This window comes from Mytilus californianus, unplaced genomic scaffold (genome assembly GCF_021869535.1).
Source record: "Mytilus californianus isolate M0D057914Y unplaced genomic scaffold, xbMytCali1.0.p SCAF_9, whole genome shotgun sequence".
Taxonomy (NCBI): domain Eukaryota; kingdom Metazoa; phylum Mollusca; class Bivalvia; order Mytilida; family Mytilidae; genus Mytilus; species Mytilus californianus.
In genome coordinates this window covers 30,023,655-30,166,692 of record NW_026262745.1, presented here as the reverse complement: position 1 = coordinate 30,166,692, position 143,038 = coordinate 30,023,655, and the positions used below count along the sequence as shown (strand labels likewise).

Sequence of the window (143,038 nt, the reverse complement as noted above, 5' to 3'; positions counted from 1 at the left end):
ATAAATTACATTAAATTTCTGCCATATAAATTTGACCAGAAATCAGTTTTATGTTGTTAATATGGAATGTTTGCTTTACAGTTATTTCCCTTTGTCACGTTAAAGGTACATTTCGGCCAAAACTTTTATTCACGAATTTTCATTTATTTTTCCAGTAAAGTATTCAAGTCTAATAAACATTGTTTTTCAGCTTTTTTGTTGGATTGGTTGTTTTTATGCTTGGTCTTTTTCATACTATGATAACGGCGTTTTGCATTTGCGCCAATTTATTTATTGATTTGCACCAATTGTTGTTTTTTTTTCATTTGCGCCAATTTACAGGTTAACATAAGTCAAGAGAGTTATACAGAATTTATTGATATAATAACAAAAATACCCCTTCCGCCTGTCATCTTGCCCCTGCTCACCACGGGGAGTGGAAGTGGGATTTCGAGCAGGACAAGTTTATTGTAAAAGTTTCTAAAACTATTTACATCACACGTAAAATAGCACTTTTTAAAATAAAATAGTAACAGTTTGACATTAAAAGCACATTTGCATATGTACAAATCTGTCCTAGCTGAGTATTTGAATGCAACACTTCTGATGAACTGCGACCTTGTTATATGTATCAGATCTTACCTTTTCAAGTTAAATTGGCGCAAATGAAAACTTTGTTTTGACGCAAATGAAAAAAATTATATTTTCAAAATTGGCGCAAATGTCATACGCCCTTTGATAATTATGTTTGCCTTCGACAGACACGATATACTAGTAAAGTTCTGCTGCTGGTACCCTGTGTCATAGTTCCTATATTGGGGTCCTGTTCAACTAACTTAGACAAATATTTTTCAATACAACTTACTAGAAATTCACCCGCACCTGCAGGCACAAGTATACTAATTCTGTAAATGATACTATTAATAATATTTATGAACATAAAGTACAATGAAATCATTTGTTGGGATGTGGTAGGTGATTGTTTATAAAACCAAAGACGACCGTGGTTTAATATATTCACAATGATGCAATATTGAAGCATACATCAAATCACTTTTCCCATTGACCAACAATAATGTGTGGAATGGGATGGCTAAAGAGAGTCTACTAAATTTTAATACGACAAACAACAATAAAATATTAATTTCATAACTTTTTATACGACTATACATGTTTGTAACTTTAAGTGATTGATCACGATTTGAAATGGGGAAGGGTGGGACATCTAAATTTTCAATTAAAAGAGACTTACAAAATGTAATAGATATATTAAAGAAACAAACTTTCTCACCGTTGGAAGCGGACATTCTATACACCCCAGCCTCCTGAAAAAAGAAACAAACTTTCTCAACGTTGGAAGCGGACATTCTATACACCACAAGCCTCCTGACTAAAGAAACAAACTTTCTCACCGTTGGAAGCGGACATTCTATTCACCCCAAGCCTCCTGACTAAAGAAACAAACTTTCTCACCATTGGATGCGGACATTCTATACACCCCAAGCCTCCTGACTAAAGAAACAAACTTTCTCACAGTTGGAAGCGGACATTCTATTCACCCCCAGCCTCCTGATTAAAGAAACAAACTTTCTCACCGTTGGAAGCGGACATTCTATTCACCCCCAGCCTCCTGATTAAAGAAACAAACTTTCTCAACGTTGGAAGCGGACATTCTATACATCCCCAGCCTCCTGATTAAAGAAACAAACTTTCTCACCGTTGCATGGAAGCGGACATTCTATACACCCCCAGCCTCCTGATTAAAGAAACAAACTTTCTCACCTTTGGAAGCGGACATTCTATACATCCCCAGCCTCCTGGCTCTGTCCAGGCATGCAATTTAATTTCGTTGTTGACCAATTTTCATTTAGTATTCTGAAATTGAAAATGAAGCGAACAATCAAGACACGATTGTTTAAGTAGATATTTTGCCATCCTTATAAGGGGATCAAAATTCTTATCTACAAAAACAACATATAGCAGCTTATTTGGTTCGAATGGTTATATAAAAAAAAGAGTCAACACATGTTTACGAATTGTAAAAAAAGTATTGCATTTGTTTGTCGTGTATTTCCCTGTCAATTATGTATTTCAATAACAGCGCCGTATTTGTAGATTGTAGATTATCTATTACAAAAAATGTTGTTTTTAAAATTGATTGACCTTTTTTTTTAATTTGCTTCACATCCACAGTTTCATGTTTATTCAGGACAAGATTGGCAAATTAACAACAATCAAAAGTGGATCGAACATGATACGAGTGAATGTCGACTGCTATTTGAAAATTATGTTGTTTTGTGTGCGGACAGAACATTTGCGTTGCAACAGGTTTTACTTACAGACCCCAAAAATATATGTTTAAAGGTTTTGCAATGTGCAGAGAGTGTGTCACTATCCCTACACGAGACATCTGATTTAACATACTACTAATTCTGACCGGACGTGGCTGTGTATTTGTACATCTCTTCCAGCGAAACGCACACCACTTTTAAGTATGCCTTTGGGTTTTATTGCCGGACCAGAAAAGTGCAGGGATAACCATATTTCTATACCCCAGTAAACCCTAGGGTTTTTGTTTTCAGACTATTGTCATTGACAGCTAGCTTGTAACGTAATGCACATATACTACATCTATGACATATTCACTATTTTTTTACACCCTACATCCCACATCCCACTTTTTTATCCACTGTATTCTACATCCCCACCTTTTTTACCCCCTTTATACCACATCCCCACCTTTTTTATCCCCTTTATACCACATCCCAAAAGCGTGTCATTCCTCATATATATCATAAGGTATGCGTCTGACAAATGATTCACATATACAATGTTTATATGAAATGTCGAGAACGGAAACATTTAGTCGGGATTTGTCATCTGTTTTATTATTTTTGGCTTTCATGTTGCATTGGTTATTCCAAAGTTTCGTCATAGACGTACCAGATGTACCAAATACTAAAGATTTTATGTGTTTTTAACTCGTCTGACATGTAGTCCGTTAACTTTTACATAAACAGAAAAAAAACTCTTCTGAAAATTTGGAACCAAACTTGGCCACAATCATCCTTATCTATATAGTTTAAAAATCAATCAACCAACATAGAAAATCTGGTAGGGGCAAAACTGTACAGAATGTCAAGAACTTCTTACTGTTCATTTATACCAAATTTGTCAGTCGATTCCTTATAGGATTTATTACCCTGAAAAAACTAGTTTTCCACATTATTGACGCTTTTGGTTGTTATGTTGAAAACTATATTAGGTAGAAAGAAATTTTAATGGGCAAAAATTATCAACAAGACAAGATCTACAAATATTGACAATTACCAAAATCGTCAGTCAACTCCTCATAATGACAATATCTGCCCAAATTTCGTTGTTTGGCTGATACAATAGTAGATATAGTGAGACACTGCAAGTACCAAAATAAGACATACAAATAAGTCAACATGATCATAATCGTCAGAGGAATCTTTATTTAAGTTATTGCCCTTCATCGCCTATGTGACGTTATTGGCTTTAATCTTGAATACTATAATAGATAGAGTGACACTCGAACTGCAAAATGACCAGCAAGACAAGATCTACAAGCAATTCAACATGAATGAAATCATAAGTCAACCCTTTATAAGCATTATAATAAGCCTTATATGCCAATTGCTGTACTATTTTTGTACTGTTTTACTATAATCATGAAATCTATAATAGATAGAGAGAAACTTCAGCAAAAATGTTCAGTAAGACTATAAGATCTACAATAAAATTGAGAATGGAAATGGGGAATGTGTCAAAGAGACAACAACCCGACCAAAGAGAAGAAAACAGCCGAAGGCCACCAATGGGTCTTCAACACAGAGAGAAAATCCCGCACCCGGAGGCGGGCTTCAGCTGGCCCCTAAATAAAAATGTGTACTAGTTCAGTGAAAATGTACGTCACACTAAACTCCAAAACATATAAATGAACTAAAATTAAAAAATATACAAGACTAACAAAGGCCAGAGGCTCCTGACTTGGGACAGGCGCAAAAATGCGGCGGGGTCAAACATGTTTTGTGAGATCTCAACCCTCCCCATTACCTCTAGCCAATGTAGAATAAACAAACACACAGCAATACGCAAAGTAAAATTCAGTTTAAAAGAAGTCCACTAAATGGTGGAAACATTCAGTCGACTCCATACAGGGGTTATTTGCCTTTTAACAAAATGCAGTATTTTCACTTAATATCTTAGAAAGTATAATTAATAGAATCAAACATTGAACAGCAAAATGATCAGCAAGACAAGGTATTTGCCAACAAATATCATTCAACAGAAATAATAGTTTTTGTTGAATGGTATCCATTTTATCAAAAAATATCAGGTGAGCGATACCGGTTTGATAAATTACCTTGGAGATTAATACATTTAATGATTCCTTTGTATGGTAATTTTCTGAGCAGATATTGTATGAATAAACAGAGGTATGGAAATTACCGAATTTGTCCTATTAGAATCGAAATAATTCATGGCAGCCGCTCAGGGTAAAATAATCGAATATAAATGCCCAACCCATGGTTAAACGAAAACAAATCTACGGCTGCCATGAATTATTTCTTAATTAGCGTTAAATACGAATGATAGTGACAATTCTCCATTGTTTTTGTATAGTAATTGGCATTTGTGTATGGGTAACTGACAACTGACATTTTCCTTTGTGGTAGTACCAAATGATATTTTTACTATAGGTAACTGATGACTGTCATTTTCCTATGTGGTAGTACCAAATGGTATTTTTACTATAGGTAACTGATGACTGACATTTTCCTATGTGGTAGTACCAAATGATATTTTTACTATAGGTAACTGATGACTGCCATTTTCCTATGTGGTAGTACTTAATGGTATTTGTCTATGGTTAACTGATGACTGTCATTTTCCTATGTGGTAGTACCAAATGGTATTTTTACTATAGGTAACTGATGACTGACATTTTCCTATGTGGTAGTACTTAATGGTATTTGTCTATGGTTAACTGATGACTGACATTTTCCTATGTGGTAGTACCAAATGGTATTTTTACTATGGTTAACTGATGACTGTCATTTTCCTATGTGGTAGTACCAAATGGTATTTTTACTATGGTTAACTGATGACTGTCATTTTCCTATGTGGTAGTACCAAATGGTATTTTTACTATGGTTAACTGATGACTGTCATTTTCCTATGTGGTAGTACCAAATGGTATTTTTACTATGGTTAACTGATGACTGTCATTTTCCTATGTGGTAGTACTTAATGGTATTTTTACTATAGGTAACTGATGACTGTCATTTTCCTATGTGGTAGTACTTAATGGTATTTGTCTATGGTTAACTGATGACTGACATTTTCCTTTGTGGTAATAGTACGCAATTGCCATTTTCCTATGAGTAACTGACAACTGGCGTCTTCCTAAGTTGCGCTACAATCGTGCGAATTCATAAAAACACTATATATATCTATATAAATAAGAAGATGTGGTATGAGTGCCAATGAGACAACTCTCCACCCAAGTCACAATGTATTAAAAGTTAGCCATTATACGTTAAAGTACGACCTTCAACACGGATCCTTGGCTCACACCGAGCAGCAAGCTATAAAGGGCCCCAAAAATGACTATAGTGTAAAACAATCTAAACAGGAAAACCTACAGTCTAATCTATATAAAAAACGAGAAACGAGAAACACCTATGAATCACACCAACAAACGACAACCACTGAACAACAGGCTCCTGACTATACATATATTTGAATACATTTTTGAAAAATCAACAGTACTCAAGAAAACTTTGCACTTCGAATTCTCAAAACGCTACTCATATATATGTACGTGGAAGGTAATTGAAAATATCTCATGTTACGTTAAATTTGTTAACTTTCTATTTGTACTCTGTGTAAAGGAACATTAAATCAGCAGGTACACATAAAATGTGAGAAACAGGACCCGACCTCAGTCAAAGTGATTGATGAAGAAAGCGATACGAACGAATGAATAATCACACCATCCTTTATTCTTAATAATTTGAAGTCGTGGACTTTGAATAAACTTGGGTTAAAAGTATACAAAACTCGTGTCAACAAAGCTTGATTTAAGGAGTTTTAAATATATGTATTAGACATAAAAACTTTATTTAAGATTTTATTACTCACTTGGCGCTTTATAAAAGAGTTGAGCGTTTAGTATCAATTAAATTTTATATAATAGTATCATAAAATCCGTAAAATATTCCCTCTCGCCTTTGTGTTCTGTGGTTTTCGTCTTCCCCCTTCCTTTATCAATTCCAGAGATCGGCTTAATCATTGACCTGGGTAGTAAATTGTTTGTATCGTATAACCAACGATCAAATTCTATAATAAAACAATAATAAAAATGAAAGTTAGATTACAATTTTGATTTTGAAATCTTATATCAAAATTAAAGTCCATGGAATTATTTCCCCTCAAATGCCACCACTGTATATTCTTATCAAATTTTAATTGAAAAAAAAGAAACATAAAAAAATGCTGTTAAAATTGCAGAGTCTGATATATACTGCCCGATCCGTATATGTAATGAAGATTCTGTTTCATTTAAATATTGGCACTTGTTTTTTGTTTTTTTGTTTTTTTGTGGTAAATACAATAAGAAAGTTACCCAAATTTAGAAGTTGTCGGGAATAAAAAATTCAAAGAAGACACAGCTTACAACAGACAACGATGCATTTATATATATAGAAACATTTGATAATATGGAGTAACAAACAAAAACAGTTTTTTTCTGAAACTTTGAAATTAGGATTTTTATAGGGTCATTTCAACTTAAGTCTGTATGTGTGGCCATAATCACTATTGTGTTGAATAAAAAAAATGACACAGATGTGCGTTTTTGAATTTTGATGTAAAAAAAACATACTGCATGGCCAGTTTAGTTTTTAATTAGCATGTTTTTATATTTGTGTATGTTTTCTTCCTGGAAGGGAATGAAAATTGACTTGACACAAAATAAATGAAAAGAAAATAAGGCCTAATTGTATGAAACAATGTACATCTTACTCAGATCTATCCTTCCATTATACAAATAGGTATGGCCAATTTTCCCTTTGTTTTACTCACAGGGTCAAAATCTGGAAGTTTAAAAAACTACCTCGTGGAATTTCTAAAAATATACATCACTTAAAGGATTTTCATGAATTTCCCATATTTTCATAAACCTAAAATTAAGTGTCATTCAAAGCTGCTGAAGACAGTTAAAAAATATCTTAAAAAATTACACAAATTTTAAACTGCAAATAGAAAAGGCTGATATTTTATTTTTATATTCATTTTTTGTCTCTTAAATAATAGTTTTTAAGTTTCCAATAAAGCGGTTGAACAAGGAATTTGGTTGGATCCCTTCACGGCCCAAAAGATCTATATTTTCATTATTTTGATTTACGGATTTTTTTATTTGCAATATAGTTACACGTAATTTACAGATACAAGTACTGGATATTGTAATTGATATTTTCAATATAGTCTCAATATTTCATTAGTTAATCGAAATATAATTAAAAGCGATTATGTCATACATTAGTTTTATAAATTTATTTATAATTATGTACTTTTTATATTTATATTGTATTTAATATGTCTTATATATGGTGTTACCATAAGGTTCATCTGCATAGATTTTTCCACATTTAACAAGTATATATATATATATTTTTCCACATTTAATTGTCGAAATCCGAATATGGTGTACAAAAACCTTTGCACCTTTCGTTTGCGGTATACCATCTTTTCCGCAAGTTTATTGTTTTCTGTTTAGTATAAAATTTATAATTAAGATCCATTTATTACATCGGTGATCCGTTTATTTGGCAATCGCCAATGGCAGTCAGCAGGGTTTAAGAACATTTGTTGTTCGACCTGTTAGTCAAATGCGTTTTGTTAAAATAGACTTTTTCACTTTTTTGGTCTTTTGGAAAATGTTGTTTGTGCTGTATTTAGACCCCTCTTATAAGAAATTTGCTTTGCATGCACACGTATAAAAATTGCGGTTTTTATCCAACGCAATCATAGGTTTGAACGTTGTTTTCAATTTAGACTTGTATATATATATATATATATATGGATTTTTCTAGTACATGTGTCATTTCTTCGTCTGTAGATTATTTTAGACCAAGAGAACTGGAGACCTCAGTCCTGTTAATTTCTACAGTTGTAATGATGGTCTATATTCTAGTATTTTGATATAACATAGAGTACTAATAATTTGATCATGAAAAAGTGTAAGCTTTTCGGTCTGTAGTGTGTTTTGATATTTTTATGAGTCCGAACATTTTTTTTATATCATAAAGGGTTCTCAACTATGACCAAACTTGTGATAAATGTGATGATCAATTCAATAATTATTAATAATGTCATCAAACATACATGTAATATTAGATCAAAGGTTACCTGCCCAGGCAGACATGCAGGTCGTGTTACATCAGGAATGATATATCATGCTGTAATCATCTGACAACATGTCCTTCGACATTTAATTATCATTAAATATAATAATTATCAATCATTTTTCGTGTTATTAATTGTATATACATTGTATTTTGCTTGTAAGTTCATGATCACTGGTAACGCCCGCCATAACAGACTGAAAATATTAAGTTTTCACCTTTGTTAGACAATTAGTTAATTTTAGCTTATTCAGTTAAATATTTAAGCTTAATTTTTACCCTTTATAAAACCGAAAATGTCTAATAAAATCTTTAAAATATGAAATAAAACGGACTCCTGTAATAAAACATGCACGTTCTGTATAATTTTCTGCTGTGTAATATTTGTGTACTTAGTCTAGTATAAGAAATGGGGACCACTGAACGTCAAAAAATTATAAGTTGTCGTCTGTTTTTGGAGTATTGGTGTATTTACCAATGTTTAAAACTTATCCAAGAAAACTAAAAAGAAACCAAACATCTATAAAACTTACAATTCTCCAAAACAAATATCGCACTAAATCTTAAGGAGGGCTCCATCCACTGTTTAGCAGTCTTTCGGGTTGAGGACTAAACGTCGGTAAAATCTGAAGCTGTTAAGTCTGTTTTTGAGTATTGATGTACATGCCAATATTTTAAATTTATTCATGAAAACTGAGGTATGAAAAAAGAAACCATATATTATCAATTTATAATTTACCTATACGAATACGGTACTAGATCTAAAAGGGGAGCACCAAGCACTGTTTTGCATACTTGCGGAAGATGTGTTTCTGTTAAGATTGGTTCTACTTAGCATGTCCCTGTGTAGTGTAAAATGTTTACATTGAATAATATAATTTGACAATTGTAATCCTAATGGTGTTTTATTACTTTTAATTTTACCAAACATCTTGATCCTTGTCTTAAACAATCCATTGACAAGGAATTGATTCTCCATTACAAACCAATATCTCACACGTTAAGTCCCGGTATCTAAACAATTATATTATAAATAAGGATCAACTGCACATCAAGGGTCGGACATACAGATGGTCTTATCATATATAATATCCAAAATACACGCACGTATTTGTTTATAGTGTTTATTTTAAAGAAGTTAGTCAGTATAAAATACAGCACCCGATTACGGTTACCAAGAGATGAGTAGATGTCTTGCTGATAAGTATAGTCTTGTCTGTGAGGGGGTTTATCTAAATTTTATAAGTTTTGAAAATTATTTAAACATGATATAATTTATAGGTTAGGAAATCCAAGCAACCCATTTTAAGATTTCTAACACTTCAAAAAGATACAGTTGTGGCGGTTTTGTACGCCAAACAGTGTTACAATCCAATGATATACTACTACACCCCTTTAAGACCCTCTATATCAAATAATCTCAATGTCTCCTACATTATTTTGTCATTAAGAAATACTAAAATTTCCTTTTTAGTTTCATGTTTTTGACAAATTAATTATATAGAAAGAGATGGTACTCGTCTCGTGAGGTTTTGGTAACTTAGAGGCGTTATAATTTAAGTATATGAATAAGCAGAAAGCTGATGGATTAAGATAAATTTCAATATTTGAGAAGGATTAAATATTTACCAGACAGCATGGTTGCTCTTGTTATAGAGAATGCGAAAGTTAAAAACAGTTGTGTTCCATATATTTATATAACTTTACGAAAAAGTTTTAACACAAATACACCCGTTACGATCAACAACATTCACTTACATAAATATACACAGCACACAATCCAGAAAGACGATAGCACACACAAAGGAACCGTTACCGTATTCACAGAATGGCAAGGATACAGGGGAAATTCTGAGACAGTCATTTTTCTAGGTACTTTGACCTATGGCCTTGGTATCATATAGAATTCTTCTTCACGAAGAATCATGGTACACAATTCGGTGAAGATCGAAATGAAATGGTATTTCTTTCGTGTCTTTTTTAAATGCAACAATATATATGACACTGACAAACCGACGGACTATGGAACGCGTGACTCTGTCATTGTGGTAAAATTGAATAACAACAGATTGATCAATTTACATAGGTATATGTATATGAGAATAAATGTGAGAAAATTGGAAAGAAAAACTAGCCAAGGATGTTGCTTCTTGCATTATGAGATCCAATTGCAAAGTTCCACGCTCGCGTGAACGTTTAAAATACGTTTTAACAACTCTTTAAAGGTTGCAATTCTGTAAATATAGACAATGCAATTTCCCATAGGAACTCCTTTTACGACTAAAACTGTACCACTTTTACTATAAAGTTTCGTAAAAAATTATATCCTAGAATGGACAGCTCATAAGCACTACCATTTCTTTCAAAGGTAATAATATAGGGCTGTGCGGCATATTTTCAACATTTATACGCCCCGGACTTCTAAGAATTTAAACTTATGCTAAAATTTTGTACTTCCCCTCCCTTCACTTTGGGTCTTCCACAGATTTCAATTTGAGCGGTATGCGTGTGTATATTTACTGGTAACATTCCCAAGTTATGTCTCTACGAGATGAAACATAGAGATCATATTTGGGAACCAGTAGGTAAACAAAACAAAATATCTATGAATATTATATATCTCCCCAAAAGAGGAGTGGTTTGTGAAACAGCTGTCTATACAAAGTGCAACCTGTAGGGTGTGTAAATAGGTTGTTACAAGGCTAAATGTTTGGCCATATACAACACTTTCCCTCATTTTCCGTGGTTCCAGTCGAAATGCCCGACGTTCATCCCAGTCGACAAACTTATTTTCAAAGAACATAACTATAGGATTTAACGTTAGCTTATTCTCCTATACATGCATGACCTTCAGTTTTTTTTTTAATTCTAAATATCAAGAGATATATTTTTCATTATATGATTTTTACTTCATCCATCATCAGGCTACATTTCTGAGTAGACGAATGTTGTGCCTATTCAGTATGTATGGTGATGAAGAAGATAGCTACAGAAAGCACCGATAGGTTGAGTTTTATAGAATATTGACAGACCAACAACTGTCCTTAATGTCAAAAATATTCACCCCTTTTGTGCGTTATTCTTACAATTATCTTTGATTTCCTCTCTTCTTGATATATTTTCTATTGTAATGCGCTAATGAGTTCAGAATCTAACGTAGAAATAAAAAAATCATGTTTTATTTTTGTCATGGAAGGATGTAATTACCAAGCTTATATATGTGTTTTTATTTACAGAAGTTTTATTTCCGTAGTTATACCAAACATAATAGATTTCTTTGTTTAAAATGATGTCCAACAAAGAGCTGGCAAATCGAAATGGGGAAATAACACGCAAGCTTTTTCCTATATTTTTAACATAACAGTACAAATATCAATCTTCTGGTTAATACTTAAAAGTATATAAATAAGAAATGCTATACCTAATATTTAAAATATTGATACTATGCAAAATGTTTATAATGTTTGATGTCTTCTCTGTTGTTATAATTATCTCATCATAAATTTCATGTTGATTATAAATTGTAATGTTTTGATTGATATATGTTGATAGCGATTACTGTCTTTATCTTATCTTGAATACATTATGTATTTTTAAAGCCGGTTTATAGAAGATACATGTACATTTCATATAAAAAAATAACGTCTGAGGTAAAAAAAAATAATAGAGTCCAGCTATTAGTTTATATATATTTTGATTGGAACAAACGGTGTCTCCCTTATAACAGATTTGTCCCTTAAAAGAGAGGAGAAGGGTACCAAAGGGACATTCAAACTCACAAGTCGAAAATAAACTGACAACGTCATGACTAAAAAAGAAACAGACAAACAGACAAACAACATAGAAAACCAAAGGCTGGGGAACACGAACCCCACCAAAAAACTGGGGGTGATCTCTGGTGCTCTGGAAGAGTAAACAGACCCTGCTCCACATATGGCACCCGTCGTGTTGCTCATGTAAGTACAAACCCGGTTATATGTCTAATTCGGTAGGTCACATTCGGGGGAAGGGGACGAAATTGTAGTTCCAAACAAAAAACTGCATTTTCATCACAAATGATGGATTTATTGTGGAAGTTTGATTTCACTTGCAGAAATTATAGATTAAAAAAAATGTCATTTTACATCTCATTTTTCCTTCTGGATATTGTCCTCTGTTCGTTGCAGAGAGTTTTAATCTTATATTATAGTATTTATTTCATCATTCATTGCGTACATTTTAAAATTTGAACAAAAACTAACGTTTAAACTCCGAAAAAAAAGCTTGATTTCATATCTACTCAATATGTACGGAACACTTGCTATGCATAGGGAGGGGTATTGGTTAAGCAACAAGCAACTATACTCCTCAATATATGTACGGAACACTTGCCATGCATAGGGAGGGGTATTGGTTAAGCAACAAGCAACTATACTCCTCAATATATGTACGGAACACTTGCCATGCATAGGGAGGGGTATTGGTTAAGCAACAAGCAACTATACTCCTCAATATATGTACGGAACACTTGCCATGCATAGGGAGGGGTATTGGTTAAGCAACAAGCAACTATACTCCTCAATATATGTACGGAACACTTGCCATGCATAGGGAGGGGTATTGGTTAAGCAACAAGCAACTATACTCCTCAATATATGTACGGAACACTTGCCATGCATAGGGAGGGGTATTGGTTAAGCAACAAGCAACTATACTCCTCAATATATGTACGGAACACTTGCCATGCATAGGGAGGGGTATTGGTTAAGCAACAAGCAACTATACTCCTCAATATATGTACGGAACACTTGCCATGCATAGGGAGGGGTATTGGTTAAGCAACAAGCAACTATACTCCTCAATATATGTACGGAACACTTGCCATGCATAGGGAGGGGTATTGGTTAAGCAACAAGCAACTATACTCCTCAATATATGTACGGAACACTTGCCATGCATAGGGAGGGGTATTGGTTAAGCAACAAGCAACTATACTCCTCAATATATGTACGGAACACTTGCCATGCATAGGGAGGGGTATTGGTTAAGCAACAAGCAACTATACTCCTCAATATATGTACGGAACACTTGCCATGCATAGGGAGGGGTATTGGTTAAGCAACAAGCAACTATACTCCTCAATATATGTACGGAACACTTGCCATGCATAGGGAGGGGTATTGGTTAAGCAACAAGCAACTATACTCCTCAATATATGTACGGAACACTTGCCATGCATAGGGAGGGGTATTGGTTAAACAACAAGCAACTGTACCACATTTTAATCGTTGCCATCTTAACGAAATTAGTAGTATGAAGGGATTTGCATGCAAATAAGGATATACTAATAATTACCCTGTCAGACGACTTTAATGATGTCTTAAAGTCCAAGTGAGGTTTGTATTGTTCAAATCATTGGGTTAAATAATTCCTTTTTTCGTATGTGTTTTTCATGTCCATCTCGTTACTTTTTAGTTGTCTTTTGCGTACTGTCACCTGAATTTCTATACTTTTGAACCCGCTTTGGACGACGTTAGGTTGGTATCATCTGTATATCATTTGATTAACTTTAGGTGACTTTGCATTTTGTGCCCTTTTCTTCATTTTGTTAAGACTTATCCTATACATTAATACATATTTAGCTTCCCAACCTTTGCATTGATTGGTCCGGATGAAGATTAATCAGAAAATACATGCAAACGAACTGCCAATTTTAATTTGATTTACATCAATGCCTATCACAACTACAACTGTTCTCTCCTGTGAATGTGACTCGATGTACAAATACACTATAGTGAGTATACAATATGACAAGTTCTAAATGTCCCATGCAAGGATGTTTTTCTACTTTACTTTTAAAGATATCCATGCAAATTCGTATAATATGCTATCACTTACATTTTCTTTAATAAAATAAAATGCCCTTTACTTAGCTAGAAAGAGTTATTGCCCTTTAACATTTCTTCCTTTCAAGATATCTGATTTTCATCTTTCAATCATTACTGAGCTATTCTATTATTTTACAAAAATATCAACACAAATAAAACTTATAAGAAATTGAAAACACCATTTATGAATTTCTCGTTTGAAGTAATTTATTTCAAAACTGTGAAACATATCTCACACTGTTTTTGAAGACATCACAAAAACCGCAAAAACTAGTGAAATGATTGTTGATAATTGAGTACGGACGTTTGTCTTTTATTGGAAATCACTATTAATAACTTTGTAAGTACCAAAACGGTGCTTCAAGTGATCAGAAGTTTGTAACTCTGCTTACACAGAAAGTTCCATCTCTTTACTACATCTTTTTTTTTATTACTGGTGGGATTTGTTTGGCTTTTTATGTTTGTTATGTTTTACTTCAGAAAGATGCATTATTGCATTGCTTTTTGAAAATCTGTTGATGTAAAGACCATTTTGCTTGTTGTGGTGATTTCTAACCAGCAAATATTTTTTGTCGGTGAAATATCCATTTTGGTCCTCTGATGCGGGCATTTTATCTCCTGCACCAGAAATTGAAAAGTGGAATGTAATACTGTATGTCTCACCTTAAATATACCCTAAAGGGACATTCAATTGAAGTTATAGTATGCAATTTCTAAAAAAAAATCATACTTTCGCAAATTGACCTCTTGTATCATAGTGTAAAAAAAAACAACAGATGGACAAGTTCGGAATTAAGTCCTTATAGTCAGTTATTTTTAGTGGATGACCGAGTATTGGGTTTGATGTTGCGATTCCAATTAAATTCGATGCTCTGATTAGATTGCCTGATTAAGGCCATAAAAGAGAAAAGCGTAGGCTTAATTGAGCACTTGTTTTCGTATAGCTTCACTTATTTATCCCTGGAGGTGAAAACTTATTGCATTTACAATTTTCATAATTTGCCATTAAAAACGTCTAAAATAGATTAAAGTGTGCCAAAAGCATTCTTATTACTACGTTGCTTTTTTATACCTTTTAAGGAGGTTTAGTGAAATTGCATACTATAACTTCAATTAATTGTCCCTTTGTGGCAAATTTAAGGTGAGAAATACAGGTTTACATTCCACTGTTCAATTTCTGGTGCAAGAGATAAAATGCCCGGATCAAAGGACCAACATATGATATCACTGAATTGATGAGACATAAAATGGCTGCTAGTTATTTCATATCGATGAAAAAATTTGTTTGACTTGAGATAACCTCGAGTTAACATAAGATTACAAGATATACAGTTGTAAAAAGACAATTAAAAGTAAATCGAAATGGAAATTTATGGAAATTATGACATGTGTGTAACGAAAAAATAACTCGAGTTGTAAAAATAGATTCTTAAAAAGAAAAGAGCTGACTGGTGTTTTTCGTGTTAGAGAATTAGACCGAACATCAGGTAGTTCATGGCGTTTGTTTAGAAAGTACGGTCTTGAAATTGGCACAATCTTGCATAATGACTACTTGCAATGCAAAAACGCTGAAAAGAAACAAAAAAATTATACAATTTGATCATATTTGTTAGTCTGTGTATTGATCTATTAAAGTAATGTAATCATTTTAACTGACCAGAAAAGCATAATTTAGTATCGTCTACAGTCCTGAGTACATGTGTACTAAAATAGTTCAAATTCAGGCAAATTTTTGTTGTGTTATATTTGTTATCACATGCACACAAAAATTATTTTTAATTTCAAAAACAAACAAATGGACATTGATAAAAACCTTTTGAGTCATTACTTATTATGAATTCTCAAAACACACAGGATCTGGTGGGTTGGAAATATTAAAAGATCTGTGTGATTCAGTGTTTAGATTAGTTATGTTCAAACAGTGTCAATAACTATTTTATTTTTCTGCAATCCGAAAACAAAAGTACATCTAGCAAACATTCCAAAAATACCTAGACTAATTACATGTGTAAGATTATTCTTGTAATAAGTCTATACTGACCAATTGTACGAGCATACCTTGTCAGCTTACCTTTTCTAAAAGCATATGGGTATATCATATATATGCAGTGGTAACGATACATACATAATATTTTAGAAAACAAACAAAAAAACAAAAACAGGGAATAAGCAGTACCATCCAGAATATATATGTTAGCAATGTATAAGTACAAAGTTGGATGAAATTATATGTACAATAATAAGCATACAAGCTACAAAATAATTAATGCATTAAGGTGTGCGAATTACCATACATTCTTCTGGATGTACTTTACGCGAAATTGACAGGTATAAGTATACACATAAAAATCTGGTTCCAATACTAACCGAAAACATATTATAATCGTTCAACACTTTAGCCTACCGCCGGTATACATTTTGTATATGAGACGTCTTTTTTAAATGCCAAGTGTCACCCCTGGTGCAAATTTTATGAAACATTTTGTTAGTGAATTAAATTCTTGTGACCTTATATCAGTTTCTTTAATGAAAATGGTATCAAATTTCTCACAAGGTTTCAATAATAAACCGGATAATAAAGGACCAAATATGAAGATAAATAGATAAAACTGAAATTAAATGATCCAAAAACTCATTATTGTCAAAAAGGTCGTAGGTAAATTAGATTTTCTGACAGTTTTGACAAAATGTCATCTTGTTTCAATATAATGGAAACAATTTCATTAAGGTAGATAGCCACCACATTACCCCACGGTACCCTTCATTATAACCCGTCCCGTACATAAACATTCAATTCACAAAATAGTAAATAAAAGAGTCTAATTCTACAGTGGATGTTTCACGACATATTGTTGGCCAGTTTATGGTCAAATCAGGTGCGATGGTTTATTAGTATACCAACTGAAGCATGGTGGGTATGACTTGTTATTTTAGTTCAAATTTTCAAACGTTTATTTTTGTTACATTTATGACTGCGTTGTTTTAACACCCTAAGATATCAAATCTACAACAATATTCAAAGTTTTTACAAGTCATTATATACTTAATATTAGAGACAGATTCTTGTCACCGTTTTATTTACAACAAAAAAAGAAATAAACTTCAAACGTACTATTCACATTTTAAGGTGTTTAATTTTTATTGAATTTGAGTTAAAGAAATGTTGAGTGAATATTACATTGTTAATCTTTTAACCTTGCTTCACAAAGGAAGTGTTAAACAATGTTCTCACAATGGCAGGTGCTCATCTCAATCATATTTGGTTCCTTGGTGGCCGGGAAGTCAGAGGATATTATACTTAGTGAAAAATATTGTTACTTTCTCTATTAAAAACATCTTATTCATAATATCATCGATGCAAAATTCTTCATTGCTATAGGTCTCTTACCAATGAATTCCATCGAGAACACGACAAAATAAGGTTAGCTAATGATCCCCTTAAACAAACATCAAAACAAAAACAAAAACTCAAATAAAACATACAACAAAAAATTTTTCGATTGATAAGCAACAGGCTGTACGTAGCCTTAGTCTATACAGATAAACTGTCAAAGTATTCATTATTCAAGATCGACGATGCGACATTGACACCAAATCCTCAAATGAAAATAAAAATTAAACACGAACTAGCTGAGGACACTTACGACTCAAACAAGCATATAAACTCATTGTAGGGTTTATTAGATTTTGTAAGAAGTCAATTTTCCTCTCTTATTTCGAAGAGCAAATGAACAAACAAATTGACAATGTATGAGACGAATCTTAACAAGAACTTATTTTAAAAATATTGGGCAAAAACAATAAATACAGGAATGCAGGAATGCAGGATTGTCTTCAACAGCGCAATGGAAACATTTCTATTCCCCTGAATTTGTTCATTTTCAAAAATCGTTCAATCTTTTCGCTGGAATTAACATTATGACAGCTTTTTCTGTGAAGTTGTAGGTTGAAACTATAATATATCGTAGTTCTGATTGCAGCAATTTTAACATATCTTGGCAACACTTGTGTAATTATTTAAGAAATGAAGAATTAATTAAAATATCAATTGTTCGTGAACAGTTGAGAGGTCTTTCCTTTTCATAATGTAAAATATATGTTTAAATAAAAGTAGAATGCATTGAAAAGCTTTAAAACACACATAAATCAATTAAAATAGGATCATAAACACAAAAGGTCGTTATCTAGGACATAACCTTGACCTTTGCGTTTTTCAATGTCATTGGTCCTCGATGTCATTGCAAAAGACTCCATGGGTCTAGGACTTTTGGTTTAAGAGTTAAAGCTAATTTTGTCTTTTCAGAAACCGTTAACGGGGGTTATGCCCCTTACGGAAAGGTCAAATCTCTTCCGACAAAATGTAAAAAAGTTTCGCCTAAATGACCCTACTAAGGAGTCTTTGAATCTTTTCGATCCAATTGTAACGAAGAACCAGGATCTGGTCCTGAACAAATTCCAACCTTCGTTTTTTTCTACCTATTACGGTCACGGTGTTCTTCCCATAATAAGGTTTTTAAGTTTTTGGGCAGACAACTCTAGACCGACAAAATTTTACGACTCACAGGATGAGTTCCGGTTAGGTATTTGTGATATCGATACAAAGTTTGAACCTGAAAGCGACATGTCTTACAGTTACGAAGGAAAACTTTGTGAAAGTTTGGCGGAAAAAGAATAATAATATCTAAAAACCAATTGTTCAATCTCCGGCACAGAGAGCATATCCGTTCCGTGCTATTCTACGTAAAACTACACTCAATATGAGTGAAGTATTGCGAAGCACGTATGGAACGGATATGAACTCTGTGCAGGAGATTGTTAATTGTTCAGAGAACAACTGAAGATCTTTCCACCTCACCTTTTGATAATAAAGGATAAGAGGAACTTTTATAAAGTTTTCTTCGTTTAAAAAAAAACCCGTGTTAGAAAATGTCACTTATGGTTCATATGATTGGTTACTTCAAACTGATTTTAAAAATAAATGGTTACTAGGTACATTTTAATTAGATTCGTGTAAAATGGCTTCTTCCGGTTTAAAGAATGTCACTTCCGGTTAAATCTTCCAACCTAATGTTTTATATTGAATCAGTATGAATTTTAGGCAAAGGTTAAAATCTAGAACGTCAAATTGACCTTTGACCTTGACCTCAATTTCATGGATCTCTAATCGAACAACCCCATGTCATTTACATTGATGATTGAGGAGTTATACTGTTTTCAAATATGTAAGGGTAGAAAACTCCTATAAAGGGTCACCGAAACACTTCAACCCAAATGCGTTGAAGTTGCGCCATGTGGTAAACAATTATTTGGCAAAAAGCCTCTTATCATTTACTGTTACGGTTCCTTGAGAATAAAGACAAGCAAAGTTGAATCAAAAACATGGCCTAGACCTTTGACCTTGACCTCGATTTCTTCCTAATGGACCCAGGACTTCATATGAAAAAACTTTAGGTCTCTATGACTTATGGTGCATGAATGAATTCAACATGTCACCTATGTTGAATTTGAAAAGGGAAACAACTCACATAAGATGTCATGAGGGTACTTCGGTTTAACTTAACCAAAGTATCCTTAAGAGTAGACGAACAATTTGGAAAAAAAATATTTTGTCGATATCTTTTAAGATTACAGAGAAGTAAAGATAACAAGAAAAACAGGACGCGGGAGATAACTCCTATAAGAACTAGAGGCTCTAAAGAGTCCGTGCCGCTCACCTAGGTCTATGTGCATCTTGAACAATGGACACTCTCCAGCATTGCGGACTAGAATAGAATTCATAACAAAAATCTCTTTTTTGTTGATTTTGTATTGCTTATCATTTTTTTCTGTTTACAGTTTCTATCGATCTTCTCTCGATTTTACCCAAAATGTAACATAAAGGGAATAAAAATCATCATTTGGGGGCATTCACTCCTTTACGATTCTACTTCTGATTTTGGCAAAATTTGTTTTTCCGTCTTGCTGATCATTTATGCTATTTAATGTGTCTTTATATTTATTATAGATTTCAAGATAATTGACAAACACGCAAAATAATGGTAAATGTCTTCATAAAAAAAGAGCAAGAACTCCAATAAGAAGTCCACTCATGATTTCGGCCATTTTGATTTTTGCAAACTTATTTGTAGATCTTGTCTTGCTTATCATTGTTTCTCCTTAAAGTTTCTCTTTATCAATAAAAGTTTTAAAATAATAGGCAAAAATGAAAAAAAATATAGTAAAATTAATCATTTAAGGGTAAAAACTCCTGTATTTCTTCTGACAGTTTTCCAGTAATAATGCCAGCAGGTAGACCTCAAAATTCTTAACATTTCTGTCCTGGTCAAATTTTCACTATCTATAGTGGTTTTCAAAAAAAAGAAAGACAAAATTTGCATTTTACCCCTATGTTCTATTTTTAGCCATAGTGGCAGCATGGGGTAAGTGAGCTTGCTCACTTTCTACAATGGCAAAAGCCTGTAAGTTAAAAAGAGATTACCTGGTACTACATGACGATTGTATCAGACTGTGAACCGATCTGGCACAGTGATTCCCTGCAAGATGATGACTCTATTTGTATATACAAAGTTCAGATAAGGTTAAGGTCATCTAAAGAATTGAGAATGGAAACGGGGAATGTGTCAAAGAGACAACTACCCGACCAATGAGCAGAAAACAGCCCAAGGCCACTAATGGCTCTTTAACGCAGAGAAAACATCCCGCACCTGGACCCGGGCTTCAACTGAACAATAACGTATATTAGTTTAGCAAAATAGACGCCACACTAAACTCAGAAAGTAAAAGACAATAGAAATTTAGGAACTTGAAAAATATTGTTGGATTGATTGGTCGAGGGCTGTTCAAAGTCCAGCACCAAATATCACATGCGCTTATAGAATAATAACAAGTTCATGCCAAATGATTATAAACCCTAAGCTCTAAGATCTATAGATGAACATATATACTAATTCACATTCTGACCATTCACAGCTTTAACTCCTTAATGCTGCATGTTTGGCAAAGAAGCAACTGTGCATTAAAAGTAAATGGAATCAATTATTTGGCCTTGAGAGTAAAAATTCAAAATAAGATATCATCTTCTAAAATATGTGACACATCCTCTTGAGGTGCTGCACGCTCACCGATTTGCCTATGTAAAAGGATAACAAAATTGTTCCAGACACAAAAATGTTCCCCAAAATCATTAATTTCTACCTTTCAGGCAAAGGTAAAGGTCACATGAAAGGCATATTGATATGAGACACTGTCTTATGGCAAAACACCTTACAATGTTCTATAAGAACAAGAAACAAGAGAAATCATTTATTTTCTTAAACAAAAACTATCCCTTCGATAGAAGCCGTCAAAAATTATTTGAATCTGTCAAATATAATAAAATCATTATTTTTAAAAGTCAAAATGGAATAGATCAGGCGGCTAGCGAGCTCGATTTAATTTTATACAACTTAATAGAAAAATATTGTACACTAAGACATGTAAGAGGTATAACAAACTTCAAAAGAAATATAACAAAAAAGCAAAAATTGTCAGATAATGAAGTATATGAATATGAAAAGTCAATAAATGCTAAAATAATTGATAAAGAATTAAGGCAAAATGCTTTTAACTGTTCACTGAAACATAAATACTTTTGTTTACTCATATCTTTTAGAAAGTTAACGAAACAAAAACAAAAATATAAAAAGATAATCTTTGACAAACTCTCAGATTCAATGAATAAAAATCCATTAGAATAATGGAAAATACTAAAATCATTAGAAAACAAAAATATAGATGGAGATGAAGATTTAAAAGAAATGTTAAAGGACAGTGAAAGCACAATAAAACATTTCAAAAATCAAGGAAAGTTTCCAAAAATAAATAATGATTTTCACACTGAAATTGAGCAAAATTAAAAAAATATTGAAGATACCATTTCTTTTTACCAGGACACTGGCAGCCCTATTACTTGCTCTGAAATCAAATGTATAATAAAAAAACTTAAAAAGTGGAAAAGCAAGCGGTCCAGATAGCGTGTTGAATGAGGTAATTGAAGGAGTAAGTTCACGAAGGGTTAAAATTGGCCTTAAGATTTTGATGATTTTGATGATCAGGCCAAAATACTACAAATTTCACATAGAAATAGTTGTCATATTACTATTAATACAAAATAACTTTATTTTGGCACATCACATTAAAAATTATGAAGTATTTTAAACTCTTAAGTATGCATTATTTGTGTTGTAACGTCAGTTTTAGTCAAATTTTCAATAATTCTTATTATATATATATATATATATATATAATAACAGTTTTTAGGATAATTTACTTTGGCCTCCACCCATGATCCAGAAAATTTTTGTGTCTAGGGATTCAATATCGTCATTGGCAACTTTTGGTTACAGAACATTTTGGATCCTAGGTTGCGGCCAAGGGTTTCCTCAAACATTTATGTTCGGAAAATGCACAACATCATCATATTTTGACAATATATCCAAAATGTGCTGATTTTGAAGTCAAGAATGTACTGTTGTGAAAAGATCTATTTTAAGAAAGAAGTAAGGCTTTTGAAATAGATCCATATGATGACCAAATTATGGCCATTTTGAAATTGTATGATAAAGTTGAAATTCAAGGCCATATTTGACCTAAAGTGAACCTTATCTTTAGCAGTCCAGTAACTACCAAAGCATATGTTCAATTATGTAATCTAATATTAAAAACAGGATACTATCCAACTTCGTGGAATTCTGCATACATAACTTTAGTACATAAATCATGCAGGTGACAAATGTAATCCAAGCAATTATCGAGGAATTTCTTTAATCAACTGTATATCCAAACTATTTAGCAGTATCTTAAATCAAAGAATGATTAAACCTATGGGGGGGAAATTAACTAATTTCCAGTTTTGATTAGAGTTAATCATAGAACTGCAGACAGTGTATTTATCCTTAAAACTTTAATTAATGAATATATTCATAAAAATAAATGAAAACTTTATGTCTGTTTTGTAGATCTTAAAAAGGCTTTTAATTCACTTTGGAGAATTGGAATGCTTTATAAATTAGCTAAAATGGGTGTGGGAAAACATACGTTTGAAATAATAAAACAACAGTTTATTCATACTGCATCTTTAAAATATAATGATAAACATTCTAGATTCTTTTCCATGACAGAGGAGTAAAACAAAGAGACAGTATCAGTCCTACACTCCTCAACTTATTTATAAATGACATAGTTGAAAATTTTGACCATAAAGATTCAAAACCCCTGAGAATATTAAATTCTGATATAGGAAGTCTTTTGTTTGCTGATGACCTTATCATATTATCTGAAAGTAAAGAAGGTCTTCAGACTAGTTTAAATAACTAATCAAATTACTGTGAAAAATGGCAGTTATGTTTAAATACTAAAAAAACAAAAACAATGATCATTCAACAAAGAACTACAAAACTAACAAAAAAATTGATAATGTTACAGAATATAAATTTCTGGGCACCTTAATAAAAAATAACGGGTATCTAAACGCAAGTTTAACAGATTTAGCCAAAAAAGCTAGGAAGGATCTTTTTTCAATAAAATCACATGCAGCCTTTGGGGAAATTTCCCTGTTAGTGTATCCTGTAATGTCTTTGATTCTCTTATTAAGCCAATTTTTACATATAATGCAGAAATATCATACATGGATACATATCATCATTATTATAAAGCAAAAGGCAGATTAAAATCCCAAAACAAAGATATAGATAATTTCCAATATTTGAATAAGACTCCTTTTGAAAAGTTTCATGCTAATTTCTGTAAATAAATGTATGTTCTAGATACCAAAAAGACGTCTTCTTATTTAGGGGTTAAAGCTGAACTTGGTAGAAAACCAATAGAAAAATATATAAAAACGCAACCAATCCTTTATTTGGCTAGATTAAATACTGAAATATTGAAAACATAAACCCGTTACTAAAAGAAAGCTATTTGAATAGCAAATCCGCAAAAAAAATTAAAATTGTCCTTAGATATATCATTAAATTTGGAGAATAAGATATTAAAAGGTGAAGCACTTTTCAAATTGAATTTTTAGGAGAGAAAAAATACAAGTGTACCATACTTCCATGCATTGATCTTCATCTATAAAATGGTTGAAAAATGACACAGGTATGGTTTTCTTAATTGTAACGGTAACTTGTTTACGCTTTGTACTTATCAATGATATAACCTATATTTGACAAACTGAACTTTTTAGCTTCGTACAGCACTGCCGATCTGATGAGCTTCATTTCCAATGGTAAGGGTTCTCATTGCAAGGCCGTATGGTGACCTATATTTGCTGAAATTCACGTCATTTGAACTCTGTTGGATAGCAATCTGATTAAAAATTCAGATCTATCGTAAGGGACGACCATTTGATATTCTTGGGGGTGAGGGGGGAAGGAGAAGGATTTTTTTCTGGATTGATCATTTATTTTCACCTATTTTCAACTGATTTTTACAATTTGTAATTTCTTTGTCAGATGTGGATTCAGAATTTTGAAAAAGAGGGGGCCCCAAGCTATGCAACATTTGGAGAGGGACGAGTAAAACGTTTTGCATTAACCATATATGTAGCTCCGTAATGGGGGCTTGGGCGGTCCCCTGCCCCCTAAATCCGCCTATCGTTGTGATGGTATACCACTGGCTCAGGAAAGGAGGTGTGTAACTTGCATAAATGTCTAACCCCGCCACATTCTGTATACCATTTAGCCAATTAAAGCCAGGAGCCTGTAATTCAGTGATTCAGTGGTTGTCGTAGATTGCTGTCTTTCATACTTAGTACTTGTTTTTCGCTTATTGTTTTGTCATTTATTTTGTCGTTGGTCTTTCCGTTTGAATTTCAATACATTGTGTTATGTAGGGCCTGTTATAGCTGATTATATATATATGGTAAGGGTTCTCATTGCAAGGCCGTATGGTGATCTACATTTGCTGAAATTCACGTCATTTGAACTCTGTTGGATAGCAATCTGATTAAAAATTCAGATCTAGGTATTTATTTTCAGTTATTGCCAGACCAAGTGATTCATTTTCAAAATCCTCCCCCCCCCCCCCCCCCAAACCTCCCTAGAAAACCAAATGGTTGTCTCCTAACTCAAAGACTCAATGCATTATAAGAGCATAACGAGCATAACGATGTCCATATTTTAAGTAGATTGGTTGGATAGTTGTTTCATGGACAATCATACAGATACAGATAATTTATTAACCAATCAAAGTGCCCTTTAAACTGGCAAATTAATTAAAAACTAAACAATAAATTAATAAGACAATAATGTTTAGAGTAATAATTGAATTGATTGTATAATATTTTTTAACTCAATCATAATTTTTTTAAATGTCAACACAGCTAGATTTGGACAAAGAGAGACAACTCCATCATTCTCATATTTCAGATGTGGGTTTGATTTAGTAATGAGTTTCGATTTTCTGGTAGTTCAGATATCATAACATATTTGTTACATTTGGTGGACGTGGTTTTCAACAGACACTGAATTCAGACATTCTCATGAGAAAAAACTATGCTCCTTTTCCGTCATGTACATGTACATATTTTCATATATTAAGAACATCCGTTGCTTGACCTGTTAGTCAAATGCGTTTTGTTTAAATATACTTTTTCACTTTTTTGGTCTTTTGGAAAATGTTGTTTGTGCTGTATTTAGACCCCTCTACCAAGAAATTGGTTTTTGCTTGCGCACGTATAAAAATTGCGGTATTTATCCAACGCAATCATAGGTTTGAACGGTGTGTTCCCATTTCGCCTTAGCTGTGAATTCCAGGCCCTGGGTAAAAAAGGTAAAAAAAAATACTAAGGCGAGATGGGAATTGAACTAAGGCGAAATGTGAATTTAAATAAAAATGTTAAATAAACAAATAAACCTCTGTGTTGTTTTAACAATTTAAACAACATGTAATAAGGGATTTTTTTCTCTTTAAATATTATTTTTATATTAATTTAATAAATGTGACCATGAAAAATCTACAATAAAAACATGTCAGTAGGAAAGTTGCTTCTCTTGAAATAGTGTTTGTTTCATTTAATAAAAGTTGCAATTTTATGAATTTTATGCAATTAGAAAAATCTAAATAATTCAATTATCCTTAACATTATATGCAACACAAAAAGTTTAATAGAACAGAAAAACATGTTTTCCCACAGACGTGTTTACATATATAACTGAAACTTTAATAAAAAAAAAAAAAAAAAATAGATGTGTCGGAACGATACCCAAAATCTGAAGGAGTTTAAAAAAAAAAAGTCCGTATAATGGTTTGTTGCGGAATGACGGACAAGGGTAAAACTATATGGCACCGACAACTTTGTTGCGGGGCCATAAAAAACTGTTGCTTTTTGCAATTGCCCAAGTACTAATGCACAGCGCGAAGTCTGGTGGGACATTTTAAGTGGCAAATATCCAGTGCTTTACTTTGAATTAAGCATGTATGAAGACAAAATATTGTTTCAAATTTTACTCGGTCGAAAACCATGCATTGACAATTTTTTCAAACCTAGATGAATGGGTTCAGTTTCTCAAGCTGTGTCATGCACACGTTATGTAGTGTGTAGCAGAATATAGTCAATCTCTTTGACAGAGCTATTATGTGTGCCAATACATGATTGGTCACTGCATCAATACTTTTAAGATTGCTTGTATAAACAGTCATTTATCTGTTGTGTTTTTACTCATATTTTTGCTCTCATACTGATATTTTGTTTGTAATTATGACGTTTACATATAATTATTCACTAATCGTATGTTCATTTCATCTCATTTATGAGGAATTAAACATATGAATGAAAGGAATGAATGTCATCTCTAATTACCAACAACAACAAAGACTTTATTTACAAAATATATCATATAAGTTAAAACAAAAAAATAAAATATGAGCAACTATAAAAAGACTTATTCTAAAAGTGGGACAATCGAGAAGACACAAAAAAAATATCTTCTCTTAAAAAGTAATGCATGGTATATTTTGACATTAAAATCATAACAAATATCAAATAATTGCAATAAAAACAAACAATAACTTAATTACATTGTTTACACAAGTTCCCATTTCGCCTTAGATAATTCTTTTTTACCTGATAATTTGTACTAAGGCCAATTGGGATTTATTTAATATAATGATTTTGACAGCTAAGGCGAAATGAGAATAAGCCGTTTGAACGTTGTTTTCAATTTAGACTTGTTTTTATTTTTTTCGTTTGGGCTTGTATTATATTTGCCTTCGGGTTTATATAATCCGTTCATCCTATTTCGACTCTTCAAAATTCAAGAGTCAATCCTAAATTGAGGTAAATTATATGGCCTTCCAAATACAGTTTCGATTCCTAACATCACTGAAGAGACATTTATTGTTGAAATCACGGCCGGATATGGTGTACCAATTTTTGCACCTCATGTTTGCGGTATACCATCTTTTCCGCAAGTTTATTGTTTTCTGTTTGGTATCAAATAAATAATTAAGATCCATTTTGTTACATCTTGTGATCCGTTTATTTGGCAATCGCCATGGCAGTTAGCAGGGTTTAAGAACATCCGTTGTTCGACCTACTAGTCAAATGCGTTTTGTTAAAATATACTTTTTCACTTTTTTGGTCTTTTGGAAAATGTTGATTGTGCTGTATTTAGACCCCCCTACCAAGAAATGTGTTTTGCATGCACACGTATAAAAATTGCGGTTTTTATCCAACGCAATCATAGGTTTGAACGTTGTTTTCAATTTAGACTTGTTTATATTTATATGTATGAGTTCTGAACATAAGTCACTATGACGTGATCAGAAAATAGATTTCCAGGGGCGGATTTAAGGGGGGACCTGCCCCCCCCTTTTGTTGGAAAAATTTGGTTGATTATTCAGGGAATCACTGAAGCATGACTAAGCGGGACCCCTCTTATGGCAGTCAGTGGGCCCCCCTTATGAAAATTTCTGAAACCGCCACTGATTTCTGTCTAATGTCATTATGAGTTTACAGTATATTTTGCTAGATATAAATACGACCGAAAACTATACAGTATCAAATAACAAGAGTTAGCTCCCATGAATTCATGTTTACTAACAAACTGAGCGACCGGCTATTTTCACTTCAGAAACAGAATAGTGCGATTTCTAAAAGATAAATGGTAAGCTTTAGTTTAAGATGTGAACAATCAGATTGAGTACATGTATATAGTATAATTGCATTTGTTTATTACTTAGCGAATAATAAGTGCTTAGTCATTCTGCATTTTCATTACTAGTATTGAGAAGTTCTATATTATGTTATTTAAGTATGAACCTGTTTTTGATTGGTAACAACATATAAAGACAGCTTTCAAGTATCTTTTCCATATTGAGGGTTTCAATTTTCTCAAAATCCATCTGGTAAGTCCAGTCATTTTAAAGTTTATTGGTAAACAGTTCATTTGAGATCATTTGAAGTTTATTTATATTGAACAGATAATCTGTGGCTAATGGGAAGTAACTCAATTTCTAAAAACGGAAAAATATATTCCTAACATGTATAACAATTATATCAAATTAAAGATTAGACCATGGATATTTTATGATTCATAATTTAAAAATTACTTTTGTGAGAGAACATTTGTCAAGTATGTCTAAAAAGATGATTATATCGATTTACGAGGTTCGAACATCGGTAAACACATAACATAAGCTCTAATGAGCTTTTAACCGACATAAAAATCAAGATCATGAATGCCATGATAGTATACCATTGATTTAAGTTTGAATTAAAGCAACCAATAATTGGTGATCAATTCGATGATTTTCCTTTAATGAAAAACAAATGATGTCTTTATAAAAAAATATTAGTCACTGAAGTGAAAAAGTATTTAACATGGTTAAGTTGTCTGAAAACTGCATGCTATATCTTTTACATAGGTTGAATGGTACACCAGTTGACGTATTAATAATTGGACATCAGTTTTCCTCATAGTCACAAATTTGGGACAGTTGATTGAGAGTAACTTCCTCATCAACAGATCTAGTTCAAAACTGATTTTTGACAAGCTCAGAACTGATATTTGCTTACTTGGCACCGCAGATAACAACATGCCATCCAGAAATGTAAAACAGGCTATACAAAATAAAGAACAAGACGAGGGAGTAGGAGCCAAAGTCAGAAGGAGTGTAGGGAGTAGTCAGGTAAGAATTAAGAAGAAGAAGCCTAGAACAAAAAGAGCCTATAGAGAGTCGTGAGGTAAAAAGTAACGAGTAATGACCAAAGTCAGAAGGAGTGTAGGCAGTGGCGAGGTGTCACGGAATAGAAGTTCCTTCATAATATAAGTTCCAAATGGAAACAATATTCTGGAATATTATTTCCACTGGAATAAATATTACAGTAAATGGTATAGAATATTTGTTCCAACAGGTACAGATATTATGACATTGTTAATAACAAAGTTTCCAGTGGAATTTCTATTAGGCGGATCAAATATACGTTGACAGATGGAAAGAATTACATAATAGTCAACAAGGTGAGAAAGAACAAATGGAGAACTGAAGGAGGAACTAAGGTAAATGGAACCAAGGTCAAAAGGTGTGTAGGCAGTATAGAGGTAGGAATTAAGGAGCAGAGTCCAAGGTCAGAAGACGGGGTAGAATCTAGTGACGTAAAACTTAAGGAGTCAGTAAAGGCCAAGGTCAGAAGAGTGGTAGAATGAAGTGTAGTAAAACTTATGCAGGCAATAGAGTCAATGGTCAAAAGAGGGTTAGAATGTAGTGAAGAAAACTTAAGGAGTTCAAGGTCAGGAGATGCTTGTGGAGATTAGTTTTTGAATGTTGTATATTGAATATTGAGGTAGGTAAATATGAAGGAGTAGAGGCCAAAGCATGGTAAAGTGACTGTGTAGAAACTTAGAAAGTAAATGAGGTAAGAATTAGAGAGTATGAGTCATGGTTATCTTATGAGTAAGCAGAAGTTATGTAAAGGTGAGTGTAGGAGCCAAGGTAAGTTTATTAGTTTGCAGTTGTGATATTTCAGTATGTGGGATGAGGAGACAAGCTCGAAACTAGGTCAGCTGAAGTTATGCAGTGCCGATACGGACCGGTTAATAGAAGCTAAGGTCAGGTACAGTGAAGACCAAAGGAAGATAAGAAGACAATGATTATCAGAAGTGAATGGTATGTAAGGCTGGTGACCTTGAAAGGAAATGTATTTTCCTTAATTTTAACATATACTAACTGTGATTCAAGTTAAAGGGATAAACAAATAACGATCAAATAAGCCACACGGAATGAATATAAAGCGTGAAGTTCTCTTTCCAAGACCGTCCATAAGCTCCAGATTACCTTAAAGAGAGTTATATAAAACTGTATGTGGAATAATTTATATAATGGCAGTCACTTTGCTTTTTGAAAATATGAACATAAAGGTTAAAGTGACTTATAGGTCCAACGGGCCGGGTGTAATTTTAAATAACTATTGTATTATTATCATGTAATATTATTTGTGCTACACATGTCACTATAATAAATGATCTACTTACTTACTAACTTACACTTGAATTAACGTTTAGCCAAATATTTATGCATGACCTGTATAATGCGAGACTGCTAATATAGTTTTGGTGTAAATTTAAACTTATGTCCCAAACTTATTTTGATGAAACCAAAATATAAATCTTAATGAATACATGTTTATATATACAGATTTTTGTAGTCTGTTTAAGAAGCATTGTAATTGCTTCTTATTTTGTGCGAAGAAAACATTTTACAAACAAATGTATATATATATTTCTTTCAGCTTCGCAACTTTGATCCATTTCTGCTACTAGATGATTTTAGAGTCAAAGCCCCTGCTGGATTTCCTGACCATCCACACAGAGGATTTGAAACGGTATGTTTGATATTATGTAAACATTCATATGATGATTAGCACAGAAGGCATGCATGCAACTTATAATGTATCAATCTTTGAAATTATATTGGTATGGTTTAGGTGAAATTCGGTCATTTGGCTAATGTACCCATTAAAATGAAATAGAATGATTGTTCTTTATGTTATAGAAGTGAAAATTTCCAACTATGTAAAAGTGGAGAAGCAGCAAATACTTATGTTAAAGTCTTTAGTTTGATCCGTCTTGTTGTCAAACCCACCACCTTCTCACTCTTGAAACGCTCATGCTCCCACAAGACCATTGATTGCAAGGCGGTTGGTGTATATTGATGTCGTTTCAAAATCGTATTTAGATTTTTATTTTAATTTTGAAAAAATAGTAACAGTTCTATCATCAACCGTCTGTTTTCAGTGTTTTAATTTTTTTGCAATGAGGTATGATGTAAATTCTCGGTACTGTTGTAGGTACGCTCGCATCGGTGGCTTTGCGATAGAGTGCTCGCCTCGAGTGCGGGAGGTCGTAGGTTCGAACCTGGCCGGGTCAACCCACAGACTTGAAAATTGGTATTTACTGCCTCTACGCCTAGCACATAGCAGGTAGGAGTAAAAGCAAACACTGGTGAGTCCGGCGTCAGAATGGTGGGTCCGAGTAGGGTGACATGTCTTCATGTGAAATGATGCCTTGTGAACTTTCAGGATAAAAATCCAACTCAGAGTGTCGGTGTAGTAGGTTTCAACTTCATATATCATTAGCATAATCTCTTATCTTGCTGCTGGATGTTAAACATGCCTTCATTATCATGATCTATTGTAGGTGACTTATGTTTTAGAGGGTGGAGTGACACATGAAGATTTTTGTGGACACAAAGGAACAATACATCCTGGTGATTTACAGGTACTCTTACAACGTATACTACTGTATATAATTTGTTATGTATGACAACAAGTGGGAGTATTTGTAGCAAGGTCTTTACAATTATTCTTATATTTTGTTTTGTTAAATTCTTGCATATATTATGTGTTTAAAAAAACCAGTTGATTTCAAATTTGTTTTAGATGGACATCAAAGAGTATAGAAACATAAGTGAATGCACGAGTTCTTCACTTGGTCATCAAAGATTATCCAAACATTGATTGATACGGAAAATTTATAACAGTTGGGAAAAATTATTAAAAGCATAATTAACTCATAGAAGTTTTGTAAAAAAAAGTAAGACTTGACCAAAGGAATAGGTCAGATACAATAATTTCTGTTGTTCCACATTTTATCTTAACATGTTTTAGTAAAATAATTAGATGTGTACTGTTTATTTTGTCTCGGTTTTTTTAACGAAATAAATTGTTTTCTGACACTTTAAATGCAGATTGAGGAATATAATACAAATCTCTCCTCTGTACATACCGTACATAATTATGATTCAACATCGGACCTCGGAGAAGTCGGATAATTATGTCGGGTACCTCGACTCCGACTTATTTAGGTTTGACTGTATTCATCGTAAATACCGTCTCTACTGTTACCATCAATTATCCATTATCTCCAATTTCCATTTTTATTAGTTAATTCAAATCCAATTCTTCAACCTGTTGCCGTTAATCTTATTTGAAATGGGCATTAAATACAATATTTTATTGAATTTTTTTTGTTATACTAGTACATCTTTTAACAGTGGATGACAGCAGGACGTGGGATTGTACATTGTGAGATGCCCCATGGTACAGAACAAGCTCATGGACTACAGTTATGGGTCAATCTGTCAAGTAAAGATAAAATGACGGCACCTGCTTACCAGGAGTTGTTAGACAAGGACATCCCAAAGACAAAACAAAATGGTGTCCATGTCAAGGTCATTGCTGGAGAATCATTGGGCATTAAGGTTGGTGTAACCGTGTATTTATGTCCAAAAAGAAGATCATACAATATATTTAATTGAATTTAAAACAAAAATCCTTGCAGCATGATACCATCTCTAAACTATTTATTCCATAGCATTAAAAAGTATAATAAAAATACCGAACTCCAAGGCAAATTCAAAAAATGGAAGTCCATAAAACTGAAAGAATCAAACGCTATCAATCAACAGAACAAGTGAAAAACAACTGCCGTATTCCATACTTGGTACAGCCATTTTCCGAAGAAAATGGTGGGTTAAACCTGGTTTTATACCTAGCTAAATCTCCCACTTGTATGACAGTTTTTATAGTTATTTTATGTTGGTGATAATACAAATCATACAAATATATACAATCATGTTGTTGCAGCCTTCTCTTCCATTGATTCCAGATCTAAATTTATGTCTACAATGATGCCTAAAAATATATAAGTCCTGTATTTTCACATTTGCTTGACTACCTGTAAGCACAACTATTTTACAAAGGGATGTGATAAACTTACAGCTGCTTAAATCATACCAAATATATTTCAGTTTGGGTACGTATATTTGTGTTTCCACTTGCACCATATGTAAAGGCTTCAGTGCAGGACATTTTAAACTAGAACTTCATTTGAATTTATTGAAAATAAATTTCTTGTCTTAATCATTTGGAATTCATGCGATTCCATCAGTTTTTGTTTTTAAACTTGATTTGTGGCTTTTTAATTGCTTATTGAGATTTGACCATCGTTAAACTACTGTTGCCTCTAATAAACATTTACGATCATCAAAACATTAAAATTTAAAATAGAAAGAATAAAGAGGATTGAACAAGTGTTTCTAGTAATACCATCTTCATGTACATTCAATTTCACATCCATAAGAATTGGATGTTTTCAAGTCTAAAGCAACTTCAATAAAAGCAATATTATTTTCACAGATTTGTTTTGCGACATCCTGAGCACAAGACATCACCAACTATATCATACTAAAACAAGGCTACTTATAAAATGAAATCCCTTGTTGAAATTAAACTGGTGAAGAATTGTGCTATATATTTCACCAACACAACTGTTTTCCAAACTATGACAAAATATATAATCATATTATGCTTTCACTGTGACACTCAATCACGGAAAATTTAACAGAATGAAATGTGATAATATATGTTTAAAATAGTGTAAGTCATGAACATGACGTAGACCCCAACAATGTTGTTAAGATATTTTTATGTTGTAGTCCCTTATTTACACAAGAGCACCAACATTATGTTACACATTTTTCTTTAAGACTCCTGTGTACACAAAAACACCAACATTGTACTACAACATTTTTTATTCCCCTATTTATTCCAAAATGTTAGCTGTTTACTTGAATTGATATTTATTGTTGTTAAAGTCCCCTGTGTACACCAGAACACCAACAATGTACTTGGACTTCCAACTAGACCAAGGAGCTGTACTGAATCAACCTATATCCCAAGGATGGAATGTATTTGTATATACGTTATCAGGAAAGGCGACTTATGGTAAGACATATATGAATCGTAACATATTTTAATGGCTATGGAATTGTTTAATTGAATACAACATTAATTACGCTGGGAAATACATTTGATGAATGTTGATTATCTAGTGGAAAACAGCTATAATGTATTGCATTCTGTGTTCTATATTTACATTTGTCTCATTGGCAATCATACCACACCTCCTTATTTTAATATGTTTGTCTACCTCAATTCCTGGAACTTATATATCTTTGAAAAGAGATATATGGTATACGTCAATAAGACAGCAATCCAACGATCAAAATATCCAAAAGTATGCAAACATCCTTGTCCTATGGTTTCTGGATGGAAACTTCTCTCATTGGCAATCATGCCACATCCGTACATCTCCTATTTTGATATAGCATATGGAAATAAAATCAACATCAGTTTGCTCTTTATAAAAAAAGTATCATTATATGTAGAGGCATAAACCACCGAGTTTGGTACAAGAACAAAAGTATTATTCTACTCTTCATGCATGTATTTTGTATACTATGTTTTATTACTTGATTCTTTGTACCAATGCGTATACAGTGGTCTTAAAGAATCGGTCTTTCTGTAGTATGCATCAAATATATGCACCTTGGCAAAACAAAGAAGTGAACTCTTTAGGACGATGGAAATCTTTTAGGGTGTCAAACTGAAAGTTTATATATTTATAGGTGAGGGTTCAGATGCCAAACAACATGGAGCACATTATACACTGGTTTTAGATCAAAATGGTGATGGGGTTCGAGTGGAGAATAAGGTAGGCATGGTATTTTTTTAAAAAACAATCTTATTTTGAGGAGTGTTATAAACCTTGTGCATCCGAAGCGCATTTCTAGATTTACCTTCATCAACAATGATAAACCCAAACATGACCAAGGCAGAGGCGGATTTTTTTTGGGAGGAGGGGCCCGGGCCTCCCCTTATGGAGCTTCATTTATGGTTAATCCAGACTTTTTACCGGTTCCACTACAAATTTTATCAAGTTCGGGGGCCTGCGGGCCCCCTTTTCAAAATCCTGGATCCGCATCTGGAAGGGGACGGAATAACAATAGCCAGACTCTATTAAGGTCAACTTTTCCAAATAGATTTGGAACCTTGGCATTTAAGTAATTTCTGTATTCAACAACAATGTATTTAAATAAAATTGAAATAAATCATATTATTACAGAAACACTGATGATACCGTCTAGGACTAACAGTCCACCCCTATCAGTGCTATCGACCCAGTGCCATAAGCTGTTCACATGAAATCAATAGAAATAAATTTATTTGTTTTATATGGAAAAGGTAATTGAAGAAGCATCAATAACTTTTCTAAATGGTTATATTGAATTACTCTTAATTGCTACAGAGTCAGTCAAAATTCCTCTGGTAATAGGCCATGGTATACCTTTTTTAGTAAAGCAATATGCATAAAAGAATGAATGTAAAGCAGTGTATAAGAACATAATGTTTTTTCAGAGTCCAGAGTTGTGTCGTTTTGTGTTGATAGGTGGTAAACCCATTGGTGAACCTGTTAAACAGCATGGTTAGTGTAATAATAATGTTTAACTTAAAATGTGAAAACTGAAAATGTTAGAAAAGGTGTTTTGTTTTGGCATTATGCATGTTTGAAGTCTGTCAATTAAATGTTCTAAAAAATATTAATGATATACATGTATATATAAATATACTGTGCAAAATACTGATGTGAAAAGAAAGAATATGGTTAAATTTACATTAGACGATATCTCATACTATGTAAGTAAAAGTATTTCACAATCAACAAACTTTGTATGGTCTTTAACAATTATATTAATACATCAGATCAACAGGTACTTCTAATGCAACATTAAAAATTCATGGCATCTTTTTCCAGATTCTTTATCAACAGAGCAAACTTTATGAGCAGGACATCACAAATAATTATAAAAGTGTTACTTTTCTGTAACCATGCATTCATTTAAATCAGTTCGACCAGTTTGATAAATTTTTGATAAACGCAATCCCCTGTGTTTCCGGGGGATATCTAATTGGAATTTCATGCTCTGATTTTTTCATTTACCATAATCATTAGGTTAATATATTTAATGACTTAACTTTATTAATTATGACATTTATCCTCTCTTGATAGTCAAATATTTAGGTATCAGCACCTAAGTGAAAATTGAGGAATTTTGAATGCTATGTTTGTATAATGTTGTATACTGTTTTAGGCAAGGGTTTGATGATCCTGTACATTTTTTGTTTTACTTTCAAATCTATATTTGACAGGCCCTTTTGTGATGAATACACCAGAAGAAATACAACAGGCCATGTTTGATTATCAAATGGGAAAGAATGGTTTTGAAAATGCATCCAAATGGGAATCTGACTATGTGAAACGTCGATAATAAAACAATTACTAGTACTCTACATTATTGTATCTCTCTTTGAGTTGTGGAAACCTGTTCTTTTATGGTTTTTAAATGACATTTTTTGGATTTATGCACATTTTGCAATCATCGTGATATCAGGGACCAGATTTGATAAATCATAACTTTAAAATCGTACGATTTTTGTTCGGTATATTCGTTTTGCCCCCTTTTACAATTTGTTCAATAAGTCAGTTGATGCTTTCGAGGTCAACAGAGTCATACAGGATTGATGTAGGCTGATAAAGACAACTATTTTAGATTCCTTTTGATAAGTTTTTTTTTTATTTTCATTTATTCAGTGGGAAAAATTTGTCATACAATCAGTACTACATATTCTAGTTAGTGAAAAATTTATCCATTCAGGTCCTTTTGTGATGTGTACAGATGAAGAAATCAAACAAGCTCTGAATGATTACCAACAGGGGACAAATGGTTTTGAAAAGGCACATACTTGGAACTCTTGGGTTGCATATGAATAGTAAAGTGTGTTTCTGTTTTACCTTGTGCGTGACTTTGTCTGTGGTGGATATATTAAAAAAGGACAAATACATCACGAAAAGATGGCACAGATGGATAAACATCTTTGCACTGTTAAATGTAAAAGAACTACACCTGTCAGAAATTGTAGCCTTGCTCTGTCTACAATTATTAAACACGGATTATTAATCTGTATCATTATCACATGCTTAAAAAAGGCTGGACATGAAATATTAAGTAATAAACCATCGGTTACTGAAACCCGCTGGAGATATTGTGTTAAGTTTTCTCTCTATTCCTTAAATGATCAGAGCATAGTTTTAGAACATTTACAAGTTCTGAGCTTGACCATCATATATGACTTTATATTCTGTTAATTTCCCAGAAATTATGAACACTTTTGGTCAGTTTGACTTTGGTCCAAGGATGCACACATATTCGGAATGCACAATTTTGATATAAGTATCAGCAATGACTTTAAAAGATATAAACTATGGGATTATGATACTGATAGACAACGATTTCTATAAACTCATCACCCCAAAAACCAAACACCAACTGTTTCCGGTGTATGTGAATTCAGTGACTTTAAACAATATATCATCCCTATTGATATAACATCAATATTTCTGATGTGATTTTAAGTTTGTGTTTTATACATATCATATTTCTGTGTTTAAAAAATAATAATGTGTTTTCTTATCATATGTTCAAATTTGTTTATCATGACAAGTAGATCTGAATGTTATTGTTGTTACATGTTATGTTTAAATATTTTATTTATTAAATTGTGTTAATATTTGTTTTAAGAATTTGTATATGCATTGGTTTTATTACCAGACTTGGGCAGATATTGAATGTTGTCCTTCCCTAATTACAAGTCAATGAATATAGACAATTACTTCAATTATTATGATAGATGAATTTCTTAGTAATTTTATCTTATTGCAATAGTTTATTGTGGGAAGTACAACCAAGCTCGCTCATATATTGCTCTTACAATGGTAGTTTTGAATGCAAAGTATGAAGGAACTTCTTAAGTGTTTCTCGTTTCTCGTTTTTTATATAGATTAGACCGTTGGTTTTCCTGTTTGAATTGTTTTACACTAGTTATTTTGGGGCCCTTTATAGCTTGCTGTTCGATGTGAGCCAAGGCTCCGTGTTGAAGGCCGTACTTTGACGTATAATTGTTAACTTTTTATACATTGTGACTTGGATGGAGAGCTGTCTCATTGGGTCTTATATTTATATTCAGTCAGGTTTTGTTTGTTGCCTTGATTTTTCTTCTCAATCGATTTATCAGATTTGAACATCGGTGATTAATGAAAACAACACTGTATTAACTTCATGCGTCCGAAGCGCTTTTTGTCTTGATTGATCTTCATCAAGAATTTCAAAGCCGAATATTTTAAAGTCAAAGATGTAAAAGAACCGAAACAGTGGAAGAGCTATGTGACCAATAAGGTCCTCAAAACAATACCAACATCAATCTATATTTGATGTGTTTCCCTCAGTTTTAGTTTGTAACCCGGATTTGTTTTTTTCTCTGTCGATTTATGAATTTCCAACAGCGGTATACTACTGTTGCCTTTATTTTAAGTCAACTTTGCCTGAGAGAGTTGAAACCTTAGATTCGTAATCATATATAGATTTTTGAACGGTTTGTTATGTAATTCATGTCAGTACCAAAGTTAGCTAATGATACCCTCGTGGACTCAGTCCACCAGCAACGGTATCGACCCAGTGTTGTAAAGATAAATACGATAAACCACTGTTGCCTAAATTTGTTGAGTATTCATAAACTATTTTAATCCTGTCACATGTTACTGTAATAGAAAAAAAATGGATTTGGGGTATCCATTCATGACACAAAATCAGTACATACACAGCAATAAACACAAAAAGATAAAAGGAACAGCGCTTTTATTGCTGTTCTTCATCTCAAAGTCGCAGTGACGACTTCAACATGGAGTACAAAAACTCCCACCTCACTGCAAGTTTAAGACAGCCCCTAGCACCGGTTTGAGCGGAATTCTTTGCAAAATGATTCGGATAGATGGTAAGATGTAACACCAATAAATCGGACCCGGTCAGAAAAGAACATACTGGAGAGTGATTAATATTTAAAACAAAATAGTTCCTTCGCACCGGTGTAAATATCAAACCATGTAGAATATATTTTAGTAATTAAGGTATCAAATGAAAGGTGAAGGACTGGTGATCCTTGTAGAACACATATTGACTGGTAATTTTTAAAAATGCAAAAATGTATGAATGAATTCTTAAATTGTGGGAATATATTGCTCGTTTCTCAGATATGAAGTACTTGGTTTGGTGTAGCCAAAGTTCCGGTAGCCAGTACGGTCTGGTGTGTAAATAACGGTGTATTGATCCCGCCCCTCATAAATGTTTGAAAGTGAAAAATGTAACGTGGATAGAAATGGGGGCCAATAAAAGGTGGTGTGCGTCTTATTACAGTATTAGAACACAAACTGGCCTACAATTGAGTGAATGAAGTGGCAAACATGAGAGAAGTTATCTCAAGAATAAATACACCATAACTTTAAATATACAGAAGAGCATTCATTTAAAGCACGGGAAAACTTTCTGTGGTGCCTGTCACAAACTAGGAACCTCATCGGTAGTTCCTAGTTATACCTTAGTTTTATTAGACTTTCGAAGAAGTGGTGTAGGTGGAATATCCTTTGCAGTCTCTTAAAATCATGAATAGTTTAGCCTCAGGACCATTCTGGACTTTTATAAATAAAATGAAGACACAGTTGGTCTTCTGTTCAGATCATATGTTCACCTCTCGATGTCTTGTGTTTTATTTTATTTTTTTTTTTTTTTTGTAATGTTACGTTGTGTCTCATTGATCTACGCCACACATATCAATATGACAATATCTTGAGTTGTATGGAAACCAACTGAAATTTTTGTGCAATTTGTACAGAAGGCTAATATATACATCACATAAATATAGTATATGTAAAATTGCATGATGTGGCAATCACAAACATACAATTTTCATGAGAAGTAAAGTTGTAAAAACAAATAAAAAAAAATTATGATTAAATGACACTTTTTTTTTGTTTTGAAATACGGGTACCTTTTGTAAAAACTAAACAAAATGCTCAATTTTCAAACATTAAGACAAAATTTTATGAAAATCAAAAGTTTCGTGTTTATTTTTATCAAAATATATAAATTGTACATCGTTAACATTGTTTTGGAAAAATTGTTGATACTATCTTTGCAATTATTAGAGAGACAAACGGTAAATAAAGGCAACAGTAGTATACCGCTGTTCGAAATTCATAAATCGATTGAGAAAAAAACAAATCCGGGTAACAAACTAAAACTGAGGGAAACACATCAAATATAAGAGGAGAACTACGAATGAAATAAAAAAAAAATGTGCATAAAACGTTTTATCAGCAGCAATGTAAACAATTGTTATAAGAGAGAGAGAGTCAAAACGGTCTAATATGACATTTTTAAACATATATAGTAAAACAATAACTTTCCGCTATAAAGGAACACTTAAATATGGTCATATTCACCAAAGAAGTTTTAACTGAATTTTAAAACATTAGAGTTTTGTGTTATCTTATAACATACTATTATTAATCAAACAATGTTCAGTTGTAGTATAAAAGCTAATTGTAATAGCTTCATAATATAGAATGAATAACATCTCTACGCAATGTAGATTTAAAAAATGTGTCTCTTATCAGTGAGAATTTGTCTTTCTTTATTGTTTATAATTGTGTTTTATAAATGTTAGCTGGTATCAATCGTGTATTGAAATTTACACCAATAAAATTATTTGAAATTTGTAAAATGCTACTGTGATTGAACAAACTCATCATAGATACCACGATTCTTTGAGCTTTTATACATCATCTAGTGATTAAATATACAAAATAAAAAACATAGATAACAAGTAATTCATAATCAAGGAAAATTACACACATGAAAATATTTAGCTATTTAAAAACGGTATTGTCAATCGCCACGCATGCAAATATACTATTACTATACTATTACCTTATCTTCGACATAGAATAACATATAAAAGTATATATATTTGGTCTATGGTCATTTTGGAGGTGTTCACTCAGTGGTAAAAGTTGAAAAAGATAAAATTGTGAAGCTGTTTATTATTATTTCGAAAATATTGAGATTTCCTTCCTGTGTCTTCTGTATACCTAGTTCGGAGTTCAATTCTTCCCAAAATATTAATCTGGTATGTATTTTTTTTCAATATTTTGATATAGTGTCAAAGGGGAAGTAACTCAATTATCTTAAAACTTTAAAGTGCAATATTATATTCTTGAACATGGAAGTAATTAAGGGATATTAATGGTTTGATATTAGAAGATAGATATTTTATTATTTTCAATTTAAAAAAAAACTATTTTAAGAGAATATTTTTGTACAGTATTGTAAGGAAGAAAAATTCTCTATTTAGTGAATATTTAAAAGCCCTTTGTGTTTTGAAAATAAACAGATTAGATGTCTACAAAGTTAATTTACAGACATATTGTGTTGGTTTGATAATGAGAAAAATAGGGCCATGAAGGGCTAATTGTGGCCTAAATCGCTTTATAATGTCTGAAACCAATATTTTTTATTCAATGTATTCATATAACGATAAACGACATTTTTTTGTCAGCTGTTTTTGACAATGCTGACAAATTAAAAGTTATGATGTGTTACCGGTGTTTATCAATTTTCCCTGTTTAAATGCACTTTAGGGTATATTTTTGGTCTGGAAAACTTTGGCCATATCCTTTCAACCAAAACAAATTTGTTTTAAAAAGATGTAATTAAATAGAATAAACATCCTAACAAAACTTTGCGGTGGTCCATGCGTGTGGCCAATGTCGTCTGATGCAGAAACTCAAAAGTTAGCCCAAAATTAACCAAAATTTGAAAAATATTTGCTTGCCTCCTCGCTTTTGAAAGCACGATATTTTTCAAGACCTCTCTCAGAATTGTGCAACTGCCTCGATAGTTTTGTTTTCCTGAAGATCGTGAGTTTGTTGAATTCATATTTGATTTAACAGTAATTTAACGATATTAGATTTTCTAACTTAGGTCGGGTCAAACCAAGATTTGAAAAGAAGTATAGTCTGTTTCTCTTCTAAGCGCGCAGCTTTTAGTTTAAACAAAAAAGATTGGTCAGCTCGGAGCCAGAATAATGTGTCCGGGTAGAATGAAATGTCTTCCTGTGGACTGTTGTGTTGTAAACAAGCAGATACAAACTCGGACTCGGCGTGAAGCTTAGCAGGTTGGGGACAACCCACCAAACGGTGAATAGTTCTCCAAATGGGTAACTATACCTCATTTGAGGGATACTTTTCTAGTGTTAAAAACCTAGTTTTTATACACATTTTATACTTAAAACATGTTGATGAAAAATGCAGCAAACTTTCCATATAAATAACCATAATATGACTTAATGAGAAGCTACAAACCTATGAAAACAATTTTCAGGCTACTTACTTTTTGATAGCTCAAAATAAAAATACGGTTCTTTGGGAAAAAATATTCTATTTTCTATCAATTTGTGTCATTTTTAGTCAATAGACCCAGCTAAAAAAAAATCGTTTTTAGCACTATCAAATGATAACTCAATTGAGGGATTGTTACTCATTTGGGGAATCTTTTCCCATTTGGTGGGTTGTCCCGAACCTGTGTAGTTCAAAGCAAGCGTCATATTCATATCACAGTGGAGTGATGGTCCTGATGTCCAACTAAAGTGTGTGGTGTTTTGTTCTTTTTTAAGGCTGTCTTGTATAAAATATAGCTCCTGATTACAATGTATTTCAATTTTGATATGGAAGTATTGTGCATATTGGCATAATCTTACAAATACCTACATGTATGGAGATAATTGATGCAAAAAATACAGGACCACCAGATTTGTAGTCTTGGTGGTCATTAGGACCACCTGGCTAAAACAGATTTCGACTCGGAACTCTGCGCTAAACACCAAAACATCTGTATATATATTGTTGCACTAGTGCTAAGGCAATAGTTACAAAGAGCAAAATTGTATACCTTATATTAAAAAGTCATCTATGAAACATTAAAATAATACATGTTTTGCCATTTAACTAATATAGATAAATCTAATACGAAGTTTGTTTAATAGATAAGTGGTATTGATCATGATACAAAAGTCTCCCAATTTTGCTTAATTCAAATTCATGACATGTCGTTTGAAATTGAATGACTTGTCCTTCCTTGCTGTTTATTGACTTTAAGCAATCAATGATTAATTAATAAATCAATGTTCATCCTTTGAATGTCAGATGACTGAAAAATTCATGATATGATCCTCATCTCCACATTTTATATGAAATAGCTGTAACGTAGATTGCATGTTACTAATGATTTCGTCCGTTTTCCTCATAAATACAATTGATAAAGGGTAGCTCAGAACTTATATTCGACCAGCTGAGTTCGTATATTTGTTTATTTTAAGACAGCAGATAGCAAGATGTCATCAAGAAATGTACAGCGGTCTAAACAGAGCAAATAAAAAAAAATGGTAAAGAAGGAATCAGTATCTGAACCTGGAGGATAGGTAGTATTGAGATAAGTACTAGGGAGTTATGGTCATGGTTATAAGAATGGTAGGAATTAAGGTAAGCGATGCAGTAGTGTTTAGACAAAGATGAAAAAGAAGGAGCAAAATTTCATATTCAAAAGTTAAAAGGAATAGCATTAAAAAACTGTTGTAAATCAGTAATTTAATTTACTGCATTGTCTCGGGATCAGTTAAACTCCGGGATACCAATTTGCTGGATTTCATGGTTAAGGAACCAGGATTTAAAAAAATAACAAAATATAAACTTTAGTTACGTTTGATAGGAGCAAATTTAACAACAAAACCATAGAATTAGGTACTCATCTAAATAGATTTTTTCTTCAACATGAGAATTTATAACAAAGAAAATAATTGAATCTGACGTGTTTTCCAGCATGGTAGTAACCATTGAATGGAATGTAACGCAGTTTACATGAACTTAATCGTGCAATCTAGAGTCTAGAGGTGTGTCGTTTTGTGTTAATAGGTGGCAAGCCCCTGTGAGAGCATGTTGAATAGAAAGATTAGTGTATAATCTAAAATATGAATTCATGTATTAATTCAATGTCCTTTATTTTTCGAAATTAATCAGATATGTTTTGCAATTCTGTAAAATACTAACATGAGATGACTTCCCATACGATGTGAGTGATCTTTTTTTTAACACACAATGTTTGGTTTTTAACAGTGAAATTAATCTTATTATAATCAACTAGTTCTTTTATGCTGATAATGATTTATTGGCCTGTCACAGTGAAAAAAATGATTGAAACAAATGATTGAAACAAAGCAAAAAAAAATACAGTGGAATAATTAGGGTCACATAGACAAGTAATGTTATTTTGTGTTCATTGGTCAACATCATAACATGGGAAGCTTTGTTGGTAGAGAAGACCGTGCCAATTGACAAACATAATTTTTCTTCTGAAATTACAGAATTACGCTTGAATCATTGCCGACAGGTTAATGCGACAACAATCTGTACAAGTCAATATTGACCAGGTACCTTGTTATCATTATCAATTAGATAAGTGCATGTTTGTTACATAAAATATAAACAACAATAATACCGAACTCCAAGGAAAATTCTAAACGGAAAGTTCCTTGTCAAATGGCAAAATCAAAAGCTCAAATACATCAAACAAATGGAAAACAACTGTCATATTCCTGACTTGGTACAGCCATTTCCTGATGTAGAAAATGGTAGATTGAATAGATGGATATAATAAAGCTTTCTATAGTAATAATACATTTATAAAATAATCATGATGGTCATATTCTTTAATGGAGAAAACTAAAAACTACTGAGTAAACCATTAACTTTGATAGATAAGTAACCGACACACTATATTGCATGCACATTGTCTTTTTTCAAAATGATAAAAAGATGTGCTAATTTATTAAAAGTAATGATTGGCTGTATTAATCTACTTCCTAGGCAATTGGCTTCCATCATGGATAGAGAATGATTAATATACCAGTTTGAGTACCATATTTAAAATTGTGCTAGTACACCAGTTTTTGAGAATATCTATCATAGATCAACATTGTACTACAAAACACTAACTTTATTCTTTTTTTTTCATGAAGTCATCTTACAGATTTGTGCGGAACAACCTAGTCTTTCAGTGATCGCATGATCGAGTATGAATAAACAGGGACAGATCCAGGGTTTGAGGAAAGGAGTCAAAATAATATGCCAAGTGTGGCTTGGCTGATTTCTGACATTATGCTTTAGCACTCTCATTCCTACCTGAATCCACCACTGTTAAATTATGCAAGATACTGATGTAATGCATGAACGCAATGTTTGTACATGTATTCCTTTTTAGGACAGGATTCAGTTATGTAGATTTTTTAAATAATCTATATTTAACAGGCCAATTTGTGATGACTACACCAGAAGCTTATTGGATTATCAAATGGGAAGGAATGGTTTTGAAAATGCATCCAAATGGGAATCTGACTATGTGAAAACCCGATAATCAAACAATTTCATTGTATTATAGTATCTCTGTCTGTTGTTGTGCAACAGTGATTTTGGTGTTCTTGAAAACAATTGAATGGACAATACAGATATGTGAACTCAGTGAGATGATCAGTATCTTACTTCCCTAGAAATAAAATCAACATTTTTTATTCTTATTTGAAATTGTGATTTATTCATTTCATATATCTTTGTTATTTTAAAAACAATAATGAAATGTTCTTTATACCATGCTCAAATGTGTAAACCAAGTAACAAGCTCAAGATATCTCATTTTGCTTGTATGATATGTTTACAAATTTTGTTGCTAATAGTTGCTATTTTACGAATATATGTATACCAATTGTTTCATTACAGTTTCAAGGTTTATTACAATATCAATGCAGATATTGGATAAACTAGTGACTTTAAATTTGTTACAGCTGCCCTTCCTTTATGCCAACCCTTCCAATATAGACAACTACTTTAATCATGGCAAATTCAATTTTTTCATGTACCTCAATCAAATTGTAAGATTTAATAGTTCATCCACACTGACTCAGATGTTGCTCTTTATGTGTTTTTTTTTTAAATGTACAATACAATGTCCAAATGTACATATGAAATTCGGGTCATTTTGACTACTCACAAACTAGTTTAATTCTGCCACTTTATATCTGAAATTCAGTCTGAGTAATCACAAACTAGTCTAATTCCGCCACATGATAATGTGCCTGTCCCAAGCACCTTGAACATCATCAGTCATTTATTATCATGTGCCTGTCCCAAGCACCTTGAACATCATCAGTCATTTATTATCTAGTATTTTTTCAAAAAAATTGTGTTTGTGGAAGATGTTTGTGATCTTTTGTAGTGTCTATTACGTTCATCCCGACTTACCTAGCCTCAGGGTAATTTAGAACTTAACATAAGGTATAGAAGTTAGATATATTGTTGCAGACCATATGTTCACCTCTAGACTTCTACTGTGGTTTTCAGTTATTTTAGGTTGCTGCCTCATAGATGTACACCTCACACTTCCATATCAACACAACAACACCTTTAGTTGTATGTAAACCCACTCAAGGAATAACCAAGATAAATACACCAATTCATTTTCCCTTTCTTTTAATTTCTGACATGTATATATATGTACAAATCTTTGTACAATGTGTACACAAAGCTAATATATACATAGGTATCACATAAATATAGTACATATAAAATTGCATAATGTTTAGTGTGGCAGAGACAACGAACACTAAAGTACAATGTTCATGATAAGTATAGATTTATAAACAACAAATAAACAAATTTTATAAGTACATAATAACTTTTCTTTTTGAAAATGAGTAACCTTCCTGAAAACTTAACAGTGATACAAAAAATAAGAAAAATTTCATAAAAACCAAAAGTTCATGTGTAACTTGTTCTCATATACAGAAGCTCTACATCACTTAATTTGATTTGTGAAAAAAAATGTTGAGAATATCCTAACAGGTCTACGTAATTATTAGATGTCCCTGACATAAGAGACAATTGACCAAAAGCAGACCAAAAAAAAACAAAATAAACTGTGCATAAAAATATTTAATCAGCAGCAGTACAATAGGGGATAGTTCACATTTGTAGTAATTATTTACCTATGAAGAGAGACAAAAAAATCTCTTTCATTAAAGAAACTTTAAATGTAAAATTGAATTTAATACATTCAAATTTTAAAAAATCCATCTATTTAGATAATTTATGAAACTACTATATTGTTCTGAAAAATGCTGCTGTGATGTTTTAGACTTGATACATGCTCAAATAGTCAAAACAAAACAAAAAAGGAACATATAAATAACAAATAATTGACATATAAAAACAAATAACATAATCATGTAACAATTAACATAAAAATTATTGTGACTGCACTCTAAAAGTTGGTTTTTAGCCTTTGCATTCAGAAAAATGCAGTTTGTATTATTTAACCAAACAGAACTGAATTATTTAACCAAACTAATCAATTTATCAAGTGTTTAACCAACTGCAACTAGAAGACTACATCAAATCAGCAATGATAATGGTACAAGTGCAAAATGAAATAGTTCTTACCGAGAGGCTATATGCTTGACTTTCAATTTGATCAGGTGGCTTAAATGAAATGCTAGATTGGGAATTTTTATTGGTTATTATAAGGAGATTTGTTAACTTTTATATGTAGTTCCTTTAGAAAAATAATTCTTGGTTTACTAACAGGTTAGTTATAATTTTTGAAATTAAAAAACTATAAGCTAGAGATTACTCTCAAATCTTTCAAGGAAAAACATCCTTTCTTCAAATTTTAATTTGAATCAGCTACTTCCTATTCTCTGAATACTGCTTTACAGTGTAATGACAGTTATTTTGTGCAATTTTCTATTTCATCTCATTTCTTTAGATTAATTCTGTCTTCACCCTTTTGAGAAAAAAACCCCAGAAAAATAGCTTTAAAAAAACAAAGAACAAGTTAATAGCTATTATCTTGTGGCAATTTGTTGCAATTTATAAATCAATATCACACCATTGATACTATGACAACTAAAACTGTACAATTCATTCAATACACTTAGAGAGAAAACAGGACACTTTGCATGTTATTTATTTTGGCACATGCACTTCAACAATGTTTGACTTGCTGTAGTCTTGGTCAGGCAGTTGGATATATATATAATTTTACCAATAGATCGTTTACTTAGATTTTGTAGACTTTTGACCGACTTCAAAGGCAGGACAGCAACAATTACAGATAAGTCAGTAAGAAAATTGAACACAATGAATCAACAATTGAAAACATGGAATACACAAAATTCAATCCATTCTATTGTTCTTGAAAGTTTATTTTGTACCAGAAAACTGCAAAAGATGTCATAATTCAAATTATATTCTTATAATTCTAGGTATTTGTACATCTATGTTCAGGCATGATATGATAGACATTACATTGGAAGAAATATCCAAAATTACTTCATATTATTTTCAAATAAACAAGAAAACGATTTATTTTCACATTTCAATATACATCTAACTTTATAGACATCACACATAACAATTTATGAATATACAGTATCAACTCTAATTACTGACGACTCAAAGCACTTGACACATGTGTCTATATTTATCACATTTGTTTGTTGTGGCATTAATGATAAAGTAAAAAGTTATTAGGTTCTTAAAGAAATAACCCTTTGTTTACTTTATTATGATTTAAAAGAAATCAAGAAAGAAAATGAAAATTTATAATTTTCAATCTAAAGAGTATATTCTTTTTCATTTCTATGCTTAACTTTTTGAGAGAATATTGCCATGAACAATCAATGTTGAACATATTGGATTACCATGTAATTACTGAAAGAACACCAACTTTCCCTTGTTATTGCAATGAGAACAATGAAATTGCTTAGTCAGATATATATACAAAATATGAGCAAATTAATGTCTAGTTTTTGTGACTATTGATAGTGATTCCATTCAATCTTGTTTCTTTATATTCAGAAATTATTGTGTCCATTTATTATTGTGATTTTTGAAGAATGGATAAAAGTGTGAGATTAATTATTGTGATTTAAGAAAAATCTGTAAACATAAAATATGTATCAAATTACAAAATAGAAGTTCTTACCATTGCAATACTAACCCAGTTACATCATTAGCCTTAATAAAAACCTCACAATAAATTCTGAATTTACAGTGTTTTAATATTTTTTTTTCATGCATAGAAAAATTAATTTCTCACAAATAAACATTTATAAATATGTTAGGGATATTTAGAAACAAGCAGCACATTACTGTAAAGTTCTAGCACCTTTTATACTCAATAAAAAGATTTAATCAAATCTCAATGTTAGCATTTACTGCTGGATATTTGTCATATAAATTATTGTAAACTTATTTGAAGGAAAGACTTCAGATCTTGTAAGTACCCTTAAAAAGTTTTTGTAAATAAAACAATATTAGTCAGACTAGAATAAAAATCATTTGTACAAACAATAACATTATGATAAATTGTGATATAAAACAGCCATAAAATACAGCTTGCATAAATAAAACTTGCTATGAAAAACATAATATTATTTGATTAGTTTTCAATAGATATCTGTTTCACTGCCTGCATACTAAATCACATAAAGATACACAAAGTTGTACAAAGACACACAAAGTCACATAGATACACAAAGTCACATAAAGATACACAAAGACACATAACGATACACAAAGACACATATAGATACACAATAACTTATCATGTCAACAACTTTTCACTCAACAATGGTATCTTTGATGAGATTTTATTACACCACCCAAGGAAAGTTTCTTTCACTAACTTTGCAATTTAGACAAAATCATGAAAATATCCCCTACAGTAAATCTTTAAAAAGAAAAGAATCAGATAATAGAAAAAACGTGAAAATAAAACCTAAAACAGGGCATGTCCTTTAAATTGCTAAATTTAAACTTTTCCAAAATAGGGCACTCTACAGTATCAGACTTCCAAAAAAACACAAGCTATTTGATTTCATTACGTGTACCCACTTTTTATTTTAATATCTGGTTTCAAACTTTTAAATCATTATGTCTATTCATAACAATACCTGATTTACATTAATAACAAGCATTTGTGTATAGAAAAAAAAACAGAATCAAAGCATGTTCTTTTTTATTCAGTTGCTGATGAAAATTACAAGAACTAGTGATCTTTATGTGACTGAGTAAACTTTGTGTAATGACAGGCTAAACAGACCAAACTAGTTTGTATGACTGAGTAAGCTGGTTGTTTTGTGTGAAAAACTGGGTTTAACTGTTTGATCTGGAGTGACTCAAGAGTAAGCTGGTAAAAAATTAAAGCCAAGCTTAACTGACTAGTTCAACCATGTCAATGATAAATGACAAATGGACTGATTCAAAGCACAAAATATTCATAATCAATCAGACATGTTACTGATAAAAATACTAAACAAAAATCGATGAATACATTGCACATTATTACATCATATTTGATATATTACGTATAAGCATAAACTCAAGGTGATTATGTATTGTATAGACACTTGGTTTTTTTTAAGACCATGTTTTGACCTTGATGTATTTTTTTTTATCCCATAATTTACATATGCATAACATCTTTTTTTATTCACATCAATAGTTCAAAATTGAACAGATCATGAATCCTGGATTGAAAAATTTATAATTTTTTAGATAACAATGGTATACAGCAATGAAAAGTTCAAGATGTAGAAATTCATAACTATTTTATGGCTGAGTTTGTTGGAGTTAATGATGTCCAAACATTTTCCAATCACCTACATGTAAATCAGATGGTGGAAATAATTTTATAAGACAGCAGTATTATGAAATTCTTAAAATATGTAAGACTCAAACAGTAGATTCCATTCATATTCTCTTCTAAAGAATTCAGTCCTTCTCCATAAAAACCCATGAACTAATTTCTACTCAGAAGTTTCTGATAATATTGTGTGTTAATTACTATCTAAAGATACTTTGAAGACAAGAAAATTTAGCATGAAATATGATAGGTAAAGTAATTTCTAACAATGAAACATTTTGCAGACTTAATTTAATTGTGAGGATGGACATTTCTATGTCAATGTTTTCCTGCAAATCATAAGTTCTGTTAATTTATAGAACTTCAAAATATTGTTACCTTCTTCAATCAAATTAAAATTGTATAAAGCTTGTGATTTTATCTTAAATTCATAGCCACTTTGTGTCAAAATTTTGACTTCTACAGCTTTTGAGTTTTATACATAAATCCGATTTATACAATATACATTTGACTGTTGTTTGCTGGCTGAGATGTCTTTTTATCATACCTTACACACTATTGGAAAAATTGCATTATTATAACTAAATAAAATAATCAACGAATATTTGTAATCTTCATTGCCTGTGGTGCATGTCAAAATTCTAATTTTCATCAAAATTGATTCTATTATTTGGATCTTTCATAGTTTGACTTGAAAAAATTGAAACACATATCAAGCAGAGGTAGTACTTGTATGATAAAATCTCTACAATAAAAACAAGCAATCTGTAAAATATGATGTACATCTATAAAAAAATTACAATGGAACACTGAAAGCTCTTACTCAGGCTGTAAAAAATCAAGTTTTCTATCATATTAATGATAAAAGAGGTACTTATGAGAGAGTAGCCAGCAAGTTACTTAAAAAAGTACAATGGGTTGATCTTCCCAAAATTTGTAGTCGCCAAAACATTGGAGAACTAAGACCATATTCTAATATGATTCTGATGAACCAAAATAATTTCTAGCTGATCAAGGCCATTTGAGTTCAAAGATCCTATAGATTCCCACTGTATCTTTACTGAAAAAACTGTATAACAATTGTATAAAATATCTACATGGAGAATTTATGAAATTTGAATATTAATAAGTATTTAATGTTCAATAAAATTTTAAAAGATTGGATAATATCAGTAACAAAAACTAAATATATAAGATTCTATTTTTCATGACTTCTATAAGATATTGTTCAGCATATCACTACAAAGATGTGAACCTTATATTAACTAATTTTGCTCACTTGATACAAATGAACATAAAAGGCGAGATATGAACAGCACTATATCTATCCAATCCTTTCAAATACATCATTATAATTCAGCAGAATGAATACAGACTTCTAGGTTTGTAGTACATCTCTCCATCAAATTTTATTCTAATTTGTGGATTTTCTTGTACTATAAAAAGCCTGTAAAATGCAGATATATTATTCTACCAAGTTATATGTTTATCTGTAGAAGGATCTATCATCCTAGCTGTATGGTATATCCTTTTTTTTTGCCTAGGTACCCATACACTACAGTTTTTGATCACAGATTAATATTGCATTATAAAAGAAATATTGCATCAATCTATATATTCAACATAGTTTTCAGGTACCAGTCCAGTTTTTCCATTTAATTGTCCTTCTAACCAGCCTGGTTCTTTGGAAGCTCGAACTGAAAAGAAAACATACATTGATTTAATGTTATATTTAAATTCAACATAATTTAATAAGTGAGGATCAACTATTTATTGTAAATTTAGTATCATTAGTGTATTAAAGCCTGATGTCACATATGGAGCAGGATCTGCTTACCTTTAGAGAGCACCTGAGAACACCCCCCATTTTTGGTGGGATTTGTGTTGCACAGTTTTCTATGTTGTATTTTGTATACTGTTGTTTGTCTGTTGGTTGTTTTGTGTTTTTGTCATCGATTTATGAGTTTGAATACCCCTTTGGTATCTTCCATCTTATATTTTATCTTACTCCTAATCAAATCCAAACAATAAATCTTAAATATTCCATAACCTAAAGTAAAAGAATGCTAAAATATCATTAAATTCATGAATAAAGGCAAGCCATGATAGCTATTTTCCTGTTAGACTTAAAGAAGTTAATGACAAAACTAGGAATCAGTCTATACTTTACCATTAAATATGAGTTGATTTGGTTCAAACGATAATTCTGAATCATTCTCAGCTTCACATCGATACAGTGTTCTAACAGTTCTGTAACAGATAAGTTTAATATCTAAGGTTGATTATAATATTTAATCACACCTATATAATTTCAATGGATTCTGAAAATTTAAAACCAGAATATTATTGTCTATAGGTGTAATACCACCATTGATTTTCCCCTATTAGTCTTTGTTAAATTTGCACTTTTCAAAAAATTGTGCAGAATTTATCTTTGTTTCAAATAAAGAAATACTTGGCATGAGTAAAGTTTTATCCTGTCCAGTACTATAGAAAAAAATTCACATAACATTTCATTGCATATAAGAAAATAACCATCACTGGAAGTTAACCAATCAAATTTCACCCCTTTTTTAACCTGTGTACAAGCTTTAGTAACCATGTAACCTCAAGTTTCCAAAATATTCTATAGAAACCCCAAATAAAGAAATAATGGTGCTTTGAAATACCCAAGATATATGTTTATGTCTCAGAAATGTTTTACTGCAATGAAATGTAGGATCAATTACCTACAACTGTCAAATTCAAGGGAATATTTTTTTTTAGACCTATTTTTGTATGCAACCGGATGTGACGTACTATGATTTGGTGGTATTACACCTAAAGAAGACTTTTTTGTTGAATAAACTGAATGTGACTTTTTTCCTTTGTAATACTGGTTATTTTCAAGCATTCCTGTCAAGTTTTGTCATAATCAGTTCAATAGTTTGAGAAAAATCTAGTATAATGTAAGACGACATTTACAGCGATTCGAGCAAAATTTCTTCGAAAAATTCAAACCAAGCTGCATCATGATAGAATATAGTGTGGACCAATAAATGATCAAATATTTATCTCATCTGCCTACAAACAGTTGAATATGATACAAAAGATGACTTTAGGATGATAACTACTACTGATGGACCTCTTTGTCTTCCTTATAAGGTCTCTTTTGGTCCATTTATACCTCTCATTTCCTCAAAATTTCTACTTTTTAGGCCAATAAATAAAAATATTGGGGCAACTTTCACTCACTTATGATAGAAAGGTTATTATAAATGATAAATTGAAGTATTCAAGCTGAATGAACTATCCGTATAAAAGTTTACTGTCTCCAAGGAGGTTTCAATAAGTCCTTACATAAAACTTAAATTTACGCCGCGTTCCAGAGAGGGACATAAAAAACTTCTCTTTTGGTGAATAATTTGTTGTTACTGCTTTAAAAATAATTTCATTTACTTAAAATTATATATTTATTAAAGTATTTCTTAGGAGAAATTTTCTAGTATAGCAGAATATAAGAAATAAGGAGAATAAAATGCTTCGCTGGGCGCAGCTTGATACGACCGCAGAGGTCGAACCCTGAACAGTTGGGGCAAGTATGGACACAACATTCAAGCTTGATACAGCTCTGAATTTGGATTGTGATTAAATATTTGACACAGCATAGGTTTCTGACACAGAAAGAATGTGGTCTAAGAACTTGAATTTTTTTAATTTTACCTATTATGGTCCAATGTCCAAAATCAAAATACATATTTAGATTCAGCATATCAAAGAACCCCATATATTCAATTTTTGTTGAAATCAAACAAAGTTTAATTTTGGACCCCAACTTGGACAAACTTGAAAACTGGGCCCATAATCAAAAATCTAAACACATGTTTAGATTCAGCATATCAAAGAACCCCAAGAATTTATTTTTTGTTAAAATCAAACTAAGTTTAATTTTGGACCCTTTGGACCTTAATGTAGACCAATTTAAAAAAACTGCTTCGCTGAGCGCAGCTGGATACGCCCGCAGAGGTCAAACCCTGAACAGTTGGGGCAAAAATGGACACAATATTCAAGCTTGATACAGGTCTGAATTTGGATTGTAATTAAATATTTGACATATTATAGGTTTCTGAATAAATGAAGTCAAAGAACTTGAAATTGGTTATATGAATTGAATTTATATTCAATTAAAGATTTCTTGCTGTTGTGCAATACACTGTGCTGTTGCACAATACTTAGGAAATCTGTTGTCAGACTATAAACAAATAAAGTTCAAGTAATTCTCAATGTCATATTAGAAATTTATGAAAATGTAAAGGGAGCTTACATCAATAGATATAAACAATTCACCAAAGTTTCATGAGAATTGCTGACAGCATTTTTGAGTTATTGTCCGAAAACTGGAAAATCCCCCCTTTTTTAATGAATAAAACCCCATAACTCCGAAATGTAAAATGCAAAATTTATAAAATTCTAAACGGAGCTTACATCAATAGATATAAACAATTCACCAAAGTTTCATAAGAACTGCTGAAAGCATTTTTGATTTTTTGTCTGAAAACTGGAAAATCCCCCTTTTTTTTATGAATAAAACCCTGTAACTCGGAAATGTAAAATCTAAAATATATAAAAATCAAAAGGGAGCTCATGTCAATAGATATAAACAATTCACCACTATTTCTTGCAAGTTGGTGAAAGCATTCTCGAGTTATTGTCCGAAAACTGGAAAATCCCCCTTTTTTTAATGAATAAAACCCCATAACTCGGAAACGTATAATCTAAAATTTATAAAAAACGAAAGGGAGCTCACGTCAATAGATATAAACAATTCACCAAAGTTTTATGCAAACTGGTTAAAGCGTTTTTGAGTTAATGTCCGACATGTTGACGACGAACGGACAGACGGACGGACAGACAGAGGTATACCATAATACGTCCCGTAAACGGGCGTATAAAAAAGGGACCAAAAATTAAAAATCTAAATACACGGTTAGATTTGGAATATCAAAGAACCCCTAATAATTCAATTTTTGATGAAATCAAACAAAGTTTAATTTTGGACCCTTTTGACCTCAATATGAACCAATTTGATAGCGGGGCCCACAAATAAAAAATCTACATACATGGTTAGATTCAGCATATCAAAGAACCCCATATATTCAATTTTTGTTGAAATCAAAAAAAGTTTAATTTTGGACCCCAACTTGGACCAACTTGAAAACTGAGCCCATAATCAAAAATCTAAACACATGTTTAGATTCAGCATATCAAAGAACCCCAAGAATTCAATTATTGTTAAAATCAAACTAAGTTTAATTTTGGACCCTTTGGACCTTAATGTAGACCAATTTATAAAACGGGACCCAAAATTAAAAAATCTAAATACACGGTTAGATTTGGCATATCAAAGAACCCCAATAATTCAATTTTTGATGAAATCAAACAAAGTTTAATTTTGGACCCTTTTGACCTCAATATGAACCAATTTGATAGCGGGCCAACAAATAAAAAATCTACATACATGGTTAGATTCAGCATACCAAAGAACCCCATATATTCAATTTTTGTTGAAATCAAAAAAAGTTTAATTTTGGACCCCAACTTGGACCAACTTGAAAACTGAGCCCATAATCAAAAATCTAAACACATGTTTAGATTCAGCATATCAAAGAACCCCAAGAATTCAATTATTGTTAAAATCAAACTAAGTTTAATTTTGGACCCTTTGGACCTTAATGTAGACCAATTTATAAAACGGGACCCAAAATTAAAAAATCTAAATACACGGTTAGATTTGGCATATCAAAGAACCCCAATAATTCAATTTTTGATGAAATCAAACAAAGTTTAATTTTGGACCCTTTTGACCTCAATATGAACCAATTTGATAGCGGGCCCACAAATAAAAAATCTACATACATGGTTAGATTCAGCATATCAAAGAACCCCATATATTCAATTTTTGTTGAAATAAAAAAAAGTTTAATTTTGGACCCCAACTTGGACCAACTTGAAAACTGGGCCCATAATCAAAAATCTAAACACATGTTTAGATTCAGCATATCAAAGAACCCCAAGAATTCAATTTTTGTTAAAATCAAACTAAGTTTAATTTTGGACCCTTTGGACCTTAATGTAGACCAATTTAAAAAACGGGACCCAAAATTAAAAATCTAAATACACGGTTAGATTTGGCATATCAAAGAACCCCAATAATTCAATTTTTGATGAAATCAAACAAAGTTTAATTTTGGACCCTTTTGACCTCAATATGAACCAATTTGATAGCGGGCCCACAAATAAAAAATCTAAATACATGGTTAGATTCAGCATACCAAAGAACCCCATATATTCAATTTTTGTTGAAATCAAAAAAAGTTTAATTTTGGACCCCAACTTGGACCAACTTGAAAACTGAGCCCATAATCAAAAATCTAAACACATGTTTAGATTCAGCATATCAAAGAACCCCAAGAATTCAATTATTGTTAAAATCAAACTAAGTTTAATTTTGGACCCTTTGGACCTTAATGTAGACCAATTTATAAAACGGGACCCAAAATTAAAAAATCTAAATACACGGTTAGATTTGGCATATCAAAGAACCCCAATAATTCAATTTTTGATGAAATCAAACAAAGTTTAATTTTGGACCCTTTTGACCTCAATATGAACCAATTTGATAGCGGGCCCACAAATAAAAAATCTACATACATGGTTAGATTCAGCATATCAAAGAACCCCATATATTCAATTTTTGTTGAAATAAAAAAAAGTTTAATTTTGGACCCCAACTTGGACCAACTTGAAAACTGGGCCCATAATCAAAAATCTAAACACATGTTTAGATTCAGCATATCAAAGAACCCCAAGAATTCAATTTTTGTTAAAATCAAACTAAGTTTAATTTTGGACCCTTTGGACCTTAATGTAGACCAATTTAAAAAACGGGACCCAAAATTAAAAATCTAAATACACGGTTAGATTTGGCATATCAAAGAACCCCAATAATTCAATTTTTGATGAAATCAAACAAAGTTTAATTTTGGACCCTTTTGACCTCAATATGAACCAATTTGATAGCGGGCCCACAAATAAAAAATCTAAATACATGGTTAGATTCAGCATATCAAAGAACCCCATATATTCAATTTTTGTTGAAATCAAACAAAGTTTAATTTTAGACCCCAATTTGGACCAACTTGAAAACTGGGCCAAAAATCTAAAATCTAAACACATGTTTAGATTCAGCATATCACAGAACCCCATATATTCAATTTTTGTTAAAATCAAACTAAGTTTAATGTTGGACCCTTTGGACCTTAATGTAGACAAATTTAAAAAACAGGACCAAAATTAAAAATCTAAATACACAGTTAGATTTGGAATACAAAGAACCCCAATAATTCAATTTTTGATGAAATCAAACAAAGTTTAATTTTGTACCCTTTTGACCTCAATATGAACCAATTTGATAGCGGGGTCCAAAAATAAAAAATCTAAATACATGGTTAGATTCAGCATATCAAAGAACCCCATATATTCAATTTTTGTTGAAATCAAACAAAGTTTAATTTTGGACCCCAATTTAGACCAACTTGAAAACTGGGCCAAAAATCAAAAATCTAAATACATGTTTAGATTCAGCATATCAAAGAACCCCATATATTCAATTTTTGTTAAAATCAAACAAAGTTTAATTTTGGACCCTTTGGACCTTAATGTAGACCAATTTGAAAACTGGACCCAAAATTAACAATCTAAATACACGGTTAGATTCGGCATAATAAATAAATAAATGTGGTCAAAGATTTTACAAATCTAATGTGCCATACTGTGCAATTAAAGATTACTTCTTGAAATTTTTCAATATTTGAAATTTGAAAAAAAAAATAATATTTGAAGAATAATTTTTTTAATTTCTGAAATCTGAAATGAGAAAAAAATTGACCCCCCACAATTTCTTTTTACCCCCCCCCCTTTTTTCCCCCAAAAAATTCTTTCCCTCAAGATATGGTCATAATCTCAATCAAATTTCCAATGGAGTTTGCAACCATAATTACCCATTTAAATTTACCATAGTGCTAACTTAATCTATTTTATAATAGAATTTAAAATATAGTGTCAAATCTTTCATATGGATTTTTTTGTAAAAAAAAAAGATGCAACATTTGCAGATATTTTTACTGGTCTTCCCTTATAAATATGCATTTCTTTAAACATAATTTAGAAGCAGTGTAAGGGAAGTAACCGAAACGTTGTATTTGGATAACCTCCCTTACACTGTTTTAAATTATCTTAATTGTTCATTAACCATTACTTTATACATAATTTAAAAGCAGTGTAAGGGAGATAATTTCAATGATGTATTTGATTTATCTCCCTCACACTGCTTTATATATGTTTTGTACTAAAGTATTTGTCCATTAACCAGGACAACCTTGTTTTTCCCCCTTTTTTGCCCCTAATTCCTAAACGGTTTGAGCCATAACCCCCCAAAGCAAATCCTAACCATCCCTTAGTGGTATGGAAACTTGTAGTATAATTTCAGAGAGATCCATACACCGTTCCACAGTTATTGTCTGGAAACTAGAAAATGCATATTTTTGGCCTCTTTTTGGCCCCTAATTCCTTAACTGTTGGTACCATAACACCCAAAATCAATCCCCACTTTCCTTTTGTGGTATTGAACATTATGGTAAAATTTCAAAGAGATCCATTCACTTAAACTAAAGTTAGAGTGCGAAAACCAATGTGTCTTCGGACGATGGAGACGACGACGCCAACGTCATACCAATATACGATATAAAATTTTTTGCGGTCGTATAAAAAGCTCCCCAAGACTCTAAGTATGGCTTGTTCTGTCAACTAATATTCATGGTAAAGTCCTATTTCAAGGAAATTTTCTCATAAAATGTATTTTGGAGACTCAATACACTCAGAATATTTCATTATTTGTAATATTTCACTTAAATAGCAAGAAATTTTAACACATGAGAGTACTCACAAGGTCAAGGTTGCATGTACAGCTTCCCATATTAGGTGTAATACCACCATTGATTTTCCCCTATTAGTCTTTGTTAAATTTGCACTTTTCAAAAAATTGTGCAGAATTTATCTTTGTTTCAAATAAAGAAATACTTGGCATGAGTAAAGTTTTATCCTGTCCAGTACTATAGAAAAAAATTCACATAACATTTCATTGCATATAAGAAAATAACCATCACTGGAAGTTAACCAATCAAATTTCACCCCTTTTTTAACCTGTGTACAAGCTTTAGTAACCATGTAACCTCAAGTTTCCAAAATATTCTAAAGAAACCCCAAATAAAGAAATAATGGTGCTTTGAAATACCCAAGATATATGTTTATGTCTCAGAAATGTTTTACTGCAATGAAATGTAGGATCAATTACCTACAACTGTCAAATTCAAGGGAATATTTTTTTTAGACCTATTTTCCTATGCAACCGGATGTGACGTACTATGATTTGGTGGTATTACACCTAAACAAACATATTTCATAATAGATATGATATGACCATTCAAACACTTAATTTAACAGGTGGTTTTGTAATGGCTTTTTACAAACCATACATCTTTGTATTTTACAATTTGTTTGTTTTGTTGGGTTGCTCTCTTTTTCAGATTTTACCTTGATACAATAAAATGCTTCGCTGAGCGCAGCCTGATACGACCGCAGAGGTCAAACCCTGAACAGTTGGGGCAAATTTGGACACAATATTCAAGCTTGATACTGTCTGAATTTGGATTGTGATCAAATTTTTGACATTATATAGGTTTCTGACACAAAATAAATGTGGTCAAAGATCTTATTAATTCATTGCACAATACTGTGCAATTGAAGATTTCTTCTTGAAACTTTTCAAAAATTCTAAATTTTAAAAATTTTGAAAAAAAAAAAAATGAATCGATTAAAAAAATTGGGAAAAAAATCCCCCCCCCCCCTCCTACTTTTTGAAACCCCCCTTGGAGCAATAACCCCAAAACTCAATCCCAGCCTTTCCTTTGTTGTATGGAACCTTGTAGTACAATTTCAGAGAGATCCATACACTTACACACAAGTTATTGTCTGGAAACTGGAAAAATGCTTGTTTTTGGCCCTTTTTTGGCCCCTAATTCCTACGTTTGGGGCAATTAACCCCAAACTCAATCCCAGCCTTTTCTTTGTTATATGGAACCTTGTGGTACAATGTCAGAGAGATCCACACACTTACACACAAGTTATTGTCTGGAAACTAGAAAAATGCTTGTTTTTGGCCCCTTTTTGGCCCTGAATTCCTAAACTGTTGGCCCCAAAACCCATAAAATGAATCCCAACCTTCTACTTGAGGTATTAAACATTGTGGTACAATTTCAGAGCAATTGAAATACTTACACACAAGTTATTATCCTGAAACTAGAAAAATGCTTGTTTTGGGCCCCTTTTTGGGCCCCTAATTCCTAAACGATTGGGACCATCATCCCCAAAATCAATCCCAACCTTCCTTTTGTGGTATTAATCCTTCTTAAAAAATTTCATAGAGATCCATTCACTTAAACTAAAGTTATTGTCCGATTGTCCGAAAAAACCAATGTGTCTTCGGACGACAACGACGACATCATACCATTATATGAACCCAAAAAAATGTTTGCGGTCGTATAAAAAGTTTGTTATATGATAGGTTAAAATGATGATGGTAGATTGCTGTTTAATGTCCAGTGGCAAATTAAATGCATATTCAGGATAAGAACAAGCTATAAAGAACCAGTCCTAGCTCCTGTTCATTAATCACTAACCTTTTGATAGGCCTAGGTTTTGTTTGATTACTAGCCATAGAACCAGTCAGACTTCCTGTTCATTTATCACTTACCTTTTGATAGGCCTAGGTTTTGTTTGATTACTGGCTAAAGAACCAGTCATAGCTCCTGTTCATTAATCACTAACCTTTTGATAGGCCTAGGTTTAGTTTGATTACTGGCTATAGAACCAGTCAGACTTCCTGTTCATTAATCACTAACCTTTTGATATGCCTAGGTTTTGTTTGATTACTGGCTATAGAACCAGTCAGACATCCTGTTCATTAATCACAAACCTTTTGATAGGCCTAGGTTTTGTTTGATTACTGGCTAAAGAACCAGTCATAGCTCCTGTTCATTAATCACTAACCTTTTGAAAGGCATAGGTTTAGTTTGATTACTGGCTATAGAACCAGTCAGACTTCCTGTTCATTAATCACTAACCTTTTGATAGGCCTAGGTTTTGTTTGATTACTGGCTATAGAACCAGTCAGACATCCTGTTCATTAATCACAAACCTTTTGATAGGCCTAGGTTTTGTTTGATTACTGGCTATAGAACCAGTCAGACTTCCTGTTCATTAAACCTTTTGATAGGCCTAGGTTTTGTTTGATTACTGGCTATAGAACCAGTCAGACTTCCTGTTCATTTATCACAAACCTTTTGATAGGAGTAGATTTTGTTTGATTACTGGCTAAAGAACCAGTCATAGCTCCTGTTCATTAATCACTAACCTTTTGATAGGCATAGGTTTAGTTTGATTACTGGCTATAGAACCAGTCAGACTTCCTGTTCATTAATCACTAACCTTTTGATAGGCCTAGGTTTTGTTTGATTACTGGCTATAGAACCAGTCAGACATCCTGTTCATTAATCACAAACATTTTGATAGGCCTAGGTTTTGTTTGATTACTGGCTATAGAACCAGTCAGACTTCCTGTTCATTAATCACTAACCTTTTGATATGCCTAGGTTTTGTTTGATTACTGGCTATAGAACCAGTCATAGCTCCTGTTCATTAATCACTAACCTTTTGATAGGCCTAGGTTTTGTTTGATTACTGGCTAAAGAACCAGTCAGACTTCCTGTTCATTAATCACAAACCTTTTGATAGGCCCAGGTTTTGTTTGATTACTGGCTATAGAACCAGTCAGACTTCCTGTTCATTAATCACTAACATTTTGATAGGCCTTGGTTTTGTTTGATTACTGGCTATAGAACCAGTCAGATTTTCTGTTCATTAATCACTAACCTTTTGATAGGCCAAGGTTTTGTTTGATTACTGGCTATAGAGCCAGTCAGATTTTCTGTTCATTAATCACTAACCTTTTGATAGGCCTAGGTTTTGTTTGATTACTGGCTATAGAACCAGTCAGATTTCCTGTTCATTAATCACTAACCTTTTGATAGGCCTAGGTTTTGTTTGATTACTGGCTATAGAACCAGTCAGATTTCCTGTTCATTAATCACTAACCTTTTGATAGGCCTAGGTTTTGTTTGATTACTGGCTATAGAACCAGTCAGACTCCCTGTTAAACTTCCTGTCATGCTCAATCCAGAGGAATTCCTAAAATTATATAAAGCTATTTCTAAGTCCCTCATCAAGTAAAACATATGTTCTCAAAATGCTTTATAAATATGCCATGTATAGCATTGCTCTAAGTTCTGTACAGAAATTATGTTAAAGATGTCTTACTTAATAAAATGGTAATCCGTCAAGAATAACATATATATACTTATAATAGTATTCTTTTCAAATCGAAATGGCCTACTGGTACACTGGAGGGACTAATAATTATCTAGTGCAATCTACACGTAAAGTTGAAAAGAAAAATGTGAACTGAACTGTAAATGTCTTTTAGAGTTGTTTTTTGGGGGTTGCTGCCTCATAAGCATTACCCAACATTTCCTCTTTTTCCTTTTCCAATTAAGTGTCAATATCTTACATTAAAAATGAGAGTACTTGTAAAGTATCAATTTTCATGGATTTTGTGATTAATCACAAATTTTACGTTACAAATATTGTATTTGTATTTTTTTATGTGTTCTTATTATAATGAATTGGGAATTACTGATAAATTTGTATGTATTGAATTTTTACTTCAAAAAAATATAAACACATTAATAACCCTGCTTTTTGCATGAAAATAAAAATGACGGGTCTGTATTTTCTTTAGTATAATTAATAATTGGTTAATTAAAAGGAATCCATGAGAGCAATGTAAATACAAATTTATGTTTTTTCATCCACAATGTTTTTAAAACATATTAAATACAGACTTGTCAGAAATATATATTGTGCAGTATATATGAGTACATGCATAATACATAGAGTACAGTATATGATTGTATATCAATAATTATCTATAGATTTTCCATTCAGACTCAGTACATTACAAAGTTACTTGAGTTTACATGACAGTGGTAGAAATACATACAAGCATTTTAATGTTATATACAGATTATATACACACAACATAGTATGTTTCGTCAGACTGTCATTCCATCCCTAACCCAACCCCTTATCAAATATCAAACACAATATCATAGCTGACATACAACAAACGTCTCCATGGTACATGTATCACACAAACACATATGGTAAACTTTCGTGTAACCATCAAAATTTTTTGTGAAATATGAAAATAAACAAAACTTTGCAAAGGTACTATGATGATTGAATGACAGAAGCTGATAAAAATTTCATCTATACACTTAAGCAAAATGCATTGTCCTATTTCCAATGAAGTTAAATATAATATAATGTATGAGAGTTGCAGAATGACATTTAAATAAAAACAAAATGGTTACAGGTAAATAATTTCCGGAGGGCCATTACCTATTTATGTTAGCAAGAAGAAACAGCTTACATATCCTACACAAAGGGTCAAGTGTACGCTGACAAAAGGTCAAAAACTTCCTAACATATTTATTAACTTCCAAATCCTTTTTGAGATATGAAGATGTGTTCGCCCAAGAAAATTCATATTGCATGAGGGCATCGAAGGAAATATGACTTTTCGATGGTTAACAAATCTCCATATTTTCTGAAGAAAAGGGAAATGAATGTTTTATTCCACCGCTTTCTTGGACTAAGAGAAAATAGAATATTCAGCTACCCCCATGGTTGTATAATTACATGGCATAAATAGCATATCATCAAGTATTTATAATAGGAAGACTTATTTTTGTCTTTTTATTTTTTATTATACATCTGAAATTAGATTAATCATGATATTAACAATGATGTTGCTGTGTAAAAAAGATTGAAATGAATACTACATGTGAGGAAGACCTGATGTTCTGAGGGGAATTTGATGCTAAGATGAGAATATGTCCCGCTGGAATATGATGGAATATGATGTTTTGTTCAAAGTGAGGAAGTCTCAACCAATCAAATATTCATTTAGCTTTCAATAATTACATTCAGTGGAATCATATTTCCTAGCTGATAAAATATTTTTGGGGGATATACAAAACAATATTTTTCAGAGTAACTCTACTTGTTTATTGGCCTATTTGTATCACACATATATGATCTAAATATATAGCAAACTATTAAATGATGTAAGATATATATAGTTCAATTATATGTCTGGAGAGGAATCATATCAAAACAAACAATGCACAACAACAAAATAACATGCTTTTAATAAACTTATGAATATTAACTAATTGTTAGTTTAACACAATATTCTACTAATTCCCATAAAATTCAAAGTATAAAGGATTGCAATTAAGCCTGCAAATGTTTGACCGTTTTAAAGATAGAAAATTGACACTATGTATTAAATTAACAGATATGCTGATCTTTCCTATGCTTAGTGTTAGATCGTAAAATCAATCAAATTTAATTAATCTGTGATGCTCCTAAAATGACAAAATTAGGTGGAACTAATTTAGCAGATTAATACATATGTCTCTTCTTCATCTACACAGGTCACTAGGGTAAATGAGAGGCAGGACAAGTACATTCTCGTACTGGAAAGGTAATGTCATGGCAAAAGAGAATATTAATGGGAGGCATCTTAAAAGTTGTGTTGATATATTTTATGGTTTACGATAAAAGTTGGTTGGGCATGACCCACAGGGACAAAACCCATGAAGCACAGTAAAAGTCTTTTCAAGACAAAAAAGAATATATATGGTTTAGGGATGGGGATCACAATAGTTTTGAAGATATTCTAAAATTCTTTTAACAAAGAGGGAGGAGTCTAACCCACCAAACCTTTAAGTACACAGAAAAGGTCTTGTCATGTGGAGCAGGAATAATATGGTTTAGGGTTGGACATGAAAATGTGCCTTGAAAATCAATTATTGACCTTAACAGCAAAATTTAAGATGAGAGGTCATCTTCAGTTAATGGTAGATGACACCACCTGGTATTGGGGTTATACACCCTGTGTCAAAATTCAAAAGCTAATGTTAAAGATCATCCTGAAAACCATTTATTGACATTTGGTTAAAGGTCCAAGAGGTTATCTTCAAAGACATGAAACAAATCGTCAAATATTAAAAGCTCATGTCAAAGGACAACAAAAGTTATGACCTGGGCATGAAAATGTCTCAAAAAGTCAGTAAGTTTGACCTTGATATAAAGGTCAAGATGATATGTGACACACCATTTTATGGTAATACATCTTAATGCCATCTTTAGTCATGTCAAAAGATAAAAACATTTGGGACTGGACAAAGTTGTTAAAAAGAAGATATACTAAAATAAAAACAGAAAGTCTTCCTTTTTTTGAATGGGAGACAAAATAATACTAAAACATAATGTTTTCCTAGTTGAAGGGGGAGACATATAATAACTGGTCTTTTTGGAGATAAAATCTTTTATTATCATATCTAAATTTTCTAAAAATTCTTATCATCAAGCTTCAGTGTAAACTTTACTGATATTGTCAATTGCCTTGGGAAAAATAATTTCCTCTTCATTCTTCACAACAGACAATACTTTGAATTTTATTAACAAAAAATACACAATGCACACATACACAGTAAACAAAGATGGCGGCTTACATAGAGACGTATGGGGTATCATGGGTACCACGTTTCTTCACACTACCACTACAAAACATAAGCGTCACAATGCAGCCAAACATTATTCCTAGCAGTTAGTAATAAATTACATCTAATCCTGATGTTAATATTACAACTAACTGTAACACAGGAACAATTACAGGGGTTATGTTGTTTTTTGTTTTCTGATTCCAACAATAAGTAAATCTATATCACTAATTCTATCATTCTACTATACGATGGATTCATTATTATTCTTGGGGTACCAATTTTTCGTGGATAAAGGTGAACTGCGAATTTAAATGTTCAATGAAGGATACATTTTTTACAGACATGTATGCAAACTTTGACAAAACCATGAAAATGAATTTCCAAGAACAATTTTTCCTAAATCCAGGAAAATTGGTACCTATGAAAATAAATGAATCCACAGTAAGTATTCATAACATTATCCACAAAAAATTGTTAGAATGATTTTTGATTGTTTATGATAAACTAACTATAGCTTTCTTTGATATTCTCTGAAACTTATGAAGCATAAAATTCCAGCAAGATCTTTTAAACCAGTCATAAGTGGGCAAAGGAGCAGGATCTTTAAAACCAGTCATCAGTGGGCAAAGGAAACTGACTGGATTAAAGAGAGTGAAAATTTAGGCAGAAGATGGAACATATCTGAACAAAAATAGACTAGTTTATATATGATTCAGCCTAAAATCTAAATGATTTGATTTTATTTCAAAACCTGTCTAAAATAACATGAACAGTTACTACTAGAATTTGAGGAAATTGCCCCAAATACCTAAAAGCAAAAGCCATAATCATGATTTTATTTCACATCTATCAAAAAGGTTTACAACAGTAAATACCAAGCTTATATTTTGAAGGTAATAGTTGAATGGTCTCAATTAAGGCGGGGAAAAATCAACTCAAAAGTGCAAGAAAAGTATAAAAATCTATTTCTTTCTAAAAAATAAACTGTTCATAAAATTATAAACATAGGGTAAAATCAGCGTTATTTTGCAGTGATGAAGACAAACCTAGAAACTCGTTTTCGAACTGGTTTGCTAAGAAGGTAAACATGTAATGTATTAGAAATCAATTTATTTAATCTTTATATGACACTATACCTAAAAACTTTAACAAGAATTATTTAGCTAATAAGGAAAGATTTATATTCATATTTCTTTATAACTGATCTAAGTTTAGGTTTTTACTAAATCCAAAGAAAATATTTCAAAAATCTTTGTAAACATTTATTAAAAATAAATATTGTAATTCATTTGCTTTGCAATTAGAATTTTGAAATTCCAATCTCCTTTTAAATATGAATATCAAGTCACTTTGTAACAATGGGTAAAACATGCATCTATTTCATTTCAAAAATATGTTTTCACTCATTGGTTCAAGTCAGTATTTAGAAGACATTTACAGACATAAAGGATAATTTCTATGCAGGATATTAGCACTAGCTTACAATATTATAAGTTTTTACTTACAACATTGGATTATCTGCCCCTGCTATATTCAACGCAAATCTATTTGCTGAAAACAGAAAAAAAACTACTACATGTTTTTCATGAAAGTCTGTATATTCCATATTTACAGGGGGCTTGTAGGACTTGAGCACCAAAACCCACATATGTTCTACATGTAACATACAAAGTTTTTGGAAGCAATCTAATGAATTTTATCACTTCAAATAAAATATATCTTGGAGTACCCTAAGGGAAACATGTTCGGAAGTCCATCTACAGCCTCTAAACATCCTCTATGTAACTCCTTTTGTTCAATCCGTCTCCCCTCCCTGCAGGTCCTAACTTTACTCTAAATGAAGGATCAGTTTATTTTTAGATTGAATATATGTTGTCTATATAGCATTTAACTCTTTAGCTCCTTTTATCTATGGTTCTTCAGTTTTCATGTTTAAAGGCATGCTGAGTAAATCTTTATCAAATAAAAGAGGATTTTGTTGACCCTGTTATACATACCTAAAGCATTAACATTGCCATACTCTGGTACTCCTGCATTGCCATACATATTTACAGGTTTCCGAGGGTTCTCTGACATCGGTAAGGAGTTAGATAAATGATTAGACTGACTTGAATTTATAGACTCAGAACTACCACTACTGCTTTCTGTAAATAAATACATGTATATTACTGAATACTACCAGTATGTCTATAGAAAGGGTGATGATATTCATATATCTCAATGCAAAACTGGCAATATTGTATTAAATTAGCATGTCTATGCCATTAATTCTTAAATTATTACAATGTTTTTAGTGTAGGGGCATAATTCATGCAAATTTTACAAATGAAGCAAAATACAAACTCAAACTTCTTATATGATGGAATGACAGACAGAATGCAGGGCCAAAATGACATCTTATAAAACTTTAATGACTTTGAAAACACACTAAATGCAACTGAGAATTCTTAAAAAAATATCCTGTAATCTGTGCTGATAAAAAACTCTTCAATGAGTGGGGTAAATCCCCCTACCCCTCTTCCTTAAGATTTCTACAAACCTGCCATTGCTGGATTATAAAATTCAATAGGTTTATCTATAGGTCTAAACTTTTCTGTGGGTGGAGGCGGAGCTTTATTTGCATAGACTGGTTGTGAAGTTGTTGGTGATTGGGTATTTGCTGTCAACATTGTATGATTGACACCTGGAGTAAATCTGTCTGTGATAATTGTTCTTTTACTGTTTGGAACCACTTTAGTATCACCTATTTCTGGTTCATCTGGTGTAGACTGGAAAATCTGTAATCAAAAAGTTATTTCAAATGAAAATATTTTTCAGTTTTGATTTTGTTTGTGTCCTTTGTTGAAATTCTGGTCAATTTTATGTTGATACTACATTGCTTTTTTTTCCTTCTGAAATTTGTCCATGTCTAATGTTATAGGCTTTTTACAGGACCATCCTTTTTATCTATTGAAAAATGAAATAAGATTATGAGAAACACTTTTACCAATAATCCAATGTCTGTTTTCAGATTAAAACTATTCAAACTTAACCTCATTGCAGGGATATTCAATATTGGTCTCATGCATTTCTCACAAGAATCCTTGAAGTTAAACTTGATAGTGCCTACAAGGTATTATGATCATACATACAAATATACAGATGGACAAATGTGCTTCTTATAAATTCCATTAATAAGAGAAACTACTGTAAATTTAGAAATTTATGCATGGATTTATTATTGTGATTATTTAAGGAATGACTGTAATATTTATTCTATGAAGAAATAACATAAACAAGAGGCTCTCAAGAGTCTGAATCGCTCACCTGTATTTCAGAGGAGAAGATTTTTAAATGTTAGCAAACTTGATGAACAAATTGTGTAAAATTGTCTTTAAAGGGCAATAACTCCTTAAGGGGTCAATTGACAATTATGGTCATACTAACTTTTTTGTAGATCTTACTTTGCTGAACATTATTGCTGCTTACACTTTATATATATCTATAATAATATTCAAAATAATAACAAAAAACTGCAACATTTTGTTAAAACTACCAATTCGGTGGCAGCAACCCAACAATGGGATGTTCGATTCATCTGAAAATTTCAGAGCTGATAGATCTTGACCAATTGAACAATTTTACCCCATTTTTGCTCTAAAAGCTTTAGTTTTTGAGATATAAGCCAAAAACTGCATTTGACCCCTATTTTCTATTTTTAGCCATGGCGGCCATGTTTGTCGATGGATCAAAACTTCGAATACAATTTATAAACTAGATACCCTAAGGAACATTAATATAAGTTTGAAGGTATATGGCCCAGTTTTCAGAGGAGAAGATTTTTGAAATAGTTTACGATGACAGACGACGACGACGACGGACGCCAAGTGATGGCATAAGCTCACATGGGGCCTTTCGGGCCCCGGTGGGCTAAAAATGTGGTGCACACTGAATTATTTAGAAGTGTGCACCACATTTTTGATGTTATTTCAAATAGACAGAAAAAATATTACAGTAATTCCTTATAATTTAATTCTAAATTCCATTTTTAAGGAGTAAATCATGAAAAAAACGTTGATGACGTCACGGTCACATGACAAAATTATGTCTATCACCTGATAGACAAAAAACTTTCAGCCAATCAGAAGACATGTTACTTCGAAAAATTAAATTATTGAACAATTGACAAAAGCGCAAGATAATTATTGCAATTTAAGGAAATGCTGCATAAAAATAAGGCTATCAAAATTTATAAAATACAAGTTGTTATTCTTGAGAAGCCTATCCCATTGCAATTTTTACAATAATGAACTGTTGACACAGAGATATGTCTCGCCTGTTGGCAGAAATATACTATGTACTGATAATAATGCAACTTTATACAAATATCATTGATCTAGATCACAAGTGGTTCCTATCAAACAAACTCAAGCAGAAAACTTAACATTGAAAATTGCTTATTAATTGAAAGTTGCTGGAAAATGACCTAGGGACCAAGCTCGAAAAAGTTGTCAAACTGATATGGATTGATAGTAATGCAACTTTATAAAAAATATCATTGATCTATCACAAGTAGTTTCTAACAAACTGACTTATGCAGAAAACTTAACAATTGTTCTTCTACAACGAAAAGGCGAGACAATAAAGCAAGATGGATAATTTCTTAATCTACAGTAATACATTTATATAGAATAACTTTTGTTGTTGTATAATCTAGTTCTTACTTGTTCATAGTTATTAATGAGAATTTCTACAACAATATTAAGGAATTTAATGTCCATTATAGCAGCTACTGTCTCTTCCTCTGCCTTCATCAATGTAGGACCAAAACATACACCAAGGTTAGCTACTGTCATTAAATTCTTGTCTTGAAATTCTGATACTCTGAAATCAAATATGGAAGTTTTGCAATAACTTTTTAAACTCTAATAGAAATAAAATTACATGTAACCAGTTGTCCTTTAGTCTTTGGTTGAATGGTATCTCATTTGCAATCCTACCACAGATCTTTATTTTTATATAAATATATACCGGTAGTAACAATTTTATATAATTAATTTAATATTGGCTTTCATTCATAAATTATCCAGATAAGGTTACTTTTACTTGATTGTTAGATCAGTACCTTGTAAATTCAGGACAATTTAAATGTTCTTATCCTGATTTCACCCAATAAAAATATATAGGCAAATGAAAAGTTGTTTATAACAATGTCTTATTAGAACATAATATTATATATTTGATAATAATGACACAAGTTGAACAAGTAAAGCTGTGAGCTTCTGCTCACCGATGATACCCCCGCCGAAATATTTCGGTAAACAGGAAGTTGTTGAGTGATGAATCTGAAAACGCATCACACAGTATAGCTGACTTATATAAACCCTGAAACCAAATTTCAGAAATCCTTGTCAAGTAGTTCCTGAGAAAAATGTGACGAAAATTTTCAACTTGGCTATCATGTGTAAAATAATACAAGTGTTCGGTAAACAGGAAGTTGTTGAGTGATGAATCTGAAAATACATCACACAGTGTAACTTACTTATATAAACCCTGAAACCAAATTTCAGAAATCATTGTCAAGTAGTTCCTGAGAAAAAGGAAACGACAATATATTCAAGAGACGGACGGACTGACGGATGGACTGACAGATGGATGGACTGACGGAAGGACAGACAGAGGTAAAACAGTATACCCCCACTTTTTTAAAGCGGGGGTATAATTATCATTAAAATAAATATTCCCTGTAGACAAAAGTCAACCGGTGTTACTCATTTGTAAAAAAACAACTTGACAATGGTCTATATTGCATGCAAACTTTGGGTTACCTTCTCAACATACTACTATATTGCTATATAATAATAAAGGGCTTTGTATGGATCTGATGAGTTAAGCCCTTTTTAACTGATTTTTATAGTCTGTTCTTATGTTGTACTTTTACACTACTGTCCCAGGTTAGGGGGAGGGTTGGTGCCTTCAAACTAGTTTAACCCCACCACATTCTGTATGTGTCTGTCCCAAGTCAGGAGCCTGTAATTCAGTGGTTGTTGTTTGTTGCTGTATATCATATTTGTTTTTTTTTTTTATTATTATTTGGAATTAAATCAAGCCATTAGTTTTCTCATTTGAATAGTTTCACATTTGTCATTTCGGGCCTTTTATAGCTGACTATGCAGAATGGGTTTTTCTCATTGTTGAAGATCGTATGGTGACCTAGAGCTGTTAACTTCTATATCCTTTGGTCTCTAGTGGAGAGTTTTTTTCATTGGCAATTAGACCACATCTTCTTATTTTTATAGGGGCCTCGGTGGCCCAGTGGTTTAAGTAGTTACTACTGTAATCACTAGCCAGTCAACACTGAGGTTGTGAGTTTGAAACCCCGCTCGTGCGGGTGCACTCGACTCCAATCTTAATTGACTAGGATTGTCAGTTTTCCTATTGAAGGTCAGTGGTTTTCTCCAGGCACTCCGGCTTCCTCCACCAATAAAAACTGGCCGCCACGAAATAGCCCAAATGCGGTGCTTAAAAGTGGCGTTAAAACACCAAAAATCAATCAATCAATCTTATTTTTATATTTTCATATAAAAGTTTACTAACAAAACTTTTGTTACAGAATCAAAAACTTCACGCAGATGTTGTAAGTAACTTATATTTTCTCTTCTGACATCAAGGCATACCTGAATATTTATGTCACCATAAAATAATCCAGGAGGGTTCTACAATTAAGTTATCACTTACGTTTTTAAATGCTTTATAATAATTTCTAACATTTCAAAATTTTTCTCTGGTAGCTTGTGTACTAATGTGTGAATGTCATGGATCCGTAATGTCTTTGCTTCTTGTTCTGAGAGAGAAAAGGTCAAACATACATTTCAAGATCATTATTGAATAAAAAAAACCAGTTTCTTTTCCCTATGATTAAAAAACACTCATATGGACCCATTTGAGTTGAAGTTTATTTATACATTGATTCAAATCAACAGCTAATATTATCATTGCAATTTTGTATTATTTCAAAAAAAAAGTATGGATGTGAAGAAATATTTCACCTGCATTACAGATTATACATTTATTGATTCCACTTATAGACTTATACTTACTGGCTGCTTGTATGAATTGTGAATGAAACTTGTATGTCATCAGCGGCTCTGGTAATGATCTGTAAATAGGCGATTAAACTATAAACAATGTTATTACATTGGTTACAATGGAATACTGTGATTTCCCATTAAAATAAAAACATTTTTTGGTTCATGTGTGAAATAAATCAGATAATTTCACTCCTCTAACGTCATATAACAAAGGGTGTTTTCGAGACATTGTCAAAGATATTGCTTTAAAACTAATTGGGAACAACACTGATTAATTACTCATTCATGAATTGATGTGTTATATCTACGAAACAAAGGTTAGCCTATTCTTTCAATCTGTCTTTAGTTTAGAATGGGAATTACTAGTTTAAAGGGTAGAGAAGTCAAATATTTCAAGAGGAAAGAGACTTAGATTATGTGTACTCTAACAGATCTTTTGATTTTTTTAGATTCTACATCTGATTATCTCAGCTCTAGAGTAGGTAGTTTTACAGTAACTCTGAAGCCCAGCTCTCATTGCTGATCAAATTGATGTTAATAGTTTGGAAAGAGGTTGTGTTGAGCACTTCACAGTCCCAACAATATTGTTTGTAAAGAAATTTTGTTATCTCTTACAGTAAAATCCAGTTCTTCATCTTTGGTTGAAATTCCAAAGGAACAAAATGACGTCTTTACACTAAATCCATTGGATGTTGGATGTGTACTGATTGATATTTTAGTCTGAGATGCATGATTTTTTTATTAGTTGTTATTGGTTTTGAACTAGCTGTCAGTACCTGCGAGTACTCTCAGATCTGTACTTAGTGTCTTTTTGTTGTGGGGATGTATAAGTACCCTGCCACATCCACTCTGTGTTTTTTGTTAGATGTATTTCTATTTGTATCCAGCTGATGAGTTCAGGCTTTTTCAACTAATTTTTATAGTTTGTTCTTATGTTGTACTGTTACACCACTGTCCCAGGTTAGGGGGAGGGTTGGTGCCTTCAATTTGTGAAACCCCGCCACATTCTGTATGTGCCTGTCCCAAGTCAGGAGCCTGTAATTCAGTGGTTATCGTTTGTTGCTGTGTATCATATTTGTTTTTCGTTCATTACTTTGTACATAAATTGGGCCTTTACTTTTCTTGTTTGAATTGTTTTACATTTGTCCTTTCCGGGCCTTTTATAGCGGACTATGCGTTATGGGTTTTGCTCATTGTTGAAGGCCGTACAGTGACTTAATGTTGTTAATTTTTGTGTCATTTGGTCTCTTTTGGAAAGTTGTCTCATTGGCAATCATACCACATCTTCTTATTTTTATATAAAACAGATCTATGATTTTTCAGAATTTCCTCTAGGTGTTGTGGGAGTAAAAGTTGAGTTTCCAAGTCAATTGTCAATACCTCATTCATTTATCAAGCAGTTTATAAAATGTGATTTACTAACAGAGACGATGTTGTCCATGGCTTTCTCTATCTGATTTATCTGTTTTAAAAGTCTTACCTTAAGTAATTCTTAATAGCACTTGTGATTGTTTTAATTTCAAACTGGGTATTATCATCTAAATTCATCTTTTCACGCTTTTTTGGGTCTATAAAAAAAATACAGGAAAGAATTCATATATCTTTTTTATGATGTATACATTCAGAAATTTGTAACTGTAATTATAGTGGTTAAAAATTAAAGCAACTATAACATATCAAAATTATAAATTGAGTTATTGTTATATAATAATAAAAGGATCTTACATGAGTATTGTGAATATATGTTATATTGCAAAAGCTTGTGAGTGCAAAATATCTGTTACGATGGATAATATTCACCCATATTCATGCTATAACCATTTAATGTATAGAAAAACTTGAAAAATTGTTTAAACATAATGAACTAATGCAAAATGATATTTAATTGCAAGCTAACTGTTGGTTATGTTCTGTAATAATACAACAATAACAGATATTAACAAATCAGATTATGAAGTTATCAAAATATTGTACTTTTTGAAAATTAAAGTAGACTATTTCTCAAACATCCCTGAACATTTGACTGCTGAAGACAATAACCCTCAAAAAATCTCCACTGCTCGTATTCAACAAAAATTAAGTTTTCATAACTTAAGATTGATTGATTGATTGTTGGTTGCTAAACATTCAGTGGCAAATATTTCATGCATGTTCATAACATAAGTGATTGCAAGTATATGATATACCAGATTCCAACAATTGTGTAATTGAGGCTGTTTTTTATAAGAAAAATATCACAGTTATTAAGTTCTAAGTTGATATCTTACCTAGACCTATTGATATCAATTTGTTGACCTTTGAATTAACACCTACAACTCTATATAATCCATTTTCTTCTAAACCTGAAATATAACAAGAAATGATTGTAACAGGATGCTGTTACGAAGTCTCCCAAACGAAGCTCCCATAATTCGTAATTCCCAGTGTCACCTGACATTGGACAAAGTCCAGTGAAAATTGGTTTGGTCCAGTAAAGTTAATGCATTAGTGATGCCTGGGGACTAACCCTGTATATCATTCAAATCATCTTGGCATGACAAACCAGAATATATATGGTTTAGGGGTGGGGATCTCGACCATTTACAAGATACTAGAACATTGGGGGTGGGGGGAACCCAGTGGGGACTGACCGTATACGTCATTCAAATGTTCGAGACATGATGAACAGGAATATATATGGTTTAGGGGTGGGGATCTCGACCATCTACAAGATATTAGAACTTTCTCAAAAGGCAGGAGGTCATGATGACCCCTGGGGACTAACCCTGTATATCATTCAAACCATCTTAGTATGACAAACCAGAATATATATGGTTTAGGGGTGGGGATCTTGACCACTTACAAGATATTATAACTTTCTTAAATAGAAGGGGCTGGGGGTGACCCCTGGGGACTAACCCTGTATATCATTCAAACCATCTTCGCATGACCAACCAGAATATATATGGTTTAGGGGTGGGGATCTTGACCACTTACAAGATATTAGAACTTTCTTAAATGGCAGGGGGTGGGGGTGACCCCTGAGGACTAACCCTGTATTTCATTTGATGTGCTTTATCATGACAAACCAGAATATATATGGTTTAGGGGTGGGAATCTCGACCATTTACAAGATATTAGAACTTTCTCAAATGGCAGGGGGTCGGGATGACCCCTGGGGACTAACCCTGCATATCATTCAAACCATGTTAGCATGACAAACCAGAATATATATGGTTTAGGGGTGGGGATCTCGACCATTTTCAAGATATTAGAACTTTCTCAAATGGCAGGGGGTCGGGATGACCCCTGGGGACTAACCCTGTATATCATTCAAACCATCTTAGCATGACAAACCAGAATAAATATGGTTTAGGGGTGGGGATCTCAACCATTTACAAGATATTAGAACTTTCTCAAATGGCAGGGGGTCAGGATGACCCCTGGGGACTAACCCTGTATATCATTCAAACCATCTTAGCATGACAAACCAGAATATATATGGTTTAGGGGTGGGGATCTTGACCACTTACAAGATATTAGAACTTTCTTAAATGGCATGGGGTGGGGGTGACCCCTGGGGACTAACCCTGTATTTCATTTCATGTGCTTTATCATGACAAACCAGAATATATATGGTTTAGGGGTGGGGATCTCAACCATTTACAAGATATTAGAACTTTCTCAAATGGCAGGGGGTCGGGATGACCCCTGGGGACTAACCCTGTATATCATTCAAACCATGTTAGCATGACAAACCAGAATATATATGGTTTAGGGGTGGGGATCTCGACCATTTACAAGATATTAGAACTTTCTCAAATGGCAGGGGGTCGGGATGACCCCTGGGGACTAACCCTGTATATCATTCAAACCATCTTAGCATGACAAACCAGAATATATATGGTTTAGGGGTGGGGATCTTGACCACTTACAAGATATTAGAACTTTCTTAAATGGCATGGGGTGGGGATGACCCCTGGGGACTAACCCTGTATTTCATTTCATGTGCTTTATCATGACAAACCAGAATATATATGGTTTAGGGGTGGGGATCTCAACCATTTACAAGATATTAGAACTTTCTCAAATGGCAGGGGGTCGGGATGACCCCTGGGGACTAACCCTGTATATCATTCAAACCATGTTAGCATGACAAACCAGAATATATATGGTTTAGGGGTGGGGATCTCGACCATTTTCAAGATATTAGAACTTTCTCAAATGGCAGGGGGTCGGGATGACCCCTGGGGACTAACCCTGTATATCATTCAAACCATCTTAGCATGACAAACCAGAATATATATGGTTTAGGGGTGGGGATCTTGACCACTTACAAGGTATTAGAACTTTCTTAAATGGCAGGGGGTGGGGATGACCCCTGGGGACTAACCCTGTATTTCATTTAATGGGTTTTATCATTTAGAACATTTTCAATTAAAAAGATTGTGTCTATCACAAACGGTTTTCAATTTATAATCATTTGAAAATTTAAAAAAATAAAATCCCATAGGGTTCTATAGTAAAACCCTCTTTTCTTTTTGCCCCTCAAAGTACCCCTTTATAAACCCCATTGCACAAACAAAACCCTGATTGCACCACTAGACATGTTAGTCTAACATATTGTGAAACCCTAAGTTAATCTGACAAGCGGTTTTGGAGAACGGGTGCGGACAAGTTCAAATTTAAAAGCGGCGGAAGAGGAAGAGGAAGAGGAAGAAGAATAATAATAATAATAAGAACTGAGCAAAAACAATAAGTCTTCCCAAACTTCGTTTGGGAGACTTAATAAAAAAATAATAAATTTTAGTATATTTTAACTTAAAGGGAAAAGAGTGTATGAAAATCGTTTTGCCATCATGTTTAATAAAATATTTAGTTTGGATTCACAACATGCTTTTGCAATATTGATGTGAGAGGAGAGGAGAATATTACCATCAATTGTTTGGCATTAAAAAATAATTCTCATTAGATGGGTAGCATTTGATTCTGCTGATAGTTACCATGGGTTGTTTTTATATGTACCATTAACTGTCTTATGATCAGAATTTTTGTATTTATGACCAATGATGTGGATATAGAATAATAAAAGAAAAAAACAATCCCTTTAGATTTCCTTTAATGTAAAAATTCAAGAAATGATAATTGATTTTGCTAAGTGAACTGGATTATGTTAGAAAAGTAAACCAACTTTGATAGTACTTCAGAAATCTATAACAAAACCATTGGCAAAACAAAGAACCTTAATACAAGGTAATGTGAATATCACAGCCTTTGTGTCCAGGAGAGGTACACATCAATGAAACAGCAATCCAATAATATAAGTTGACAGTTGGACTGGAATCACAACTTGCTTTTTATATTGACGTTTGTGGAGAAGCACATGTTACCTTCAAATGTTTGGCATTAAAATAATATTCTCATTAAATGTACAGCATATGATTCTGGTGATAAGTATTATGGATTGTATTAGTACCGTATCATATTATCAAAGTCTTGTCTACAGCATGTGAAAGAAATATGCCATAAATTAATCAAAAATTAATATGAAACAGGAGCTTAACTAACATACAGGATTTTAAAATAAATTTTCCTCAACAATCATTTGAAAACAAAAATCCACCTCTCAAAAACATTTCAATAAATAGGTGTAGATGGGATAGTTGGTAGATATACATGAATCATGTGCTCTGTCCCATAAAATAACACCCCCTTTATCTTGTAATTTATCTTGTATGTTTCCCATCTGACCTACATAAAATATAACAAACTCACCTCTATCTTCTATTGCCTTGATACATTTATTTACAAACTGGAATCCTATATCATCTAATGAAGCTAAAATAAGAAATTATTCTATCATTACAATCTATCAGGACAATAATCAAAATAATGGTAAAGGTCACATCACCCAAATTCCAACTTGATCTGTGTTTTGTGGTAATAAGCATTGTGTAAAATTTTCTTAATGATTAGACGGGGCATACTAAAGTAAAAACCAATTTTGGAACGTACATAAGGATGGACCAGGGTAATCCTTAATGCGACGTCCAGTGACAGCGGGGGCATAAAAAAAAAAAAGTGTTGTATCCTGATGTCTTTTCACACAAAATCTTATGTCTAAAATTGATTGTTGGACATAAAAATATTTTTTCTTGTAAGACTTTTTGTGAAATTGGTCTCATGCAGAATTTTTTTGATGGTCAGTTATAGTCTGGATACCTTACATTAATCATTTTAATGTTAATCCCATAGAACTGTTATTTGAATATTCATGTAAGTATAGAAAAATCTCTATGAGGGTCCATTATCTTTCTCCTATATGGTGTAGATTCCTTATCATGCAACAGGTACTCATTTTTGTGGATTTCTTGGGTTTAGTTGAACCAGTTATCAACATTATACAAATAATAAACAAATCCTCAGTATGACTTTATCTGTCATATAATTATAAAGATCAAGATTTCTGTGTTTACAGGGGAGGTAATATTCTGTCACTAGATTTTCCACTGCTCAGTTTGACTTTATCTGTCATATAATTAAGTGAAAGTGATACTTACAATCATCTGTGGTAGTCTTTGGTTTTATGTAAACCTGAAGCAAAACACACAAATTCATTTATATACCAACATTAAAAAGTCCTCTATAATCTGTGTAAAAATATCTTGGATCAAAAATATTATACATAACAACATGTGTAGACTAATCAGTCAATCAAGAAACTGGTTAGCCAATAAATAAAAGTATCACCAAACAAAATTTCAATTTAAAAAATGTCTGGATCACATCATAAAGACAAATGATGTTTGTTATGACATTTAGGTAAAAATTCAAATAAATCTATTTTGTTTATGTGCCCATTCCCAAATCTTACCAGAAGTTGTCACAGTTTTTTTTTTTTTTAATCTTGTTAAAGAAATGCTGCCGGTATAAGATCTTTGCTCAGCTTTGTTGAATTCATTCACAACTCAACTAAAATCATGATATTATGAGCTTTACATTTATAATTTTATATACTGTGTTGCAATTCATTAATGGATGAAAACTATACAGTGGCAAGTCAAAAGCAACATTCATTCGATTACAACTGATCAAACATTAACAAACAATGTATATACCGCCTAAATAAAAATAAACTGAACGTATTTAGTGCTCTTTGATTGCCACTTTTTGAAGTAAGAAAAGAAGCAAGACTGAAAGGAAACAAAAATAATTTTCATTTAAAGCAATATATATTTGATAGTGTATGCTTTTTCCACTTCAAATAAAAGCAGGAAACTTTAATGACTAAATAAATATTTGTTGGTTTCATTAAAGATTTGCTTGTGAAGTATTTTACATGCAGTAAAACTTCTTTATTTTGCAGTTTCCGTTATGTTGTAAAAGCACATGCATTAAACACATTAAACAGTCTTAACTGTAACCATGGTTTCTAGTCATTGCTGTAGTTAACTTAGTAAAAGTTTATGAAACTTCTGTGCTTTTTTTAAACCGCCACTTCTTAAGTAATTGGTTAACTGAAGTAAAAGCATTAAATTTCTGATAAGCATCATTCAAAAAAAAAAGGAAAAATTCAATAAGTGTGGACTACTGAAAATGTTATAAACTAAACTAGGTACATGTATATATCATTATTTTCACACACAAAACTGAAATGTAAAACAGATTTTAGTATGTATGGTCTTGGGAAATAAAACCAATGTTAGTCAACAATTTTTATTTAATCTTAAACTCGTAAAATAACCATGCTATAGGGTACCAAACAAAAACTGTAAAGTTTTGTATTATCTGAATGCACCTGTAGTTCTAATGATTAGACAGAGTGACTAGAAGTTGAAGGATTGTGTATATTTCATAGAAGAACAAATTACCTGATGAATTATCTGTAATAGTGAGTGCAGCAATTTCAGTATACTTTGTTTGTGTAAAACATCAATAACATTATAAGATTTGCATTCGTTTCCATACAAAGAGAACTTCATGAAGATAACAATGTTAAATGGAGTGTGATTCAGATCAATGACCTTCAGCAATAAAAATACTCAATTGGAAAGTGTAAGTGTTCTGAAAATGGATGGATGTTTACGTCAAGTGAAAAATTAAATGCATATTCAGGATGAGAACATTATAATGTGATATGAATATAAACCCTGCTTTATGCTAGAGGACAAGCAGAGCTGGAATTTTAATGTGCTAAATCACAAGGGCAAATTCCACAGTACATATCACCCTTACTGGACACATGATTCTGACTCCAAGCTTACCAGCTGTTGCTCTGACCCCTAAATGCTGCGTGCTTAGCCAAGAAGCAGCAAATACCAATTTTCAAGTCTTTGGATTGGCCCAGCCAGGTTTGAACATACGACCTCCTGCACTGGTGGCAAGAACTCTACCTCAAGACCATCATCTTTTCATAGGTTCACTCCATAATCCATCCTTCTGAAGTGATGGTGACCATAAAATCTATTCTGCTATTAAGTTTATATTAATAACAAGAGGCTCTAAGGAGCATGTATCTCTCACTTTGCTTTAGAGTATCCCTTGATAAATGTTTGTTTTTGCAAAAAGTTTTTATTCCTGAAAAAACCTATTAAAGCAACGACAGATCTCTTTTGTCTTGCTTCTGTTCAAAGAAGAAGGTAGGACATCAGACCAAATTGGACAAATAATGAATTTTCTCAAATTACCAAAATTAAATGTTAGTCAGAAGCTATCATACCAAATTGGACAAATAATGAATTTTCCCAAATTACCAAAATTAAATGTTGAATGTATGTATTTCAATAAAACACTGTTTTAGTTTAAAATAGTTGCTTTATTTTTAATACAGCTGTAAATATAGTGAATTCAGTAAAATTGTGAATTTGCCAAAATTGTTCCCATCTGACTCCTAGATATCAAGAAACAATATAGAGAACAACACTTACTCAAAAAAGATATTCACACAGGAGTGTATGTATCTACTTGCTGTGTATGTGTGAAGGCAGTTTATGTTATCCATTACGGAATTTCCCAAGTGTTTTGTTTTGGTAAGAGTTGGGACAAGTTTAATGGTGGCTTTGGTCATCAGCAATAAAACAATAAGATCATTATTTGTATTACATTTTGGTAGCAGTTAGATCTTTAAAAGATGATTTGCTACATCCTTTAGACAATTTTCTATTTTGATGCCAGAAAGTGGTTGTCAGCCATAATCTTGAAGAGGATAAAAAAATTATGTTTGATGTTTAAGTAAAAGTTGTGTCTAGTTGACTTTAAGGGTACTTAATTATAATTCATTAAGATCATAATTATATAAGTTCCCAAAAATAAGGCAGCATGTTGCCATTTACATGTTTGTTTTGTGTACTTACTGGTTCCCTACCATCCATTGCATCCATCCATAACCTTCTGTCTGACTCTGACATAGCTTGAAATGTTAATGTATCAGTTCTGTAAAGATATAATGTAAATTGTGTTCATATCATTTGTTGATAACCAGTGTGTATAGATTTGGCACTGTTACAACTTGCTTATTGTGAACCATGTTTGAATCTCATGACCAATAGAATATTTTTTCATCCTGCTCATAGATCATTTATATAACAAAGTAACTTTCAGAGAACATTTTGGTAAACTTTATAACATTTTAATGGACATAGCATTTTTTTGTTAATTTAGGCAATAACTTTAACTATAGAATGCTATTCCTTATCCATAACAAGAAAACTATTTTTTATGAAGTTCAGGTTAAGTCACATTTTAGTCATTTCTAGAGTTGTTACCCTTTGAACTATTGCCAAATAAGTTTCATTTTTGGACAACAAATGATGCCAGCTTTAAAATGCTAAATTAGGAAATAACAGGAAGAGACTTAATCCTGCTAGAGATTACTGTTCTTTTAGCAAAAGGTTTCATGAAAGATTACGTAAAGGTCAACTAGCTGGTGAGGAACATATTTCATCCTGGTAAACAAGTCTCTACCATCTATATATAAACTGACCTGTCAGCCACCTGGACATCAAAACAGAATCTCTTGTCTATGGTTTGTGATGCTCTTCGAACACAAGATGTCATTGTTAACTTTTCTGTTGTTGACTGGCTCTGTCATAAATAAAAAAAATATATTATAAAAAACAAACTATATCACACTGAAAATACTTTCCATATCACATTTGGTACAAATATTTTTCTTTAAAAAAAAAATGTAATATTAATAATGTTATCCATCAATTATAATAATGTAATATAAGTCTATTACATATTTTGTTATAACATCTAGTCTTTGAACTTTTTGTATTTCATTATTGCAAGTATTAACTTGAACACCCTGTGGACTTTGGACCTTTTTCTGCCATCTTAGGTTAAACTGATGTGATGCCAGATTTATCTTTTGGCAAGATACAGTGATATCTCTAATGTGAGTTAATTTCTAATTCCTTATTACACTGGGTGATAAATTAAAAAAAAACAACTCTTTATAATAAAAAAAAATTGCATCCACTTAATGCAGAGGCGGAACTTATCTTTATGCATTTAATGAATTGATGGACGCACATATCTGTTTTAAAGTCTCCCTTCTGTGACGCCAGAAAAAAAAACTTTTTGATTGTCAAATCCAAAAGTGATATTGACATTTCTTAATAAACCAAAACAATTGTTTTATTCCTAAAATTTTAAAATATTAAGAACCATACCAGCTTTCCTGTGACTTGGTTATATGGAAGTATATGTAATTCTTTGTTCTCTTTTTTGTACCAGCAGTAATGTTTGATCCATGTTGTTCCCAGGGCTTCTACAAATAGAAATCATCAAATACCATTTTTAATATGAATAATAAAAATGCTTCCGGCACTCATGTATTATAATCATAATAATCATTTTGACTCCACTTCTGTAAGCTTAAGAAAAGTCTGTGACAATGGTTTATAACTAGATCATTTTGTAAATAAGTAATTTCAGCATTTGTTGATTAAAGTTTTTAAAATAAAGTTCATTTGAGGTGAAGATTTCAAAACAATCAAAACAATATCTAAACTGACTTAAAGCATCTAAGACAATTAGTTCAAGCCAGAAGTTTTGCCTTATTTCTGGTACAACTTTATAAAATATAACTAATCTATAAAAACACAGGACAGTATATTGAGAATAACAACTCTTGCAATCATGTCCTGTAAAACTGAAAGTTGGTCAATTAAAATTTCATGTTTGATTAACAAGCACTTATTAAATTTCAACAAAATAAATAAATCTGATGTATTTAGGGATGCTAAGTTTAAAGGCAAGAAGTTCTTAGAGAGTACTCTTTTGCCATTAGAATTTAAAATAGTATTGTCATATTAATGTTTTTTTACCACTTTTAACTAATAAGCAATGAATTTTAACACAATAGTTTAATTTCAAGCTTTTATCACCTTACAATTTTATTAGTATATATTAGTTTGTTTGTTTTAAGGTCAGAGTTCAAGATCAAGTATTTTTCAAAAGAGGTTTTGTTTTAATAAAAAAAGATCAACAGAAAAATGAACAGGTGACTGGAGGAGCATGCTTGCAAAAAAAAGCTGGATCATTTTTGAAAAAAAAATTAACATGCAAAAATTATTTTGTTCTGATCTGGTTTCGTTATTATTAACGTACACTGTTTCTGAACATTATTTTGAGTTGAAATATAATACTAACAAAACAACTCTTCAACAGCAATTTATGTGCATAAAACACAACATATCAAAAATAAGAATGAATATATCATGCTTTTTCCAAGTTTTTAGGAAGAGACATTCCAGACTTCATGTTTTGTGTATTCCACTTTTAACTGTTAGTCAGAAGCTATCATACCTCGAACAGTAGGAAGTAACCAATGATAGAATGGGTCTAATGAAAAATTAAAACATAATCTCATTCAACTTAACAAATAACAATGATGTAATTAATAATGCATTAAATGTAATATCATATAAGCAGTGTGATTGGTTTTTTTTCTTCTTTCATTTCTCCAAATACTAAATGATTACTATGTGTTTATGTACTTTTTATTGCCTTAGTACTCTGTGTTATAAAAAATCTGTTTTTGTTTTATGTTTATGTTTATGTTATGGGAAATTAATGTGAGTCTTCTTATTAGTTGAAATTTGGCTTTGAAATAGCTTTCAGTAACCTCAAGTACTTTGAGATTTGTAATTTTGGTATTTGTTAAATATTGTGATAAGAGCAGATTGTATACCTCAAGCCCTTTTTAATTTATTTTGTTAAGTTTATTCTAATGTGCTGCTTCACCATTGTCTTAGATCATGGGGAAATACTGCCCCCTTCTTTATATGCTTGACCCAAGCTAGGAGCCTGTAGTCTAGTGGTTGTCATTTCTTGCATCTGCCATAATTGTTTTTCATTTTAATTTTATTTTCCCCTAAATAAGCTGCAAGATTTGCATTGTGAATTGTTTTACTTTTCTGTTTTCCAGGGCCTTTCATAGCTTATTATTGAGTCAAGACTGGTAATTTCGTTTCAACTGCAAGTCCGTGCATTTCTTTGACATAACACCAAATGAACAGACATACAGAATTAATGGAATTACATTTCAGCATTTTATGCTGTGGATTTTGCTAATCATTAAAGACTTTCATTTATCTGAAGGTGTTAACATCCTATTTGTTGTTTAATGATAGGTATTGTCTCAATGGAAATTGTACTAAAAAATCTCAAACAACAGATATTTCAATATGAGCAATATCTACTAATCCATAAATGCTGCTTCCGACATATTTTTCAATGCTATAATATATTTTTTCAGAGCTTATGTAGACCTGAAAATTCATAAATAAAAATAAAATATTATGCAATTTTTGATCTTTTAAGAGTTTAAAAACAGGCTTCAAAAAATACACAAAAAAAAATTCATGTATAAGCTCTGACATGTCTATCATCTCACTTAATTTTTCACATACTCCATGATTCTGTGTTGATTGCTTATCAAGATCAAGTTCGGTTAACTTCGACAATAAAACACGAAAGTTAATTTACAGTGAAAGTTTTCCCTGATGAAATATTCTTTGTAGATTATATGCTATGGATTCGTAATAATTGTAAAAAAAAATCGTGCAGTGACGACCTAGTTTAGTATATATACGTGCATTGGTTCAATAACTTCCTTACATTATAATTTCAAGAAATTTGTTTCATATGACTTTAAATGACTGTTGTCTTCTTTAAAGAAACTATATTTTGTATTGTTGATTTTTAGAATTGATCAAATTGTTCTTAGCATTTATATATGTATATTGGATAATGTTTGAATCATGTTGATAAGATTATGATTGGTAAAAGCATAGCATTATTATTTCTGATACCATGAAAACTATTGTAATTTACTGCAGTTGTATTTGTATGTCAATCTGTATGCTGTGAAGGACCATCACTATATTAGCTCAATACAATATTACATTTAATGCATGAAGATTCGGTCTGGTCATAAATGATGAGGCCAATGTTAGTGCCTTTGACAACTAGAGGGTGGTGCTAAGTGCTATATTTTTTACATTCTTATTTTACACAACAGCTATGATATAAACAGGAAAACCAATTCATTTTTTCTAATCTCCTTCAGATCTAGTCTTCAGAAATCAATTACAATCATGTACAATAACAGATATTTTTTTCATAAGCCTGAAAGACTAATTTTAAAACTCCTTTTTTATTTAACTTAAATATTCTTTTTCAGAGGAAAAAAATTCACATAATTAGTTTCCAAATTTGACTAAAAATCTTCCATTAGAATGTACACAATCGTGTAGTTTTGACTTTGTAGCTGTTACCGAGACTGATACTTGAAATAGTTTCTCCTGTTGTGATATCATAGTAATTTCACGCACAAAATTTATTCTTTCATATTTATTCTGTCTCGTTCGTTGTTTCTAATGAAACATTTACTTTTATTTAAGAAAAAGTGTTGAATTGTAGGCCAACCCAAAAATTACCTTTTCCATAATGAAGATGCTTTTGTATCTGTGACAGACTAAATATGAAATTTGTGACAACACATAACACTAAGACCACCCTCTACTTTCTATACCTGTCAAGTCTTTTGCCTGTTTAGGCATCCATTTTGATGCTCTGTAATTCTCTATACAAATAACATAACTATGAAATGAAACATTACTCTCAAGAAACCTCAGCATCCTCATTGTAAAGTTTAATGCCTTGGAATATTTTGTTGTTCTAATTTGTTATTTTTTATATTGTTTTTTATTTGTAATGTTTTTTTTCCACACTATTTCGAGTTTTTCTTCTAGGTTTCTGTTAGGGCTGTTCCATTTAAACATACATGGTACCAAGGGGCGATACTTCTAAAAAGTAGTAACCCCCTATAGAGGCCAATTTAGAATTTCACTTACATTTCCACTGTACTTGAAACACACACCTATAGTGGAGATTTCAAAGTGCCTTGCGAGTGGGTGTATAAAAAAAGTTATCTTTTCACATTTATCAACTTGTATGACAGAAGTATCAAAATTGCAATAGTTTTGCACTGAACTGTATGTGGTGTGTTATTCTTAAACCTATGTTCTTACAACTTTTGTCAATCAATTATTACAAGGCCCTTCATAATTTATTATATATGCTTCAAACCTTTGTATTGATACACAATTTACTTGGTAGATTTTTTATATTGTTGAAAACTTATCATTTCAAATGCATGTAATCTAAACATTTATTCTTATTAAATCACATAGATAATCAAGTCTACATTCAAATTATCTTTTTGACGTTGTTAAAAAATTCCAGCATAGAAAATGGAATTATAAAATTTTAACGAGTCTCCTTTTCAAAAATTAGCTGGGGCCTATGAAACCCTTTCTTCTTGCAAATATTGACAATGACCATGTGTTTTTTTCAATGGGTAATTCTCTATAGTAATCTTCTCTTTTTTTTTATAAAGAAAAAAGTATATTTCTCAGTAAGTAAAAATTCTTACTTTTTTCCATGAGGTACAGATAGCCTTCTCTCGTACATCCACCTTTGGCTTGAGTGATAGGTTTCTACAATAGATAATGCAATGATTCAGAATAATTCTCATTATACTATCAACAATTTAAAAGCTTTTTACATGTTTTCATTACTGGGAAAAGTTTACAATATCAATGAAAATCCTTCTTCAGAAGCAATTTCAAGGAATTAGATTACGGTTAACGTATGTTTTTAGTGTCAGGAAAAAAGCTTGTGTTTTCTATGTTGTACAAACATTAATTTAAATATAATGTATCCTACATGTATCTTATCTATCTTGTTTTAACCTGAAATAAAGAAAATGACTCAGTCTTCTAAATGTGAAAATTTGGTGCAGTGCTTTGTTATTTATCTTTTGTTACATAACCAAAAGGAGATATTGTTTTTCTTTAAATAAACATGTGCATTTAAACGTTGTTAATATGTTCTATATATTAACTTTTTTGTAATAATTTATGTGTTATTGATTCAGACTGATATATAACATTTCATTCTATTTAGTGAGAAGTTTTTACACATTTATGTGCAGTGTGTAGCATATTTCTGTGAGGATAAAGAATGTTTTCTTCTTTAATTTTTAAGGAATGTATCAGAGCATGCTTTTTTCTGCAAATAAATGTAATAGATAATAAAGAAGAAAGTGGACTCCAGATCATGCAAATTTCAGCCACCAAAATTTGACCAATTTCCAACTAACTACTTACACCCCACCCCATAAATTGTTACAAGTGTAAAAGCATAGCAAACAAAATCCATAACTATTACTTTTTAAACCATGAACTCTGCTTTCAATTTGTAATTTTTTTTCATTGTAGCCTCTACGTGAGTTTGAAATCTAGCAGTAATAATGCTTGCTGCACTACCTTCACAATCAATATCACCAGAACAGGAATTATTGAAAGAAATTTATTACTAAAAATATCAAACCATTTCTACTTTTGTTGCAAACAGATAACGTACCAGAAATTATAGCTTAAATTTACATTTAAATGTGTAAAAGATATGTATAACTCCTAGAATAAATATATCAATCTAGTGACAGCAAACTGTAACTGATAACTTCAAAAGATTAAAAATACAAAACTTTGTAGTTTTACACAATGAGATCATGCAACAATAAACTCATATTGGAGCTCAAACTTGTACTGTTCTTAAAAATCAATGTAGACATCCAGATACAATATGATTTAGAAGAAAACACTTGGAATAGAACTATTTTTGACATTAAAAGTACACTGATTTGAAATGTAGGCTTTAGCACAACATACAATGAAAGTACATTTATCAATAAACAAGATTTTGTAAAAACTGAAGAATCTTTTCCAGTCTGTGAAGAGAACTTCAACATGTAACCTGAATTTCAATTTTTGAAAATGACAAAATTTCTATACTCTTGCTCCTGATTTTGATTTATATCAAAACAAGAATGTGTCCATAGTACATGGATGCCCCACTCGCACTATCATTTTCTATGTTCAGTGGACCGTGAAATTGGGGTCAAAACTCTAATTTGGCATTAAAATTAGAAAGATCATATCATACGGAACATGTGTACTAAGTTTCAAGTTGATTGGACTTCAACTTCATCAAAAACTACCTTGACCAAAAACTTTAACCTGAAGCAGGACAGACGGACGAACGCAGAGACCGAAAAACATAATGTCCCTCTACTATTGTAGATGGGGCATAAAAAAGAACATATTTGTTAGAATATGGGATAATGGGTTGTAATTTTTCTTTAAAATGATGATTCAACCGGAATTGTAATTGATGCCCCCGTTTGCATATAAAGTTATAAAGGAACATAACTCAAGAACGGTAAAAGTGACGCTACCCGAATTCATACTTGATCTGAGTTTTGTGGTAATAAGCATTGTGTATAAGTTTCATAACATTTGGTTGAGGCAAACTTAAGTTAGAGAACAGAAATGAAAAATTCAGCATTTTTTCCATTTGTAAAGGGGCATTACTCTAGAAAGGCAATAGTGACGCCACTAAAATTCAAACTTTATCTGTGTTTTGTGGTAATAAGCATTGTGTATCAGTTTCATAACATTTGGTTGAGGCAAACTAAAGTTAGAGAACGGAAAACCAATTTCGGGACGTACGTACGAAAACGGACGGACGTACAGACGAACAAGGGTAAAACTTAATGCCCCCTCCGCTACTACAGGGGCATAAAAAGTGCAGAAAACTGATTATTTGAGTGAATTTTTTAAGTTCAAGGACCATAACTCTGCACAAAATCGTCAGACCTGAACAAAATTCATACTTGATCTGTAACTTGTCATGATAAAACAATACACCAAATATCAAATCAATATCTTCAAGCACGAAGAAAAAAGTGTGGAAAACTGATTTGCCGGACTGACCAATGGACAGACAGACAAACGGACAGAGTGCAAACCTAAAGTCCCCTTCGACTTCGTCGGTAGGGGACTTATAATGGAAATAAAATTACTTTAAATTATTGGGGACCATCTTCACTAGCCAAGGATTATGATCCAGTCCCCTTCTCTCAACCCTTAATCCTTGGCTAGCAAAGATGATTGGTGACATACAAAAACATTTTTTAAAACTGATATCTTTCTGAAATATGATTATGACTATTAACTCTGAAAATGCTATATAATACCTTTACAAGTACAGATATCCTGCATGAGTGCATAAACAATAATCCAATATTCACCAAATCATACATGTAACAACTTTAAAACCAGAAGCTCCAAAGAGCATGTTATGCTCACCTGGTATCGAGGCATGATATTGACTAAGTCAAGATAATGTTATTTGGCAAATGTAGGTGAACTAGAACATTCAAAACCATATATGATATTAAACTGTTCATTATAAATTTATAAACCAAATATTGCCTTTTTATATTGCCATTACCAATGGCTGAAAAAAGAGGGGAAAAAAAGTAAAACCTGTTATTTATATGAGGTCTTAAATATACAATGGTCATATTCAGGTCAAAAGTAGGTCAACCAAAACAAACAAGAATGCATGCATTGTCATGCTAATCATACCCCCATTCCTAATTCAAAGTATAAGAAAACAAGATATGCAAAAAGCGCATTCACGATAGAAATAATCAATATTGAGCTGCTGACCAAATATTAATGCATTCTGTTGAGCAGTTTCTGAGAAAAGAGTGAGACAAAATTTCAGGTTCATTCAAAATATTAAAAAATTCAAAGCATCAGGTATCTGATAGATCTGAAAAGTGCTCACATGTTACAACTCATCACTGTTGAGCTACTAACAAAATATGAAGTCATTCTGTTCATTAGTTTCTGATAAAATAAAAATGAATTTGTTTTGTTCATTCAACATTTATTGAAAAATTCAAATATCAACAAACAGGAAGTACATTGTGTAGGTATCTGACACATCCAAAAAGTGTTCATATAGTACAACTCATCACAGCCAAGCTGCTGACTAGTTATGAAGTCTTTCTGTTCATTAGTTTCAGAGAAAGTGTAACAAAAATATTTCTTGGACGAACATAGTCGAATGGATGTACAGACAAGGTGATTGCAATACCGCCCCCACTTTTAGCTAGAGGAATAAATTATAAGATCTGTTACTCATCTTTATACAACTGTATCCCAATTATCTGCATAAAAATGTGGAACAGAGGAGAAACACTATATTTTCAATACAATTTCATGGCCAAATAAAGGGTAAACTAGAATGACACTTGTTTACTTATATAATGCACCTCATCGCTATCTATTCCTATCTGGATAAGTTCTAAAATTAGACAACTTTTCACAACAGTTGAAGCTATCTGGGGTCTTGTTCAAACAATGTATTGTGCATAAAACTTTTTCATAGAGACATGTTTAAACCATCATAAACACATCAAACAAAGCATTTTCAATTACTTTAATTTGTCTTTTCAAAATTGCTTCTTAAGCTATCAAAATTTTAAAATGTCCACTTTCCAAAATTTTTCCTCCCTCAGCTCATTGCTAATGACCTTTGTTTTGTTCCGCTTGACCTCAACAGGAGCTTGTCTGATTAACTGTTTTTCCCGGATTGGACTAAATAGCGATAAGGTGTATCTACATACAATTATAAAACTAATATCAGCTCATCTGGGAAAAGCTATAAAACAGTGAAGAAAACTGTTATTCTCATCAAATAATCTATTCCCAATGCTTTTAGTTTGAGCAAAAGTAGGTCATAAGAAATATTGAACTTATCATTATAAAATTATAATCTACTAGCTCAAAATCTGAAAGAACTTGGTTACTTTAATAAAATTTTAATATCCAAGGGTCAGTGATTTCAGAGAGTTTTAATTTAGGTTGACAGATGAACAACATCAGTAATGTCTGACGACAGGAGTCGAGTGATGGCAATGGGTCACACTGGCCCTTTAGGGTCAGGTAACCTCATGAACAAACTCCAAATGAAAAACCAAGAAAACAAAATTTTTATGACTTTTAAATAAACACAATAAATATTTCTCACAACAACAAATGCACAAACAGGTTTGATCTGGTTATACAAAATGGTGTTAAGTGAAAACAAAAGCAAAGCAGTAATTGTTACCCCATCCTCGTAAACTTGAGACTGTCAGAAAAACAAATATTGTGTTAGTAAGGATTTTAATATATTCCTAATCTGTTCTTCAAACAAAATGTCAAGATACCATTAAAGTGAAGCAGTTGTTTTCTATTTGCTTTTTCAGGATTTTCTATCCTTACTGGTAAGGGCTATTCCAGAAAAAAATGTATGGGGGGTTGGAAGGCAGTTTGTTTCAGCACCCGCCACCCAGACAATTGTAATTGAGAATCGTAGTGCATTATATTGTGAAAAGTTGCTCTGGTACCCATTTCCCATATATTATTAATATAAAGTGCCTTCCAACCCCCCCCATACATTTTTTTCTGGAAAAGCCCTAATAAAATCAAGTATTCCTACTTTATTTTCATTCATCAGTAATTTTGTTTACTTTCTCTGGAACAGCTAATATCCAATATTAAAAAAATATAGTAGTTGAAATGTTATTGCTTTTTTACATTAAGACATGTAAATTTTTCTTATCCAAACAACTTAACCTTTCTTATACATAAGCACTACTGATAATGTGTTATATTTCAGTAAGTAAGAAAAAATTTAATCCTCTATTACTTTTCTAAGTTAGAAACTTTAAAATCAAAAGCTACTGATTTTGTAAAGAAAAATATTTACCGAAACATTAGATATTATTCCTGTAATCATACATTACATGCTTTAAGCAAGTCATGCAGTTAATATCAATGCTCCTACATCTATTTTTAGAAATGATGCAACCTTTTCATTTCTTCTACCATATGAAATGCAGCATTCATTTTTAATATGTAGTAATTGTTGCAATAACTGGGTATGATTGTTATTAGTTTATGTGCATTTGCACTCTAAAAAGCTTAAATATTATAGAAATGTTTTATCAAATGGTTTAATCTATAAAATCACCAATCTTTTATCAATTTTATCAAATTATGTTTTTCAGTGCAGTAAATTCCTTTTTTTCTATCAAATACCAACCCTGTTGTCCAACATTTTTAACATCAAATTTTCTGTATACTCTTTCTGACTGTTAAAACTGTCTCTTGTCTGAAATTAAAAGATTCAATGACTTCATATTATATTGTGCTTTCAACTTTTACACAAATTGCCAATGGTTTAAATTGAACTTGTTCCTGGCTTCAATCTCTAATTGAATGGGAATAAACTATTTTTTCTGGTAATTTTGTAGCAGAGCCAGTGACTTTATTTGCCACATGATCAATTCATAGACTATCATTAGTTATAAGCTAGGCATGAAACTACTGTGACATATTTATTGTTCTTTAGTGTGCTTAAGTCTAAAAGCATACCAATGCATTTATATGACCAGTATCAGTGCTCAAATTGTTCAATGTCAAATGTGACTAACATCCTATCTAGCCAATACTAATTGTATGAAATCATATCATGCACCATGCTTTTATTCATTGTCCTCTTTCAATTCACATCCAACTAACAAAACTATTCTTCTTCATTGATTATGTTAAACTGATGTATTTTTTTTTTTTTTTTTTTATTGCTATTTCATTGAGGTTTACACCATATTATTACATTGGTTGCAATGAATTACCGTGATTTCCCAGTGAAATAAAAACTGATAATTTCACAAAGTGAAATAAATCTGATATATACCCATAATATATTTTCATATCAATAGGATTAAGTATATTAATCTACCTTACAACTAACAATGCCACTGCTCAAGGAGTTAAATATTCTGTGAAGACGTACTAAAGTTGATGTTAAGTTCAGAACTCTATTTCAATTTTGCCCTTTTTTACCTTTAGGTTATTTTGGTGTGTAGGTTGCCATTTCAATGTGTTAATGCAACCATTAGATCAACACATTAAGTGTGGTTAGTCTAGTTATACCTAACTGAAGCACAGGCAACATGAAAGCTCATTCCTACTTTAATTAAACCTATCTGTTCTTAATCTTGAATGTGAAATTCCTCCATAAGCAGCAGTTTATCTCAATTTCAAATAACTAGTCTTACCCCAATCTTCAAGAAATCAAAGTGACCTTTACACCACAGACTTGGTTCAAAACACATAAGTAAGATCCTAGTAGTTTATCAAATTATCTACCTCATGCTTGCACATGTGTTGATATATAAGGTTCATCAAATGTGTAACATATTACACATTTGTACACTTTCTATACTTTACCTTCTGTAATGTTTTTTGTAGATTTTGCGAGTAGTCTTTCAGTTCTATGTTAAATTCATAACCTACAAAGACAATACAGACACACATCCTATCATTAGTAAAATTTATAGTGAAGTGTCAAGTTTAAACAAACTGCAATTTTTCAAAATCTAGTTTTCAGTGATATAAAATATAAAAACATGCATTTCAGATTTGTGTGTTAATTATACATACAAAAAATAAAATCAGGTGACACAAAGTCATAATAAAAAGTAAACAATGTGAATAAGATATAAAACAATAAATCTATGTTCTATGAATATAATGCTACTGTAAATTCAGAAGTTCTTACTAGTGCAGTCATATTTTGAAGACAATCACCATAGTACTAATCCCAACACAAACTCAAGTGAAGCATCTGACCTTTATTGGTCTCTTTTTTTTTTTTAAATAATCAGGACATATGATTCCCTTTTCAATAGTATTTAATTTTGATTAAAACCTTAATTTTTATATTCTGAATGGTTTTTAAAATACATGTATCCTAAACGAATTAGATAAATTGTAACCTACTCTTTAAATGAAACATTCATAGATGCAAATCTCTATCAATTGTATGTGATACAATGAATGTGTTCAATTTCCTTCAACTTTTTAGTATGCTGGAGACCTGATATAACTACAGTCGAACCTCGTTGTGTCGAACTCGGTTGTGTCGAAAACTCGGATGAGTCGAAGTAATTTCTAGGTCCCAGTAAAATTCCCGTTTGATCAATGCATAATTAATTCTGATGAGTCGAACTCGGTTGATTCGAATACTCGGTTAAGTCTGATGATGGGAGTTTTTAACAACCTTGACTGGCTATACAGCCCTCGCACGGTCAACTCGGTTAAGTCGAGTAAATTTTATAGTCCCATCGATATAAAATTAATGTAAACTGACCCCGATGTTTAGAAGTTCGAAAGTAAGAATTTTAGAAAAATACAGACCTAATGATAAAAATTCAAATTGGATGTATTTCTTATGTAACTACTCATTTTTCAAAAGAATTAAAACTGAGTAAACATACTTGTTTGTATAACAGTTAAAAATGACAAGTTTATGGTGGTTGGTAATTAACACTTTTGTTGATCATTCAAGCGGAACGTTAGTGTGTTGAACATATTTCACATGAGATAAAAACGAAACGAATTTAAATGACCCAAACCGAGATTAAATGAATCGTTAGAATTAAAACTCATTAATAACAATAAATAAAAGGATTAAGACAATTATGATAATTTAATGTAAAGCAGACGACCTCATCAGAGACCGTTTAGACCTTATTTCGTTCCGCGAATGATTTCATAATTTATAGTGACTGACCTTTGTAAATATTTGTGTATACTGTTGATTTTATTTGTGCATGATTTGTATCTGTACTTGTGTGTTTAATTATTATGAAGGACCAAAAATGGAGATTGAATACACAATCATAAAGTGTCATATCAAAAAAAGGCACACTGTTCAAAGCATCTAGTTTATGCAAATCTCATACCGTATTTCATACATTCCAAATTTATGACGACACACTCAACCTCAGATGAGTCAAACCTAGGATGAGTCGAATACTTTAGTCCGGTCCCTTCCACTTCGACACAACGAGGTTCGACTGTATCTTATATTGAAGACAGGATTTTCTCAACAAATTTAATTAATATCATATTTGATTTACTTACGATAGACAAATAAGTGACATTACAATATACATAAGCATTAATGCAAGAGTATACATTAGATTTGATATAACTTATAATTTTAATAAAATGCTTCGCTGGGGCGCAGCTTGATACGACCGCAGAGGTCGAACCCTGAACAGTTGGGGCAAGTATGGACACAAAATTCAAGCTTGATACAGCTATGACTTTGGATTGTCATTAAATATTTGAAACAGCATAGGTTTCTGACACAGGATGAATGTGGTGTAAGAACTGGAAAAAATTTAATTTACCTATTATGGTGGAATATCCATAAACTAAATTGTTTGTTAATTTCAATATATCAAAGAATATGTAGAATTCAATGTTTGATGTAATGTAATAAAGTTGAAATTTGGACCGTTTTTGTTCAATGTGGACCAATTTGGTAACATGTATAAATAATCAAAAATCTAAATACATGGGAGCCCATTTAAATACATCATAAAGGTATTAAAATAGAAAGTGACATCATAGTCATGGCTAAAAATAAACAAAAATCCTTAATCAGCAACATTTAAAGTAATATCTAAAAATAAAATTCCTTTGTAACCATAAAAGCCCATTTAAATACATCATAAAGATATTAAAATAGAAAATGACATCATAGTCATGGCTAAACATAGCAAAAAACCCTTAATCAGCATCATTTAACAGTAATATCTAAAAATGGAAATTACATCATAAAGGTATTAAAATAGAAAATGACATCATAGTCATGGCTAAAAATAAACAAAATCCTTAATCAGCAACATTTTATAGTAATATCTAAAAATAAAATTCCTTTGTAACCATAAAAGCCCATTTAAATACATCATAACAGATATTAAAATAGAAAATGACATCATAGTCATGGCTAAACATAGCAAAAACCTTAATCAGCATCATTTAACAGTAATATCTAAAAATAAAAATTTCTTTGCAACCATAAAAGTAAAATAGAAAATGACATCATAATCATAGCTAAAAATAAACAAAAATTTTTTTTATTGGCAAATTTTAAATGGAGTTTATTATACTAAAACAATAAATTTGCAACCATAAACATGATAAAACCCCATTTAAACACATCATAAAAGTATTAAATAATTCAACTACATCATAAGGCTATAAAAATAGAAAATGACTTCATAGTCAAGGCTAAAGGTAAACAAAAAACCTTCATCAGCAAAATTTTATATTGGCAAATTTCCAATGAAGTTTATTACACTAAAATTGTTGGCAAATTTCCAATGCATTTATTAACAATAAAGTTATTGGCAAATTTCCAATTTACATAATTTAAAAGCAGTGTAGATGAGATATTTAAATGAGTTTGAATTACCAACCTTACACTGCTTTTAAATAATGTTCTTTACTAAATTATTTGTCTAATAAAATGGAAACCCTTGTTTTTTTAACCTTTTTTCCCCTTATTCCTTAAACATTAGAGCCATAACCCCCCCCCCCCCCCCAAGCCAATTATTACTTTCCAATGTAACTTAAATTTCCAATAAACATAATTTTAAATTTCAATTCCTCATGATATATAACCGTATCATTATTATTTTCTTTCATATATAAATCTGAAACAACCATCTTTAAATGGAAAATTTTAAAGAAAAAAAAAGGAAAAAAAAAATCCTACCTCCCACACATTTTTTCAACCCCCTTTTGATTCATCATCCCCCACCTCAATCACAACCTTCAATTTGTGGTATGGTACATTGCAATACAATTTCACAGAGATCCATACACTTGAACACAAGTTTTTGTTGCAAACTAAAAAAATCCTTATTTTTGACCAATATTTGGCCCCTTATTCATAAATGTTTGAGCAATTAACCCCAAAACTCAATTCCTACTTTCTCTTCGTGATAAAAAATAACTAACTTAAAATGTAAATTTTAAACAAAAAAAAAAGGAAAAAAAAAAAATTACCCCTTTTTTGACCCCCGCCCCCCTTATGATTCATCACCCCCACCCCCCTTTCCCCCCAAACCAAGCTCAATAACAGCCTTGCCTTTGTGGTATGGTACCTTGTAATACAATTTTAGAGAGATCCATACACTTGAACACAAGTTATTGTCTAGAAACTAAAAAATGCTTATTTTAAACCCCTTTTTAGGCCCCTTATTACTAAACCTTTTGGGCAATTACCACAACACTCAATTCCAGCTTTCCCTTTGTGAAATGGAACCTTGTAGTAAAATTTCAGAAAGATCCATACACTTACACACAAGTTATTGTCATGAAACTAGAAAAATGCTTGTTTTTTGCCCCCTTTTTCCTAAAATTTTGAGGCAATTAACCCCAAAATCAACCCCAGCATTGACCCTTTGTGATATGGAATCTTGTGGTACAATGTCAAAGAGATCCATATGCTAACACACAAGTTATGTCTGGAAGTTACAAAAATGCTTATTTTCGGCCCCTTTTTGGCCCCTAATTCCTTAACTGTTGGTACCATAACCCGCAAAATCAATCCCCACCTTCCTATTGTGGTATTGAACCTTATGGTAAAATTTCATAGAGATCCATTCACTTAAACTAAAGTTAGAGTGCGAAAACCATTGTGTATTCGGACGACGACGACGTCGACGCCAACGTCATACCAATATACGACCTCAAAATTTTTTTGCGGTCGTATAAAAACCAGAGTTATCTTTCTTTGTAAAAGTGTTGTGATAGATTGGGGCATTTTTAACACATTTTGTCAGCACAACAAGAACAAATTCTGATAAAATTAACTTTTTTAAAACCCCAACTTGACTATGTATATAATAAACATTGATATTTTCCATAGCTTTTCAAAGATGTCTTAACCCAACTTATAGAATTTCAGTTATATTATGTTTTGTATTTTCTTTAAAACGAAATAAAAATGTTTTTTTTTTTAAATTGTGGTGATAATAGCAGTATTTCCATGCAAATTGATGTGAACTTACCTTGGTGGTAAAATGTAAATAAACTGTACATAAAGGCTAATATCTGAAAAAAGATAAAGACAAAATTGAAATAAAAAAATGTTGTCACTTGGAAAAATGTAGGGATACCCATAATATCTCATTTTTCAGAAAGTATCATCGAACAGCAACCTCTTAAATCATAAAATTTATGAGAAAATTATATCAGGGATGTATCAAGTTTCGAAGATTGTCTGGAATTTTTATGCAGTAATTGCAGGTAGCAGATGTATATAAAGACTGATTTTTCATAAACAATTGGCAGTTTCGGAATGTAATGCATTCAGGTAATATTTTGAAAAGTATACACCAAAATGCTGTGATTGGCTAAGAATTTCCTAAAGGATATGAACAATGAAATTAGTCATAGTCTTTTATTTCTGAATTGGTAAATTCCTATGGGAACTGGTTATAGAAAATGATTAAATTTCAAATAATCAAGTTTTCTAAAAATTGGAAGTAAATCTACATGAATCTATTTTACTTTAATTTCTAGTATTAACATAACTATCCTTTGATTGTTAGCATTAAACTGTTAGTTACCTAAAACTGAAATCTACCATAGCCAAAATATTCATTCATTTCTATATATTTAATATTTTTTTTGATTTGGATCTTGGACAAAACGTACATGTAACTTCATCTAACTAGAGGATGAATATTTGAAAGAACTAAAACATTAATTTTTGCATTCTAATATAAAAAAAAATAATTAACCATTAAGAACAATTTCCAAGTTCTGTCCAATGACTGAATCTGTTTAATAAGGATAAGTATTTTGAACTGCAGGAGTTATTAAATATAAATGTTTATTTGAGGCTTTTCATTTTTCAAACTATATGCTTTAAGACTAATTGGCCTGTGATCAAACTAAATGTTTTGGTCATTTGTAGGATGAATATTTATATATTTCAATGGAAATAAAATTGAAATTAAGAAATCTTTTCTTAAATTTTTTTTTACCTACACAAAAAAATCAAAATATTTCTTTTTCTCTACAGCAAAGGAATGACAAAGTCAATCAATTACAATAACTGGGGATAACAAGAGGCTGCAGAAGGAACAGCACCTCGTCAATTCAATGAACTTAGAATCTAACCATTTTCCCCACAAATTTTTGATAATTGGACAAACTTTTCTTCATCCAAAACTTTAATTTTACCCTAATTTCCTTTTTATCTAATACATTTTTAATAAAATAAAAATACAGCTGACTCACTGTTTCAATAAAATCAAATTTCTTTCTTTCCTGTACTTCTTGAACTTTGAGTACATATTTCATGGACGCTTCTCTAAAGCCTCGGATCTCTAAATCTAACTGTGCATCAGCCTGTCAATATACAATATATTTATATGCAACTCTACACTTAACAGAAGAGATACAATATCTGTTATTCTTTTTATACATGGTGTAATAATATTAAGATTCCTCCTATATTTGGCTAGACATGGTGGATACTAAATGTGGGCTTTGAATTATGAAGTTTAACCCTATCAGCAATGATGAAACCATACCATTGTGAAGACACGTTTGTTTTGAAAAATGTAATCTGATGTATTTGCATCCCTATGGTCTTCAGCTTGTCATTAATACAGTTCCTTTAAACTTACATACATCAAAAAAAAAAAAAGGAGAAAAAGAATTAACAGGGGTGCAACTTACCCATCATAACCAAGCTAGATGGAATGCATTCAAAATAAGCTGCTCAAATAATGATATTTTGTTTTATAAATGCACTTTATGCACAAACTTTCTCAAATTACATGACATACCACCTGAAGGTATCATCAATATATCAAATACCATAGGGCAAGGATAAAGATGTCAAATTTCTAGTCCAGATAAGCTTCTATACAAATATATCAACATAGTTGGTAATCTCAAAATCTATATGGATTCCATCTCTTACAGTACATTATCAACAAAAGGTTTACTTATCATGAACTAAACTATTGTTCAAAAGATCATTTCCTCTAATGTCTTCAAACAAAAGATTTTATACCAAGCATACAGATGCTCTTGTAAGCATAGGGACGTCATAGTCTAAGTTATTTCAATCATAAATTTCTTGAAATGAATAACCTCTCTGTCAAATTGAAACTTGGAGATTGTTTCAAGATATCTTGGCCACATTTTTATAGAGGAAATGTAGACTTACATGCACATAATTTTTGAAGAATGCATTTATATATTCAAACAAAAAGCTCTGCAATTGTTTTGTCAAAAATTTACTGCAGTCAATTATTTCAGGGGGCCTCGCATATCACTTAGTATACCTCTTGTAATGTGTTATCATTCATCTTGGCTTTAAGATTCAGATATCTTTCTAATGATTGACAAGTCTTTGCTGTGTTTTTATCAAACTGTCTTTTTTCATCCTACAAAAGAATACACAATGATAAGCACTATGTTTATTTTTATTTCCTCAAACTAAATTTGTTTGGTAATTCTAGAATGAAAATAAAAATTTAGCACAGCCATTTTTCACATCTTGCTTAATTCTTCTTTTCATACCCTTTCATATACAAGTAAAACATAATTATTTAACTTTTTTTATAAGTTTTCTTTTTAAGATATTAGACAAAAGTGCTAATATAACAAATATTTTGGTATGTTTAAATTTAATCTTATTGAATATCATTTGCAGTTATACACAATGACAAGAGTGTGCACACTGAAATGTACTGCCTGCTTTACTGACCATTGAATGATTTTATGTTGAAAGACTTATAGATAAAGGTTTTTATTACAAGTATCACATAAACTTGACATTATTAAAGATCCATGACAATGAGGTCAAGGTCAAAGAAAACCTGTCAGACAGACATGTACACCTTACAATTATTCCATACAACAGTTAAATCTGACCTATTGCATTGTATTGCTTATGGTAATTGAAAACAGACAAAACACAAAAACTTAACATTGACCAATGAACCATGAATGGGGTTAAGGTCAGATAATACCTACCAGACAAACATGTACAATTATTACATATACCAAACATATCTGACCTATTGCTATTAGTATTTGAAAAAGAGATCAAACAGAAAACTTAACATTGACCAATGAACCATGAAAACAAGGTTAAGGTCATACGATACCTTTCAGACAGACATGCACACCTTACAATCATTCCATACACCAAATATAGTTGACCTATTGCTTATAGTACTTGAAAAACAGACCAAAACACAAAAAATTAACATTTACCAATGAACCATGAAAATGAGTTCAAGGTCAGATGAAACCTGCCAGACTGACATATACCCCTTACAATGTTTCCATATACCACATATAGTTGACCAAATGCTTATAGTATCTGAGAAACTGACCTAATCACGAAACTTTAACCGTAATCACTGATCCATGAAATGAGGTCGAGGTCAGGTAGAATCTGTCTGACTTTGCAAGGAAACCATATATACCAAATATGGTTTATCTTTTTACTCATAATACATGTAATAAGTGAGAAATTCACATGACAAAAAATCTTAAAACTTAAATTTTTTTCAAGCAATCACAGAACCTTGAAAATGAGGTAAAGGACAATGGACATATGACAGACAGAAACTTTGTAACATAAGTTATCTGCATACAAGGTATAAAGCATCCTGGTCTTCTACCTTCTGAAATATAAAGCTTTGTACAAATAGTTTAAACCACCACTGCCGCCAGATAGTAATCCCTGTCTCACACACTGCAACTTTTGTCGTAGGCGAGACAAAAACTGATTTAAGGTCACTTTTGGAATTTGACCAATGAAGAAATTAAACTTTCTAACTTCTGTACAATTATTTGCAATCTTTATGGAACATTAATTTTGCTATATCAAAGATTTAGCGACAAAAATTGTTCTGATGATGCAACACAGTCTATTAAATAAAACATTACAAAGTCCTTAATGAGATTATATATTAAATGCAGTGTTCACCGTTTGTGGGAGGAAATTCATTAAGTAAATAAAAAAACTTAGTTTTTCTTTTCTTTTCTTTAACTAATTAACTTTGTATGCACAACAGGAAAAATGTTGGCAGTTCATCAAATGCTTCAATTAGCACTTCAATTACCAACAGTTTTTATTTATTTTATGTAAAACACAACATTGTTTACTCCATTGGTGCTTTTCATATCAATACACAACTAGATAGTTTAAATGTAATTAGGCAAACAAAAGATAGCTCTGTTTGCTGCATTCCAAACTATCCTTAATTTTCATGCCAACCCAAACACAATTTTAGTTAAGCATTGTTAAAGTCCAGATATTTGTGGTCAAGCACTGTAAATCCAGAATATATCCCTTTATATTCAATGCAATACATTTTTTAAATTATTCTACCTGCCTACCTACCTTCATTTTTGTAATGTGAGGCAAGAAATAAGCTTATATTTGTTTGGCCTTATCGTGTAATTATGTTAATCAACAGACCTTAATTGAGTTAATTTGTTGTTTTCTAAATGTCTCTAAAGCAGTAAAATGTTCTTGTGCTTGCTGCAACTGTAAAGATAAATAAAAATTGTTGTTTATCAAATGATTAGGACATCAACTACATGCAGAGATGAGCCAAACAAATAATTCCTAAACAGAGTTTTTATTAACAAGGTTGAACATCCAACATGTAGAATATCAATCTTAAGCTTAAACATGTTAAACATTTACCATATTTTATGGAATTTGTTTGTACTGAAAATGATAAGAATGATTTATATTTCTAATGTACTTCATGTACTTGGTGCCAATTTGTTTTTCCTTTTTTTTTGTTTTTATTCAAATTCTGTTTTCTTAAATTTAAAAGAGAGACCGAAGACTTCAAAGGGATATTCAAACTCATAAGTTATAGATCTAGACAAACTGACAATGCCATGGCAAAATAGACAAAGGACACACAAATGTCTACAAAACACAACATAGAAATCTAAAGACAGCAAAATGAACCCCAACAAAAACTGGGTTGTGATCTCAGGTAAGCATGTGGCACCCATCTTGTTGTTCATGTAAGTATAAATTCGGTGCATGTGATAAGTCTCATTCCAGGAAAAGAGAATGGAATTATAGTATGACAATTGGAACATATCGTTGTCTTCTGGGAAAAGTTACACTTGGAAAAAGGGTGAATATACACTGAGAAACATTTAAAATGAACCATGATCATTTGCAGTTCCTCATCTTGTGACAGTAGCGTCAATATATATATAACTACTATCTACAACAGTGAATTCATTCTGCTATCAACTTATCACTCTGTATGCTCTTCATTTTTAAACAATAGATTTTTTCATAATTCTTTTTCATGTCAAAACTCTCAGCTTCATTGCACATGCTAATATGGCTTCTGAATTGGTTCTTTGGAAAAATAAAATTCATGATGAAAATTAATTTATATTTATATCATACTTATTAGGATCATCCTTAAAAAATTGATGAAATGACTAAATTCAAAATGGGACTCTAAACTGTTGATAGTAAGGATATGTAAATACCATTCTTTCCCGCTCCTCTTCAACATTTGCTATCAGCGTACCAAACTCTGCGAGTGAGCCAGCTGGAAAGACAGAAAAAATTACAAATTTTAAAAGTGTTACTACATGTTTATTGTATATGCATTTTTTCTACTTAATGTACAATAAACTCTATTAAATGTAATTTTTTTAAGATTGTCAATTTTAGTTTGATGTTCATGATGTACTTGGGTAAATAATAAATCATATTCACTCACTATTATACTTTTTTAATGAAGTGTCACAGTTAATGAAATAGTATACATAAAAAGGCATATGACACACACAACATCAAAGAAAAGGGCAAAACTAAAAATAAAATTTGTTTAAATGTAGCTGCTTTAATTGAAAGGAAACTTGAAATTTCATCGAACAATTTTAAAGTGTGTCAACAAGGGGCTCAAGATCATCAAATTTTAAAATAGTCTTGCATATCTTAAGGAAATAATTGTTGGAATATTACATCCTTTTTCTACAAATCCCTGCAAGTTTCATTGGTATGGGGGAATAAATTATTTGCTGTATTTACTGAAAATGAGTGACCTCTGGCAAGTAATTGGTAAACTCTTGGACTCAACTTCAGTGTATCAACTTTCAAGAGAAAACAAAAAATAGATATATGCAGAATTCTACTGTTTCTAAACGAGCAGAGTAGCAATCCTGAGCTGCAGTACAAAGCAACAAACATTCTACAATTATCAACATCTCACAATGGTACTAATGGGTCCATTTTGAGCGTAAAGATGTGAGTTTTTCCTCCACGTTGAAGGCCTGTAACCCTAAGATGACAAAGAATAATAAAAGTGTTGTTTCTCTGATTGCGGTTTGTTAAATTCATGAAGGTTGCAGTCTTGTAATTGACTGCTCCATAGGCTTACATGCTAAACAGCTGATACATAGAAAATTTTTTTCATGTTCATATCATGTATGTAGTAATGTGAAATTGTGATTTAATCGAAAAAAAAGTGGGTCAAGCCATGAAGAATAAAAAGTTATGTAACCCTAAAGTCAAAACTATTTTCTACTTTCTGTTTGCTTTTTTTACTAGGCCGCACCACTTCCAGTTAACATGATATCCTTCCACTTTCCTTGATTGATATCCCCAAAAAAGATGCAAGATTTTTTTTAAATCTATATATATGTTTCAATTCAGTATAAACTTTTAATCAAACAGAAAAAATTGAGTCCAGAAAAAAATTCAGAAAAAAATGGACTATTTTATTTCCCTCCATGTTTTGACATGCACCGGAAACTGGAGTTGCAATACAAGACTGGTACCTGAAGGTTTTTTTGTTCCATCATTTTATATACATGTACAAAATGTACAGTATCCCATCTTTTCCATGAAGTGAAAGCCTTCATATTATGTTGCACTACCTTTTTCAGTTTAATTGATATATTGTAATGTTTCTTTCTTAACTACCAGTATTTTTCTGTTTAAGATACATTGTACAACTCTTATTGGGTTCCATTACTACGTTTATTTAATGTTATATGTTGTGCATCTTTTTATGATGTTAAGTCATGTAACATTAAAGAGACGTAGCAATGCTTTAGACCCTCAATTGTTATATTTCACTTTTGAAACAGGATTTCCAACTTCCCTTTTACAATTAGTTTGTAATACACATTTCATTGTCACATGTCAGTAGTTATATACGATATCAAAGGCAAACGAAAGTATCAATTACTTCTCCAAGTTGTACAATCATTTTTATTTTCCTTATACAAAGATATTTAATGTGTAATGTATACATAAATTTATAAGTACATATAACCTGAGAAATTCAGCCATATTTTATCTTTTTTCATTTAATATAATGCTGTCATGACTTAAGCACAACCACTCATTTTCAATACATTACAAGTTAAAATATGGTATACACATGGCATATATATATTAACACAAATACAAGAATTTAACATAGTCAATAAGATTGAGAATGGAAATGGGGAATATGTCAAAAAGACAACAACCCGACCAAAGAGCAGAAAACAGCCGAAGGCCACCAATGGGTCTTCAACGCAGCGAGAAAATTCAGCACCCAGAGGCGGGCCTCAGCTGGCCCCTTAATAAAAATGTGCACTAGTTCAGTGAAAATGGACGTCATACTAAACTCCAAAACATATAAATGAACTAAAATTAAAAAACATACAGAGGCTCCTGACTTGGGACAGGCGCAAGATATGGCGGGGTTAAACATGTTTTGTGAGATCTCAACCTTATACAGGAGAGAGAGGTGACCTTTGAATAAAGGTTCAAAAAGGCATAGTTATTACTACAGTAGAGGGTGGCCTGACAAGACAGGTGTTTGCTTAAATGAGGTTACCTTTATAGAAGGTTTGACTGTATAATTTTTAAAATTTAACTAGCAGTAAAAAGGAATTATTTTGAATTCTGGAAAATTGATAAGAAAACTTGGCCAACTATGGAGGGTTACCAGTTAGCCATGGCTAAAGTTCAAGTTACAAAATGTAATTTCACATATATTTCATTATGAACTTACTAACCCTCCTTTAGCAATGAATGCATGGCTAACCCTCCTTAATTGGGTTAGTTTTCATCATACATTTCTTTTCAATTTTCCAGAATTCAAAATTATTCCAGATTCAATAATTTCTTGTTTAGTTTTGAAAAAATCAAAGCGGTAAAATATCCCAAATAAGGATATGAAGATTTTACAGCACACTATCAAGTAAAATGTTCAACTTGTTAATTGACCAAAAATTGTTTGATGCAAATTGGAAATTTCCCAATTTATATCCTGAATAACACGAGAGAGTGCAATTAAACTCTTAACTAAGCAATTTACGGATTACTAATAAGCATAACTGTCTTAAGTATCTTACCAATTCTAGCTTCATCATCTGTTAATTTCTCGCCTATACATTCAAATTTAAAATCCCTTAATTTCTGTGCAAAACCTTTACATGCTTTTCCTAAGTCTGAAAATAAAAGAAAACTTGTGCAATGGTCAAGCAGTATGTATTTCATGTTAGATAGCAATAATAAAGGATAATCTCTTTTACATTGAAGAGTATGGCTATAAGGCTAATGGAGGTTTACAAACATTTCCCAACCAAATTTCTATTTGTATTTTTTGTGTCAACTGGTTTAATCTCAACAAAAAGACATTTTAATAGAATAGAGCCTTCTTAGTTTGGTATAAATTATTGTATGTTTCCTTTGTTTTTGGCAAAAAAGCATTCTTTAAAAATTATATAGTGTACTAACAGTAATCTAACCTTTTATAAGCATATGTTTAGGCAGGTTTACTTATTAACAACAATAATTTGCCATTCCTTTTGACCTTTATAAATCTTACAGGTTTTAAGGAATCGTGTTTTATATATTTGACCGGACCTCTTCAAATTTACCGGTCTATATTACTAGCAAAGAAGTAATGAACAATTGGTCAGAGCTCTCCAGTTGAAAGGATAATCTTTAAAACCTCGTACATTTTTTAAGCAAATGAAATAGCACAACACCCTTTTTTATTTTTTTCATTTTCATTCTATTAAAAGATTTGTTATTTCAATCTTTATCATCCAGCAAATATGACTGAACCACCGAACTAAATGTCCTATATTGAACAAGGTGACTTTCCTGAATGTTTGTCAATAGTCTGCAAATACTGTGGATTCATATGGTATATATAGGTACCGGTAAACCAAATAAACTGCTTCGCTGAGCGCAGCTAGATACGCCCGCAGAGGTCCAACCCTGAACAGTTGGGGCAAAAATGGACACAATATTCAAGCTTGATTCAGGTCTGAATTTGGATTGTAATTAAATATTTGACATATTATAGGTTTCTGAATTAATGTAGTCAAAGAACTTGAAATAGGTTATATGAATTGAATTTATATTCAATTAAAGATTTCTGGCTGTTGTGCAATACTTAGTAAATCTGTTGTCAGACTATAAAACAAATAAAGTTCAATTAATTCTCAATGTCATATTAGAAATTTATGAAAATAAAAAGGGAGCTTACATAAATAGATATAAACAATTCACCAAAGTTTCATGAGAATTGGTGACAGCATTTTTGAGTTATTGTCTGAAAACTGGAAAATCACCACTTTTTTTAATGAATAAAACCCCATAACTCAGAAATGTAAAATGTAAAATTTATAAAACTATAAAGGGAGCTTACATCAATACATACAAACAATTCACCAAAGTTTCATAAGAATTGCTGAAAGCATTTTTGAGTTTTTGTCCGAAAACTGGAAAATCCCCCCCTTTTTTATGAATAAAACCCTGCAACTCAGAAACGTAAAATCTTAAATTTATAAAAATCGAAAGGGAGCTCATGTCAATAGATATAAACAATTCATAACAATTTCTTGCAAGTTGGTGAAAGCATTCTTGACTTATTGTCCAAAAACTGTAAAATCCCCCTTTTTTTTAATGAATAAAACCCCATAACTTGGAAACGTAAAATCTAAATTTTATAAAAAACGAAAGGGAGCTCACGTCAATAGTTATAAACAATTCACCAAAGTTTTATGCAAATTGGTTAAAGCATTTTTGAGTTAATGTCCGACATGTTGACGACGGACAGACGGACGGACAGACGGACGGACGGACGGACAGACGGACAGAGGTATACCATAATACGTCCCGTAAACGGGCGTATAAAAATTAAATATTCAACAAAGTACAATTTTGTAAGCAGACTTTCGGGACCCATGAAATAAATGAATCCATAGTAACTGTTGTATACCATGTACTAACCACTAAGTCACTAGTGATTCACTATAAAACCTTATGAAAATCAATTTATTGCTAAATGGAATTATGTTCAATTTTATCATCCACTCAGTTCAGACATAACAAGCTGCACTATATGGTTTTGTATTATCATGATTATTTGATAGAGGCAATATTCAGCAATAATATTTTGAATCTGGTCTTGTACAAAATGCACAATAAAACATAACCTTTATCAAAAATAATTTATTGATATGTTTAACTTTGGCATTGTTGGAGGTAATTATGAAAATAAAATATAGCATAAAAAACTTTATCATTTCATCATGAAAATTTTAACAACAATATAAAAGATTGATCTGCTGACCCTTCTGGGGCACCTGAGGCCATCCCCAGATTTTTTTTATATATTTCTGTGCAGTGTTATGAGGAATGTTGTTTGTCTGTTCAATATTTATTTTGGCAATAGTCATGATAGACTCATAGTATTGTCTGTCTTTGACCTAATCATGGCTTTTTGAGTACTCCCTTAGTACAACTCTTCTCTCCCTTTTTTAAAGCAGCATATATATACATTGCCTTTAAACTCAATGAAATTACAAGCTAAATGTAACAAACTGTTTTTCTTTAAAATTATTTTCAGGTAATCTCCACGTTTTGACATTTGAAAATAATATAAATCATATAGAATAACCATGAAAAGGAAAAATTGTAAACCAAATGTGCAGCGTTTTATTACAACATGTAAATTAAATGTTTGATTCTGCAAATTAGTATAATTAAGAAGAACACTTGAATAGAATACATTTGATTTTGGACCAATTATATCCCACTTCATCCACTATTGGTTTTGAGAACTGAATTTATTCATAGTGTTTAAAAAGGGGTCTTAACACACGTTTTTTTTAACCTTGAAGACTTGATACAAATACAACATGTAGCAAGTACTGTATATATCTTTCACTTTCCAAACGGGAAAGGGTTAACTTTTTGTGTATCATCAGAGGTATAATATGGATTTTTTTTTACTCAAATGATTCAAACAACCATAAGATATTAACTAAGCAAAGTCACATGATCCAAAATAAGCTCTACATAACTTCCACATAATCATGATATTTTCTGTGTCAATGACATAGATATTGATATTAACCATCATCTACTCAATACTTATATCTCCAGAGTATATAAACAGACAAAGGGAAGGATATCTCTGTTCTCACATGACTATATATTAAATGTAACTTCCTTGCAAACCAATCATACTAATTGATTTTTCAATGAAAAATATATTCATCTACTTGTACTTTATACATACACATCTTGCAATCTCATTATTCAGCTAAAAAAATTCAGGTTTTATATATATATATATATGATATATAATGGCTACACCTACTGACAGAGCAGAAGTAAACACAGTACATATACACCCTACAAGTCTGCAAAATGATGACTAGTTTTTTAAAGTGCACAAATAAATTTGTGGCAAGAAAAGTAAAATACATGTACTTTCACAATCAATTTTTTATGAACTTGTGTAATAAACATGATAAAGCATTATAATGCATAAACACAATTTTTTTTATACATTTTGATATTATCAAAATGGACTTTGATAACTTTTTATACATTGTGACTTGATAGGAGCATTAATGTCTCATTGGCACTCATACCACATCTTCTTATTTATTTTGAGGGCACTTTTGGTTTTAAAAATTGTTGGTAGCCGTAGGGAATGATAAAATATAAATGGGCAATCCATTGTTCTGCTGTAAAAATTCCACAAGTTATATTATTGCCATTGTATTTCTGCTACAAAACTATGTATCCAAATCTTTGTGTGGCATGCAATTTCAGCCAATTGATATGAACAGTGGATGCATGATATTATACATCTTTATATGATAAGTGAATCTTCCTACAGTATAATTTTCCTTGAGTGGAATATAAAGAAAACACTTGACATAATACCAGAGATCAATTACATTACACAAAGTATGGCAGGCAGATCTTCAGTTTCAAAAGAATAGCTTACTGTTTACAAGTTACACAATCCATTAGAGGCTGGGAGAATCACATCAAACATGTAGGTTACTGCCTGGTTATTCAATTAATCAGTTTTCCTTTTCTTAATGGGCGTATATTTACGTTTTATGCTTTTTCCTTTAGATTTCTGCCTCATTTCAATCCTGCTAACTTAAACTTTCTACTTATTAACTTTTTTTTTAACAACTTTCCATCATAACTGATGCCATCATACTGTAGTAATTCTTGGCAATCAACACAGTTTTAGTAAATCTTTCAAGTATCCAACTCAAGACTATTGAAAACACTTGCTTCTCAATAAGTAAAGACATATAATAAACAAATCTACCTGCTAGTTCAACAGATGTGAAAATCACCCATTTGTGTGAAGGAAAAGGGGGTACTATAGTTACCTATAGCTAGTTGACATAGATCACTATTTTAATACCCAAATGTAAGATTCAAGTCTTGATCAGCTCATTTGCATTTGCAAAAATTGATAAGGTGATCAGTACTGGTTTGTGACATATACATGTACATTTAGTTAGCTACATTTGCACTTAACTTTTGATTTATTAATAAATGGTACATTGATGTAACATATTGACTGGAGACTTCCTGTTTAAATAATACATTTTTATTTTTGAAGGTAAACTTTGTTTTTAAACTATATACATAATTATGAGCTAAGGATTTAATAGACACAGTTTATGCAAGACAAATTTGTTTTTCCTGTTTAGGTCCTTAAGCTTTTATGCTCTTAAACGTTTAATGTTTGCCTTAAAAAAAGGAGTGTTGATTTAGGCTTTTGAAGAAATATGCATCATGCCCACAAACATTGGTTAAACAGGTTAACATTTCTATTACTGGGTCAATGCCACTGGTTAATCAGGTTAACATTTCTATTACTGGGTCAATGCCACTGTGGAGGGAGTTTCAATATGTAAGGGTGCGATATGCACCTTCAGTACTGGCATGTGTACACTTTACTGTAAATTTTTAGTTTGTAGATTATGTAATTGTACTGAGAGTCAGAGATTAAGGTTGCAATTCACTGCAGTGAACTCTACATTATTAGATGGGTTTGGTTGTCCTTTTGATGCACAATTGTTTTTATAAATATTTTATAATTTCAGTATTCTGCTTTGTCATGAGCATACCTGATAGAGGTTATAACAGGCACATGTATCTTGCACGGAAGTTATAACAGGCACATGTATCTTGCACGGAAGTTATAACAGGCACATGTATCTTGCACATAGAAATTGATATCAAATATTTAAAATTTTAAATATATATATTTCACAGACTGAAAGTTTTTTTTCTAAAAGAAGACTATCTACAATATTGATCATCATAAAATCATGATAGTTTAACAGACAACATTTACATCATTATATAAATTAGTCAATCTTTATTAGTTTAAATATTATATCACAGACTTAGACTTACAGACTACGGGAGATTTACAGCCTTACAATGTACATTCTGTACAGAAGCTCATTTATTGTTGAAGACTGACTGTACATGTATGTTGAGTTTTGTTGACTACTTTACAAGTCTTTTACATGTCATTGGGTTACTGTCTCTTTATTCATATATTTCCCTACTGTTTCAAATTCTTTTTTTAGCATATATATGCCCCTTTAAAAATTTAACTTATTACCAGCATTGGCCATGATAGGCAGGATATGCTATTCCTTCCAGAATACACGAGACAGTAGAGTGCAACTACTATTAAACATGTTTAACAATGTTAAAAGTAGAAGTCAAATTTCTTAACGGGTCTTTTAATATTATTGGAAACATCTAGTACTTATCTTAATCATGTGTGTTAATGACATCAAGATATGGAACTTAATATGATAGAAATGGACAGAACAACTGCATAAAGTATCTAAACAAATAAACACTTGTGACACCGACAGATAGCTATATAGATCTTAAGTAAACTGAATAAAGTAAATAATAGTTTATTCTAAACTGCACATACATCTGTACAAGTCAATTACAAGTGAATTCTCCTGAACAAATGCTCTGTAGAAGTAATTATGGCTGACAGTTATAGAAATTTGTAGGTAATTGACTTATCAACTCTTATGCAGATTAATACCTGATAATTACCCCTACTTATACATGTTCCTTGTGGCTCTTTACATGTATATAATTAAAAAACTCAATCCAAACATGCTAAATAGACAATACTTTTGGTACTGGCATGTGCATAATGTACATGTACACTCCATAACAAAGCACATGTTAAACTGATAATTAATCAATCAATCAATACTGACAGTAATAACATACCTACATGACCTACTACATTTGTAAATAAAGGATCTCATGTACACACTCTACAATCCTAGGGTTCTTGTTAAGGTGCATACATGCACCCTGGAGACACCATTTTCTGTCTGGACAGGCCATATCATGAACCTGGGTTTCCTGGTTACATAAATTTTGTAATCTGAGTCCTATCATCATCAAAATTATCTTTTCAATATTAAAAAGTATTCGAAAACAGACTTCTAGTCAATAATTTTACAAGAAATTGCAATTTCACTAATTTCACTAATTTCTTGCATATAACCTGTATACATTTGTACTTTCAAAAATGTGTTGTGTACATGTATATACATTATACTAATGGTTTTATTGAAGGCATTTGAAATTCTTTGTTACACAAGTGACAATTACAGGTACTGCTAAAATCTGTCCTTTTCCTGATTGATTCATTTGATTGATTGTTGCCAGCTTAATGTCCAGAGGCAAATGGTTTGTGCATATTCACAACAAACACTAATTAAGACATTTACATGCAAAGAGGGTCATCCAGGATGAATGACAGGAAATTTGGACTGTCATTGGAAAGGGACATAATATTTCCTTGCAACAGGCCACCTAAGAACCCCTTGAGGAGTTGTTGCAAGAGTTAATTAATGTGGCTAAGTCCCTACACAAGACATCAGATTTAACATCCCTATACAGAATGATCATGTCTGCATATTAAAATGTCCCACACAATCAAATGGATGTCCATCTTTAGCATGGTTTGTTCTGCCAGATCTGACAGAGAAATTCAGCTGACCATATTTCTATAAGCTAGTCAACTTATGGGTTGCCTACATGTAGCTTTAAAGCCTGAAATCCAAGTGGAAAACTGCAACAAAACCCTTTTTCGAAAACATGTACATATATGTATAATTACTTCAGACACAATTAAATATAATGTACCAAACATCACCACAAGATTCTGTAAGATAAGTGATTCCTGTACATTCACATGACATTGTACATTTATAACTAAGTTACAGAATCAAGAATAAAATTCTGTCATTTTCATTAAATTAACAAACTAACAGGTCATTTACATGTGCATGTATATTGCAGGAGAATCAAGGATTGAACATCATTACTTAATACAAAATGTATGTCAGTAACTGCATGGCCAATTTCATTTTTGTGTTTGAAAATTAAGATAAATCATGTAAATATTTAGCATGTTTAGACTGCTTTAGAAAAAAAAATACATGCGTGTGTTATTAAATGTCCTGAATACTCTGTTTCGTCGATATATAATTTGATAAAATCATTTAGCAATAATAACAACTGATATATTGGTGAAAAGCTTTCAAAGGAATGATTAAACAAAGTTTAGGAGTTGGCGCTCAAAATAAGGGTTATTTAGGTAACCCAAAACACAAAAATTGTTTTCCGACATTTTCTTTTTCTGCCAAATCAGGGACTATTATACTATTAGTTTAAAAGTCCCAGGCCAAATGCACCAAACTAGACCTTATCCCTTTATCAACCTACAATATTTGTTTACATTATTTCCAACTGTTACAGGAAAGTAATTTCCAATGTGTTACAGAAAGTAATTTTCATTTTAAAAAACTTTGATAATTAATTGGCTTCCTTCAACTTTATTGCAGAATAAAATGAGCTCACAGGTAAACAAATTTGTATCTCCTATGGTTTATCACAGTAGCATAGCTCAATCAAAGTGTTCATGAATACCTCTTTTATTTTCAGCTTTTTCAGGATATACCTTTTACTAAAAGCAATAAATGAAAACAGAAGTCAATTTCTGGTTATAAAATATTGACAACTTGACAAGCAAGTATATGTATACTTTTGAACAGCTGTAGGTAAATCTTGATGATATAAGGACTCAGCTAGTGTTATCGGGATGCATCCAAACAGAAAATCATGATTCAGGGACCTGTCTACTGGCCTTCACAAGAATCAAATTGAGAATGGAAATGGGGAATGTGTCAAAGAGACAACAACCCGACCATAGAACAGACAACAGCAGAAGGTCACCAACAGGTCTTCAATGCAGCGAGAAATTCCCGCACCCGGAGGCGTCCTTCAGCTGGCCCCTAAACAAATATATATACTAGTTCAGTGATAATGAACGCCATATTAAACTCCAAATTGTACACAAGAAACTAAAATTAAAAATAATACAAGACTAACAAAGGCTAGAGGCTCCTGACTTAACCCTGTCCCCAAGTCCATTAATTTTGTTTATTTGATTATTAAATCTGTTTGTTTCGATATCATAACATTTAGTCTACCGACTCAATTAACAGGCCAGTGATATACTAAATGCTATGACTTATACAATAGATACATGATGTATGTATACTTAAACAAGTAAATGTACTACAAGACAATACACCTTATCGCTATTTGTCCGCCATTACTGGACATCACACAGGTTCCCGTAAAATTTTGACGCCATAATACAAAATATCTGACGCCACAATGGAAAAGTGATTGTTGTATGACGTCAATATTTCAAGCAGGACATCAATAGTTCAAGCAGGACAGATTCTCTGGTCAACCGGGAATAGCGATAAGGTGTATTAAAATTACAGAACTATATCATGTATATATACAATGTATGTCTGTAAATATGAAGAAGCTAGTTTATTTCTTTCATGTAAAATGTACTTAATATCTTACACTATTCTCTTTTTGAAGCCTAATTTAAACATAATACATACTTTTTGATGCTGCTAAGACATCTTTACCATCACTAATAAGGGCTTTAATAGCCTTGCTAGTTCTCTCAAGTTCTTTCTCGTGATCGTGAAGCTTTTCACGAAAACCAGGACTGTCAGTTAAACACTCCGCAAATTCAAGGGGTTCAAGACCCATTTTCAGATTTGAATATCACCTTGATACAAAATGTTTAGCTTTTTTGGGGGCCGAGTTATTTTGACAGCTACATTATAGCTACTTCCTGTTTTAATACGCATGCGTCCAATTCATTCAGAAATTATATTTTTATTTCCGGCATACACATGTGCAAGTGTCAAAATGCCAAAGAAAAAAACTGGGCAAAGAAAAAAGGCGGAAAAGCAGAGAGAAAGACAAAGGGAAATAAGAACACAAGAGAAATCACTTGTGGAAAGGCCATGCAACTACATTATGGTATAAAGTCTTCAGAAATGAATAAATCACGATTCCTAAAGAAAGGGGGGAGTGGTAATTTCTAATCTAATCTAGCTTATCTTTGTAGAGGTACCATATTTTCATATGTAGTACAGGTGCTCTCTTTATATACAGTGTTTGCACTCCCTCGACTATTCAACATTTTTTGTGCACATATTTACTATTTCAATAGGCCCCTTCACGGTTAGTGCAGCCATAGTCATAGATAAAGTACTGAACCCACATCAAAAGCAGATGATATTTGCTGAAATTTTATCACCCTGACATATTATATACATGTCACACTTGGTGTCCATTTGCCTTTATTGGCAATTGCCGTCGATTAATTTCTAATTAATGGTGAACCGGGAGAGTAATATGTCATTCTTCAGTAGTTATGGTAATCTTCCGGTACATCATTTACATGGTAGTTCCTGAAAGTTGAAATTTAAATACTCGATATGAGCGTAAAACTATTTGTTAAAAATTAGTTATTTGATACAGTTTTATTTTGTATATACCTTTCATTATACAAGGTGTAATTCCTTGGCATTTTGTTTGGAATGTTTATATACGTGCTTAAAATGCAAGTAAAGATGACCGATATTTATATGGTTCTTATTAGTCCTGAGTATACATCAAATATTTGCCACTGAACGTTGTGAATCAACAATCATGTAATCAATCACTGAAATCGAAAATACACACAACTGGGTTCATACCAAACCAAAGAAGTGATATAAATAAAGTACCGGTACATAAAAAGTAAGTTGACAACTGAACGGGCAGACTTACAGAGGGATATATATATATATAGCTTATTTATGGTACGAATAATACCTCTAGCACAATTGTTAGAAGGAAGGGAAAATAAACCATGAATGACACAGGACAAAACTCCTATATTTTAATTTTCTCATAGCAATTATAACACTTTTAAATACATGTGTATATAAATTGTTTACTTCAAAAATGAAATCAACCATCAGAATATACCACCAGCTATTTAATTGCAAAACAAGCACGAAAAATGGTAAGCAGAAAGGTATATAGAAGAAAAAAATTCAGAGACGTGCCTGTGCTATTTCCCAATTATTTAATGTATTTCAGTATGTCCACCACATATGTTTTCTTCACCAACGTTTAAAAGATTGAAATACGCGATGTTAAGATTTGAAAAAGAGGAACTACATGGCAAAATATACAGGAACATATATTAAAAGATGTTGTTGATAAATGTTTTACTGATATATTAAAAACAACAATTTATATACACATAAAATATTTGCAAATGATTTTTTTTTTATGTCAAGTTGAGTTTCTGTTTTATACCCTCTTCCACTGTAAATTTAAGCCGAACTCAGTAAGAATAAAATTTTGACATGACAATAATATCACTTATTTGAGATTTAAACAAATAACATTCAATAAGATCAAGTGACATATGGAAATTTCTAATGAAAGTATATTTAAGCAACTAGCTCAAGCTTTTATAATCCACAGTGCAGACATTTAATAAGTTTATGATGTATTCCTTTTTGTCGAGCCTTCGACTTTTGTCGAAAAAGCGAGACATAGCGATCCTACATTCCGTCGGCGTTGTCGTCGGCGGCGTCCACAAATATTCACTCTGTGGTTAAAGTTTTTGAAATTTTAATAACTTTCTTAAACTATCCTGGATTTCTACCAAACTTGGACAGAAGCTTGTTTATGATCATAAGATTATATTCAAAAGTAAATTTTGTAAAAAAAAAATCCATTTTTTCCGTATTTTACTTATAAATGGACTTAGTTTTTCTGCCAGGAAACATTACATTCACTCTGTGGTTAAAGTTTTTGAAATTTTAATAACTTTCTTAAACTATCCTGGATTTCTACCAAACTTGGAAAGAAGCTTGTTTATGATCATAAGATAGTATCTAGAGGTAAATTTTGTAAAAAGAAATTCCATTTTTTCCGTATTTTACTTATAAATGGACTTAGTTTTTCTGCCAGTTAACATTACATTCACTCTGTGATTAAAGTTTTTAAAATTTTAACAACTTTCTTAAACTATCCTGGATTTGTACCACACTTGGACAGAAGCTTGTTTATGATCAAAAGCTAGTATCTAGAAGGAAACTTTGATAAAATTTTGTTCCATTTTTCCGTATTTTACTTATAAATGGACTTAGTTTTTCTTCCAGTTAACTTTACATACAGTCTGCAGTTAAAGTTTTAAAATCATTTATTAGATTCAAATACCATCCTGGATTTTTACCAAACTTGGACAGAAGCTACTTACAATCAAAAGATAGTATAGAGAGGAATATTTTTATTAATTTTTTTCCTCATTTTTGTTGAACCTGCGATTAACAGCAAAAGTAGGCGAGACAGTGGGTTCCGCGGAACCCTTACAAATTTTTTTCTTTATTTTCAAAGTTTCAACATTTGTAAAAATCTTTTTTTTTTTCTAAAAAATAATAATTTCTTCCTATTGGCATAAAATAGGATTTCACTATTTTGAATCTTGATAAAAACTTTTTTCTTTAAATCGCCATAGAAAAATTCGACTCAGTTCGACCTCTTAACCACGCATACCATCAGTAAACGATGTGTCTCCTCTTGTCAATCATACAGGTCTTATTTCCCAAGTGCAACCGATGCAAGTGCTATGACAATTTAATTTTATATACCTGATAATTCAAATATAATTAAATATAATTATGATAAGTAATAAGTCTATTGGGAGGATGTCGGCAAATATCATCTACATCACAGGCCACTACACGCAGTGCCGTGCTTTTGATATTTCAAAGGAAACTACATGGGGCTTAATGGGACATATTCTGAGTACTTTATCTATGGCTATTACAATGTATATCTATGGTGCAGCCATGTTGAATAGGGGGCAGATTTTCATAATGGAGGTAAAAATGGTTTGAAAAATACAAGAAAGCATCATTAAACAGGACAGTTGCTTGGAAACATGCATAGGATTTCCTGTACTATCATACTATTTCTACCTCTTTCCAAAAAATCAGCCCCCTATTCAATATGACCGAACTAACCATGAAGTGGCCTATTTTACTAGTACATTTGTATTTGGTCAATTGGCTCCAATAACACAAACGCATCCTACTAGTTTGCACCCCACATATTCACCCCCTGGGTTCGTTTGCACCCTATTTTTATTTAAGTACATGTTGAATTAGATGTTTTCTAGATGTATAGGCCTATATCAATCATGAATATCTGCAAACAATCGCACACAATTTGAAATCAACAGAGTAATTACCATGTTAAAAATCGTGGTTTCCCCCGAATAATTCTGTTGGTCAATTCCTGTGCATAAGCCAATGAGCGAGGACGTTTTCGAATGTTCAGTCGCAATTGCTAGGCCTGGGATTTCCGCTACTATTCGTGAAAGGTTGGTCGGGTAACAGGAACCACACATATACTTTTATTTGGCCTTAATTATTATGATCTTGGTAATGAAAGACAGTGAAACCGTATTCAAGATATTAAAACTTACTTATCAATTGATTATTATTTTGTTTTAAAGGGTCCTAGCTTCTTGCTTTATTTAATGTTATTAAACACAATTGTGAGCAATTCAAAACAGACTTTTGATTGAAAAATCTTGAAGATGCAGCAAAATTTGAACAATGTCAAATCTTCAATTCATTCAGACCTAGCTGCAGAACCTAGCTCTTATGGCCCTTATAATATTTTTTGAGACTTTATGTCCGAAGGTACAAATATAATTCAGACCTAGCTGCAGAACCTAGCTCTTATGGCCCTTATAATATTTTTTGAGACTTTATGTCCGAAGGTACAAATATAATTCAGACCACAAGCATGCAAAGGCAATGAAATACCATCTTAACAGTTGTCATGCAAAATGCTTTGAAAAATAACAAAAAGGTATAGATAATTCTGAAAAAGTATTAATGTGATCCTTAAATTCTCCCTGAAGTCTCACTTAGTTAGTGCTTCACTTCTCCCTGTTTGGCTGCCAGGGAAAAGTCACTTCTCCCTATAATTCTGAAGTATGATGACTCCTGTCATTAGAATCCGGGTTTCGGCCATAGTTGACAGTGTTCTCAAGGCAAGGCCATGAGTCCAGGACTTACGAAAATCTGTCTGGACTTATCACTTTGAAAACTGGTGAGTCTAGAGATGCATCAAGATTTTAAAATGTATCAACTGAACACAACTGTCATCATTTTAGAGCAAAACAATCTAATTTGTGATGTCATTTCTAGTACCTTGCTTTATTTTGTCATGGACTAGGGGACTGAAATAATAAATGTATATATAGCAATGTTTAATAATAATAAAATGTCATCTTCTCATTGTTGGACTTGCCACAGCCAATAAAGAAATAAATTGTTTTTGTCCTTAAATTTTTTAATTATAAATGAAAGATTGCTGTTTCATCAACTTAGTAAAAATGTCAAATTCCTGATGACAGAAGCAAATAGGTACAGGTACACAGTTCAATTCTGTTCTCCAAATCAGCACAAATGGTTAAGCTCAGTCACTTGTTCAAAATTGAAACAGGTCCAATATCACTGCACAGAGATTATTGTTTAATCACTACTTTTGTGGGATATTGAACCAATTGAGAGCGACTGTTGTAAACACTGGGGTGACTAGATATTGCTTTTGAAGGTCGTATAGCAACTTCTTTGCCCCAGTCGCCTTGTAGTGTGAGCTCTGCATTATATGGCATGCATTAGCACTAAGCAAATATCTATAAGTAGCATTAAACATTAAAACAGCAACATAAAACACTAAACTAAAGTATTAAGCACAAATGATAAAAATACTGAGCAGATAAAACATAAATAATAGAGGAAGTATAATAAACAGCACTTCTATGTTTCAAAGCTGTAACATAAAACTTGAAAAATAGATAGAATCTGATGTTCAGTAGTTGTCGTTTGTTGATGTGGTTCATAAGTGTTCTCGTTTTTTATATAGATTAGACCGTTGGTTTTCCCGTTTAAATGGTTTTATACTAGTAATTTTTGGGGCCCTTTATAGCTTGCTGTTCGGTGGGAGCCAAGGCTCCGTGTTGAAGACCGTACTTTGACCTATAATGGTTTACTTTTATAAATTTTGACTTGGATGGAGAGTTGTCTCATTGGCACTCATATCACATCTTCTTATATCTATTAAACATATGCATTGCAATCATGGCAATGGCATGAGTTGTTATTCCAGGAGTTTTATATTACCCGTATACTTTTCAATTGAGTGAAAGATGTTTCAGTTCTGAAATGGTATGGCAACTCATTCCATAGTTTGGCTGTTGGCAGGTATGTGCTGATAGGGATAGGTCTGGAAAAAAAATTCTGTTTAAGAACTAGGTACTGAAAGCTCTTGACAAGATTACAGTATTAACAATCATGTCTTTTTGTTACAGGAATGTGATTCATGTAAAAAGTGAGTATATAAAGAATAACTTATAAATTTGATCAAATCAGCTGTTTCCTTCAATTGATTTGAATTGATTGATTGGTGTTTAACACCACTTTCAGCACTATTGTTCTATTTCATGGAGGAAGCTGGAGATAACTACTGACCTTCAGTATGATAACTGCTGCATCCTTCAACAATATACACTAAAATAATAAGTGAGCATGTAATGTACCTGCAGTTCGCTTTCAATAAGCTGTGTACAATGTAGATAACATGATGTGGTATAGTTGCTAAGTCAAAAGTCAAACTGGTAGTTGTTATGTGGTAAATAGATTTTAAAATGCCAATTTAAAAGAAAAAAAACCAGATAGAATCAAACATTCTTATGACTATTGTGTATAATAGAAATGTTATGATCAATATATGATGATTTTTTTTGCTAGTTTATACAGTTTCAAAGACACCAAATGATTCCATGTGTTAGTCAATATTTAGATTTATGGTAAAATATATATTTGTATGGAACATGGTTTGCAAAAACATTTAAGTTACTGATGTTTTATGTCAAACAAAAGGCACCCCGAAGATAAAAAAAACTTTTATGTAAAGTTTTTAACACTTGTTGTATATTTTTATTACCGTGATTACATTAATGCATACATTTTTAACAGAGTTGAAATTATTTTGCTTCTTTCTCACAGAACACAGAAGAACAGAGCGTTTTGTTATTTTTGTAACACTCTACAGAGACTTCCTGTTTGCGGGCAGTGTGGTATGTTGAAATATTATAATCAACGTATAGATGTACAGAAATATGTTATACACATTTTATCATAAATATGACTTCAACTAACAAAAGCTCCATTAGAGCTATTGTGTTTAGAGACTTATATGTCAGTATTTTCTCTCTATTACTCATCATAAAGAAATTTGTATTTTTCATGATATGTTCATCAAACGCAACCATGTCAACATAACTTTTTTAGTTAATTTTCCATAGAAGTTGAAAGCATACCTCATTACAGAGAAATGGGAAATGCACCACATTTTCTTTAGACAGAAAATCACTTAACATTACAATCTTCTTTATAACTTCTAATAAACTCTTTACTTATTTTTTGGTTTTACAAAATGTAGTATACTTCTCAAACAGCTCTTTCATATTTATACTCGTTAAATTCATTTATGATGCCAAAGTTGCAAGTAATTGTGATTTCATTCAATTTATTATTGTGACAACATAGAAAATGGTAACTATAATAGAGAAGAAAAGATATGGGGTATACATCCACAAAATCAGTATGTGCACAGCAAAAAACACAAAAGCAAAGGAATGTAGCGCTTTTATTGCTGTTCTTCATCTTAAATGATTATGTCTTACAGGAAGAACATTTTTTTTTCTGTTTTTTTTTTTGTTTTTGTTTGTTTTTCTATTAATTAAATGAATTTTAATCATCTTTTTACAGGAAAACAGAAATGTTTAGCCAAGTTAGGAGACTGTGTTATCAAGCATCCAAATCAACACACAGTAGGATTAAACATGGTGGTATGTATACAAAGGATCAGATTGTATATATCTCACAAATCAGATATGATCAACTGTCCACAGTTGAGAAAATTTCTGTTGTACTATAATGTTCTTGTTTTTAGATGACTTATATTAATGATTGAATGAATGGTTTAGTATAGTGCAACCTGTATATATACAACAAAAATATATAAGTACAAAATAACATCACTATGCTATTTTTTTATATGACCGCAAAATTGGTTGATAAGGTATGACTTTGTTGTCGTCATCATTTATCTCTATGAAATTGTACCACAAGGTTCCATACCTCAAAAGGAAAGTTGGGATTGATTTTGGGGGTTATGGCCTAAACCGTTTAGGAATTAGGGGCCAAAAAAACAAGGATTTTCTGGTTTTAGTAATTTTAGGAAATCAGAGTAAGAAAATCTACTAAAAATAGAGCGTTACATCAAATATCTGATCTGGGTTCCTGTTGGAAGGAATTGTCCGTTATTCAAAGCTGTATCTCCAGTAAACATTAGGGACCAGTTTATAAAATTTTCATTGACCGACCATGAGTCGAAGAGGCAGATAAAAGCTCGCTTGTAAAAAAGTTGTATATTCTGTTGAACTATTTGACAACAGACCACTGAGTATGCAAGTCACATTATCAATTCCTTAATGGAAAAGGCGACAAATACGAATATATGAGGCATTTTAGACGAAATCATCAACCTTGTCTTTTCTTGCTTCGATGAAAATACTACAAAATTTAAGCAAAGACGCGGAAAGGAAAGAACCCATGGCTAAATAAAATCAATTAAACAAGGGTCTCATATATATATTGCTCTGAATGTAAGTCTACCGCAAGCTGCTGAGACAACAAAGTTACAACGTACAAGTGGTTTGGTCCACAAAGGAACCCCAAGTATTCAGCTATCAGCAGTGACAAGACAAAATGAGAGCGCTGAACATATGGATATCATCAATAAAAATTTACACATTGACAAAGTTGCCTCTGATATTGAATGTGATGATAATGAAGCAGAGTCTGACTTGCACTTCACTCTTATAAATCATGATAGCATTTTGTTCCAAACTATATTTACCATTCTTGGAAAAATAAAATGCTGACAAGCAATGTCAACGGAATGTTATAATAACCTTAACAAAAACCAGGGGTGATTGTATGTGCTCTAGAAAGGTAATCAGTAACTGCCCCACTAGTAAAACCAGTTTATATAAATTGACAGAAAATACCAAACTGGGGGAACAGTTGAAACAAACCAAACACAAATTTGACAAAAAAAATTCTCGTCAGTGTTTAAACCTAATAAAACAGCTATCACATACTTGAAAGAAATATATATGTAAGATAAGAGTGGATGAACATCTTTGTTTGATATGATTACATTATGACACGCCTCAATTCAATATTAAGACGATGAAAAAACCCAATACATTCAGGAGCTTGGTGGTGAAAAACCAATTTGATATTTGCTTGAGGGGTGAATTTGAATTAATAATGCAATTGAAAAAAACTATTTCACTCAATTACATCAAAATTAGTGGGTAAAAACCCCAATTTATGAATTCTTATCTGGAGCTCTGTAATGATATCAGATTTATGATTATTATATAAATCCAAAGCAAAATATCAGTCTGTGTCCAGTTTTTAGGGGAACTGTTATTTATGTGAAATGATTGAACTCTATTGTAGTAAATGTGATTATGAAGTTGTATAAATATCAAATCTATTTATGATGTTTGTGAAGCTTGTTTATTCTTTGACAATAAAATGTGTTTATGTTTTCATTGATCAATCTGTTAATTCCATCATGTCTATGAGGCTTTGTTATGCTATGACTACATTTTTAGCTCACCTGGCCCGAAGGGCCAAGTGAGCTTTTCTCATCACTTGGCGTCCGTCGTCATCGTCGTTAGCTTTTTACAAAAATCTTCTCCTCTGAAACCACTGGGCCAAATTTAACCAAACTTGGCCATAATCATCATTAGGGTATCTAGTTTAAAAATGTGTCCAATAACCCCGCCAACCAACCAAGATGGCCGCCATGGCTAAAAATAGAACATAGGGGTAAAATGTAGATTTTGGCTTATATCTCTAAAACCAAAGCATTTAGAGTCTAATCTTTTACAAAAATCTTCTTCTCTGAAACTACTGAGACAAATTTAACCATATTTGACCATAATCATTATTAGGGTATCTAGTTTAAAAAATTTGTCCGATGACCCCGCCTTCCAACCATCATGGCCGACTTGGTTAAAAATAGAACATAGGGGTAAAATGCAGTTTTTGCTTTATATCTCTGAAACTAAAGCATTTAGAGCAAATCTGAAAGGTGGCAAATATGTTCATCAAATTTAGATTTATCTGCCCTGAAAATTTCAGACGAATCCGAGAACCCGTTGTTGGGTTGCTGCCCCTGAGTTAGTAATTTTACAAAAATTTTGCAGTTTTTTGTTATTATCTTAGATATCATTATAATATCTAATATCTTTTACTATTGATTATGATTTTAACCTTATTTTACATGATTTCCAAAGCATCAGTAAATACAGGTGAGCGACACAGGCTCTTGAGAGCCTCTAGTTTTTTTTTTTTTTTACTTTTCAGGGAGCTATATGTGATTTCTGTGAAGCCTGGGTATGCCATGGTAGTAAATGTCTGAATACACATGCCTGTTCATGTCCTCTCAGGGATGCCGAATGTGATGAATGTAAAAGAGGTGTATGGGAATTTGGTATGTTAGGGAAAGAGAAGGGACGCAACTCTGTTATAAAAAAACATCAATCAACGTCTAAAATTTCATGTGTAGATCAATTCACAATTCACAATGATCGTCAAAAGAGAAAGACAGACATACAATTAATCTCCATGACAAATTAACTTGTAAACAACAGACCAAAATTAAACTTTCTCTGAAATACAAATCTCTCAATAAAACTCTTCTTAATATGTTTTGCTCCTGAAGAGTAGCCATATCTGCCTTTGCATTAATATTCAGGCCTCTCAAAAAAACTTAATTGCAATTTTGTTTATATGTATTTGTTTCTTATTTAATATTGTAATTCATAATATAAGTTTAAGTTATATGAAAATATATTGTTAATGATTAGCTAGATGTCTTACAATTGATATACAATTTTATTATTATTAGTTGCTAGAAATTCTTCAAACAAAGAGCAAAAAACCCATACACACTCATATAATAAACAAGGTTCAGACGCCCTCATGTGATATGAATTGACACCTTTAATTTATGAGGACAGTCATAGATGCCAACCATTACGAATAAACTGACAAAACCATGGCTAAAAAAGAAAAAAACCAACAGACAACAGTACACAAAACAAAACATGGAAAACTTAAGACTGAGTAACACGAACCCCACCAAAAACGGGGGGTGATCTCAGGTGCTTTGGTAGGGTAGTCAGATCCTGCTCCACATGTGGCACCTGTCATGTATAGATGGTTAGCAATCACAATATCAAAGAAATTCAAAGAGAAACTAAGCAGTCAACACATAGCTATTTGAATTCATAAACAATTTGTTGATAACTTTGAAGAAATGGTAGTAGGCAAATTTGTGTCTAAAGAAAACACTTTATTTCAGGTGGTAGAGTGTTTAACTGTTCGTACTGTAATAAATTTTTATGTGAAGATGATCAGTTTGAACATCAGGCTAGCTGTCAACAGTTAGATGCTGAAAGTTTCAAATGTAAGTACCTTAACTAATGCAGATCTTCATTTTAGTTCATCAAATCTTTGCCCCGTAACACAGTTATCAGTTTGTATATGAAGGATAATGTGTATATATCTTTGTATTTGAAGTAGTTCCTATAAGTGTTTTGAACATCAGCAAAACACAATTCTTAAATGAGCACAATATCATGTGAGGAACAAGACTTAATACCCCAACTAGGTAATTATAGGCAATTCTTGTTTGTTTATGCAAACTCTTTTCTGTGAAACTTTTCACAACAGCTATTGACATGTAAGCATCACTATGTGTGGGGGGTTTGATGTCAATTGATTTTTCAAGACTTGTTTCCTTTTAAACATATTAACCTTGTCATGTTCACTTTATTATAGATTTCTTATGATATTTGTTGCATATGTTATGCAGAGGAGAACAATCAAGTTGTTTAAGTAAAGATACTTTTCGTTACATTCTGTATGTACTTGATCCTCTTTTTCTCTCCAGGTGTATCCTGTAATAAACTAGGTCAGGTGTCATGTCTTAGGTGTAAGGTAAGTTGTGAGATATATTTCGATTCACTTGTTGGTAGGGTAAGTTATAAATAATTTATATTTAGAAGTACTTAAGTCTATTAAGAGTCATCAGATTATTGTTTGTGACAAAAGTTGCCAAATGTAAGACATAACGATGTTGATCTAGTGTAGGGTGAAAAGCTAAGATAAGCCATATTGTATAGAGAGGGCGCGTTGTCTAAAGTTCATGTCTGGTATATATGGCAATCACTATTGACCTCAATTTCATGGTTCAATTACTTTTTATGCCACTGCCGTAGCGGAGGGGGCATTAAGTTTTACCCTTGTCCGTCTGTATGTACGTACGTACGAACGAACGTATGTACATCCCAAAATTGGTTTCTGTTCTTTTACTTTAGTTTGCCTCAACCAAATGTTATGAAACTTATACACAATGCTTATTACCACAAAACACAAATCAAGTTTGAATTTTGAAGGCGTCACTTTAACCGTTCTAGAGTTATGCCCCTTTATAAATGGAAAAATTGCAAAATTTTTATTTTCTTCTAAATATCAAGTAATTTTTAAAATTGGAGTTATCTTCCTTTGTCCATGATTATAGTTGAATCAACTACAATCAATGCTTTATACAATGCAATGTTTAATTTTGATTTCCACTGATAAAACACAGATCAAGTTGAATTTGGGTAGTGTCACTTTAACTGGACACTATCCACATTTATTTAATGTAGGTAAGTTTTCAGTTATTATGAATATAAACTATATTTATTCTGGAATGGTTGTAAGGTGTTCATGTCCATCTGAAAAGAGTCACATGACCTTGACCTTTATAACAGTTCATTAATAAACATTTTCAGTGGTTATGTACAGTGATTACGGTAAAGAATTCATGCTTTGGTCAGTTTATGAGTTATAGCGTGGGAAAGTGCAATCTGACTGAGGTTAAATGACTTAAACCTCATTTCATTGTTCTAAGAGCAAATGTGAAAGTTTTATCAAGTTGTATCATAAACGAAAGAGAACAAGGACCCTCAAATATGTTTGTTCATCTCCTTGGTTACTGTTTGAAGGTGACTACAAGGTCAGTTTTAAAACCTTTGTATGATGACCACATGATAAATTTCTGTTACAGATTTGTTACTGTGATGACCATGTGAGAAGAAAAGGTTTCAAGTATCCTAAAGGTCAACCAATTCCATGTCCTAAATGTGGCTTTAACACTCAAGAAACAAAGGAAATGAGTATAAATAGTAAGAATCTACTTTACATTAATATTTTCAACCATTAAGGGGAGTATTAACAGTTTCACATAATATTGTCATTGTTGAGCCTGCAACATTTTGTTGCAGAAGAGAGACAAAGCAATCCTACATTTTGTGGTCAAACCATCATGCAATTTTAGGAAAATTCAACAGATACATTTTTATAATCAAAAGACAGTACCCAGATCAAATTTTTGAACATTTGTTTTTTCATTTTTGTCGAGCCTGCGACTTTTGTCGCAGAAAGCTCGACATAGGGATAGTGATCCTACGGCGGCGGCGGCGGCAGCGGCGTTAGCTAACTTCTTAAAAGCTTTATATTTTAGAAGGTGGAAGGTCTGGATGCTTCATACTTTGTATATGGATGCCTCATGTTACGAAGTTTCCGTCAGTCACATGTCCAATGTCCTTGACCTCATTTTCATGGTTCAGTGACTACTTGAAAAAAAAGTTAAGATTTTTTGTAATGTTAAATTCTCTCTTATTATAAGTAATAGGATAACTATATTTGGTATGTGCGTACCTTGCAAGGTCCTCATGCCCGTCAGACAGTTTTCACTTGACCTCGACCTCATTTCATGAATCAGTGAACAAGGTTTAGTTTTCGTGGTCAAGTCCATATCTCAGATACTAAAAGCAATAGGTCTAGTATATTCAGTGTATGGAAGGACTGTAAGGTGTACGTGTCCAACTGGCAGGTGCCATCTGACCTTGTCCTCATTTTCATGGTTCAGTGGTTATAGTTAAGTTTTTGTGTTTTGGTCTGTTTTTCTTATACTGTATGCAATAGGTCTACTATATTTGGTGTATGGAATGATTGTAAGGTGTACATGTCTAGCTGGCAGGTGTCATCTGACCTTGACCTCATTTTCATGGTTCAGTGGTCAAAGTTAAGTTTTTGAGTTTTGGTCTTTTTTTCTAATACTATATGCAATAATTCAACTATATTTGGTGTATGGAAATATTTTATGATCTTTATGTCAGTCACGCAGGTTTTATTTGACCTTGACCTCATTTTCAAGGTTCATTGCTCAGTGTTAAGTTTTTGTGTTTTGGTCTGTTTTTCGTAAACTATAAGCAATAGGTCAACTATATTTGTTGTATGGAAGAATTGTAGCTGTACATGCCTGCCTAGCATGGTTCATCTGACCTTGACCTCATTTTCATGGTTCATTGGTCAACGTTTAGTTTACTTGGTTAATGTTAAGTTTATGTGACAGTTGTAATAAAGCTTTATATTTAGGACTATCAACATAATATCAATGATTAGTAAAGAAGGCGAGACATTTCAGCGTGTGCACTCTTGTACTGATAAATGGACTTAACAATCAGATACAGTTCGTGGTTAAAGTTTTTAGACATCAATAAATTTTATCAACCTTCTTAGAATTTATGAAAAGTTTTATAATGATTATGAGATAGTGTCTGATGAAAAGTTTTGATTTTTTTCCCCAGTATTATAGTTACACTTAGTTTTTGGGGGTAAAGACTGCATTCATGCAATCCAAACCCTTATGTGGCTGGCTTAATATTTATTAATTTTCCAAATTTTATCATCACTTTTGATATACATAAAATATAGGACATTGTACACAACATTCTACACATCCAACCTATGAACATCTCAAGAAATTTATCAATGAAATATATACTCAGATATTTAAGTAACAAAATGATGTGTATGTGTATAACCATACTTGTCAAGAAAATTACATAAATTATACAGAGTGCATGATGAATCTAGTATCTGTTCTAAATGTCATATTTTAAGTAATATTTAAAACTGGAGTTATCTTCCTTTATACATAATTTTTAGTTGAAACAACTACAATTATATCTTGTCTTCTATTGCTTAATACAATGCAATGTTTGATTTTTAGTTTCCAAAATGCAAAATGAATACAATCTTTACCCTTCAGTGCTCACAAACACTTTGATTTTTATAAGGTATTTATTTTTTAGACATCAATAACTTTTACTGTACTTTTGTCAAACTCAGTTTTTGGTAGATTTTGACTTTTGGGCTAATTTGAGAGAAAACTCTTCCAGTCAGGGGTACTACTTGTACAAGTTATTTTTATTTATTTGATGAAGTAAATAATAATATAATTAAATAAGTAAATAAAAATAACTTGTACAAGTATTACCCCTGACTGTCTTATAAATGTGGTTTCCCAACTCATGGAAATAACTTTATGACATTCTGAAAATATATAAAGTTGTCTCCTACCAAATTCTATGTGCAGAGAAAAGCTGGTAAATTTTTCTCCAAATTTTTTTATCTGGTATACTATAATATGCTGGGGATAAGCTTAATTTGGATGTAGTTGCACATTATGTAATGGTGAGCATTCAGGCAAAACTAGGTGAATTATGGCTGATATTCGTGCTGCATTGATGGTTCAAGTTGAAATGAAATTTCATTCATAAGCTGCTATAAGATTAAGGATCATCAAATGTTTTTGCATACAGGTGCTTTTTAGAGAGATCACAGATAAATTAGGACTGTATGCTAAAAAACTTTTATTTTAAAGTGTACATGTCTAGAATGAGGGCGATTTGGAGCTTTAAATATTGTCAGGACACATTATCTGCATAGGTAGGAAAATTTAGTACTCTGCATTGACATAGGAATAACCTAATGGTCATCAATCAAAATTGTTTACCAAGGATTATCTCTTTTCTTCAAGCTTCCTTTGAATTATTGTCATATTTTAACATATTGACAGTATTACTCATGATACAATCCAGTAAAAGTGTAAAGGATGTCGTTAGGGACCTATTATTATTAATAAAATTGAGAATGAAAACGGGGAATGTGTCAAAGAGACAACAACCCGAATAAAGAGCAGAAAACAGCCCAAGGCCACCAATGGGTCTTCAACAATACAAGAAAAGATTATTATTTTAAGATGTAGATGCATTTCAGGAAGTGAACTAAAACTATGTTATCATGTTTGTTGAGCTATGCTTATAAACGGTTAACATGTACACTCTAAATAGGCCACAAATGTTGTTGTAAGTTAACAAAGTCTGAGGCCAAGAAAACATAGAGCTCAGGTTTCTGTAATTGGTTGTTATTACAAACATAAAGTTAAAATATCTTTTTCGTCTTTGCATGTGCACTATGTTTACAGTCCCAAAAAAAAAATGGAATTGGCTGTTCTTTCATCAATGTTCATTGAATTTAGAAAAAAAATTGAATTAGGTCTAAAGTGGATGTCATAAAAAGAACTCTGATATGTTATAAAAAAATAAAAAATTCCTATCTAGTCAGAATTTAAACTACCGGTATAAAATAAATTGTGATAGTGGCTTAAATTCCTTATTTGAAATTTTGTCTAAAATAAAGGGCATTTGTATTGAACCTTAAATTGTTATTTCCATCCTCTTTTACACAGTAATACTTACTACTGGATGCAGTATACTATTTTTATATATAAGACTTTTAAGTATATATTTTTCTACAGTTTACCTACTCTGTGTTAGGACTTTCTGGTATTGGGTCAAGTATAACCAACTAAGAGAAGTAAAATCAACCTTACAATTAGTGTGTTTTTCCCAAAATTGCACCGTTTGTAAATTTGATTTTACTTCTTTTATTTGCTCTTACTTGACCTAGTACGAGAATGTCGTCCCACAGAGTAGGTAAACTGTAGAAAAATTATATACTCCCAAGTCAAAAGTCGGTAACATGAAAATTGTCTATTAATCTGATATTATTTGACCATTCTAATATTCCTAAAAACAACAATTTTTACAGCTAGAAAGTATGACTATGGTAGACAGAGAAATGATGAACAGGACGGTTATGGTTATGCTTATGATGATTATGCTGGGTATCAGGATCATGACTTTGGAGGTGCTAGTGGGTTCTCCTTTGGTGGAGTAAAGTACAATGGGAATGATGATGAAGATGATGACGATGATGATGATGATGAGGACGAAGATGGTAAAGATAATAATATCTTTTGTCTTATAGTGAAGATGAAAATTTTTGCTAAGTACATGTTGTACGTGTGGATGATAGTAACAAAGTGTATAAATTGCAACAACAACAAAAATGTTACAGATGAAATTTTACCATTAGCTAAATGCTTTGAAATTCCACAGTTTTGTTTCTAAGCTTGATGCGATGTCCACTTTTTATGCTGGTATATTACAAGCCTTTCAATGGAATCAGACAATATAATCTTTACAGAAAGATTTAATACTGATATTAAGGTACATGTTTTATTCCCCAGAGGTACATTTTTATATACAACTTAAAAATAATTACTAGTATTAATTAAGAAATTAGGCTTTTTATTTAAAGAGGCATAAGCTACGAGATATAAAAAAAATTAAAACAAGATATTTTTTTGTTCAATCATTCATAAAAATGAAATAGTGAAATAATAATTTGCTTTTAGCAGCCAGTTTGGTTCAATTTTGTCAAAACAAGCTAAGAAACATTGCTGATGAACTATTCACTTGCAAGTGAATAATTCAACCCCATTGAATCCGTATTCATGTGACCTATTTCACCCCTAAGCTAGAGATGGGTTACGCATGAACTAGGGGTGTTCACCTTTTAAAAGAAAAAGAATGTCAACATTGAAAGTGAAACAAGGGTAAACCATTTGGTTTACTGTTTAAATCAACAATAACTCATTCATATACAGGTAAAAACGATGATTAACATATTTGTTTAACCTATAATATGAAATCAAACTGACCTACAAAAATCTCTACATGAGGCATCTGATCATACATCCCGCACAGCCAAATGGACGCCCCACTTTGGCAAGGTTTTTTCTGCCGAATGGAAGAAGACCAAGAGACCATATTTCTATTACCCAGTCACCCTTGGGAGTACAATGATTTGAATGTATGTTTACCTTTGAACTGTTTTAAGCAACTTTGCAACAACACTAAATATTTTAATTCACTGCTATCTTAAATAAACCTTGAAAAATGTGAGGTGTGGCTATCACTTGGCGTCCATCATTGAAACCTTTTACTATGACTTAATATGATTTGACTGTATCTGTTTCCACCTAATGCAGTTCATTCAAAATTCTGACCAAATTGCAATGTTTCATCAAAATAAACTTTTCAACTGGTCAGAAATTTTACCAAAGTGCTGTAGTGCCAAAGGGAAGTCAAAGTCTAGTCACCAATGTTTGTAGTGCACTTTAATTTCTAAATATTTATATAGAAATGTAGAAATGTTGAAGTGGAAATCAAATATTATATTTGATTGTTATCAATGTTTCTTAACTTTAAGCTCAACTCTTTTGCAGATGATGACGATGATGAAGAGGAAGATGAAGAAGAAGATTTAAAAGATGAGCTTGAGAAATTGAAAGTGGATGCTGCCAAGGATATAAAATAGAAACAGTTTAAAGTCTGTGATCCAGTTTTAAAATAATCTATTTACCTTTACATGTACCGAAGTGCTACAAAATATTTATATTAGAAAACAAAGATTATTTATTTATTAAATTATCCTTGTTGTTGATTCTTTTTAGCTTTTTATGCCACACCTACCAATGTAGTGAGGAATATGTTTTCTAGTCCGGTGCTCTCAATAGGGTCTTCTAGTACTTTGGAATCCTGGCACTAAATTTTATACCATCATGCTAATATTCCAGAATTTATAACAGAATGTATTATAAATTTGATGCTTTAATTTTTGGGAGACAGTGCTGTTTCAAATCCCATCGTGCTATTTGAAAATATTGGAAAGTACAGTGCTGGTCCATGTGTCTGTCTTTTCCATATCAGGTTAGAGTTTTGAGTTTAGGTGGTTACCATGAAGTTGTGGTCAGATCAATTTAAAACTCAGTACACATGTTCATTTTGGTGTGAATTTTTCAAAATATATTTCAGTTAAGGATTTTGATCCAGATTCTGCAGTTTATTGAATATGGAAATTTGATATAGTGAGCAGGGCGTGGTGTCCAATAGACACATATTGTTTATACATGTAATTGAGTAATAAAAAGTACATTCCAGTACTATCATGATTGAAAAAGTAATAATTTTTAACCGGATTTTCGAAAGAAAAATCGGTTATTGTTTTGGGGATGAACGGCAGGCGGGCGGCTGCAAAACAGTATCTGTTCATTAACATGAAAACACTTTGACGAAATCTTTTCAAATTTAGATATGTTGCATCCTGTGACTAAATGAAGGTCAAGTTCAATTTTCATGATTTTAGCTGTTCTCGTTGTTGAGTTGTAGACCTTTCAGTAGCAAAAGTGATTCTTATTATATGATTTATTTGTTTTGAGTTATTTTCCCTTTGAACAGAAATGGTGTAATTAATAAGTATATGGATAGATAGTCTATAAATGATTGTATCTGTTCAATTGATTTCATTTTTTTAGCTGCTTTGATTACATTTAAATAAAATCATGAATATAAAATAAGGAGATATGGCAGGGCTTCCAAAATTATTTTTAGCCAGCCGGACATTTTATATATTATCCCGATTTTAATCCCTTAAGACTAAATAAACAAAAGGCAATTATGGTAATCAGTTGCCGAGTTGGCCATCCCAATGATTGATATTTAAAAAAAACGATATTAAACTTTCTTTGATTCAAATTCGAAGTTCTGACGTAAACTGTTAAATTGGCAGTGCATCATCCGAAGTGTGCAACATCAGCGTACTTATATCTGCCTTAGACTCTTTATTTGTGCAAAATAACGTTGTCAAAAACTTTTCTTTCTTTTTTAAATCTGAAACCGGATGTTATCTTGACAATGGTAAAACATGGACCAGAGACGGATACGTAAATTCTGTGTACGTTTGCAAATCATGAATGAGTGTAAGTAGCTCATTCTACGTTATTTCTTCAAGAAAATATTCGAAATAAACGTGAGATAAAGGTATCAATGACAAGTTAAGCATTTTTTTAAAGAAATTAGGATGCATAATTAAATTTCACACCTGCGCACATGCACATGCGCACACGTGTACTAGTTCAAACAGAGACATGTCTCTGGTTCAAACAACGTGGTTATGACGATTTTTCATTTTCACCTCTTTAATTTTTTCATCAAATCTTATTTGTAAATGTATTTCTGATAATTTAAATCTTTTTGACTAAATTAATTAGATGCAAACCGGTGAAATGTAAGAAAATATCTTTGAATAGACCGATCAATGTCCGGTTCAGAATAGTTTACCTGTCACCTGAACAGGTAAATTTCAGCTGTTCGACAACTAATTAGCCTTGATTAAAATGAGAAGGTATTAAAGTAGGGGTTGTTTTGATAGTACTTAATGATCATGTCACTTTTATGACCGGAAATGTGTGGCTGTTAAAGGCAAAAGGTTGGGTCAAAAAGATCGTGAATTATGTCAAAATGACCGTCTCTTAAGAAAGCCTTGGAATCTAAAAAGTAGATGACCGTTTCGTGCTTTGCCCAGCCGGACTTTTACCGGACATTATACAAATGTCCTGAATATATGACCGTTTTGGAAGCCTTGAGATGTGGTATGATTTTCAAAGAAATAACTAACCATCAACTACCCAAAGAAAGGATGTGAACAATTACAGGTCGCCATAGAGCCTTAAGGTAGATTAACTGTATACCACCATCTTGGATTGTAAAGTAGGAGTACATAATCGGTCTAGTTCTGCAATTAAATCTGCAAATATTTAGACAGATTCGCAATTAATGTGCAAGACTTCGTTTAAATAAAGAAAAATAAGTGATTTACATTGTATTGCATTATTTAGTCTGTTTTAACATATACTAAATAATTGTTTTTGTCCGATTCAATTTTTCAACTTAGCCATATAAGGAGTGATAACTCTTGTAGTAAAAATTTTATACCGGAATGATAGTGAAATTTTCATTTTTGTCCCGCCTGCGACGAAAGTCGCAGTATGCGAGCTAGACAAAGTTATATCTATCAGGAGGTGGCGACAGCATAAACTATTTGTATAAAGCTTTATATTTCAGAAGGAAGACGACCTGGATGCTTCATATCTTGTATGCAGATACCTTATATTGCAAAGTTTCCGTCTGTCATTAGACTAATGTCCTTGACCTCATTGTCATGGTTCAGTGACTGCTTGAAAAAAAAATTGAGGTTTTTTTTCATGTGAATTTCTCACTTATTATGAGTAATAGGATAACTATATTTGGTATATGGGTTCCTTGCAACATCTACATGTTTGTCAGACAGAGTTCACCTGACCTTGACCTAATTTAATGGATCAGTGATCAAGGTTGAAGTTGCATGATTAGGTCCTTTTTTCAAATACTATAAGCAGTAGGTTAACTATATTTGGTGTATGGAATGACTGTAATGGGTATATATCAGTCTGGCAGGTTTCATCTGACCTTTACCTCATTTTCATGGTTCATTGGAGAATGTTAATTTTTAGTGTTTTGGTCTGTTTTTCAATTAGCATACGCAATAGGTCAACTATATTTGATGTATAAAAAATTTGTAAGGTGTATATGTCTGTCTGACACAATTTAGCTGACCTTGAATCATTGTCATAGATTTTTTAAAATGTTAAGTTTCTGTAATGCTTTAAGTAAAACCTTTATCTTTAGACTTTCAACATAAAATCAATGGTCAGTAAAGCAGGCAAGACATTTCAGCGTGTGCACTCTTGTTCAATTATAAGCAATAGGTCAAATATATTTTGAGTATAAAAAAATTGTAAGGTGTTTATGTCTGTCTGACAGCATTTATCTGACCTGAGTTTCTGTGATGCTTTTAGGTAAAGCTTTATCTTTAAGACTTTCAACATGAAATCAATGGTCAGTAAAGCAGGCGAGACATTTCAGCGTGTGCACTCTTGTTTACTTGTAGCAAGAAAACAAGTTTGGGGACACCATTTTTTATTTTTATTTTCTTGAAGCATTGATGTTTATATTTTTTGAAAAAGCATGACAAAATCTCCATGTTGGCAAAGTATTAGAAAATTCTTTCTGAGGAAATTTGTAACGATGATCCACCTTAAAACTCAAGGGGGGGGGGGGGGGGGGGGGGGGGGGGGGGGGGGTGTTGAAAGGCAGTTTGTTACAGCACCGGAATAGCCCTATGCAAAATACAATAAACAAAAAAATAATTATTGAGACGCTAACCAAGACACCCATTAGTTTACCCCCTGGCTTGTGACAAGCACAGAAAGAATGTGGCAGGATTGAGTATGTTGTGACCACTTAACCTTTCCCTAATATTAAAAATTTGGTATATCAGCACAACAACAAAAACCAAACGGTAATAGACTGTTGACACAGAGATATGTTTAGCCTGTACAAATAAAATCAGAAAAAGGCAAACTGATGGACACCAATAAAGCTAATTATTCAAAGTCGCTGGACAATGAACTAGTCTGCAGGGCACAGACAGTAATATAACTGGTCTATTGTAAGCAGTTCCTATCAAACTAGCTTAAGCAGAAATCTTAACATTGAAAAATGGTAATTAATGAAAAGTCAAAGGACCATGACCTACAGGGCAGGAAGTTGAAATAGTCGTCAAACTGATATTTACTGATAGTAACGCAACTTTATAGAAAATATTGATCTATCACAAGTAAGTCCTATCAAACTGACTTAAGCAGAAAACTTAACATTGAAAATTGCTAACAAATTCAAAGTTACTGGACCATGACCTAGGGGACAGGGCCTTGAAATAGTTGTCAAACTGATATGTACTGATAGTAATGCAACTTTATATTAAATATCAATGATCTTTCACTAGTAGTTCCTATCAAACTAACTTAACATTGAAAATTGCTAATTATTTCAAAGTCGCTGGGGCGTCATCAAACTGATATGTACTGATAGTAGTGCAACTTTATATTAAATATCAATGATTTATCAAAAGTGACTAGACTGAACATATTGGTATGAAACCTAAAAACAAAACACTGTACATACCTGGCCACTACTAGAACGCTAGTTCAAAGCCAACAACAACTAATAGATAAATCATGTTCTCCCAAACTTAAGTATCAATCAGATCACATCTAAAGACTTAGTGTAAATAAAATCATAAACTGTCCAAAAAAAAGCATGTGAAATGCCAAAATATAAGTTAAGAGCATCAACAGGATGTAAGACGACTAGTTATAAGTAAAGAGCATCAACAGGATGTAAGACGACAAGTTATAAGTTAAGAGCATCAACAGGATGTAAGACGACTAGTTATAAGTTAAGAGCATCAACAGGATGTAAGACGACAAGTTATAAGTTAAGAGCATCAACAGGATGTAAGACTACAAGTTATAAGTTAAGAGCATCAACAGGATGTAAGACGACAAGTTATAAGTTAAGAGCATCAACAGGATGTAAGACGACAAGTTATAAGTTAAGAGCATCAACAGGATGTAAGACGACAAGTTATAAGTTAAGAGCACCAACAGGATGTAAGACGACTAGTTTATAACTGTATAGCTATACATTATCAGTTGGAGAGGCTTGACATCAGACTGGCACTAAGCACAAAAAGATAAAAGACACCCAGTACCAATCTCAGAGTTCTTAAGGTTAAGGAAAACACTCATCATAGATACCAGTATTATAAATAAGGGTGGTAATGGGGGTACCTTCATGACGAATAATGATAAAAATTCTTGCCAAATGACGTTAACAGTAATTTTTGGTGCATGAAGATAAAATGTGCACTTTCTTTTAGACGATAAAAATATCGAATGATTTTGACGAATCACGTTAATTTTTTTCCAGAAATAACGGTAACGATAATTATTTGAGACCTTTGACGAATCACAATGAGGATATTTTGACGAATCACAGGAAATTTTAATCAATTTGACGCTAACAGTAATCTAAAATGACCGTTTGACGCCCAACGGTAAAGGGCATTACTACCCTCATAAATAAGTACACTGGATGCACATTCTTTCTATTCAAGAATCAGAACAGTTCAAGCCCAAATTCAAGTTAATAATAAACTTATGTTTTCGAAGACTAAATTATCAATTTGTATACCTCAAACTGATTTATTGTAAAGATGTCATCAACAGTCAGAGAAAAGCATGACCTTGTGCAATGCTAAATCATCCTCAGGATGTAGGACCATAAGTGTTAATAACTGGATATTAATACAAATTTTGTTATGTATTATATTTTAGAAAATAAGTACATTTGTACTGATAAATATAATATTTAAAGATTTAACTAGTATGCAAAATTGATAACCTTTAAGAATAATTATGAGTTTATTCAAAGGATCAATTAGAATACATGTTCATAGATCATATCATAAGTTACAAGCTCTATTGCCGAAGGCAGTGCAGTTACCTATAGTTGCTTACTCCTAAGTCTTTGGTCTCTGATGGAAATTTGTCTCATTGGCAATTATACCACATCTGATTTTTATATCAATGAACAAAATACAGTAATTATTTTCAGTAAACAATTCAGTTGGATTTTTTTAAAGAATCAAAAAGTTTACATGGATTGTATGTTAAATTAATTACATGCTCCATTAACAAAATAACCTTAAAAATTTTAGTGAACTAACCAGTTAATAAAGAACATTGGCACAATTTCTAAACAAAGTAAATTGATCTCACTTGAATTAAATTTGACAAAATTTGAAACAGCAAGCTTTCTCCATGTTATGGAGTTGTATACAACCACTATGGAATTCTTTAAATTTTCTGTTATCATTCTCAAGTCGTTTTAAATTTCAAGAAACTGAAAACAACTATTTTTTATTCATACCCTGAATATATGCATTACAGATGATCTACCACTATTTATGAAACAATTTGTGCAACCAAGTAATTTTGTGTCCATATTTTTTTTAAATGTATTTTGGATTTGAGAGGGAGGGGGTTGAGTATTCAAATACTGATTGCATATCTATTTTTTATAATAATCTTTGGTCACAACTGATACTGCAGGTATGTAGTTTACAGATCTACTTTTAAATATGAAATTGATAATTTACAATTATGCAAATAAAGTTTACTTTTATTAGGTCTTTCCACTTTTCTGTGGAAAGACCTATTGTATTTGTTCTGATTATTATTAGGTCTTTCCACTTTTCTGTGGAAAGACCTATTGTTTTTGTTCTGATTATTAGGTCTTTCCACTTTTCTGTGGAAAGACCTATTGTATTTGTTCTGATTATTATTATTTTATTCCGCCAAATTTTGTTCTCGCGTAAAATTTTTGTTTCGCAAGATGTCGCTTAGATATTTCTGATATAGTATCATACAGTTTATGCGCTTTTTATTTTCACCCATTCTTAGCCGAACAATTTTCTTCGTAGGAGTTATCTCCCGGAACACTGTTTTCCTTGTGACTGCATCTCCTCCGTAACCGTAAAAGAAAGCGACAAATATTTTATAAAATTGCTCGTTATATCCTTTGCATGATTTGTCCTATTTTGACCGAAGCGACATGAATA

General features: G+C 31.9%; 3 protein-coding genes across 9 annotated transcripts; 2 read left to right on the top strand and 1 right to left on the bottom strand.

Annotated features, from left to right (window-relative positions):
- Window positions 1-28,336: 28,336 nt before the first annotated feature.
- LOC127714651 (pirin-like) lies at window positions 28,337-38,233 on the top strand. 3 transcript variants are annotated; one of them, XM_052220717.1, is made up of 9 exons: window positions 28,337-28,425; window positions 29,186-29,449; window positions 31,050-31,142; window positions 31,957-32,037; window positions 32,813-33,019; window positions 34,415-34,544; window positions 35,228-35,313; window positions 36,018-36,084; window positions 37,316-38,233. In XM_052220717.1, the coding sequence occupies exons 2-9, from the start codon at window positions 29,357-29,359 to the stop codon at window positions 37,429-37,431; spliced, it is 873 nt and encodes a 290-aa protein (XP_052076677.1). In that variant the 5' UTR covers window positions 28,337-28,425; window positions 29,186-29,356; the 3' UTR covers window positions 37,432-38,233. The 3 variants fall into 3 exon arrangements, with proteins under 3 accessions (XP_052076677.1, XP_052076675.1, XP_052076676.1); XM_052220715.1 differs by having other exon boundaries at window positions 36,810-38,233; XM_052220716.1 differs by lacking the exon at window positions 28,337-28,425 and adding an exon at window positions 28,582-28,666 and having other exon boundaries at window positions 36,810-38,233.
- An 8,874-nt stretch (window positions 38,234-47,107) lies between these two features.
- Window positions 47,108-118,024, bottom strand: LOC127714647 (rho GTPase-activating protein 26-like). Of its 5 annotated transcripts, XM_052220705.1 has the most exons (29): window positions 117,770-118,024; window positions 108,860-108,955; window positions 105,992-106,053; window positions 104,940-105,008; window positions 102,787-102,888; window positions 101,729-101,839; window positions 100,492-100,534; window positions 95,849-95,910; window positions 94,659-94,727; window positions 93,681-93,701; window positions 89,086-89,149; window positions 88,183-88,233; window positions 84,815-84,912; window positions 84,121-84,221; window positions 83,492-83,570; window positions 80,699-80,732; window positions 79,914-79,976; window positions 76,427-76,501; window positions 75,640-75,727; window positions 74,169-74,227; window positions 73,807-73,912; window positions 71,793-71,952; window positions 69,629-69,866; window positions 69,087-69,233; window positions 68,595-68,640; window positions 67,099-67,146; window positions 63,551-63,643; window positions 53,472-53,551; window positions 47,108-52,998 (listed from the first exon to the last, which is right to left on the bottom strand). In XM_052220705.1, exons 1-29 carry the CDS (start codon window positions 117,921-117,923, stop codon window positions 52,907-52,909), a joined length of 2,511 nt encoding a protein of 836 aa, XP_052076665.1. In that variant the 5' UTR covers window positions 117,924-118,024; the 3' UTR covers window positions 47,108-52,906. The 5 variants fall into 5 exon arrangements, with proteins under 5 accessions (XP_052076665.1, XP_052076667.1, XP_052076668.1 ...); XM_052220707.1 differs by lacking the exon at window positions 67,099-67,146; XM_052220708.1 differs by lacking the exon at window positions 88,183-88,233.
- An 18-nt stretch (window positions 118,025-118,042) lies between these two features.
- LOC127714650 (zinc finger protein 330 homolog) lies at window positions 118,043-136,136 on the top strand. The gene is made up of 10 exons (XM_052220714.1): window positions 118,043-118,199; window positions 123,613-123,632; window positions 124,310-124,380; window positions 125,075-125,154; window positions 127,754-127,880; window positions 128,754-128,858; window positions 129,345-129,391; window positions 130,506-130,623; window positions 134,399-134,587; window positions 135,921-136,136. The coding sequence occupies exons 1-10, from the start codon at window positions 118,086-118,088 to the stop codon at window positions 136,010-136,012; spliced, it is 963 nt and encodes a 320-aa protein (XP_052076674.1). The 5' UTR covers window positions 118,043-118,085; the 3' UTR covers window positions 136,013-136,136.
- The last annotated feature ends 6,902 nt before the right edge of the window (window positions 136,137-143,038 follow it).

Coding starts and splice junctions, on each gene's coding strand:
- LOC127714651 (XM_052220715.1), top strand. CDS start 29,357: ATGCCATCCAGAAATGTAAAACAGGCTATACAAAATAAAGAACAAGAC. Junction 34,545..35,227: donor ATCAGGAAAGGCGACTTATG/GTAAGACATATA, acceptor ATATATTTATAG/GTGAGGGTTCAGATGCCAAA. Junction 36,085..36,809: donor TGAACCTGTTAAACAGCATG/GTTAGTGTAATA, acceptor TATATTTGACAG/GCCCTTTTGTGATGAATACA.
- LOC127714647 (XM_052220705.1), bottom strand. CDS start 117,923: ATGGGTCTTGAACCCCTTGAATTTGCGGAGTGTTTAACTGACAGTCCT. Junction 101,840..102,786: donor ATGATAACACATTACAAGAG/GTATACTAAGTG, acceptor GTATATTGACAG/GCTGATGCACAGTTAGATTT. Junction 75,728..76,426: donor ATTGATATCAATAGGTCTAG/GTAAGATATCAA, acceptor TTTTTTTTATAG/ACCCAAAAAAGCGTGAAAAG.
- LOC127714650 (XM_052220714.1), top strand. CDS start 118,086: ATGCCAAAGAAAAAAACTGGGCAAAGAAAAAAGGCGGAAAAGCAGAGA. Junction 118,200..123,612: donor GGCCATGCAACTACATTATG/GTATAAAGTCTT, acceptor TTTTTGTTACAG/GAATGTGATTCATGTAAAAA. Junction 125,155..127,753: donor CAGTAGGATTAAACATGGTG/GTATGTATACAA, acceptor TTTACTTTTCAG/GGAGCTATATGTGATTTCTG.